Genomic DNA, 114,934 nt, shown 5'->3' on the forward strand with positions numbered 1-114,934 from the left:
TAAAATAGTCTGTGATCATGTCCAAGGTGAAAAAAATTCTCTAACACAGTCCAGGGAGATGGTACTCTGCATGAAATTAATATCTAGTTCATTTGCTAGTTCTATTTTTCATTATAAGTTAATATATAGGTATTCTGGCTTACCAGCAAGTCTCCTATGAATTCCTGCTACACCTCTGGGCCATCGCTCCAAGAAAAACTTGACAAAATGGAGTTCCTGAACAGGCCAAGCAGAGGACCACGGCCATCTAGATATGGTTTGTTTGAAGAAGGACTTTCCTGAATATTTTTTCTTTGCTTTTTAGGCAGAAATGGCTTTCAATTTAGTGATTGATTTAATCTACATCTTTCCTCCTTGACCTTCCAATGGAGTGTTAGGCATACATTAAATGTATTTTCTCTTTTATTTATTCATATTAACTTTTTCCTAACAAATGTCTGAATCTTATTTTAGTTCCTTTATCTAAAATAATATGATTTGGTACTAGATTTCCCCTTTTTTTCAGACAAATGTTATATTGTAATCACAAGACTTACAAACATGAATCTCCTAAACCCATGTTCATTCAATATCACATATGGGACCAGAGGTAGTAAGACTAGCATCCTAGTATCTGATAAAACTGTAAAAATTAGAGCCTTCTTCAGTATTTTCACTCTTGCTACAATCTATTCTCCATACCAGCAGCCAGAATGATCTTTTTAAAACAAATCAGATTGTGTCACCCTCCTGCTCCAAGCCACTCATGGCTTCCCATCTCATTTCCAATACATCCCAAGTTACCACCCCTATAAGGCCATACATGCCTATTTTATTTTCTAACATACTCTCTCACTCTGCTCCAGTCACACTGGCCTCCCTGAGGTTTCTCAGTCTTGCCACGTGTATTCTTTCCTCAAGGTCTTTGCACTACACAGAATGCTTTTCCTCCCAAATGCTCATGGTTCATGCTCTAATTTTAATGAATGTCACCTCTGAAAGGCCTTCTATGATCACCTTACATTGTCTTTCTCCCTTTTCCTTACCTTTTGGGCTTTGTAGCTCTTGTCACTACCTAACATAATCTTGCTTATGTACTCAGCGTAAGCTCAAAAATAACTTTGTGTTGTTTCCCCTCTGTCCCTAACATCTGCAATAGAGCCTGATATACAGTAGGTATTCAATAAATATTTGGAAATAAATGAATATTGAATCTGCCCCCCCCCTTGGGACACAGAAGCAGAGGGTTCACCAGGAAATGCCTGCCAGTGACCTGATGCAGATCAGGGTTGGCTCCACAGAATAAGACCCAGAGAAATTCACCCTAAAATGGAGACAGAGCTCTCTATTAAAAGGACTATACTTCATGGGTTGGTTGCCATTATTACCTTATAGTTAGAAAAACAAAGTTCTTGAAGAAGAAAAAAAGGAAAAACCTGAACATTGTATTTACTAAATGCCTGTGGTAGATTGAAATATTGTTTCAAACGTTTGCCCTCCTCCACTGCCATGTGACTAGCAGTGCCTCCCTGTAGATATTTTTAGGTTTGGTTATGATCTGATAATTTTTTTTTCTTCTTTCTTCACACAGATCTTGTCATATTGTGATTACAAAGCTTACAAACATGACTCTTGCTTTGGCCAATGAGATGTGAGTGGCAGCTCTGAGTGGAAGCTGCTTCGAGTTATTGCTGTTTCTCACTTGTGTGCTTACTCGTTCCCTCCATCAAGACAATGGCATGTCCCAAAGAGAGAGGATGGTCCTTCTGCCTACATCCCAGAATGAGAAGTCACATGGATCAGAAGCTCAGCCACACACAGGTGCTAATGTAAGAAGTAAACTGAGATTTAGGTTTCTCATGACTGTAGCCTGACCCAGCAAAAGCCCTCTACTGCAGTGCCTATTCAGTGACAGAGGATCTCCCCAAATAGAAGTGGTGTGGCACCCCTCCCCCCAAGCATTTAATGCCACTTCAAGTAATAGAAAACAGTTTAAATTCAACATACTCAAGAGAACAAATCTGAGACTATTAGGTAAAATATTTGAATAATATTTGAATAAGGGACTGAGTATGGCTTCTGTTTTTACAGTTGGGTTGGAATGAAAATGATTGAGTAAATGACACTGGAACTCTACTTATTATCTTTAGACTTCCAGCCAGAGGAACTCATAAAGCATGTCACACTGAATCATCATATGCAAATTAACGCCAGCAGCAATTTTCTTGTTATCAAAGGGTTCTTTAAGAAATAATTTCCTTGATAAATTTAAGTATTTTTTAAAAATGCATTTTATAGGAGAGCTGAGAAAATTTAAGCTAAAGACCTAAATTTGAAACTAAAAGGTAAGCATTTCATTTGGGGAGCTTGGCATTGGTTAAAGCAGTGGGGTGGTAGGAATCAGAGAAGAGAAGCACCGTGCTTGAGGCATACAATTTTATAGAAAGGATTTGAGCCAACTCTTTGGCTTGAAATGTCCTTTCCTATCACCCCATCTCTGCTTGTTAGAAGCCTCATGTTTCATCATCCATCTCAAATGCCTGTTTCTCACTCAAACTCCTTAATGCTAGCACCTGGAATTAATTTTGCTATGCCTCATATTTGCATACCCTATCATGCCTACAATAGAGGTGCACTAAATACACATTTCAGCCAAATGCCAAAGGGCTGAGAATTTAAATTTTCACTGAGGCCAAAGTGGCTGACAAATATCACTATCAAATAATAAACTTCTAGGATACACAAATAAACCTAAAATTTTATGCCAAATTTTAAATTATTATTTTAATATTCTTATTCAAAATGTAAGTACTAAAATTATGTTTAATATATTAATAACATATATAATATACACAAGTATAGAAACAATTTTCCAGCACTGTCAGCTGTTAGACTTTCCGACAGTCACTACAGAGAGTCAAATTTCAGCTGAGGTGAGCGGATGAACAAGATCCATGTCTTAAATGGAATGAAATGAGAATTAAATTTTGGTTTTAAATTATATGTGCTAGGTACACGAAACATTTCTACAAAGAACAGAGTTTTGATACGACACAATCTCTACTTATCCTTCCTTGTATCATTTAAATCTTTACATATATTTATCGACTAAAAAAATGTTCTTCCTAAGTTATTTAGCTAATACAGTCTCTCTTTGTATTTGTAGTAACTGTCAACCTATTTCCCTATTTATCTACTTGAAAGTTCTTAATAATTTTAATTATTTTGAGTTGATTTTTTAAATTTTGAATTGATTTTGAACATAAAATAAACCTTTAACAATCAGCAATTATGATAGCATTTTACTTACCCAATAATTAATATACATTTATACTTTGACAGAATTTCAACAAATAAGTCAGAGATTTTTGACTCAGGTTATATCTAGAGTACTTGCCTGTATCTAAAAATGAATATTTGTATAATAATAACAAGTTTAAATGACATCCTTTGTATAAGTAACACTGTTGACTAATTAAAGAATAACCTTTATACCCACATAAACATCAACCATGACAAAGTTGAATGATGATGGAAATAATACTGAAGCAGGCTCAAAGCCCAGGCTAAACGGCAGATTTTTGGCCAAATAACAAGACTCTTGGTCTAATGTCACTTAAGATAGAGTTAGTTTTTAGGCGGGCACATTCTATTTACTCGCTTTCAGTCAACACCAAAGTCTTTATCCACACAGACGGCAGTTAGGTCCTATTTTTCCCATTCTATCTTTTGCAGTTGATTTTTAAGATTAAAAGTAGACAACTGTATTGTTACTTCTATTACATTTTTGTCTGAATAGATACAGGCTTATACTTTGGCCTGGCCAGATACTAGGTTGGTGCAAAAGTAATTATAGTTTAAAAGGTTAAAAATTGCAAAAAACCGCAATTACTTTTGCAGCAACCTAATAGTTTTGAAACTGTCAAAGTATTGCTTGTCCCTCTCAGTGTCCATCAGCTAGATACCCAGTTGTATTTTATTAGTATCACATCCAAGATACTGGTGAACGGCTGACAAAAGCACGTCATGGAAAGAGCCCTTCTTCCTTGAGAGAATTCTTCCTTTTGTCAGCATTTACTTATGATCAAGAGTCAAAAAGGACTGCTTAAACCAATCATTTAGCTGCACTGTCATGCAGCCCACATTTCTTGAGGACGTTGTGAGAATTTGTCAAACATCTTGCTAAAATCCAAATACAGTGTATTCTTTTAATCAAACTCGTGTGGTTTCCTATCACTTATTCTAAGTGAATCTGTGCTACCTCTTAGATATCACCACTTCTCAGTGCTTATAAACCACTGACGTTTTTGTTTGTTTTTCTAATATTTTGCTCAGGATTGATAAATTCAATGGTTTAGAATTTGGAGAATCTCCCCCACTCACACACCCTTTTTGAGTCCTGTACCTGCCTGATTTTCCTACATCATCTCCCTTCTTCAGTCGGTCGTGCCCAAAGCATAGCCCAATCTCATTCAAGCACACATACATCTAGTTCCTGCTGAGGTCCTGTGACCTGTGGGACACTTGCCAGAGGCTGTGAGCATCTGATCACTTTCCCTGAGTGGTGGGACAGGAGCACCACTTCATAGAGCACAGAGAAAGGCTGAATGATCAAACTGAGATGGGGTTGTCCATACAGAGTCGAGTCTAAGGCACAGCAGACCCAAGCCAGACTGCCAAATCCAAAGGAGGGCACTCAGGAAGCAGAACAAGTACAAACAAGTTGAAACGTCAGGGAAGCTTGAGGAGCAGAGCTGAATGAGAGGGTGGGTCAGGAGTAACTCCTGAGTCAGCTCTTTCTGGATTATATTCTCGGAGTGATGGGGGAGGGCCTGTCTGCCAGAAGGGAATGGAAAGTGGAAACACAAAAATGAGTAAGTCCTGCTTAAATTCCTGACATTGTCAGCATAAAATGGAGAACTTTGTTGGCATTAAGAACCATGGATATTTATTTAGGTTAGAATTTAGGATAGTAATACCTAAATGCTTTCTATATGCCAGACACTGTTCTAAGAGTTTTACACATCAACCCTCCTAACAATACTACTGTGAAATACGATTATAATTCCTGTTTTACAGAAATTGAGGCTATTCGGTAATTTACAGACGTTCACACAACTAACAGAAGTGAGATTTGCACCAGGCAAGTATGACACACTTGTTACTCTTATTCATTACAGCTCCGTAGACTAAAAGAGAGAATACTTTAAACAAAATAATTACTATGCTTCCTTGGCCACGAGAAGATGTGAAACAGCAAATATAGAAATTAGAATAGGCTTTACATGCTTCTTTTTTTTTTTTTAACTTTTTTTTTTTAAATTTATTGGGGTGACAATTGTTAGTAAAATTACATAGATTTCAGGTGTACAATTCTGTATTACATCATCTATAAATCCCATTGTGTGTTCACCACCCAGAGTCAGTTCTCCTTCCATCACCATATATTTGCACATGCTTCTTCTTGGACCTTGTCACCATCTAAGTGACAAAGAGTTAGGCAGAGATCAGCAGGAGGACAGGAAAAGTAGGTTTTCTTGTTTTTCTAGAGCAAACCTTTACAATGTAACTTTATGATTTTTACTGTTCCATGTTACCAATCCCAGCACATCTTAAAAAAAAAAAGTAAATCTAGAGTTAATGTAAAATTCAAGGTAAAACATTTAACCTATTTGGGTTATCTGTATTCTTGCCCCGTTTATTCTAATAAATTTTAACTGTTAGGTGAATGTGTGTGTATTTGTTTTTATAATGAGTTCTCATTTCTTCCTCTGGCTACTTCTGGTTGTCTGTCTACTTCTTATCTTCGTAATAAGAGCACATTATAGACCTTTCTGCAAATGGACTCTAATAGGAGAACACGGTGCCAACCATTTATTTTTTTTAAAGAGACAATGTGTCTAAAAATTAGATAGATTAAATCAGTCTTTACTTTCATTTTAAAAGGAAAGTTTATTCATTCCTAATGTTCTGTACACATTTTCACTTGGAAATTTCATTCCAGACACAAATGAATGGATTATATCTTTAAAAACAAAAAAATCTTGATTAATTAAAACAGTATACATTTACCTTAGCAATAAATCTGGCTGGCTAATTCCAAAAAGTCAAGCATTGCGCCTACCTGTGCCAACTGGGATCAGGGTAGAAGTATTTCACAAGTATTTCACACTTCATACATTTTGCTTTAGCATACATTTAATTCCCACACAATGTTCAATTTCACATTTAAAAGGCAAATTACTCTTTAATTCCCTAATGAATATAATACAAATGTACTTCTGAAAAGTTTCAAAATAAAAAATTAAGCAATGTGGAGTTTTCAATAACTGCTTAGCCAAATAAATGTAGCCAATATAAATTTAAACAGTCACAAAGTATTATTTCCTTTGTTCTCTTCAAAACAATACAGGTACATGTAAGGTCACACATTACAGGCATCTAAACTGGTAAAATATTGCAGATTGGTGACATGCAAGTATTTTACATTTTTAAATGCAATAAAAAAATGCTTATTTGTTTCATTTCATTTGAATAGATGAAACAGAATTAATGTAAAGATTTAATTAAAATATAAATATTATTCCATGAATATAGTGGGGTTGTATTTTTTTCTTTTTTTGTAAAAAACCAAAGCGGCAGAGATAAAAATTTTAGGTCAGAACAATTTCTTTCTCAACTAAAGATTGTCACTGGCAATGCTTGGTACCAAAATAAAATTTCCTTAAAAAGCACACAGATTTCTATCCATCTATTTCACCGTATGACCAATTCCTATCTATCCACATTTAGATTATCCACGGAAAATTTTTAATCCTGGGCCAGCTTCTCTCAATTGCACAGTGTACTCCTGATTGGCTTCTCTGTTATCCAGTCGGTATGTGCTCAGAAACACACACACACACACACACACACACACACACACAAGCCTATGAAAAACATGCTGTGTTTACTATGCTGTTTCCTTCTTTGCATTTCCCCTTTTCCTTCACAATTTTGAGAAAATATGATACATTTTAACATATCATTTTAGAAAAGGCTGTTCCTCCAGAACTATTTTGAAGACAGTAAAAACCGCTAAAGAGGAAGAACTGTGGACTGTTCAGACCTCTTCCTCTGAACAAAGCCTTCTGAAGAGAGATGGAACTGCAATGGAGGCATTACTCACCTATGTTCAGAGGCAATGGAAACACTTTAGAATCAAAGGAGATGGAAGGGACCTTAGAGAGCATCTAATCCACTCACTTCATTTTCCAGATGAAATAAAGATGAGACAGATGGAAAATCTTGCCCAAAGTCACACACAGCTGACATCCAAGTCAGTACTGTTTCCCAAAAAAATATTACATGGTGGCAAATGGAGCATAATTCTTGTGGGGCTGGAGAACAAGTCAAACAACATTTATTAAGCACCTATTGTGTACAAGGCACCTTACCAGAAGCTACCAAAGATACAAAGATTGATGAGACAGGCCCTGCCTCCAAGTGCTTATGAAAGTCCTGTGGGGCCATGTTTCAATATCTTTCTTAGCAGAAAATAACACTGACCACGGCTAAGGTTGCTGGTGATAACAAGGCAGCTGCTGCCCGGGAGCGCTGATCTCACAAGTGACACTTCCTTCCCTTCACTATCAGAGCTAAAGTCTACTATACAGCTGCTGGAGCCCTAAAGAGTCTTCTCTTCTAGGCTTTCATTCATACCTTAAGTCACAGCCCCACCCCAAGTGGTGACAGAGCTGGCAGGATGGCAGAAGTGCCCCAGACTTGCCCTGCAATTCTTAATCACTGTTTGCTTCCCCCTTGTGTTTAGCCTTAGGCTCTCTGCAAGGGTCCTGACCACGTCCCCGGGCACTGTCAGAGTGACCCAGGAAAATGCCCTACCACACACATCACTGGTATGTAGCACCCACCGCCCTCATCAACCACTTCTCCCACTGGTGTGTACGAAGTAAAGTAATGCCAATCCCTACATCATGCTCATGCTTCAATTCCCTATACTCAAAAAGATGTGGAAGACGTAACTGTTGGTCAGAAGAAAATAAAACAGATTCAAGACACAGTGGAAAACATTCACAGTGGAAAACATTCGTGAATAGATAAAAAAAACAAAAAACGATCTCCCATTTTTGTATAGCCCTTTCCAGTGTAGTATTTTCATCCCATTATCTGATTCTAGTCTCATCACAACTCTGTGAGGTAGTTAGTGAAGATATCATTCCCATTATAATATAGCTGAAGAACATTAGGCTTGAGAGACTCAGTGGCGTGCCCCAAAGTCACCCAGCCAAAAACGGTGGAGCCAAGTGTCCAGGTTTCTTGACTCCAAATCCAGTGCTCTTCCCCCTATATAGTCTATAATTGGCAGGCAATTGGATGAATTGCCCATGATCATACACCTGCTAAGTGTTGGTGATGGTATTAGGAGTCAGTCTCCAAATCGGTTAGTATGGTGCTCTTTCACCATACCGACTAGCAGAGCCAGTGTACTCAGAATGACTACCATGGAAAATACCAGAGAAAAGTCTAGTCTCCTTCACTCTCCCCCAAGTCAAGAGGCATCACAAAACTGGGGTAACCTCTGGCACATGTACAGCATTCCTAGAACAGTACCCAGAGGCAGGTTCCAAATTTAAACCTTGGAACTCCTCCTCCACCCCTCTACTGAATTTTCAATCATTGCTGTTATGGGCAGATGGGAAAGAGGTAAGCTGAGCAGAGATTACTTCTGCCCTTAAGCAAATTAAAACCTTTAATTTCCATCTTCCTTCCCCACCTCACTCAGCCTCTCCACTAAATTCCTGAACCACAAAACAGAATCCTATCTGATCTAGTTGGGAAGAAAACTGCATCCATCCTGGGTTCTGGGTACTTTCCTCTCTCTCTCTCCAGTTTGTTACTAGGACGCCTGGTCGTGTGATTTTCATCCAGAGGGTCCAGCCTGATTCTTCCAATCATCCTCACACCTTTCCTCTGCATGTGTCTCAGTCCTTTAGCTCTGAGGATGGCATGGTGAAGGGTGGGAGATTTGAAATGAAGAGCAACAAGGAAAAACTGCTACTGGCAGAGCTAAAACACTTCACCTCAGTTCTCTGCTCGTTAAAAGTAGCTATTACTGCATCATTAGTATGAGAGGAAGGAAGGAAGCTTCAGGATTATGACTTAAAACCCAATTCCAGTGTTCTCCACTGAGTTCTCCACAACTCACATACCACAGAACCCAGTATTCACAACTTACTGCCCCCGCCCATTTTTGCTGATGCTATAAACACTTGCACTAAAGATGGTATCCATTGTGCAAAAAAGGCACTCTATCCCTAAAAACCAGAAACAAGTATCAAATTCTATCAATCCAGAGTTCTTATACTTCCTCTGTCTCCTTCACAGTGCCTAGGAGAAGGCTAATTACATCACATCCATGAAAAAAGGAAATTTCTTCAAACTCTTTTGTAAATCTAAAGGGCTATCTTACATTTCAAGCATGCTGATGCTTGATACCTGTTTCAAGTTTGAGTGTCTGAAACATTCTCATGGCAGTTATTCAGAGCACACTGGCTTCCCTAATGCTGGTGCCCTGCCAGGGGCCACATTTCTGTCTGGAAGAGAAGCTGCTGCTGTTTTGATCGGGTGTGCCAGGTTTCCCTTAGGGAAATTGTTTTCAGGAGTATAGGCGTTGGGAGGGTTTCTGAGTTCTGAAATGAAGATGGGCTTCTACTGTATGATGAAGTGCGTGCTCTAAGATGGGTGAGCTGCATGTGCCCCTCCAGGTTAGTGATTCTCTACCTAACCTAGGCCCACAGCAACTCTGAGGGGGTAAGGGAAGAAGGACTGGGAGACAGCATCTCCCGAAAGCAGTCAATTGTCCAGCTTTAGTCAAATATCTCCTTATAGTATTTGGTAATAGTTACGTACAAAATATTATATACAGTGTGCCTTACACACAAGGAAGGGGCCGAAATACGTTGATGAAGATGAAAGAGTTTTTACTTACACACTTTAGGCAGAGAGATTTGGTGCTAAAACAATGAAGTGATTTTTAGGCTTCTAATATTCTCTAAGGTTTATCGTCCACACACGTTGTGAAATTTGGTGGTTGGTGACCTAAACTGCAAACATATTAACCTGGGCCTGCAGCAACTCTAAAAAGGACAAGGGACATGGAGGTGGGGAGAGAGCATCCCCTTCAATCCGTTGTCCAGATGTAGCCAAACACCTAGTTAGATATTTAGATAGTTGGCATGAGAGTGCGTGCACACACACACACACACACACACACACACAATTATTTACATTAGGCCCTAGCAAAATGAAAGGAAAGGATTAAATCATGCTGATGAGGATGAAACAGCTTCATTACATACTTGCATAAGATGGGGAGATGTAGTGCTGGACTAATGATACGATCTCTAGACTTCCAAAATTTATCTCCTAAAAGGTTTTTTCCACATATGCTGTGATATGAACCTGTAAGTCCAGGAGAGTGATTTTACACTTAACATGGGCCTGTACATGTCTAAAAGGGGAAAGGATGTCGTCTGGGGAGAGATTATCTCCCTTCAATCAATTGTCCAGATGTTGCCAAATATTTCAATATTTGGCAAAATGCATATATATAAAAATACTTTATACACACATATGTCCCACTGTGATGGATGGTAAGGGATTAATTACGCTCAAGATCATGAAAGAACTTCTACTTACACATTTTGGGCAGATGGGGAGATGAAATCCTAGGCTAATTAAATGATTTATAGGCTCTTAAAAATGGAAGTTTATCTTCCAATACTTATCTTTAATATGTGAATACTCATGGAAATGTCACCTTTCAAGCTACTTTTAAAACACAGGTGATAAACTGATTAGAAATAAATATTTGATTTCATAGATTCTATTACATGTGACCCAAGTATTTTACAAGCTAAACAAGTGCTCAATTTTGACAGTATCCCATTATCTTGTTTTAATACTATCCATCACTGCAGCGCAAACAATCATTATCAAATTCTGATTTTTTCCCCTTGGTTTCTGTCAGGGGGTTGTCAGAAACCCCCCCCCCCAGCACGTTGGGGCTGCAGGGCACACTCTGTAGGATCCAAGATTTCTTCGGGGTAAAGGTAAAAAAGAGAGGGTATGAGAAAAGAAAGGAAAAAGCCGAGGGGCATGCTAGGGACTCGCACACTTAAATATATCTGCAACAAATCCCAAGTGATAGGAGAAAGATAAGGAAGAGAAATGGTCTTCCCATTGGCAACATGGTAATCAAAACATACGTATACAAGACAAGAAATATATACATTTTACCCAGTGGTGTGCTGATAAATGGTTATCAACTAGCAACCTACGGGGAAAAACAGCCCTGATACGCAACATTTGCTAATTTCCATGGTAAAAATATCCCGACCATGGCCAATTTCAAACCAACAACCACAGTACTGAATTTCTGGGTTTGTGAAGAACTACTGAATTGGGAAGAGAGATAAATAGCATACCATTACATGGTATATCATTCATACAGAAACAATAAATGCAATTAGTCTGAAGAGAATAGAAAATAGTAAAATGTATATCTGAGTATTACTTTTGTTTTTAATACAACATTAATTGTAAGCATCTCATTTACTTTTTAACAAAAAAATTGGCTGTGTTTAGCAACCAGTTTGCAAAATTCTTGAAAATTTAATAATCAGTAAGCCAGTATAAGTCAGCTCCAACATAGCACACCGAAGGAAGAGGGAAGGAAAAATCGGACTGCAAACCATCAAATAATACTTACTATTTTTTTGTTGTACAGATAGGGATATGTAGAAAACTAATCCAAGGATTTGTTAGGGTTCCCAAAATGTCAACATGTTTTGCTCATTACTCCCTCAAAAAAATCTAAAATATTCTCAAGAAAATGAGATGTTTCAAAGGATTTTAGAACGCCAGATGCGAATACTTATAATACCGATAAGTGTCCAATTTTATAAAGGATGTCTATCCTAAACAGTTTCCATGTGCTTTACAAGCTAACTAGAATAACATGTGAATTATGTTACCCTTAACTTGTTTTACTGCTATCAAGCAACTCAGGAATATTCAATACCTAACAAATCCTGGATTGGGCCCACCTTCTCGGAGAGTCAGCCATCTCTTTAGCTCCAGACATTACCAGGATGTCACCTTTAAAAGGCTCAGAATTACAGAGATAAGAGAAAAGAGAATGAGTTGGAAGGAAGGGAGGGGAGAAGAGAGTAAGGGAGTGAGACCTAAAGCTATCTGTCAGAGTGCCACCAAGTACAGCCTTGGGCACTTACAGTTCTCAAAGGCATGTGAGCTTGAGCCAAAGGCTACAGTCACTTGTTTCCTTATTTTAGCATTGCACTGTTGCACTGCTAAAGTAAACGTTTGAAGCATACTACCATGCAATCATCTCAGTACTTTTACACGCTTCATTCTTGAGATGACAAATATCTGGATATGTGATCATTTACATTTTTCCGCATGATTCCAAACATCATGATGGATCATGCCTTGTAGACGAAACTCTGTATAATTAACCTGAATGTTCACACTTCATCCCGCGATCCTGTTACAACTAAAGATAAAGCAATACGTGCTTCTAAAATTTGCCAAAATAATGCAATCATGTGTATCAGACAATCTTGATTAAGGTACAATTATTGTTGTTTTATTTAGGAGTGTCATGTTTTAAAAGCTTCCCTCTTACTAAAATTTAAAAATTTCCCATCATGTCTGGAAATCTTCAAAACAGCTTTGTAAAAAGTTATTATTTAGAGTCATGTTAAAGATTAAACCTATGATGAATAAACAGTAAAGGTAGCTGTGCTAATTAATTTTGCTGCCTGTGAATCTGGCTTGAAGCTATATTTGTGGGTTAATGAACACTTTACATTTATTTGCTAAGGCTGTGTTAAAGCCTCATAATGCTGTCTTGCTTTTATGATGACACCAATGATCTCTGATCAGTGGGGCATGTGCATTCAGTGATATTTCTGGAACTAAGAAACAATTTACACTAAGTTGGTCACATTTTCTCACCCAGTGAAAGATTGGCAATACTAACTTCAACACTTCTCATATATTTAGCCTAACTCAAAGCTATGCATGTAAACAGAGATAGGCCTCTATCGTAATCACAGCTACAAACATACTTGTATACTCAATTCCTCTCAGTGGTTAAAAAAAAAAGTTCATGTAGGAAAGCATGACAACCCAATATGAAAGTGGTTAAATCATTTTCGATTGTTGTCACCTAGTAAGACCTGCAAGAGGCCACTGGTGCAAGTGCCAGAGGTGCCCATGAGCAAATAAAACAATTGTATATATTAAAAAATCCAAGATAAATAATTAGTGCTAAAAAATAACAATTAAATTATTAGTGGTGTGGTTAACGGAAATGAACAACCTTTGATAAAATGGTCCCGAAGGGGAAGGAGAAAAGTTTTTGTTCGTTTCTAAATGGCTGCCGTGGTGAAACTTCGCCTCCTGTTCTAGAGATTTACCTTCGGTCTCCTTCAACTCGCTTTTTGCGAACTAGGTAAAACAGAAAGAAAGGTTTAAAAAAACACAGTAAAGGAATAGTCCTTAAATTTCAGATAAACATTAATCGCACAAAATAGCAAATCCATACACCTGAGGATACAGTTATCTTAAACTTCAATATTCAATCACCCATGGCAGTAAGTGGAAATGATAGAATAATCCAGTGTTTTGTGGGATTTAAATATATTTAAATATAGCTATGCCTGATAGTTGAAAACTTGAATGTTAGAACTTTCCCATTTCTGCAGAGTGGAAGGTTCAAAATAGATCCACGATATAGTGAACTTTTTAATACAGTGGTACCTCAGTTTTCGAACATAATCCGTTCTGGAAGACCATTCGAATTCTGAAATGTTGGAAAACTGAGATGCAGATTCCCTATAGAAAGTAATGCAAAATGGATTAATCCATTCCAGACCTTTAAAATCAACTCCTAAAACTGCAAATTTAGCATGAATTTTACTATCTAATGATACTGTAGATCCATAAAATTTACGGCGTTCGTAAACCGAAATGTTTGTCAATGGAGACATTTGAAAACCGAGGTACCACTGTAGTTTCTTGGTCACCTACCCACAGCACATCTTTTCAGCTTGTGCAACTCCATCACCAACTGGCTTTAATTAACACCCCAGGATGATATTCACTATCTATTCATTCTGATTATGGTTTGAAGACCAGGAGAATCTGCAATCAGAAGTTCAGAGTTTTTAAACCTGTTTTAAATAAAATCTCCTAAGTATCAACCTCCAGGAAGGTGTGATTCAGATGGCAAGCAGACTCAGAGATAAAAGTTCCCTTAAACTGGTTCCTAGTATCAAAGACATTGCCCGGCTGCCTGTTCCCAGTTTGTGCAAACCTCTTCTTCCGAACCCTTTGCCTCCCCACGTGTAGGCTCTTCTGGTGGGGTGGAGGAGGGCTACTCTAACCTTCCTGCATTTAGCAAAAACGGTGCCCTGGCTGTGGTGTTGCCCCAACTCTCCACTTTAAATAGCCCAGCCTAGTCTGCAGAAAATTCGACCAATGCTGTTGCCTACGGATGCTGCCCCTGGACTCAGGATTGCCTGTTTACTTCAAATCACTTGTTTTGCCTATTTTCTGTGGTCTCTGTGTTGTTCAGTTGTCAGCCCCGTGCGCTTTTCCAAGGTGCCTTCCGACTACTGCCTCTGTCCTTCCCCAAATCCCTGTTTACTGGGCTGCCTCCTTAGACTCACCTTCTGTACCCCGAAGGCAAGCACTGCCATATGTCTGGCCAGCCTCTGGATGCCACACACGGCAACTTGGCTGCACCTCAGGGTCTTGGCTAAGCATGTGTGGGCAGGAAACTGGACACTAACTGTTACCTGCCCGCTTCCAGTTCTAACTGTTAGCTTCTGCCTTGTCTACTATCTGAATCCTCCCCACGGCCAGCACTACACCTGCTGGAACAGTGTAGTTCTCCTGTCCAAAGTCAAGCATTGTGTCCCTCAACCTCAAACTGGGGACTGAGGCCTGCTATTGGCTGACTGCTTGCCAAGTGGACTGTCTACACCTGCATTCTTCTGTGCTGTGGGGAACTTCCTCATTGTAACAACAACAAAAAATGCGACAGATCCTCAGCAAAGAGTAGGAGCAGCAGGAAACATTAGAGGATAACTGAGAAAGCTACTTCTGAGTTTACTTTCAGAACTAGTTCCGTCAGTTCATTTCACATGTAAATCACCAAAGTGTCAGACATAACCATATTTAAACCCAAGTACAAAAACACAGGACTCAAACATAAGTGAACTAGGCATTTCCATGTCATTGTGTCCATCTTCTGGTGCAGATAACAAGAGAGGGCAATTACATGTAAGAAGTAAGGAAAGGAGAAGCAAATACATAAAGGAAATCGAGCAAACATCAAAAGCTGTCTGGAAGAAATAAAAAAATAGTTCTTGAGAGAATGCTATAATAAAACCTAAACACTGTGAAACTGATGAGGATTGCTATGACCATGTAACATGTGCCTTTGATGAAGGGCTGACACCCAAGACCAGTGGAATAGTGAGAGGTTATATCTGAAGTGGAGAAATGAATGGTCACCATGTTTTTCTCATTGCTAACAGCATGCATTATGGCTACATTACCCAGGTCATTATTCTTTGTGATGGCAGCTGCCACCCTTGTTCGTGGCCCTTGCTTCGTAAACTGATATCCAAACTTAAGGATCCTTGAATTCTCCTCGAGCATCTGAGCAATTTCCATCTCTACGGCTGTTCCCAACTGCTGTCTCTGGTTGCAGGTGCAGACACATACACAGAACGACCAAGAAGAAAGAGGAAACAGTTACTTGCATAGAAAAGATGCATGGCTACTTGTTGGACAAAAAAGCAAAGAGGCAAAAGTCTCCAATTGAATGGGACAAAGTCGCTTGAGATATTTTCTCTCATGCAGTCATTTGCTCCTTGTCTAGAGGCAAAAACCAACAGATAGTCATATCAGCAGGCATGCTAACCTGAAAAGACTAAACCAATTATTTATGAAGGAAAATATGATTCCAGATGTAAAATTAAAGCAAAATTAATATCTGGTGTTTCCAATTTACCCCAGTATCTATGGTTTAAATAAAGGATGTTTTTAATAGTGAAACTGTCTTATAGCAATCAATCCTATTACTGAATTTTCTATTCCAGGATCCATATCCAAAAATAATTAAAGGTCATCAAGTGATAGACCATTCTCTCTCAGCAGAGTCTCACTCGGAGGCCTCCAAGAGGTTTAACTGTGGTTCAAACCATAGCCGGGTGAATTCTAAAAAACTAAAGGGGTTAGTTACTGGGCTATAGAAAAATCCCCAAGGTTTTTAAGTTTGTGAAAAGAGGTTTTTTTGTTGGTCTTTTAAGTTGAGACATAGAATAATTGAAAAATTAAAAGTAGAGTTTTAAAAAACTGGCAGTACGTAAAAATAGGCACTTAAAATAAATTTAAGGAACATAGCATATTTTTTCATAATATATTCATTAAATTATTTAGAGTAAAAAGTACAGGCTCGTTTAGGAAAAGCAAACAAAAACGTGTATAAAATATAAAAGCTCTCTTCCCCTAATATTCCCATTCCTCACAGAGGAAAGCCGGTTTGGTATGTAGTATGAAGTCCTGTAAACATTTTCTGTGCATTCATGTCCAGTAATCACATGTATGTCTATGCTTTTTTATCACAGAAATGGATTCTACTAGCATTTTGTTCTCACTTTTTTTCATTTAACATTAAGAACACCTTTTCATGTAGGTTACTATATGTTTTCCTCATCCAATACTGCATAGCATTCCATTGTAGCACTGGATCATAATTCATTTAGCTGGGTCCTAGTGACTGTTACATTACTTTCAGTTTCTACTATTCCAAACAATACTGCAGTGCACTTCCCTTGCACACACAACATATCCTGGGGGCATTTCTGCAAGTGTGCTTGTAGGGCAAATTTTAGCTGGGTCCAAGAATAAGCATATTTTAAATTTTGATATATTACTGACTTATCTTCAAAGGTTATGACAAATTTTACTCCTGCTAACAATGTTGGAGAGTTACTGTTTTCCCTACTCTAGACAACATCAGATATTATCAATCTTTTCAGATATTATCAATCCAAAAGGTAAAACTTATATTTTACTTGTATATATTTAATTGATTTAATTTGCTTTTCTCAAATTACAAATAAGAACAATTAATTTTCTCATGCATTTGTAATTCCTTTTTTGGGGGAAACTACCAATATCTGTCATTTGCCTATTTTTCTCCCAGGTTACAGTGCCTGTGTTTTCTTTTCAAAATTGATTTGCAAATTTCCTACTTATTACGAAAATTTGCTGAAAATACTTTGCTCAGTTTGTCTTTCTTTTGATTACTTTAAAGACCTTTTTACCTTTTCATATGGTCAAATTTAACAATCTAGATTTTATGTCATGTTTAGGAAGTCTCTCTACTCCTTCTGATTTCTTCCATTTGTTTTATGATTTTATATACTATAATATTTAAATCTTGATTTTATCTGGAATGAATTTTAGCATAAGAATTAACATAGAGCCTCAACTTTATTTCGTTCCAAAATGCTAGCAAATTGTCTCACCATCTTATACTTCATTCTTCTCTCAGTGATTTGAAATACCAACCACTTCACTGCAAAATTCTCAGGTATACCTGATGTGTTTCTGGACTCTTACTCTGTCAGTCTATTTCTGTGCCAGTATCATGCAGTTGGATTGCTTTATAATATATTAAAATCTATATACCTTTTAAATTTGGAAAATTTAAGTATGGAATAGATGAAGGAGAAAAATTTATGGCGAAACTTTTGTGTCCTAGGCAAGTTCTAAGGCTTAACTCTTTGCTCCTCATCCTTCTTTTTATCCAACAACCTGTCAAACAAGTCTCTCACCAAGAAATTAACAAAATGTGACACTTCCAGTCAGAAAAGAACAATTCTAGAAATCCACAGGGTAGAGATTAGCGATCTAAGCTTTGTAGGTCTATGGGAGGGAAAGGCAGCAAAAAAGTCAGAGATACTGACTTCCTAGTTTTATGAGCAACTTTAGCTCATGACACACTTTAGAACAGTGGGACTCTGTTAAGGATTGAGACCTGAGCTAAGGTTGGGGCTGCCATAGTTATGGCTTATGCCCCTGGAGTGGGCCAAAGTGGTCCTATCCAAGGGCAGCAGGAGCTCATGGTGGATGTGGCTGACTGAGAGGGATGACATGCAAGTTCCTTTACTTCCCCTCACAAATTTCAAGCGTTTGGAGTCCTGCACTTGGGTGACTTAGAGGATGGGTGAGCTGATGGTGAATATGAAGGATGTAGGAGCTGAAGAAAATTATATTGGGAGGGAGCATAGAAAAGAAGAAGAGAAAGTAATATAACATAGAGCATCTTCCTTTCTCAACCTGAATCTTATTTTGATTTAGGTCTTTTGTGTTGTATAAATCCAGGGTACCAAAGCGACACCAAAATTTCTCATAATTTGGACAGTACGTTTCTCTTTTTAATTTTAAGTCACTAAATACAAAGAAAAAAATAAATGTTTAAGAATACATTTCTTCAGATCACCTTCTGTTTTGAAGTGACCTCTTTTCTCTACTCAAATTTATTTAGCAGTTGCCCATCTGTTTCATGAATATGCACCAGACTGTCCTTCTCATGGGGCAACTGATTAAATTATTACATATTTACCTGGAGCCTAGCCATGGCGGCTTGCCCCACCTGCCCCACCGGTGGGTTCTCAGCACGCCCTCACTCTGGTGCAGCTGTCTAGTGCAATGATGCTAACTTGGTCTCAGCAGCTGGTCCTGCCTGAAGAAACTGTCTTACAGATTGTTTTATTTCAAACCCTCCATTAGACAGATGAGGAAACTGAGATTTACTTCTAACAGTATATGAGTCAATGAACAAAACTGTGGATGGAAATCAAGTTTTGACTCTGAATTTCCTCATTCTTGGCATAAAGCAGTTATTCTAGAACTTAATCCTCTTTCTTGTCACAAGTAAAGAGAAGCCATTTCAGAGGCATACTGGGGGACTAAAGTTGAAAAATTACACAAATCCATTCCTAGGTGACTAAAGAGGAGTGATGAGGTTAATGATTTGGAAGGGATTTAAGAGAGCAAGTTCAGACTTCGTACTCCAGAGTCTACTTCACAGGCATTATAAAAAGCTGCTCTATTCTAAATTATCAGGATTTCAGCTCATTCACTAGGTATAAGTTTGTTAGATTCAGCAAATAAAAATACAGGACATTCAGTTAAATTTGAATTTCAATAAACAATAAATAATTTTTTAGTATAAGTATGTCCCAAATATTTCACGAGACACTTATACTAAAAATTAAATGTTGCTTATCTGAAATTCAAATTCAGCTGTATTTTATCTGGCAACCCTAACTAGATAGTATTTTACAAGGAACTAGGAAGAGTGTCTAGCACATTGTTTCAGATATGGGGTTTCACTATGGCCTAAACCAACACAAAAAGTTAAATACACTTTGGAAGAAGGTATCCACTTCTGTCTTAGATCTCCTGGAAATATTTACTAAGAGCCCTCAATGTCTTCCTGACACTAGTCTATCTGATAAATACCCCTGAGCTATCACTTCTTTTCTCTCACTTCATATTTCTCTCTAGCTTGTTTTCCTGCTCTCCCACTCCCTGATGACTCTTTTTTAATTTGCTAGCAGCTGAATACACATCAAGATACACAGCATCGAGCACCTCCTGTGTGTATTTGGTCATTCCCCTGTGCTCCCCTCCACACCTCTGCATTTGGAAAGCTGTTGCTTCCCTTCTGGGGAGTATGAGTGAAGGCCACCTGCCTCCTGGCGGCCTTCCCCTGCTCCTATGGCAACAAGCCTCAGCAGGAGTCCAGGGACAGAGGACCTGCGATGTACAGCCTGCTTGTCCTGGTTAGCAAAAATGGAGAGTAGGGCTGTTCATGGCACCTGTTGGGGGTCTTCAGGCTTAGGCAAAAATCCTGGGTGGGAGCCTGGGGCTTTATCAGATCTTGGAAGGGTCTAGACCAGTAAATTTCCCAGACATGTAGCGGGTAATCTCAACTGGCATGTCCCCCACTGTCCCTCCTACCTACCACCCGACGGGAATGCTCATCGAGCGAGTCTCCTTGCTCTATCCTCGATGGCCCTTTCTTTCTACTTTACAGAGTCTAGACCCCTCAGATTCACTAAATCTCATTGCAGACATTTCCCTGTAGCTGAAAGGGCAGGGCACGGCATCATGCTGAGAACTGAGACTTGCTGTCTGTGGACAGGAGCCAGCTGAAGCCAGCAGAGCAATTCTGGAGGCACTGCAGGCTGATGCTGGGAAAAAGAGGTCTTCAGGGGACAGGAAGTGGTGGCTCTAGGGAAAAGCAGCTTGCTTTGGCTGTTGATGAGAGCCTGAGAAATGCTGCAACAGAGCTGAGATTGTGATCAAACTGTGGGTGTGGCCTGCTAATCTAAGCCAGATCATCTTCTAGAACCCAGATTCTTTTAAATGAGCTCTGTGGCCAGCACCAGACTGCAGAAGCCTGGTCTGCGCTTTCTTTCAGCTCTGGCGGCCTCCATCTAGGGACAAGGAGTCTGTCTCTGGGCATGGTCACTCTGCTTTCTCCTTGTAGCCGTAGTCCCAGTGAGAGGCAAACAGCAAGGCTGGGAAAGCACTGGGTTGAGATCCTGCTAAGAGGCAACAGTGATGATGGCTGAACAAAGCAGCTGTCACACCTCTGTCCCTACCTCCTCTCTTTCTCCTCTGGTGCCTGACTAGCCCAGGGCTGGGGGATGGCTGGCTCTTTATGTGTCAGGTTGCCCCACTGTACACGGCTTAATTATTAACATGCTCTCTCCCACACACCCCACAGGCCAGAAGTTGGTATAATTTACAGGAAAGCCAGCACACCAAACTGAGTGACAGAGCTTTTTCTTTTAATTCACTCCATTGTGGCATTCCCTCCTTTCACACGTACCCTGTGAGTTAGTTTACCTGGTTGTCAATCTTGATCTCCGTCAAGGTGTCATTTTCTCTCAGTGCCTCTATCAGGGCCAGGATTCCAGTTCCAGTTATAAAATTGGATTCTATGTTTAGACTTTTCAGGGTCTTGTTTACTTTCAGCATATCTGCAAAAGCCTTAATTATACAAAAAATAAATAACCGTTAGGGTTTCCAAAGATTTACTTCCTGAACTCCCCACCACCAAATTAAATAGATATTTTTACAGTACTTAAAACCTTAGTTAAATCATACCTTCACCTCCAAGTAACAAAGATAATGTTTTAAAACTCAAAAAAATTGTTTAGTCCAGCAGCCTAGACTTATGAATCTCACATACTACAAAACTGAAAAAAAGAAAAAAGAAAAAAAAGATACTGATGTAGGATTACCAACTTTGTTTTGTTAAGTAAGGAAATTTAAAAAAACCCATTGTCATCTGTTATCATTGTCATTTTTTTTGAGAAAAGGCATTTTAACATTAGGAAACATGTAAAAAGGATATAACCTCAGAATTATTTTATTTTGTCCCTTTTATTATGAATGGATAAAAAAACTTTACAATTGACTAGCATTAGCAGACTACTGATTTAGTCATATCATCAGGTCATCTAGAAATCAGAATTCCTCAAAGACAACTTTTGGAACAAAGTCACCATTCAGAGTGGCAAACCCTCTGGAGACTCCTAGTTCAAGCCCACAGACTGCACACATGTACCTGTCTATTCACCTTGTTCCCAAAGTTTTCCACTTCATAAAAAAAGATAAAATTTGTAAGTGACTGGAACTCTCGCGGTACAAGAAAACAAAAAAGGGGGGCCATTATCTTGAAGAACTGCTAAAATACAGGAAATAGAAAGATTGGTGGAGAAATTAGCACAAAGTCCCAACTGGGGCATTTCATTAAAGAACTGCCTAAGGAACACATGTAAAAACTAGAGCAGATGGACAGCACACCACCCTTCCCTCAGCTTCCCAGAAAAAGAGTAACTGCCAGCACAACCATCAGGGAAAAATCTTCCTGAAAGAGCCTCTAGTGAGGGTGCTAGGACCTGAGAAAGAAGCAGTGCAGAAACCGAGGCACCTCCAGACCATCACCAGATAGGGTCAGTGAAAGGGGGAGAGGCAGCTACGCCCAGGATTGAAATTTATGGAAATCTACCCTACAGGACAACATGACATAGAGGGGACAAATATTATTCCAGGAACAGAAACAAATGTATTTATTCTAATTGTTATTCTCCCTTCCCCACCCCATACCCCTCCAAAACTACATAAAAGAGAATACATTATATCCATAAAATAAATACTGACTATTATGAAACAAAAGAGAAATAAGAACAAGAAAATGTTTTGAAAATTTAACATAATACATTGAAATAAAGTAAAGTAATAAACATCAGAATTATAAAATGAGCATGGCTAAAGACCAAGCTGGTGAGCTAAAAGATAAAGCTGAGGATATTTCGAAGAACGTAGAGTAAAAAGACAGAGATAGAAAACATAAGGGAAATGTTAAGAAATATGGAGGAAAGCTACAGAAGGTCAGCATTCATCAATCGAAGTTTCAAAAGGAGTATGACAACACAAAAACAACAGAAAGGAAGAAACTATAAAATAATAGGGAAAAACTTCCCACCATTAAAGAAAACTATAAGTTTTTACCTGAAAGAACACACTGGAGGCTGAGAGGAATGAATAAAAAGGCTCATAAATGGGTACAAATGAAATTTCAGAACTCTAATGGAAAAGAGAAAGTCCTAGAAGTTTCTAGCAAGAAAAAATGTTACTTATAAAGAAAGAAAAATCAGGTCTGCATTAGTGACTCGACTGTAAGGCCCATGAAAACAGAGATTTATATATTTATATAGCCAGATAATTGTAAATGCTGGTAACAAGTTTTAAATTTTGGAGTCAATCTATTTACATAATGTAAAATATAGTGACCTAAGATCATAAAGTTCAAGTGTGTAAAGATAATAGAATAACTACAATTTAGGGGTAGAAGGAGGGATGGAAGGTAAAATGAGTACAGAAATGCCCCTTTCTTTTCTAATGGAGGATCAAAAATTATCTAAGGTGATAAATTAAAAATAAAAATATATGTAGACCAGTGTTTTTCTACCTTGGCTACATATTGAAATGACCCGGAAGCTTTTAAAAAACATACCAATGCTTGGGCCTCACCCCAGATGAATTAAATCAGCATCTCAGGTGGTGGCCTGAACAGCTGCATTTTTGAAAAGCTCTGCAGGTGACTAATGTCCATCCAGGATTGACAGACACTTTAATTAAAGTCATAAAGGCGACAACTAGAAGAATGAAAAACAAACTAATAGTGATTGCTCTGGGGAACAGAACAAGGAACTTCTAAATTATTTACATTGTCTTACGGAGGAAAACACAGGAAGAAGGAAGAAGAGAAGGAATCCAACTTGAGACATGTACAGGGTTTCTCAGCTTTGGCACTACTGACATTTGAGGCAGGTAATTCTTTGTTGTGGGAGGTTGTCCTGTGTATTATAGGAGAGTTAGCAGCCTTTGAGACCCACCAAATGCCAACAGTACCCCTCCCAGTCATGACCACCAAAAATATCTGCAGGCACTGCCAAATGTCCCCTGGAGGGCAAAACTGCCCTGAGGTGGGAACCACCTGACTAGAAGAATAATCCTGGGTATTAGTCAAGCAGTTGCTTGACCTACAAAGAGAGCTCAAAGATTTAGACTGACATCATTGTACACCATGTAAATGAAAGCACATTTAGGGCCTGGTCTTTAATTAGAATTAAATGTACACATTTTAATTAGAGCACCAGAAGGGAATGCATCAGGCCTTTCCATATGGATGCTCCAAGCTTTGGGATTTACTTTCATTATTAGACTCCAACTGTCAGAGCAATTACGCCTTTATAAAAAAGTTGTAGGACTCCTGGCAAGCAGCCAGGATCTTGCCAATTTCTTTTAAACTTGAGAAAACACTTTTCTCATACTGAACAAAACAGGAGAAACTCAGCCAAGCATAACCCTGGGCTGTAGGCCCAAGTTCGTCAGTTCAGCAAATATTTGAGCATCTATTACATGTGCTGGCAATAATAACATTAGTAAAATAAAGATTAGATTTCTTAAATGTTACAGAAATCATTAGAGTAGAAATATATTTTTAAAGAGAAGGTTTTGTTTTCTGTACTTTACAGTATTGTATGAAAATGCAGTTTTCTGCACTGTCCAAACCTGTGCCATCCAAATGGTAGCCACGAGACACATGTGGCTATTGAGCCCTTTAAAAATGGCTGGTCTGAATTGAGATGTGTTGTAAATGTAAAACACACACCGGATTTCAAAGATGTAGCACGAAAAAAAGTTAGGTAAGATACCATAGTACATTTTCAACTTACATTTTGAAATAATATATTGGATATATTGGTTTAAGTAAAATACATTATTATAATTAATTTAATCTATTTCTTTTTGTTTTTTTAATATAACTACTAGAAAATTTTAAATTATACATGTGGCTCACATTTGTGGCTGTCATTTTTTTTTTTATTGCACAGTCCTGTACTAAACTCTTGATTTTTATGGCATCTTTGTTAATAGTAATAGCATTTTTTACATAGTTGGGCTTTTTCTCTATATTAGCATTCAGTGAGGGCAAGTTCCATCAATACTCACTTCTATAGATGTGGTTATATGGAAGTACTTGGTGCATGGTGAACTAAACTTGATTACAGGTCACTTAAATTCACTTGGAGTGGCCACATGCTGTGTAATTTTAGTGAAGTTACTCAACCTTTCTGAGCCTCAGTTGCCTCATCTGTAAAATGCGGATAATGCTAACTCACATAAACATAGCTTGTCTACATTCACAATGATCCCACAAGTGCCTTGTTGAATCAGTTTTTGAAACTTAAATAGGAAAATGTCTTGAAGCTCTTTGCTTTGATGCTGATTTTTCTTTCTTAACAGCAAGTCTAAAGATCTCTATTGCCTGTGAGGTAATCAGCCAGTTTTCGACTTATAGAAAGGTTCTTTCCTGACAAATGGCATAGATGACAGAGAAATCACCTGGGGGCAGCCAGGTGAGAGGTGGGCTATCCAGGAGTAGAGTCGAATAAGGCCAATGGAGGCTTTTCTCTTCACACCCTTACAGATAGCAATTATTCCTCACAATTATATGGTGTGTTTGTCACATGGTATGCATTCAGGACATAGCTGTTGCATTAACAACAGTATCAAAGGGATTATTATATTCGGAATTTATTTAGTTCACTTCGCAAGCTATTTACTTGACCTAGAATAGAAGTTAGATTATTTACTAGTAGACCCTGGACTATAAACTATTCCCATCCCTGCCATTTTACTCTAAATAATATATTAAATAGCAGTGACAAATAATTTCTTTATTTATCCCTTTAGTCACTTACATACAAAATGTATTGTGAATATTTTTGCTTTATTGGAAACAAATCTACTAAAAGGCAGAGGTTATACAAAATCAAATACAGCTAAGAATCTTTAAATTGCTAATTTCACCTTACCAATGATCTAGTTGTGCTCTTTTGCCATTTTAATTATTGGTTTCAAATTCAAAACTACTTTCAAACTACAAATTTAGATATGTAATAATTGCTGGTAAAACCATCAATTTTGTAGCTTAGTCCCTCTTTTACATGAGTGCTTACTTCAAGTTTACTGTTATCATCATGGAAATATTCTCTATGCTGAGGGGTTGGAGGGCACATTCATTCGTTCATTTAATAAGTATTTTTCAAACATCTACTCTGCACCAGTACTGTAATAGGTAGTCATGACTTTCATATTCTCTATTTTTTTTTAACTTTTATTTATTTTAAGTGTTTTTCCAGGACCCATCAGCTCCAAGTCAAGTAGTTGTTTCAATCTAGTTGTGAAGGGCACAGATCACAGTGGCCCATTAGAGATTGAACCGGCAACCCTGTTGTTAAGAGCACCGCGCTCTAACCAACTGAGCTAACCAGCTGCCACCATGTTGTCTATTTTTAAGGGTATTTTAGACGTTCCAAAAGATATGTTACTTTAAATCACATCATCAAGTCAAGAAAACTTTTGGGTTTTTTTAGCTTTATTCAAGGGCTGAGCATCAGATGCTCTAGAAACAACCACAGGTTGATGCTTAGGCTCCTGATAACTGACATTTTAGCAAATGTTTGACAGTGAGGCATTGTGTGTAAATATGGCATAGCTTGATGGTTAAACATCTAGTTGTGAAACCAGAAAGACCTAGTGGTGAATCCTGACGCTGCTGCTTACTGGTTGTGTTACCTTGAAAAATTAATTAACTTCTCTGAACCTCAGATTGCTCATTTGTTAAAGTGGGAACTAGTAATAGTACATACCTTATAGTATTATAGTGAGGATTAGGTGAGATGTGTGTAAAGCATAGAGATCAGTGCCAGAATTTACTAATTGCTCAAAAAATGTTAGTTATTAATAGGAGGACTAACACTGATGATGGTGATGACAGCAGTATTTACTTGGGTCAAGCGCTTCCATATTTAGCTGAATTATCTGAAGTGGATAGAAGGGCTTTTGGTTTTCTTTTTTTCTGCATATTCAGGTTGATAGTGTCAAACAAAAAATGTTCAAAGATTTGGTTGTTAAAATATTTTTGAAATATAGTAATCCATTTCAAAAACTAAAATGAAATATACTTTAATATTTTTATATGTGTCAAGTTCCTGTAGGATTTGGGGGTGTTGTAATATCCATTGATTGTGACAGAATGTTACTGTAGATGCAAAAGTTTCAGAAAAGTTGTACTAAGCCCAGAACAGAATCTAAATATTTATTTAGCTAAATGCCTAAACTAATCCTGTTTCTTTTTCTTAAAAGTGTAATGCTAACAAAACTCTAGTTAATTCAAAGTGCTTGACCACTGGGTTCTGTTTTACTGTCTCTGTATAACTAATTTTGTTTATTAACTGTGTAGAAAATAAATTTACCAGATCTAAAAATTATTAATGGATCAAACAAATTAGAAGGAGTTTCTAATGAATTAAATATTTTCCTGTTATATTTCTAAGAATTTTACTCACAATTGCGACTGGGTCATTGCTGCGGGTTGCAGCCAGGCTGAATTTCATCACATGAGTGTTAGTCTCCAGAGCCTTCGCAAATTCCTTCAGGGTTGGAATTGGAATGTTCTAAGATGGGAAAGATACAGATAGTTGATGAACCAGCTGGCAGCACTCCCACCCCAACCTAAGGACCCACAGCTTTCAAATACTTTATATGTTTACATGGCTAATGACATGATATCCCCTTTTAAAGACATTCATCATCCATCTTCCAGCAACCAAGCCATCCCTAGCAACCGCAACGCTTAGCGTCCAATAAGGGAATCTAATACAATAGGACATTTTGACATCACCTTTCTGTTTACTAACCAAGGAATTATGCACATACCTTATTCCCCTCTTCTTCCTTTTCATTCTCTATATTCTAACCAGACTGAGCTATTTGCTATCTTTTTTAATTAACCGTGATCTTTCGCTCCTCCATACCTTTAGACATACTTTTCTCTTTGCCTGGAAACTCCTTTGTCCTTTTCTCTGATTAATTCCTATTCACCTTTTAAGACTCAGCTGAAATATCACCTCCTTTGTGTATTGGCTCTCCTAGGCAGGATCAAAATTTTCCTTAACTGCAGTTCCATAACAGTGGGGGGCTTCCCACATCGTGCTGTAATTATTTCTTTAGTGTTTTTCTCCTAATATAAGTTCTTCAGAATAAAGACCATGTATCTTACTCCCTCTTCTACAGCACTTAGCATAGTACTGACCACTGAGGAGGTGGTCTAGAGGTTGATGTGGGGCGTGTGAGTCCTAGATGTTCTGCAGACTAGATCTGTGACCGTAGGCAACTTAACCTCTTTAAGTCCTACTAAAGATTAAATGAGATAATGAGTTCAAGTATTTCTCAAAAGATCTGGTACATAGTGAGTACTCAATATCGGTTATTATTATTAAATGCCAGAAGTTGGCTCAAAAAGAATGAACAAAACAGATATCAGACAATGTTCTCTCTCTCCCTCTTTCTCTCTCTCTCTCTCTCTCTCTCTCTCTCTCTCTCTCTCACACATACACACACACATATTTTTCCTCTCTCTACTGCCAAATAGAATAAAGTAGAAGTGACTTCAGAGAATAGGTTATAAAAGGCATTATGGCTTCCCACTTGCCCTCTTTCTCTTGGATCACTCACTGTGGGGGAAGCCAGCTGTCATGAGGTGAGGACACTCAGGCAGCCGTATGGAGAGGGCCATGTGGTAAGAAATTGGGGCTTCCTGCCAATAGCCACTTGAGTGCGCCATCTTGGAAGCATATCCTTGGGCCCTAGTCACTACAGCCTCATTGAGACACTGAGCCCCCGATTACCCAGCTAAGTCACACCCTGATACCCACATTCAGAAACTGTGTGAAATAATAAATGTTTATTGTTTTAAGCCTCTAAGTTTTGGAGTAATTTTTTATTCAGCAATAGATAACCAAACACTATGTTTAACATAACTATTGTGATTCTTTTCAAAGAATCCTAGAAATCACTCTTTTGTTAAACCCACTCTTTTGAATAGGACATATTGCCTCAAACTTAGTGACTCAAAGGACTGCAAACAGGTGTGAAAGCAGGTAATCAATCATGTCCATTGTTTTCTGAACTCATGATAAATCAAGTCACTGATAACAATCATAATGAAATACCTTAATGTTGTTGAGATTGACTTCTTGCAGGCTGGGGTCATTGGCTTTCATCTGCTGCAGACTTACTTCTACATTTGTGGGATTGGGTGGTTCCTCAAATATAGGCTTGACCTTTTCACCTTTGACCACATCTGAGACACAAGTTTTAATTTTTTAAAAAAATGTAAGAGATCTGTCAAAATCACTCCCCAAAATGACCTTTCTTTCATATGCTCTGATTGCAATAATACTTTAATATCAATGACAGCAAGCTTATTCTCAACTACGCAAGCATGAGTATGGTATGGCTCTGAGTTACAGTTTCAAAGATTAATGTTTCTCAACCACCATCAGAAGAAGTCTCAGTAGTTGACACTGCATGGAGTCAAAAGTGCAGAAGGCCCTACAGCAAAATCAACCCCCCCAAAAAACCATCCCTGGTCAGTTATTGCTGCTCCATATAGACCTCTTTCAGACTATAATAAACAAATCCCAGGATCTCAGATACAAAAAAGAAATGCTGAGATGCAAAAATGAATACATAAAGACATACATTCAAGGAGGTTCACTGATGTATTACTTGGGACAGTAAAATATGAGTAAAAAAAAGGTACATCAATAGGAAAATGGTTAAATAAATTATAGCATAATCACATAATAAGATGCTATTCATTAAAAGAATGAGGCAAATCTACAGGTACTGGTAAGAGAAGAGAACCACGATTTGAAAAAAAGTTAGTGAAAAATGAAATACTTAGGTATAAACCTGACAAAATCTGTACAAGATCGGTATAAGGAAAACTACAAAATTCTATTGAAAAACAAAAACAAAAACAACAAAAAAAGAAGCACTAAATGGAGAGATATTCCACGTTCATGGATAGGAAAAGTGATTATTGTTAAGATGTCAGTATATCCCAACTTGACCTACAGCTTCAGTAAAACCCCGGTCAAAATCCCAGCAAGTTATTTTGTCAATATTAACAAAGTCTAAAGTTTATACGGAGAAGCAAAATACCCAGAACAGCTAACATGATATTGCAAGAGAAGACTGAAGTTGGAGGACTGACACTACCTGACTTTAAGACTTACTATAAAGCTACAGTTATCAGGACAGTGTGGCATTCATGAAAAGAATATGCAAAGAATCAATGGAACAGAGTACAGCCCCCAAATGGACCCACATATATAGTCGACTGATTTTTGACAAAAGAGCAAAGACAATGCAATGGAGAAAAGATGGTCTTTTTAGCAAATGGGTGCTGAAACAACTGGACACCCAAATGCAAAAAAACCTGACATTTTAGAAGACAGTTTGGTGGTTTCTTACGAAACTAAACATACTCCTACCACATGATCCAGTAATCATGCTCCTTGATATTGATCCAAAGAAGTTGAAAACTTAAGTCTACACAAAAACCTGCACATGAATGTTTATAGCAGTTTTATTCATAACTGCTAAAACCTGGAAGTAACCATGATGTCCTCCAGTAGATGAATGGAAAAATAAACTGTGGTACACCAGATAATGGCATATTCTTCCGCAGTGAAAAGAAATGAGCTATTGAGCCATGAAACGACATGGAGGAACCTTGGATGAATATTACTAAGCAGCCAGTCTGAATAGGCTACATACTGCATGATTCCAACTATATGACATTCTAGAAAAGGCAAAAATATGGAAACAGTAAAAATGTCAGTGCTTGCCAGGAGTTAGAGGGGAGGAAAGATGAATAGGCAGAGCACAGAGGATTTTTAGGGCAGTAAAACTGTTCTGTATGATACTATAATAGTGAATACATGTCATTATACGTACATTTGTCCAAACCCATAGAATGTAAGACACCAAGAGTGAACCCTAATATAAACTATGGACTTTGGGTGATAATGATATGCCAACACAGGCTCATCAGTTGTAACATATGTACCATTCTGGCACAGGGTATTGATAATGGGGGAGGCTATGCATGTGGAAGAGCAGGGGGCATATGGGAAATCCCTGTGACATCCTTTCAATTTTACTATGAACCTAAAATTGCTATAAAAAAATAACATCTCAAAAAGAGTTAATGGCATGTATGTGTATGTATAAAAGCCCATAAGGTTATACACCAGACTTTTAATAGTAAACATGTTGCCAGAATGTTACCCTTTGACATTGAAGCTAAAATGGATGAACATTTTTCATCTCTATGCATAAGAAATCAGAAAGAAAATAAAAGAATATTGCTCGTTGTCTGGGTAAATTACCCAGTATAAATGATGATCTATAAATATGCTGCTGAGACTAGAAAGCATTTCCCAAGTTTCCATCAAAGAGAATAAAATATGATTAATCTTAGAAAAGCTGTGATCTTCGGTGAGTTTTCACAGCACCTGGATCATATTATACCAAAACGACCTGATTATTGTTCCATCCCTACCACAGATAGATAAGTTCCCTTGGGCAGGGACCATCTTTGTACCTAAGTCTAGAACACGCTAACACATCGTAGGTATTTAGCAGATGACTGACGTGTAAGTGGGAAGAGTCCAGTGACCAGTACACATCCCCAGGCAATGGTGACATAGAAGACAGTAGTCTGGAATTTTTCTGTGCCAGCAATTCCATGCCCGTGTGTCTTTCATGCTCTTTGGTGGAAGCAGGTATTCAAATTCTAATGACAAGCATCCATTATTGAGATAAAAAGACACTCAAACGGAGACAAGAACTTATCTAAGATACTGAAAGTCTGTTCACATTCTATTCTGACTATGAAACCTTTTTATCAGCAATTTTGCCTTTTGCCTAAGCAGAGGCACTAAGAGAGTGTGTTCTGGACAAAACCACTGATTGTTACTAGTTACACTGCCTGACACAGCTCCCATTATCAGCACCTCTATTCTGGTTTGATTGCTCAGAGCCCAGTGATCCTTGGTGAACTGACAAAGCCACCTTCAAAGCCTGCAGGAGAGAAGTATGGACTCACTAGGAGGCCCGGTCAACAGGCCTCTCTCCTCCCAGCAAACCTGGAGGCTCCCAAGTCTCACAGAACCACAGATTGCACGTCAGCTTACTTCTCACAGGCCCTTTGCCACCTTTAGTGCTGGCTGTTTCTTCATCAAACTTTGGATTATTGAGCAAATTGTGAACTCCAAGGACAGCTGAAAGCAAAGAAAATCAGTGAATAAACATTAAGTTTGGGAAAGCGCTTAGGATGTCCACATTGTTAATTTGTCCCTTGAAAAACAATTCTTCATATCATAAAGATAAGTCTCTAAGACCCCCTTGCCTTGCATGGTATGTGGCACATGTATTGAATTAAATAAGTTTATTAAAAAACTCTTCCTTCCAAGACCACCAGCAATTTTCACAGGTCCTTCTACATCTAGACATGTGGAATCATTTAGGATCTGAGGGACAGTGGTCTAGTAATGTCCCCAAATTACTGAAAATCTGCTGAGACCTGGTGAAGTAGATTTAACTCTTCAGTGTTCTCATCTGTAAAATGTGAGTGTAGGACTGAGTCGAAGGATATTTTAAGATCTAACATTGTACAGATGACAACATGTATTTTTCCAGAGGCAAAGAGCAGAAAGATCACGGGCCTCTTTCAAAGTAAGCCTCACCAAAAGGAGTTGTCCTTTCCCCACCTTGAGCATCCCAGGGTGGGAAATAAAAGACAAGATGTCAGCAATAAAAGGTCCCATAAGCAGGCTGAGATTTTGAGTCTCCTGTAGTACATGGAACTTGCACCAGGGGGCAGCAAAGTATGCGAAAAACAGCACTGAGGGAGAATGAACACCGGCAGGCTGAAGCTGCAAGTGCCCCCCAAGCTTTCCCTTTGCTAATGAAATTACAGGTGAGGAATTACAGGTGGCCACCTGGTGAAGGATTCTAGAATAGATAATCTGTCAACAGGCGGAAGAGACACACCTCTGAGCTCCCTGGCAGCTGTACTGTAATCTCCACATTAGAAGGAGGGAGGACGCCAGTTCACCACAAGCAAAAACAAGTATTTAGGGCAGGCAAGTCCAGGGTTTCAGAGGGGCAATCAGGAGCAGTCAGACAGAGTTTGAATCCTGACTCCGTCATGGACTACCTGTGTCACTTGAGAAGTTACTAACAACCTCTGAGCCTCAGCTTCCCTACCTGTAAAATAGGGACAATGATACTTTATCTACTATGAAGATTAAATGACTTCTGGTGTGTCAGGCAATGTTCTAAGTGTTTCACAGATGCTTGTGAAATAAGAATTTGCCATCGCGTTTCTGGAATTGTCTAGGGAGAAGATACCCTATTTGATAAACACAGGCCAATGTGACCATCCGACAAACATATCTTGCTTTGGTGCCACACTCACTCAGTAACTTCTAATTTTAATTTGGCTCCCATTGCCAAGTTTTAGTTTTAGTTTTATCTGTTTCCTATGAATCTGGCTAGTGGATCAGTCCCCACCACCTGGCCCCAACCTGACTGCTGCTATACGTACTGGCAAGATCAAATCTCCAGACCAGCAGAGCTGAGAACTAGACTCTGGGTGGTAACCACACCGAGATAGGCCACCGTGGGAGGTGCTGTCTTGGAGATCAACTGCTAAACATGATGAACCATCTGTCTTTCTGCTCTTGGTCTTCCACAGTAACACGGGCAGAGTGGGGATACTCTTTCTTATCTACACCTTAAGGGTTGGCAGCCCGTTCACTCATTGGAGCTGCTCTTAATTTTCCATAGAGAGCAACTCCAGAGCAGATGCTGCCAGCCGCCCCCAGCCAGCTTCCCGCTGAGTGCTGCGGGAGCACCTGATGAGGGAAGGAGGCTGAGTAAAGATGACAACAGTTTTCTATTGGGATAATCTCCCGGATTTTATGGTATCAATTTCAGAATCTAGTATCTTCCAAGTGATGGGTGATTTTCTCTTTCTCCTTTCTTGGGCATTTCCTGGGAATTCCAGCCCAGCCCTGCATGCTCCCTTTGGGCAACTCCCATGGAGACCAGGAGGCAGCCCTTGGGAGGAGCAGTAACCATGATAGGATCCCTCCACAGCAACCACAGTGCTAAGAAGACTGTTCACTGCAAAGTACCGTCTGAACTGGTGACGCAGGTGCCTCAACTCCTGCAGTGACTTCTGAGAGGGGTTCAAAAACGTGTACTTAATACTGACCATTGATATTACTACAAAGGAATTAAAATACAGCTGAAATAGTTTGCATGCTACTAGAATACGGCATAGCTGGTTCTCCTGGGAGGAAAGAGATTATAATAACATTTCTCTCCCAATGGAATAAAAATGTGATAATTCTTGCTAAAGCTGCAGATTGTTTTTTAAAGTACCTCTCTCCTGGAGTGACCTAATGACCCTAATAATCCAAATTTCTATCTCATTCGGAAATAGACGCATCCCATTAGTGCACAAATATGCTGGTATATGCATGGAACCTTTCGTGAAGGATGTAAAAGACATGGGAGGGGAACCAAGCAATCAGGGTGAAAGACTTCCTTTTCAGTACATATTCTTTTGTACTATTTGGGCTTTTTCTATCTGTGTGTATAACCAATTCAAATAATAATAAATAATTATTTTATTGTTGCTATTCTTAAGAAAACTAGAAAAAAGTGAGCAGATTGGGCTGAATATAGACTCACCTTACTGGGTGAGTGTAACAGAAAATTAGTCCTGCTCCACAGTTAGGCTAACAGACCTCTTAGTGGGAGTGACTGTGGGGAAGAACAAGACGTTCATGGAAAATTTGTGAGGATAAAATGTAGTAAAATGGCAAATGCGAAAGCTCCTTAGGAAGCATAGGGCTGTTATTTTATTGTTTAAGTTCTCCACACTCCTTCATCTTTATTCGTGTTAATTCCTCAAACTCCTGAGTTTTGTAGGATGGGTATTATTGTGGCATTTTACAACTGAAATACAGCAGAATGCTTGCTCAGAGAGGTTAAGTCACTGCCTCAACTCTTACAGCTAGCTACGAAATGGCTGAGGTCAACCTGGCATTACGATAATTATCAGTAGCTATGGAGAGGCACAAAGGTTACTGCCGTGGAGGTCACAGAGTCAGACAGGCAAGTGTCCCAGAGCTGAGGACTAACCTGCAAGATCGTAGAGTTCAGTGTCAGAGGCGCTGGCCAAGGCTTCTTCCAGTTCTGGGTCAAGGGTCACTTTTTCTTCTTTACGGATTTCTATGGGCTTTTCCTTGGGGATAAAGACTCTCCCTTTAAATTAAAAGAAAAACAAAAACCATTGCACGCTGCTGCCTTATTGTAGGGTAAATGGACTGACCAGAGAATGCCACTCTGGCCATTAAGCGCTGTCATTAAGCCATTGTACATCCAACGAGGATTCCTTAACTGCTGGGAAGATGCCAATATCAATAACCCACAAGCAAAGGGACGGAAGGTCAGAGGAGGAATCCTGCTTTCTGCGACCCGGAGATCTAAGGAGCCTACAGACAGTCTTTCAACACAGAGGACAACGGTGGCCCCTCTCTGCCCTCCCTCCCATCCATCAGCAGCACTGCCCTTAGACCTGGGCCAGAGGGCCCTGCCATGAACACACACTTTGGAGGGCGCAGCTCTGGTCTCCTCTGGCCGCTCCCCGCCCCCCCCCCCCCCCTTACACTGCTTCTGCCCCACTGAGGGAAGAGTCGTGGGACCAAAGGCACTTTCACATCTAGGATAGAAGCCGCCTGTTGGCCCACATCCCAGGTACCTGGGACCCTGGACTTCTCTGCCTAAAGATCCCTGAGCCTGCTTCCCGCGTCTGCATGAGACCCTTCCCCCTGCCATCCTCCTGAAGGCACTGCTGGGGTGTGCACCCCCAGGTCAAGGGGAGGCTGTTTGTGGATGAGTATGGGCAAAACTTGGCTATGTAGGCTGGGGTATCTATCATGTGGGCTTGAGGCCCCAGCAATGCAGGACAGACACACGTCCTGTGTGGAACTCTTGCAAGTCTAAGAGCATTGGCCTAGGCATATTTGTAAAATAATAGAACATATTTTAACAGTGTGTTAGCTTCGAAATATTTTTTTAAATTAGCACATTGGCTTCTACTTGTGTTCTTGCCTTGGACCCTGCAAAGATTTGGGCCAGGTTCATCCAAACGGCCCCTGGAATTCCTAAAGGACAAACTGGTGATGACCCAGCGTTTTCCTCCCACTAATTGAGATTACAGATGACGAGGATGCTACATCTGAAGTCACTGGACTAGGTAGTGAGCTGGGGACACAACCACTTCTCTAGTGCTTACCAAAGTCAGCCTGACTTTCTGTCATACTTAGGGCTGTGGAGGCCTGCGCAGCAGGGCTCTCTGTGCTCCCCACACATGAGTGCTCTGTTACCACCTCCTACTTTATCCTGTCAGTCGGATGCCATGTATTCTGGCCCCTGCTCACTTCTGAATATGCCGTTATCTGCACCTTTACCCCCACCCCCCTCCAACCCAAACCTCTGGCTAATGATCACATTGCTGGGAGGAGAGCATGTTTCCTGCTCCTAACTTCCAGCCAGGCCAGCACACCCACATCCCACACGGGCAATGGCTCAGCAACGTGAACCCCAGAAACCCCAGGGCCACAACAGGGACACTCCAGACCTACTCACACTCTTGCCAATTCTTTCCAGCTTTGACTTTTGGTCTCTCTCTTTTTGAGAGCTGCTCTTACTTCTTGGCAAGATCTCTGAAACTGGCCTCCTCCATTTTGATCTTTGGAGTTCCCTAAAGACTCATCCCTCCATTGCTTTCTCTTCTTTGTCACCTTGGGTAGAATAGGCAGCTGACTCCAGCTTTAGCCAATAGGGACCCAAGATTTTTTTTAGGTCTCCTTGGCTAGCCTGGCTTTCCCCACTCCTACGGGAAAGGAAAGGGTCAAATCCAAAGTCAGTACTGCTCCCTTATGAAAACTCTCCAGGAGAAGTCTCTGGTTACTGGGGCTGCATACTTCCTGATAATCTACCAGGTCTTCAAATGGTGGATAAGGAAACCAGGGGCCAGGCAGAGCTGGATACCCCAAAGAGGCACCACTGCTTGTGGTCAGGCTGGGGTATCCTGGCCACAAGGTCGCTACCTTTGCCCATCATATAAGTTGCCACATTTCCCAGAAAGAAGGAAAATACAGTGGGAAACAAAAATGGGAGAATGGCCAGAAGATAGAAAGAAAAAAAAAAAAAAGACCAACGAATCAATAACATCTCAGACACTGGGGCTCATCCCAGACGTAATTTTCATAGTATCTGCAGCCTGAAGCATTTTCTTTCTGGCTCAGATGATCTTGGCTCTAGAGTCAAAACAGGATTTCTGAATCCCTAATTCCTGGTACTACTTAGGATTACTGTAAACACGAGGTGCTCAGGTGGCCCACAGTTATCAGTATTCAGGACAATTGCTGCTGCACGTCCATCTGAGAGGGTCCAACCAAACAAGAAGTCCTAAATGAATAAAGCTACAGTGGAGAGTTAATGTGGCCCAGGAACTGAGGGCCCAGGGCACGGGGCGTTCAGAGCTGGGGTTATGGGGCACCTCTCCTGAGGCCTTCACAATAGCTTCTCACTGCTTCTGGATCATCTGTTGGTCTTTCCTGGGGCCCTGCAGACTCCTCACCCCATCCCTCTGCTCTGTTTGGAAAACTTGCTCTCTGCTCATTTTGCTCAATCGTGTTGCCTCTCAACTTTCTCCTAAGCCTCAATGTGCAGCTGTATACCCCTTTTGTATCCCCATTTATTACTCAGACTGCTCCTGCACTCCTAATCCCCCAGGAACCATCTAGAAATTAATGTGGATTGAGACTCCTAATCCCCTAGGAACCATCTAGAGATTAACGTGGATTGAGAGGTACTTTACCATAGCCGCTCTTCAGATCTCTACTCTGAGAACAGAAGACAGCAGCTCTCCTCTTATTGTTCTGTTGCTACCCTAATACTGGATGTTAATTGGGATTTTAGTAAAGATTTGACATTATAATTTATTTTTTCTTTCAAATTAACCAATTATTTTGCCATAGAAAGAGTTTCCTATTTCTACAGTAATCCTTGGTTATTTGTCCACTTTGTCACTGTTCACCTTTACTTTCTTAGTAAAATGACATTATCAATGGTTCAGGGGCGAGCCCGGATGCTCTGCAAGAATAGGGAGGGGCGCTCTGACTCATGCCAGTCAGGAGCCATGCTCCCCCTGGTCCCCACAGCCCTGGTGCAGAAGCTCAGGATGGCATTCGTTTGAACCCATATTTATCGAGTGCCTCCCCCTGTGTTGGTTTCTGGGCCAGGATACGAGAGAGACATCGGTCCATTGTGGAGATCTCAATCAATGTGGAAAATACACAAAGCGCAAAGTAAATAAACAAAAGGACGAACACTGTCACAGAGCTATGAAAGCAATGAATGAGTGTCAGGACAGAAAGAAGGCGTCCATTTTAGACAGAGAGGTCAGGGAAAGCTGGAGGCCCTGACATTTAAGCTGAGATTTAGAATGTAAAAAATGGGGACGTGGGTCAGAAGGAAGAGTCCACGAGAAGAGGACCCTGAGAGGGGAAAAGAACTCAGCAGGTTTGGGGAACTGAGAGAAGATACTGGGGCTGAGGCTTAGTGAGGGAAGGAGAGAGGCAGTCAGGGAGGTGGGTGGGGCGAGCGAGCGCCCCTAGGCCTGTGAGGACCGCAGCAAGGATGGGGGCTGTAAGCAGGGACGTGACATGATCTGATTTGTGTTTCAAAAAGACTGCGGTTGCCATGAGTTGATCGACGATTCCGTTAGTAGCCATGGGCCCAAGTCACCATCTATAGCTGAGGAACCTGGACAGGCGATGTAGTATCCACTTTTCCTCCAAAGGGGTTCAGGGTTGGGAGCTTAGGAGGAGGGTTTCTCTCCGTAGTTCTGAGCTCGCTCCTGGCATGGACTGAGACCAGAACTTGCTCCTCAGAGGCTTCCCAAGTCTGTCACAGTGTCTCTCACTAGACAAGCTGCTCGAGGGCAGGGCGGGTCTTACTCACTGTGGGCCCAGTACCTGGCCCAGGGCTCTGCACAGAGGAAGTGCTTGGTAAACCCTGGATAAATGAACGACTGCACTGGCCTCTAATGGTAGCATCTAAGGGAACAGAGCCAATGCCCAGACACGGAGTAGACATCTGCAGCGGGCAAAGCACTTGGCTGAGAAACACACCAAGGCCTATGGGACCCTCTGTCAGGCACAACACTACTGCACACTTCCAAAAGTTTTTCTCTGAGAGTGAAGATGGTTTTTACAAAACTAATTTGAGTACCATCACACTCTAAGTATTCCTTTAATTAGCCCCCATATTCTACCATGATTCTTTTTTTACAATTAATAGGTTGTATTTTTTGGAGCAGTTTTAGGTTCACAGAGGAAAGTAAAGAGAGTTTCCACAGACCCCTTGGCCTCATGCTCACAACCTGCCCTTCTCACAACATCCCACAACAGAGTGGGCACGTTTATTACAATCGATGAATCTATACTGGCATCATTATCACCCAAAGTCTATTGTTTACATTAGGGCCCCCCCTTGGTGGTAGACATTCTATGGATCTGGACAAATGTCTACACTGACATGTATCCATCAGCCATGATTGTTTTTAATATCGAATCTGGTTCATGGGCTCACTTCCCACTTTCAGGTCTGTTCCCTAGCTTGGCCCTCCAATGAAAACACATAGGAAGACCTTTGTCCCAGACATGTCCTTACCTTTCTTTTCTCCAGTGAAGGGCACAAAGTCTTCCCTGTCTTCCTGTTCCAAAGCCTCCTTTTCCAGGTACATGAGGAGGTGCTCGCGGTCAAATGGGCCAGTGGCTGCTTTCTGTGTCTGGTCTTTCTGTCGGAATCCAGCTGGCAGCAATGCGCTCTGAGAAAACAGAGGCGTGAGCAGGAAGGAAGGTGTCCACTGACTGAAACTTTGTTACCTGCCCTCTCCTGCTGTGTAGGAGGGAAGCATGGAGAAGAAGACCAGTGCAGAGAAGTGGGGATGTGGGTGTGAGCGAAGGGCAGGAGTCCCTGGCAAATCTGAGGCCCTACTTGCTCTAATATTCCATGCTGAGAGGAGGGCCCCCAAAGAGTGCAGGCAGAACAGAGATGGCTGGAGCTGCTTGGGTCTTTTTTTTTTTTTTTTTAAAGATTTTATTGGGGAAGGGGAACAGGACTTTACTGGGGAACAGTGTGCACTTCCAGGACTTTTCTCCAAGTCAAGTTGTTGTTCTTTCAGTCTTAGTTGTAGAGGGCGCAGCTCAGCTCCAGATCCAGTTGCCGTTGCTAGTTGCAGGGGGCACAGCCCACCATCCCTTGCGGGAGTCAAACCGGCAACCTTGTGGTTGAGAGGACATGCTCCAACCAACTGAGCCATCCGGGAGCTCAGCGGCAGCTCAGCTCAAGGTGCTGTGTTCAATTTTAGTTGCAGGGGGCACTGCCCACCATCCCTTGCGGGACTCGAGGAATCGAACTGGCAACCTTGTGGTTGAGAGCCCACTGGCCCATGTGGGAATCGAACCGCAGCCTTCAGAGTTAGGAGCACGGAGCTCTAACCATCTGAGCCACAGGGCTGGCCCTGCTTGGGTCTTCTGCAGCTGTCTTCTAGAATGCGATGGCAAAAGGCCAGCCACCCTTCACGGCCTCACAGACCCCACTTAAGTATGGTCAGGTCTACATAAGGTGCTCCCAGGCAGGCATACGGAGATTCTAAGAAGGAGCCAAAATGGCTACACTCTCATATTTCTAACCCCTCTCCTGGAGAAACATCCAAGTAGGTAAGTAAATATTATGGTAGATGTTGATATATGCTTGATTACGCTTAGAGATTCCTTCCTTAAGTTTAAAAAATAAAAACGGGGTGGCCGGTTGGTTTAGTTGGGTAGAGCACAGTGCTCGGAATACCAAGGTTGCCAGTTCAGTCCCCACATGGGCCAGTGAGCTGCGCCCTCCACAACTAGATTGAAAACAACGACTTGACTTGGAGCTGATGAGGCCTGGAAAAACACACTGTTCCCCAATATTCCCCAATACAAATTTAAAAATAAAATAAAATAAAATAAAGTAGGAAATGTAGGGCATGTTTGAGGAACTGAGTGACGATCCTTTTACCAGGATCAGGTGTAGGGAAAAAAATAATAAAATAAATAAATAAATAAATAAATAAAAACAGGATACTTGTATTGTTTAAAGTAAATACAATAGTCAAAGTATCTGGCACATCAGAATATCATATAAATAACTTTTAGTGACATAATTATTTACAGTAAAATCATTATTTTCTGATTCTAAGTTTAAGATAATACCAGCAGGGCTGAAGAAAATGCTTGCTAAATAAGCACTATAACAAGTTACTTAGCTTTTCACGAGTTCATAAAAATATTAGAAGCTCCATTTAAACTTCCATGATATTATGGTTACAGTTATTGTAATCTTCCTATTATGAGATCACCAAAGATTTCAAGTTATTTACACCTTTTAAAGAAACAAGATACAGAAAAAGATTTGCCTTTGGGGTATTAGACCTGGTTTAAATACCATCTCTGACATCCCTAATATGGGATCTTAGGTAAATTCTCTTAGTCTGTCCCCTCATTTATGAAATGGGGACAATACAATTTACCTCAGGAGCTTCTGTGCTCAGCAGAGTGTGTGACTCATAAAAGAAACTGGGTAAGAGTTGTTCCCTTTCCCTCTTTCTTTCCTTTTTCCCAAGGTTACACTAATCATTCCTTAACCAATGGAAACTATTTTTCTCCATTTATATTCAATTAGTTTTTGAGAAACATATTTGCCAAGTTACATTATAGATGTGGCTACTGAGGTTCTGAAGAAATGTGTAAAAGTGACCGAGCACCAATCAGAGGAGAACGCAGAATTTGCATTTGGAGCTAAGGGATTTCTACACAATTGTTTGAGGATCACACCAGCCTTTTATCCCATACTATCATTAACCACGCTGCTTCAGCTCCAGGTTACTAACCTCAGGATCTAGGTCATCAAGAACATTTTCCAAGTGTTTCAGTTCCTCTTCTGAGAGTTTGCCAAGAAGCTCATCTTCATCGATGTTCTTATATTTCTCCAACTCTTTTTGAAAAGGGAGTGCCATGGTTTCTTATACGCCTTTCTCATGGGCCATGAACATCTGAATGGGCCAGCCTCCTGGGACTTCAGAATACTACTAAGAAAGAAACACTGTTATCACCTTTCTGTAAACAGGACTTATTAACAATAAACAGAGCTTTGCTATCTCCCAATGGAGTCTCTCGACTGAAGAATAATTCAACAAAAAGCCTGACCACTTACAAAGTGTTTTCATGTATATTATTTCACTTATTTAGATCTTTACAACAACCTGGAAAGGAAGCCTGGACAGATATTAATAACCCATTTTACAGAAGAAGATTCTGGGGTGAAAGTGGCTAAGTGCCTGGCTCGAGGCCCCAGAGCTGGGATGTGCCAGGCCTTCGATTCCCAGGGTGGTGAGTGCCTTCTACCATACTACTCTGCCTCCTCCAGCTTTCCACAGAAACAGTGAAGAACAATGCACTAATTGTAAGGCAGTTGTGAGAAGTGCACTTGTGTCTTTTCAGAGAGAGAGTGATGTGAAGAATACAAAATGGGGTTCATTCAGGAAAGAGAGTTTGGAACGTCCATGTGAGAAAGCATTGTCCAGTAACTCCCCTGCCATTAAATTACACAAGATTGTAAAATCCTGGCTGCATGATCGCTCTCTCCACTTTCCTTCTCTCTTTTCTGCTTTCTTCCTCTCCTATTCCCCTCCTGCTTCCATTCCCCTTTTGTTTCCTGAGCCATCCTCCCGAATTCTTTATACCCCTCGTCCATCCTCCTTTCAACCCCCTTTATATACCACCTCACTCAAAATGAAATTTTTACTCAATCCCTTCTTTCTTGCAGTGGATTTTATGATCTTCCCTGGAAGATAACACTGCATTCAGGAAATAACAATGTACTTAACCGATTGTGTTTCTCCTTAGGAGTTATTAATATCAATCAGATTTTTCAAGGCAATTAATATTTGCTGTATACCCACTAATGTCCAGGAAGAGTTCTAGAAAACAGGAATACAAAGATAAACAAGATATGACCCTTCCACAAGGAGATCACAGTTCAGTGAGACATACAACTAGGATAATACCACTCGATAAGTGTTACAACAGAAATAATGTATAAAGGACATATGAAGAAACATATGAAGAAATAATCATTGGATAAAGGGATAGGGTTTGAGGGGACACTGTGAAAAAGAGGTTCACTTTGAGATTTGAAGGAAGAGGTCATAGGTGGACAGGGGTGGGAAGGGTCATTCTAAGGGAATAACATAAACAAATCCACAAAGAAAGTACATGATAAGTTGGTGAATGCTTGGTGTGGCTAGAGAAGAGGGCTGCAGGAAGGGGAGAGGAAAGACCTAAAGACAAGGAAGGGACATCTGTGAAGGGCCTTCCCGATACGCCTTGCCAAAGAACCTGGACTTTATTCAGTTAGGTGACAAGGAGACACTACAAATTTTTAAGTAGAGGAAGGGTCTGTGAAGCCCCGTTTTTAAAAAGGTAATTCAAACAGTAGGAATGAAGAATGGGTTGGTATGGAAAGAAGGTTCTCCTCTCCTTATTAATTCAATTGCTCAGGATATTCAAGTTTGTGGTTTTCTACCTAAGTATCTTTTCCATATGCAATACGACTCTCTTTCCCTTCTATCAGCCCACCTTCTTTTATGCTTCAATTGTCAAATTCCAGTAAAAACAAAACAAAACAAAACCCAGCCCAGTAATGTCAGAGAAACCAATTGGGCCATTTACACTTTATTTTGGTCCCAGCTACCACCGATTTATTGTGAGACTCTGACAAAGATCTCAGTCTGCCAGGCTTGTAGCCATCAAACGAACTGGGTGAACTGCCCTCTCTAATGGATTCTAAGATGCAGTTTCCCACATTTCATGTTCTGAAATTGAGACGTGTCTTACAATCGATGGTCCTACGATTACTGTTGATGAAGCAACAGTTAAGGTGCACTTGTCGTTGCCAACATACGCAGAAATATCAAACGCGCCAGCTTCAAAACTAGCAAAATAGGTGTCGGGGATTTGGAAAAGTCCCAGGGACTTTTAAAAGCAGTGGAACATTCTTTAAAAACCTGGTAGGGAGCGAGTGGGAGAAGTGGTGACAGTGCGTATAGCAATACTCCCAAAGGAAAGCTCAGATCAGGCCAGTTACATACAATTACAGAATGGGTTTAAGAGCCAACATCAATGACTTTTACTTCTTTTTCAATTTTTTTTTTAAAATTGATGGCATAGAGGAGATACTGTGTGGAAAAAAACAGACATTGTTTACTATGAGTCGAAAAGTGATTAAAAAAATTGGAATCTGAACATGAAGAAGTTTTAAGAACATTAACCAATTAATTCCACGTGCATTTTCCCTTTTAATGTTTGGACAGGGGTGATGTATTATTTTAAAAATCTGTGTATATTCATAGCAGATTTCATTTGTAATAGCCAAAAACTGTAAACAACTTGAATGATCATTAGTAGGTGGGTGGATAAACAAACTGTGGTATATCCATATGACGGAATCCACTCAGAAATAAAAAGGAATGAACTGCTGATACACAGAATGATATGGATGAACTTCGAAATAATTATACTGAATGAAAGAAGCCAAACCAAAAAGAATGTATATGGTGTAATTCCATTGATCTAAAATTCTAGAAAATGTAAACTGATCTATCTGCAAATCAGTAGTTGCTTATGGATCAAACAGCAATAGGGAGAAACAGAGGAAGGGATCACCAAGGGGCATGAGGAAACTTGGGGGTTTTGCATATGTTCACTGCCTTGACTGCAGTGATGGTTTCACAGGTGCATATATATGTCAATACTTATCAAACTGTACTCCTTAAATATGTGCAATTTATTGCATGTCAATTAAAAGACTTCAAAAAAATCTAAGTGGACAGCTCTTTCAATAAAGTAAAAGGTATGTATTTAAGAAGGCATGTGCCCTATTTTCACTTTTTTCTTAATGGTACATAAAATATTGGTGTGTTTTACAGTTGATGGTATCTTAGAGTTGGTAAGATTCTCTTTGCATTTCTATTCCAGGATTCTATCACTACACCCCAACTCCTCATCTTCCCCTCAAACAGACTTGCTCTCCTGACTTTCTAGGTCATACCATTGTTCTACCAGTTTCTTCTAAAACTCAGATTCCCCCCCTTCTGTCTGTGTCCAGCGGGTTAGCACTTGTAGACTCTCACTGCACAGTACTTTTCACACCATCCCTTCCTGTCACTCGCATTGTAGACCTTTGTTCTTCTGGGCCTGCACTACTCTAATTGCATCTTGACAGGTTTCTGCTCTTCCCGCTAAGCCGCCAGGGCACCACCATCAGCTCGTCTTTCCTCGCACGGCTAACAAGCCCCTTCCCTGGTGAAGGACTCACAATGGCCTCCTCTTGTTTATAGAATAAAATTCAGACAGTCTAGCATCCAAAGCTCCTGTAATTTGTCTTTGGTCCGCACTTCTTGTTTTCCGTCTTCATTACTTTCCTAGGGAGACCTCCCCTCAAATCCAGCCAAAATGGTTTATATGATGTGACAGGCAGAATAATGGTCTCCTAAAGATGCCAATATGCTAATCCTCAGAACCTGGGAATTGTTGCTTTTCATGGTAAAGGAACCGGGTGTGATTAAATCAAATATTTTAAAATAGGGAGGTTATTCTGGATTATGTAGGTGGGCCCAATCAATCACAAGGGCTACTAAAATAGGAAAGAGGTAAGCAGAAGAGTCAGAGAACAAGATGTGATCACAGAAGGAGCGGGTCAGAGTGATGCAATTGCTGGCTCTGAAGATGGAGGAAGGGGCCGAGAGCCAAGAAATGTGTGCAGGCTCTAGAAGCAGGAAAAGGCAAGTAAGTGGATTCTCCTCTAGGGACTTTAGAAAAGAATGCATTGATTTTAGCCTAATGAACCCTGTCTCAGACTTCTAACCTCCAGAACTGTAAGATAATAAATTTGTGTTGTTTGAAGCCACCAAATTTGTGACAGCAATAATAGGAAACTAATACATTCTGTTATCCACACACTTCCGTTTTCCAAGATAATTGCTCTGGCTAGCTTGTTTGCCCCTCCACTTCCACTCCCCACCCTGCTCTGTGCCCCAGGAAGATGATGTATTTACACTGCATCAGCGGGTTCCCTTGCTTTCTGGTTTTTGTTTGGCCAACAGGATGCACTAGCAGGAAACTGGAAGGCAGGGGGAGAGGCAAGGGAGGTTGTTCCAGAAGGCCCCAACTCCTTCCAGGTGGCCTCGTCTGTACAGCTGTCCTCCCCTTGCTGACTTCAGGCCTTGGGGTGGTGAAGGGTCCCTGTGTGACTAGGGCCAGATTTCTGCCTCGTTCGATTCCCTAAACCCTCCCTACATCTTTGTAAATAGCCTCTTTATTAAAATTCCCTCCAACTACTCAGTTCGAATGTGTCCTCTGTTTCTTGTTGGGACCTTTGCTGTTATAGTAAGATTACTTGGAATGCTCTTCTTCATTCTCACAGCTTATCCATGTGCTCTGCTTTTGAGACCTGGCTGAGAGTCTAGCTCGACAAAACCACAGACTCTCAGAGCTGACTGAGGCCTTAAAGATCATCCCATCCAGCAACATCGGTGGTTTCTCTCCTGCTTCTCTGCTCACTCCTTCTTGGTCTCTTCTAGTGATTTCTCATCCTCCACCTCAGACACTGCAGGCTGCACGGTCGTGTCTTAGAAGCTCTTTTCTCACACGGCTACAGTCTCCCTGGGGGAACTCGTCGTCTCCAAAGTTTTAATTATTACCCACATTCCAAAGATCCCCAAAGCTGTATCTTTGTTCTCGACTTTGCTCCTGAGGGCTAGATCCGTATATTTCCATTTGTGAACCGACATCTCTACGTGGCTGCCTCCGGCACCTCAAATGTCAGAAGTACTCTGATCATCTTTCCTTCCAAACAGCTTCTCTTCCTCTAGAATGTCTAACTCAGCCATACATGACACCTTCACTTCTTTGTGTCTCCCCTCTACCCATCAGTCACCAAATCCTGTCCTTACCTAAACATGGTAAGAACACACCTATTTGACGCCACAGCACTGACTCACCCCCCTTACCCCTCTCAATCCATTCGACATACAAATGGCCAAAGCGCTCTTTTTAAACAGCTCTGCTCTAGTTACTTACAGATCTCCAGTGCCTCCTCATTGCCTTGAGGATGAAGTTAAAACTCACAGTCTGGCCTCTGTCATTCTCATCAGCCACAGCTCGCACTTCCCTCTCCATCTCCTCCTGGCTGCTGCCTCCTGGACCACTTCCAATTCCTGGATCAGGCCTTATGTTGTTCCCTCTGCTCAGAGCACGCTTACCCCCTCCTCTTCTGGCTCGCTGCTCTCCTACTCATCTTCCAGTCTCAATGTAAGCTTTAATTCCCCCGAGAGGCCTTGACTGGACCCCCAGACAAGGTCTGAGCCACTGCCCTTCCCCATGTCACACCCCTTGGGCAGAGCTCTCCTGGACTTGATTACATCAGCTTGTTTTATCTTGGTCTCCTGTCTGATCTCTGTGAGGGTGGGGGCTGCATCAGTTTTAGTCACTGTTACAATCCTGGCTCTCAGCATAGATCTTGACACAGAGTAGGCATCCAACCAATATTGTGCAACAAATGTCAGATGAAGGAAATGAACTCAGAGAGGTGAAGTGACCCACAGGTCCAGTGCTCATTCCATTATATTCACTGCCTCTCCTCTCTGTTATGGAATTTTCTGAGGCCATCTAAACCCACAGAAGTTGCTCTGCTTCCAAATTTGAGTTGCCTATGAAATTTACTCTTCATCCCTTGCTCTATCATTATCTTTCCATGTCTGTTACATATATGGCTCTCTCTCCAACTACACCACAAACTCTCAGAGGACAGGGACGATGTCAAAATTCTTTAGATTCCTTCCCAAGCTCAGGTTTGTATATTTATTCAACAAATATCTACTGAAAGCCCACCTTTTCCAGACACTGCTGGGACAATAGCAGTAAACAAAACAGATGATATCCTGTGCCCCAGCTGTGCTTATGGTTTAGCAGTGAGTTTATTGTTATTGTTAAGTATTGACAATAACATGTTAATACTATGTAATAATAGTGCCAGTTAAAACAACTTGCAGTGTTTTAAACAATCTGTGCCAGTGTACAGGGTGGGCAGTTTCCCAAAGCTGAAGGAGAAAAAAAATGGTGCATCCTCCTGAAGCACAAGTTTGACTAAAAGATTTGTGGGAAAGCTAGCTATTATTTTTAAACAACAAATATAGATATACTATATAAAGAATGCAACGTTAACATAGCTTTTAGAATCAAGTCGCAGATTTCTGGCTCATGGCTGGCCTGCTTTAGCCCCACCCAGGCCCCACAAGGGTTCACATCTGTCCTCTCCTCCTGTTAGCAATGCCACAGTGGAAAGTTTTCAAAGCACTGCCGCAGCCTCACCTCCGGCAGAGTATCTGTCCCATGGCAAGCACTCAACATGTAACAAGATACAAAAGCGCACAGTAGAACGAAGCCAGGCTAACAAGCAGCTTCAGGAGTCCAAGTAGGCACACACACCAACTGGGTTAGGAAAGTGGAAAACAGGAGTTAGAATGTGAGCTGAAGGAAGGATGACATGGGCTCTCCAATAACTCTTCCTATTACCCAAAGATAGGAGCCCTGAGACGGAACCAAGGATGTGGCTTTCTTTGCTTTTCTTTCCACTACCTTCTTCGTGTAACTGTGGGATGAAAGAGGAAAAGGAGATACAACACAAAGTACCCAGCCTTTGGCCCTGCTTACACACACACCAAAGCCCAAACAAGCCGCCCTATTTATTAAGTCCAATCCAAACCTGAGACTAATTTTTACAAGAGTAAACAAAAACTGCGTGTAAGAACCCAGTGAAAAGTTTTTTTAAATGGACAAAACAGAGCCACAAATTGCTTAGGATACATACCTGTCTAGGAAAGACACAAAGGACTGCTCACGGAAAGGACAGACACCACAATGGGGGGTGGGGAGGTAGGAGCACTTCACTGGAGAGGGAGGAGACTCGGGCTTCAACTTGACTAGTGATGATTTAATCCCAAGTGGGGTAGTCAGTAAGTGAGAAATTATTCTTTATCATATCTTCAATTTCATTATAATTTAAAATAATTAGTGAACCAACTTGCACAAGAGCTAAATCTACATTATCTAAAATGAATACATTAAAGCAAAATCAGCATATCAATATATCCTCCAATAAAACTTGAATTGATCTTATATATTTAATACACAAAGCTGTGTACAAAACATAGAGCCTGTATTTGGGAATCTAGTTATTTGAAGTTAGCATGGTCAAGTCTGTTTCTTTTTTTAAACTATCAAATGGCTCCTGCCATATTCTGGAAAACTCTTACAGGAGATGAAGGACAGAGAATGGGGTTGGATACGGGGGAATCTCGGGCAAAAAAAATGTGACAAGGCAACTGGAAGGTGCAAGCTGAAAGGGGAATGAGGAACATATTTTACCAGAATGATGCGTTTGTAGCTGAGACTCTTTGTTCCTAACTTGCCAATTTGTAACGCAAAAGTTGCCATACCTCAAATTGTGCCTGAAAACAGTCTTCTTTTAAAACAATGTGCCCGGGGGAGGGGGGGACTAGGGGGCCGGTTAGCTCAGTTGGTTAGAGCGCAGTGCTCTTAACAACAAGGTTGCCAGTTCGATCCCCGCATGGGCCAGTGAGCTGCGTCCTCCTCAACTAGATTGAAACGACTACTATGTGACTTGGAGCTGATGGGTCCCAGAGCAACACACTTAAATAAATAAAAGTTTAAAAAACAAAACACAACAACAACAAAAAAAAACAACACACAACGTGCCCACTAGTGACCACCCGCCTCCAGATTCAGAAGAGCACAGGATACTACTAATAGCATGAGCCCTGGAGTCAACCAGCTGTGGGTCTGATGCTTATAGATCCGTGTGCAAATGACCACCTGTCCAAGCCTCTGTTCCTTCTTCTGTAAAACAGGCAAAGGACACTACTTCTCTCAGAAGGTGGAGGTGATACTTAACATGATAACGTGCAGAGTAGGGGCAGTGCCTAGCACAGGCGAGCCTTCCGTCAAAGCCATTTCTCGTTTGTTCTTGCTCTGGGGATAATCTTCTATTTGAGGTATTTGTTCCCTCTGTTATCCTTGTCAGGATATGTTGAATATGGAGAGGCAGCATCCTATAAGAGCTGTGGGTCAGTGTTGCCGGGTGTAGCCAGCTGCCATGTGTAGGCTCGCCAAAGTAGGAGATAGGTTTCCACCTGGGCAGGAAGTAGCCAAGTGGCCAAAGTACGAGATAGGTTTCCACTTGGGCAGGAAGTAGCCAAGAAGCTTCCTGGCTGGGGCAGAATCTCTAGCATGGAAGTCTGACAGTCTGACCAAACTGCCACTGGGTTTCTAATTCTCTTGGCAGATTCTACTTCCTGCTGCTGCCTTGTCCCTCTGTCTGGCCCTATTCTGCTTTCCGAGGAGTCCCTGTTTCTTGACTTCTGTCTTACCTCCTTGCCTTCCACTTGTGTATCTGTGTCCTTTTAGTTTTTAACTGCCTATTGGTGCTAGCCATGTCCCCTCACCTTGGACTTTTCACTTCCTGACTGGTGCTATGGGTTCCCTTTTTGTCTTTTGATTCAGGTACCCTCCTGGCTCTGCCTCCTTATGTGGGCTTTGACCAGTCTATCTTGTCTCTTTCTTTGGCATCTGTATCCTAGCTGGGTTTTGACCAATGCTTTGTTATGACGTATGGGAACTATGTGCACCTTGATTCAGGACTGCTTACCAAGGTGACATGCAAACTATTTAGCAACTAGAATGGCATGGGCGCTACCCAATCAGAACGGTTGTCAGCTAGACACAGCAGGGATGGCTGTCGCTGCACACATTCGCTGAACAGTCGCCCAGCTCACTAGACTCTAGACCCCTCCAACCACTCTGATGAGAAGCCTGCTGGTTCTTTCTTAGGGTTGCTGCTTCAGATTTGCTTCTTAGTCCTCACGTCCAGCCTTGGCATAGCTGGCCTTGTGCCTGTTCTCATGAGCTCCTGTAGTCACAGTCCTATAGCTGACCTTTCTCACTACCTCACCTAGCTGTCACTAGGGGAATCCAGGAATACTGGTGACACACGTGACAGACGAGGTAGCCTTGATGCCAAAACAGGAGGACAAAACATAAAAGTATAAATACAGAGGGTGCCCCCCAAAAAATGTATATACATTTTAAGAAAGGAAAAAAACTGTATTAAAATTGTAATACTAAATATATGCCAATAATAAAAGATGAATACAAGTCATGTGTATACATTTTTTTGGCACTCCCAGTATACACATCCCAGGAATAGTAAAAATATCCTTGCAGCAAAAGGTTTTGTATAAAATTATGTATTGTATCTTAAGAATTATTTCTGTCTTCTTGGTCTGGAAATAGGAAGTATCTTCTGCATACGCCTCCTATGAACCTTTTTGAACCACTTACAGTCTACAAGGAAAACATCTGGTTGTATGTGATTTACAAATAAAGGGAATGAGAAGAAACCCTACCACTTCTGTTCTGTCAAAAAGCTGGATCTGTTCTTTCCCCAACACATCCCTAACTCCAAATAAAAAGAACTTACCTGGAACTGCCTTCTATATTGACACAGTTCTCGAATGTAGCGAGGAAAGGGGCAATGCTTTCAAGATGGTTCTTGGGTAGGGCTTGAATTTCTAAGGTTTGGAAATGATTAGTACTTTGAGGTTGGAGTTAGGGGATGGGATGTCTTAAGAAAATGATGGATAGCAGCCAAGATGAGCCAAAAAAGGGAACTTTCCCTGACCCCAGTTACACCTCCAATAGGATTATATGTTGGGAACTTGAAGCCACAGATTCCCTATGAGGTCCTCACAGATTCATGCAGTGAGCTGCCTGTCACGAACCACACACTCCTCGACAATGCTTTCTCTTTACGTATTTACTTTATTGACCTCCCCCAATTTTTTTAAAACAGCTCAAATCTACAAAAACCGGTTAAGGAATAGTATAATAAGCACGTGCATAGCACTCTCTTTGATTCACCAACTGTCGTCACTTGCTGTATTCCTGAGCTTGCTCCCCTACCCTTATACTTTTTCTCCTGAACCAGCTGAAAGTTGCAGATGTTATGACGCATTGCCTCTAATACTTACAAGAATAAGACAGTGTCACACATAACCACAGCACCACTACTGCACCGAAGAAAATTAAAAGTAATTCCATAATATTATCTGATATGCAGTCCATGTTCAAATTTCCCCAATTGCCTTCAAATTACCTTTAATGGCTACGAAGTTCACACATCCTGGTTGTTACACCACTTGAGTTGTTACACCTGGTTGTTACACACAACTGATTGTTATATCACTTAGTATTTTAATCTATGATATGCCCCCCCCCTTCAGTCTTTCTGGCAAGTTATGACCATCTTATGGCATCCCAACAAGAGACTCACTCTAGGGGCTGGTAAGCTTGATCACTAGGCTAAAGTGATGACCTCCTCATTTCTCCATGGTAAGGACACATTTTCCCTAGATAATCTGTGGTGAGATACTCTGAAATAATGTGAAAATCCTGTTCTCTGACAACCTTTCACTCAAAGGTTTTGTACCCATGGATGAGTCTTTGCCTGAATCAGTTATATTAGATTCAGGTTTTGTGCTGGTTTTCTCATTCCTCCTATTGTGTAGTATTTATTATTCAAACAATGACTCATCAGTGCCCCTCCTCTCTTTCTTCAGTGTATATACTCTCTGGTTACTTCTTGCTGGGGCTTCTTCCCCACCTCAGTGTTGACCACATCTGACCACTCCACACAGCGATGGGGAGACATTTGCTTCTCTCTTACCTGCTGATCTCATCACTTCACCTTCAGCAAATTAAAAACAAAAAGCACAACATGTTGTTGCCTACCAATTTACAACAATCTACAAAAATTAAAACAGTGGTAATGCATACTTATTGGGTTAGACTGCAGAGGCTAGATAGAGGAAATCAGTTTTATTTTTTAAAAAATTAGATGGCCTAAGCCCTGCAAAATCTTTCCTCCTCACTAGGATAAAGCCACTTGTTCTGTCACAATCCGGCTTTTTATAATGGTGTTAAACAGAAACACCCTCATCTCTTCAGTTCCCTGATATGAGAATCTTCCAAGAATACAGGTTTAGAAATCATTTACCCAAACGTGCCATTTTACATGGAGAAAGAGACTCAGAGAGGTGAAGAAGAGACTTGCCCAGATTCCCTCAGCTCCTTAATGGTAGAACTAGAATAGGAACCTGGTTTTAAAAACACCTCCTCCTATGTTCTTTTCATTCCCTTCCCAAGTACCTCGTGATTCGGAGGTTTAATGGGCAAGATGAAGCCTTAGTATTCATTGCTAATTTGCATTTTGTCCGCATCACCTTCCCTCCTTTGAATACTTTAAGTAAAAATTCCCATTAGGAGTCTTTTATTAAATATTATTATTACGGCATTTTAAAATCAATCTTCATTTCTTCAGGTCAAGAGGGAAATGTTAGGAAGATTCAAAGGAACACATGCTACCACTACTTTAACCAGGAAAAATACAAGGGTCTCAAGGACCTGCATCACGCCGCTCTCTTAATGCTGCTTTCTTCCGGGCTGAAACGCGCAGCGGGTGACAGCTCCAAGGATCTTAGAAACAGACGCCAGCAGGAGTCCACCCCACCCCACCCTTCCCCGTCGCCCGCTTTAACGGTGCAGTGGGAAGCATTAGGCTCCAGGAGCTGGTCAAACGTTCACAGCAGAGGAGAAAGTGGGGAACAAAGCCCAGCGTGGAAAAACCCAGCCCCGCAGCCGGGGGAGGGCAGGAGACCGCGCCCTCACTGCAGCGGCCCGCGGGCTGCAGTGGCTGCGGAGCCGCAGTGCAGGGCGTGGGACCCACACCCCGCGGGCGCCTCCCGCCCGCGCCGCCCTCGCAGCGCTGTCCTCTGCGCAGCCCCGCGCACCCCGCCGGGCCGGGGAGGCAAGCGGCGGCTGGGCTCTCGAAGCCCGGCCGGCCCAGCGACCAACGCCGCGGAGCATCCTCCAGTGGCACCGAGAGCGTACCCACCCCCGCACTGCGGGCAGGGGCTGCGGACAGCGCCTGGCCCCGGCAGGTCCCCACCCACTCCTGGCGCGCTCACCCGTCGGTGCGCCCATCCCGGAGCCGGCGGTGCTGGCAGTCAGTCCGTCAGCCCCTGCCGTCAGTCCGTCAGCCCCAAGGTAGCGGGGCCACGAGCAGGGGTGGTGCCGTGGCCGGGTTAGCGCCGCGATCAACAGGCGGCTCCCGGCCGGCGGGCGCGGCGCTCGGGCGCGCGGCGGCAGCGGAGCAGGCTGGGAAGCGTAGTTCCGACGGCGCGCTGCGGCCGCGCCGAGGTAGTCCCCGTGCCTAGTCCCCGCCGCCTGCTTCCACCACGCCCGCCCTCCCCTGCAGGTGTCCTCTCCCGGAATCTGCGTCCCGACCCGGTAACCGTTCTGCAGTCGAGGAGGACCACAGCCTTGGGGAAAAGCTGTGCAGTCTCTTTTGAGGAAGCGCAGGGCTACGGATAGACTGGGTGGCAAGGGCTCTTTAAGCTTGTGAGGAGCTGTTGGGCGAGTGAGCACCTTGCGTGGAAGTCTTGTCAAGACCCAGTTCATATACAGTCCAGGCTCAGATACAGGCCAGGCCTGCCCTCTGTTTCACGTGGGCCAATGACAGAAGCGTGGGAAGGACTAGCTAGGGTACATGCCTTGGGTAGGGAGGTAATGAAGGTGGGGTTTAGTGAGCTGGTCTGAAGTTTTGGGGTGAGGGTGTTTGAGATCCCACACACGTAGTGGCTTCACTGGATGTGAGGCTGGGCAACTTACCCTTTCAGGGCCTTAGCATCCTCATCTGTAAAATAGGCTTAAAACATGAAGATGTGTTGTGAGGACCAAACGTATGTTACTAGGAGCACACGTGAAAGCGCCTGTGTCTGGCCCTTAGCACATACTCAATAAAGGTTCCTTCGTTGGGAGCTACAAGGGGGTTCCAGTGCACATTTCCTGCCTAGAAAGCCCTACAGATAATGCTAAGCTTGGGATAGCTGGGCCTCATTAAGGTGGGTAGATAAATGTTAAAACCGACCGGGTTTGTTATTGTCAGCCGTTTAGCGGGTTCACATCATCCCTGAACATGCACTGAGATGTCTTCTCTGCCAGGTTCTTGGGAGCTACAAAGATAGAGAAAATACTGTCTTGTCTCTGAATCATAGAAATGGGGTGGGGTGACATACGACAGAGACCGAAATTACTAAAATACGTGGCATGATGGAGTTACCTACCAGAAGCTTTTTCTAATTAGATCTTTCCTATTTGAACCCTCGCTGTATACTTGCAGTGTAACTCTTACGGTAGCACTTACCTGGACAGTTTAAGGTATGTTGAGTTTTGTAAGTAGCTACTACGCAGTATTTCACATTATGGTGAAATTTGCATTGCAGAATTGTGGTGGATGGAAAATGAACTGAAGGGATGGATGCAACATCGATTGTTTGTGTAATCTGACTGAAATAGGCAAAGAAAGGGTGAATGGAGGTGAAACAGCATCATAATGTGACATGATCTGTGCAGCAATCATGTGGCCAAAAAAAGGTGCTGCAGAGGAAATTCCATGGTTGAAAAGAATAACACCACTTTGCATTTGTGGAAATACTTTCCTATTCATGTTCTCACTTGATTTTTGCAACAACATGTTAGTTGAAGAGTGTGGATTTTCTTGTCAGTGTTCTCAGAGGCACAGGGAGGTGATATGACTTATTCAAGGTCACCCAGCTGATCATTAAGCCTGTCTACTCTCCGTCCACTTTGGGCACTCTTGGCCTTTCCCAAAGAGGCACCCTTAGCACTGTCTTTCCTTGTACATTTCAAAATATGGCCATGCATTCCCCAGCACACGGGCTGAATCAGGAAGTGAATTCGCTAAGGCTCTTGGAACTAGCATGGTGAATGACGGCACACAGGAGCCACTGACTGAGAGACCAGTGTAGTTTCCATTGTCAGCTATGGTAATGAACCCTGGGCCTGCTCACCAGAATGACAAGTCTGAGCTGGAAAGAGTTAATGAGATGGAGGCATGACCAAACCAGCATAAATCACAGTCCCAAGTTTTCCTATACATTTGTTATTCCAAATGTCCTGTGTAACAGACATGGTATCTTTGACTTTTTTATATTGTGCAGTTAAATTGTCACAAGTTATAGCCTTCTGTTAAATATTTGGACTGCTTACAGATCAAGCTAGAGAAAGCTGATGGTAGACATAAGCTGAAAATAATAAAGCAATTTTATTCAGATAAGAAGAATTGCAAAGTTTGGATATAGCAAAGCTACTCGGTGGTGTAAACGTCTTCGTATGATGAAATGAATGGAACATTATTCAGATGAAGACTGAAAGGAAATAGGCATAGAAAGGGATTTAAGTTAAAGTCATAGGTGGTAGCCAAAGCCAAGATACAAGAGCAATATGACATTCTCAGGGCCATGTATAAGCTCCTTTTAGTTTGTTGAATCCAAACTAAAGAAAGTGAGTTGTGAAAAGGAACTTCTAATCAATCTCTGTTACAGATGAAATGTGAAAGTAAGTTCTTTGGATGGACTGAAGTACTACTTCCCAGAATTGATAAAAACAAACAAGCGCAACCCACAGGCAAAGGATGGGATTACAATCACATAATTGATAAAGGTATGGATTTTAACATCAGGCAAACCTGGATTTGAACCCAGATATTTACTGCCTGCTTGACTGTAACCAACTTTCTTTAACCTCTGTGAGCCTCATTTTCTTCATCTCTAGACTGGGTATAACAGTGCCACACAGGGTTATTATGCAGATTAAATTAGATAATTTGTGTCAAGTACGCTACAAAGGGTGTAGTACCTAGGAAGCCCTATAGCATTGTTGACCATGTTGATGAACTGTGAATTTAGTCGTATTTATAGTGTCATTGGCAGCAAGCATCTAAAAGTGAATCACTATATAACAGTGATCATGTTAAATGACATCACTGCAATCAGTAAAACCCAGAATGTTGGGGAACTCTACAAGACAGACAGCCCATTTTTCTCAATAAATAAATCGCAGGAAAAATAAAAGAGGGAGAGCTTATAGAAACACAGAAACATAAGAGACAAAAAACAAAATACAGTGTATAGATAGATCTTGATTTGAAAAAAGCAATTGTCTAAAAAGTCACATTTATGAGATAATTAGGGAGAAATGTGAACATAGGATATTTGATTATATTAAAGTATTATTTTAAATTTTTGGATGTGTAATAGTATGTTACGTTTTTTAGAAGAGTTCTTATCTTTTAGAGTGATACTACTGAAAAAATACTGAATCTTTTCGGGAGAAATACTATCTGGGGTTTGCTTTTAAAATAATGTCGTGTGAGAGTGGTGGTGAGTGACAGGGTGGGGGTAGAGATGAAACAAGATTGGTTGAAGCTGAGGGATGGAGGTTTATTAAGCCATTCTCTCTACATTTTTAAGTGTAGATTCACTGAGATGTATTTCATATACTACAAATTCCCCCTTTTAAAGTGTATAATTCAATTTTTTTAGTATATTCACAAAGTTACATAACTATAACCCAATCTATCTTTAGAACATTTTCAAACTCCTCAAAAGAAAACCCGTACACATTAGCAGTCGCTCTCCCTTCCTACCACACTCCCGTACCCTGGCTACTACTAATCTATTTTCTGTCTTCTCTTGATTTGCTTATTCTGGACCTTCCACATAAATGGAATCAGAAAACATGGGGCCATTTGTGAATGCCTTCTTTCACTTAGCATAATGTTTTCAAGGTTTATCCATGGTGTAGCATGTATCAGTACTTTATTTCATTTTATAACAAAATAACATCCCTCTGTATGGATTTACCACATTTTCTTTATTTGTTAGTTGATGGACATTTAGGTTGTTTCCACATTTTGGCTATTATGAATAATGCTGCTATGCACGTTTGTGTACGAATTTTTTATAGAGATACATGTTTTCATTTCTCTTGGATCTATATCTATACACATACATCTGGGAGTGGACTTGCTGGGTAATATGGTAACTTTATGTTTAGCATTTTGTGGAATTTCCAAACTGTTTGCCAAAGTAGCTACACCATTTTACATTTTTACCAATAATGTGTGAGGGTTCCAATTTCTCCATATCTTTGCCAGCACTTGTTAATGTCTATCTTTTTAAAAAGTTATAGCCATCCCAGTGAGTATGAAATGGTATTTCACTGTGAATTTGATGTGCATTTTTCTAATGACTGTTGAGCATTTTTTCATGTGCTTATTGGCTATTTTTATATCTTCTTTGGAGGAATGTCTATTCAAATCCTTTGCCTCAGTTTTAATTGGGTTATTTGTCTTTTTTGATTTACAAAAGTTTTTTTTTTTAGTATGTTCTGGTTATAAATCCCTTATCAGACATGGGATTTGCATATATTTTTCTCCCATTCCATGGATTGTTCTTTTTTTCACTTTGTTGATGGCATTCTTTTGTAAGCATCTTTTGTCAGTTTGTGGAAGTTTCTGTCTATGTTGTTTGTGAAAATTCCTGTCATAAACTTTGTTTGGTGCTTTTATCATGAAAGGATGTTGAATTTCATCAAAGACTTTTTCTGTGTTTGTTAAGACAATCACGTGGGTTTTTTTCTTTTATTCTGGTAGTATGGTGTATTATTACATTGATTTTCGGGTATTAAATTAGCTATTCATTTCTGGGATGAATCCCACTTTGTCATGGTGTATAATCCTTTCTAGATGTTGTTGAATTTGGTTTGCTGATATTTTGTTGAGAATTTTTGTGTCCATATTCATAAGAAATATTGGTCTATAGTTTTCTTCTGATGTCTTTAACTAGTTTTGGTATTAGAATAATACTGGCCTTATAGAACTGAGTTAGGAAATGTTCCCTTTTCTATTTTTTGGATGTGTTTGTGAAGGATTGGTATTAATTCTTTACAAGTTTGGTAGATTTTACCAATAAAGGCATCTGGGCCTTGGCTTTTCTTTATTGGAAATTTTAAAATTACTAATTTAATCTCTTTGCTTGTTCTACTTCTATTTAGATTATATATTTCTCCTTGAGTCAGTTTCATTAGTTTGTGTCTTTCTAAGAATTTATCCATTTCTTCTAAGTTATCTAGTTTGTTGTTATACAGTTGTTAATAATATTCATTTATTATCCTTTTTGTTTCTGTAAGGTCACCAGTGATGTTTTCTCTTTCATTCCTAATTTGGTAGAGTCTTCTCTCTTTTTTTCTTGGTCAGTCTAGCTAAAGGTTTGTCAATTTTGTTGATCTTTTCAAAGAACCAACTCTTAACTTAGTTGATTTTCTCTACTGTTTTTCTAGTCTCCATTTCATTTATTTTGGCTCTAATCTTTATTACCTTATCATGGCCCAGATGGTTTCATTGGTGAATTTTACCACACATTTAAAGAAGAAATGATACCAATTCTCTGTAATTTCTTCCGAAAATAGAAATAGAGGGAACACTTTCTAACTCACTCTATGAGGCCAGCATTACCCTGATACCAAAACCAAAGAGACTACAGGAAAGGAAATTACGGGACAAGATCTCTCATAAAAATAGATGCAAAGGTCCTCAAAATATTAATAGATTGAATCCAACACTGTATAAAAAGAATTATAATTACAACCAAGTGTGATTTATTTCAGTTATGCAAGTCTGATTCAATTTTCAAAAAAATCAATTAATGTAATCCATCACATCAACAGGCTAAAGAAAAAATTAATATGATCATATCAATATATACAGAAAAAGCATTTGACAAAAATCCAACATTCATTCATGATAAAAAGCTCCCAGCAAACTAGAAATAGAAGCAACTTCCTATATGATAAAAAACATCTGAAAGAACTCTATAACTGAAATCATACTTTACGGTGATAAACTAGAGTTTTCCTCGTAAGGTCGGAAACAAGGCAAGACATCTCCCCTTGCCATTCCTGTTCAACATAGTACTAGAAGTCTTAGTTGATGCAATAAGACAAGAAGGGGGGGATGGGGATGGGGAAGGAAGAAATAAAAATGTCTGTGTTCATAGATGACATAATTATCTATGTAGAAAATCCCAAATAATCATTTTAAAAAACCTCCTGGAGTGAGGTTGCTATAAGTGATTATAGCAAGATTGTAGGACACAAAGTCCATATACAAAAGACAATTGCTTTCCTATAATTGGAATTTGAAATAAAAAAATGCAATACCATTGACATTAGCCCAAAAAACAAACAAAGAAAAAATAGGTATGTGTATAATATCTATATGAAGGAAACAACAAACTCTAAGAAGATCTGGATAAATAGAGAGCTAGTTCATGTTCACAAATAGGAAAACTCAGTATTGTTAGGACGTCAATTCTTCCCAACTTAACCTGTAGATTCAATGCAATCCAAATCAAAATTCCAGTAAGTTATTTTGCAGATATCAACAAGCTGATTCCAACATTTGTATGGAAAAGTTAAAGACCTGGAATAGCCAATACTGAAGAAGAACAAAGTCAGAGGACTTACACTACCCAACTTCAAGACTTACTATAAAGCTACAGTAATCAAGACAATGTGATATTGGTGAAATAATACATCTGTGGAACAGAATAGATAGTCCAGAAATAGACTCACACAAATATAGTTAATTTACCTTTCACAAGGAAGCAAAGGCAATTTAATGGAGAAAGGATAGTCTTTTCAACAAATGGTGCTGAAACAACTGGACATCCACATTCAAAAGAATGAATCTAAACACAGAATATTCATCATTCACAAAAATTAACTCAAGATGGATAAAAGACCTAAAGGCAAAAAATGAAACTATAAAACTCCTAGAAGATAACAGAAGAGAAAATCTAGGTGACTTTAGTTTAGTGATGACTTTTTAGATACAACACCAAAAGCAGATCCACGAAAGGAAAAATTGATGTTGGAATTTACTAAAGTTGAAAACTTTTGTTCTGAGACAGACACTGTTAAAAGAATGAAAAGGCAAGCCACAGACTGGGAAAAAATATTTGTTTGCAAAGATGTGGAGAAGTTGGAACCCTTATACATTGCTCTTTTACTGATTCAATTTCTTTAATGATTATACAACTATTCAGACTTTCTGTGTCTTCATGTGTTGGTTTAGGAAAATTGTTTATGGTTCTAGCTTTCAAGTTGCTCTTGTTTAGATGCATAAGGCTGTCTCTTTTTTTTTTTTTGCCAGCTGAATTATCAATTTCATTTAAAAAAATTAATCTAAATTGTAAATACTTGTAGTAGCAGGACTTCATGGTAGTTTAGACTTCCAGCTTGCCAAAACCAGAACTCCAGACATGTACTTCTTCAATTTTACTAGATATTGTCACATAGCTCTTCAAAGTACTTGCACCAATTTTTACTGCCATCAACACTGAGAATTCCTGTTGTTCAGCAATCTCACCAGTACTTAGAATTGTCCAGTGCTTTAATTTTTGCTGATTTCATGCCTATGAAATTGTAATTTTAAATTGCGTTTCTCTGCTTGTTGGTAAGGTTGAGCATCTTTCCTTAGATTTATTGGCCATGAGTCTTATCCTCTGTGAATTGCCTGTTTGTATCTTTTGACCATTTTTCTTTTTTTAATTGGGGAATATTGGGGAACCATGTGTTTTTCCAGGTCCCATCAGCTCCATATCAAGTCGTTTTCAATCTAGTTGTGGAGGGCACAGCTCACTGGCCCATGTGGGAATCGAACCGGTAACCTTGGTGTTATGAGCACTGTGCTCTAACCACTGAGCAACTGGCCTCCCTTAACCATTTTTCTGGGGGTGTTTGTCTTTTAATAACTTGTAGGCATTTTAATATATTCTGGATAGTAATGCTTTGTCATTTATATGTATTTCCCCATTTTACATCTTGTCTATTCAAATTTTTATGGTGCTTTTTGAGGCATAGAAGTTTTTAATGTTGACATATAGAATTTACCAGTCTTTTTTCTTTGTGGTTTTTATTTTTGATATCTTCTTTAAGCATTCCTTTGCTACCTCGAGGTTATAAAGCTATAGTTCTAAAAGTGTGAAGTTTGCTATCCCCAATTATATCTCTAATTCATCTGTAATTGATTTTGGTATATGATATAAGGTTTAAATCTAACTTCATTTTTTTTACATGGATAACTAATGTGCCAGCAGCATTTATTGTCATAGATTAATTTCTCTGATATGTATGGGTCTGTTTTTCAGCTTTCTTTGTTGTCTCTTTTTTATATTTGTCTATCCCAGCATCACTGCTACAATGGTTTCATTCATTGCTTTATTATAAGTCTTGAAGGCAAGTCACCCTTTGTCATTCTTCTTTAGGTATGTCTTGGCTCTTCTTAGCTCTTTACTTTCCATATGAATTTTAAGATAAGCCTGTTGCTGAAATATTCTTTGAAATATCCTATAAGGTTTTCTGTGAGAATTTCAATGAGTTCATGTATTATAATTGTCTGGGAAGGAAATGATATTTTCATTATTTTGCATCTTCCCATCCATAAATGTAGTATATCTCTGCTTTTATTTATGTCTGCTGTTATTTATATGTTCTTTAATAGGATTTTATAATTTTCCATATAAAACATGTTTCTCTTTGGTTAAGTTTATTTCTAGATATTTTTTTGGCATCTAGAATGTCATCTTTCCCACAATTATATTTTCTGATTGATTGATGGCGTTGATATTTGCATGTTGATCTTGTGTCTTATAACTGTGAAGTTTGAACAGTTCCAATAGTTTGAACAGTTCCGGTGTAGACATTATCTGTGTTGACTTTAAACATTTTAGTATTGTGTATTACTGGTAAACAACAGTTTATTTCTTTTTAATCTTCATTTCCCTTTTCCCCTCTTTTTCTTATTGCATTGGCTAGGACCTCCCAAACAAAATTAAATAGAAGCAGTAATAGAAAGCTTCCTTCTCTTGTTCTTGACCTCAAAGGAAATGCTTCTAATGTTTCACTATTAATTGTATGGTTTGCTCTGTTTTGTAGGTAGATACACATAAAACTAATTTTGAAGGTCTAGTTGAAGAAGGAAAATAAATCTACAAAAAATTCAGTCTGAGCCACAAATTGTAGATATTAACTTTTATTCTTTGGATTAGACAGAAATCAATATAAAATTCATAGGAAAACTAGATATTTGGAAACAGCCTAGATATCCAGAGAAAACAATTCACAAAGGACCCTTACTATAAAATATCAAATAAGTGTTAATTCAAGCTGATTTAAGTTCTGAGATGTAGAGGAAAATCTAATGAAGATCACAAAAAGGAGTCATGGAGAAACTTCTGAGAATTGTGTAGGATTTATTTCAGAGCATTTTACAGCAGTTTGGGATATGTTTTATGACCCAGGATTTTCTATGGCTAGAGAAATTGAAAATAACTAGGGACAGTTTAGAAATTAGTCCTAATAAGAGACAAATGGGATGTCTTCAGAATCGCTATACATTTTTTGTTGTTGTTGTGCTATTAAATGTTTCCATACATTTTTTTTTAGTGGTAACTTCTTCCTGCACTTTTACAGAGGCCTTGGTCATTTTATAAAGGAATTAAGTGATCATCACCTAGCCTTTTTACTACTTAGCTCATTTTCTGCCCCTTACTTTAGGTACCTACTATTCTGTCTTTTGGTAATCTCTGATTTCTCAAAGTCATCTTCCTGCTCCCTTATTTAAGCCCGTCTTTCTCCCCTTTAATTCATCATTTCCCAAACTGTAGAAATTGTGAGGAAAAAAAGGGGTTCTATGGTCAAATGAGTTTGGAAATATAATGTCAAGCAAAATCCAACAGCTTACTTTACTGCAGGACTTGTAGAGCCTTCAATATTTTAATATGTATTGTGAATCTCCAAAAGGGAAATAAAGCTCGAAGTGATTCCCTGTATAGATGTGCTTATGAACAAAAACCAACTCTATCTTTGTGTTCTGGATTATCTCGTGACCCTTAACCAACCTTACTGCCCTATGCAAGCATACCAAATCCTTCAAGATGATGATTTTCTGTTGCATAAACAATACCTATAACTATTTTTGTTAGTAATGACTGGAATAGCATGACAACCAAGATAAATATCAAACTGGTAATAGTATTGATTATAAACAATCATCTATCACAAGACTGCCAGGAGGTATGGCCCTTGATGCATACTGCATTCTTTGTCCTTTTGTCTTATCAATTACCTGAGTTATACTATTAAAAAAGTACTGTGGGGCAGCCGGATGGCTCAGTTGATTGGAGCGCGAGCTCTCAACAAGGTTGCTGGTTCAATTCCACATGGGATGGTGGGTTGCCCTCCCTGCAACTAAGATTGAAAATGGTGACTGGACTTAGAGCTGAGCTGCGTCCTCCACAACTAGATTAAAGGACAACAACTTGACTTGGAGCTGATGGGTCCTGGAGAAATACAGTTCCCCAATATTCCCCAATAAAATTTTTTTAAAAAGTGCTGTAATAGAGGTCTGGTAGTGGAGAATAATTTTTGCAGAACTGCTGGGTCATTTGTCTGCTCTGACCCTACATTCCCGTAAGTAAATTACCCTATAATAAATTCTGTTATATTCTATGGAGTTGCCCGCATTGTTCAATCTGAAGATACCTTCTCATTATGGTTGGCCATTACACGTTTGCTTCACCATTGGACATTCCCCCATTAAATGATCATGGAATCCTTTCAAAGAACACCTAATAACACCTCGTATAATCCAGTTTATTAATCTTCAAATAAAAACTTCCAAGTTTTTCAATAAAGAGCTCCTTAGTGGAAGACACGTTATATGCTTTCTCACTACTAGATTGTAAATTCTTTGAGGACAATTTCTTCTGTTTACTTGAAGTATTACATGATCTCACCTATATATTGAAAATCTGGGGTTCTGCCTCTCTCTTATGTCCAGCGATGGGCACACTGGCTACCACCCAAGAGTTCATGCATGACAGATTCTTGCTAAATAATATAACTTAACTTTCAGGAACTTTTTACTACACTTCAATGACTGTTGATGCTTTATTCAAGGCTTTGAGGGAGATTCTGCTGAGTTAAAAAGATGAGCAAGATCTATTGTTACACCTCTCAGGAGCAAGTATAGAGGCGATAAGACAAGTACATGGCACAAAACACAAGTTAAATGCTAAACAAGAGGTTCAAACCACCTTGGGTTTCAATGGAGAAACTATAAAAATTGGGCAGTTGGGGAAAGGGGGCAGGTGGGAAGAATCAGGAACAATATCATGGATGATGTATCATTTAGAATAAGCCTTAAATTTTTAAAAAATGTAGACCGAGAGTACTGGAAGAGGCATTACAGGTGGAGGCTATAGCATATAGGGAGAGGGGCAAGTTCAGTGGCTCTGTTTGGCGGGAGCATATGGAGTATACAGGATGAGTAGTAGATGGGATATGGCCAGAGCATGAATAATAAAAATGGAAAGAGCACCTTGAATGCCAGTGTGTGTTATGTTAATGCTGTTGTCCACAGGAAGCCACTGAAGAATTTTTGAGTGGGAGGGTGATGTGGGGACCTCTTGCTCCTCTCCCATCCTTTGTTATGTCTCCTGAGCTCTAGTTCCTTTGCCTCTGTCCAGCACAGCACCATATCGAAACTTCAGCCAATGAATCAAACTTCCAGTCTCTCAGCCTGCCTACAGGGTACCTCATCTTGGAGAGCTGTCCAGAGTACAACAGAAATCTGGGCACTAGCGTCTAGTAAATGCGCTATGGGAAGCCAGCATGTTGAGGAGAGGGTGTTCAGATGAAGAATACAGATAAAGAGGTCATTGGGAGATTTAATGATAATACTTTGGGGAGTTACGATTTCAGGGTATTAAAGAAGAAACCAAACTGATAAGAAAAAACGATGGGTGCAGATAGTAAATTGTAAGCAGTGAGCCAGGAGAATAGACCATTGCTAGTCAGACTTTCAAGGCCCCCCAAAACTAAAAGTGGTACTGGTGTGCAATGAAGAATGAAACCCAAACAACTGGAGGTTACTCTGACGTGACCCACCAGGCCTTAGAAGCACTATCCTCTTACTGTAATATTGAAATGAATGGACCCCCAGGCTGTTGAGATGCGCCTGAAGAAGCTGTGTGTTTAACGGTGTTAATGTTTTGTGCGATGCAGACTTAGAGGTCATCCGGGTAATCCAGTGGGGGAGAGGGAAGTACCTTTGGCACCGGAGAGCTAAAAGGTCTGAGAAAGCTGGTGCCTGATGGGGAAATCAATAAAGGGGGCAGAGCAAAGCTTTGGTGTTTTGCTGTGGTCAGGGCAGGGCTCTAACCAGGCTCTGTCGGCCTGGAGCGGGGTTCCACCCGGAGCCGAGGAAACTTAAGGATGGGCCGCTGTTAGCCCCCAAGGCCGCGGGCTTGGGCGCGTCCCCCGGCTTCCTAGCACCGCAGGGCCTCCGCGGTCCCGGCGGGCAGGGTGGAGCGCGCAGTCAGGCCTGTGGCTGCAGGAGCTGGTTTCGCTTTTCCCTTGGAAAGTGCGCCCGGGAGAGGCAGGACGCGGAGGAGGGGGCACCCGCCATGCTAGGACCGCAGCCTTCATCCGCTGCCTCCAACCCACCACCCCCGCGGCACCGCCACCCGCAGCCCTAGTGAGGAGGAAGCGGAGGCGGTGGCGGAGGCACCGCCCCCTTGGCCCGCTTCCCGACCCGGAGGCCTCCGCAGGACCCATGGCGGATTCCTCGCCCGCGCTGGCCCTGCGGGAAGGCGGCTCCCGCGCGCCCCGGCCCTTGGCCCCTTCGCCGCCGCCGCACTCACGCTCCGGCCCCGAGCCGGAGGAGGCCGAGCTGTCGCTGAGCTTGGCCCGCACCAAGACCCGCTCTTACGGCAGCACCGCCAGCGTGCGGGCGCCACTAGGCGCGGGCATCATCGAGCGCCATGTGGAGCACCGCGTCCGCGCGGGCGACACGCTGCAGGGCATCGCGCTCAAGTACGGAGTCACGGTGAGCAGGGCTGGCTCCTCGGCCTGCGCTGGCGGCAGTGGGTGGGTGTGGGGGTGGGGAAAGGACGGGGAGAACGGCTAGGGGCGGGGCGCGCGAGCAGTGAGGGTCGAGGAGGCAGCCCTCGGTCCCGCGGAGGCTCGGCCCCAAGCCCAAGTGCTCGCTCCGCGCGCGCCAGCAATGGTTGCCAAAGCTGGTCCTGTAGCCAGAGGGGCGGGCCGCCTACGCTCCCTCCCCAGGCAGGTGCATCGAGTTCCGGGTGCCCTACCCAGACGCGGACCAGATCTGTCGCGTGAGGAAGGCCAAAGAGGACCTGGGCTTGGCATCACGGGCAGCCACGTTCACCTGATTTTTCACCGTCGTTCTTACCATGACGTATATATTTAATCAAAGCCAACCTGACATGTGGACTTGAGCAGAGTATTTTATTTTCTGTGCAAACAAGCAAGCACTGCGATGAGTCAGGAATGGTAGTTCCCGCAGGATGCTCTGGTTCTATCGATTATGCTGCTTTATTTAGAAGTGAAATTACACCCCTAGGCAATTGTGAATGTGACACCTGTCGTTAAGCAGCAGCCAAGAGCTGTGGTCTAGGTGAGCTGGAGAGCTGTGTTTATTATAAATTTATAAGTGTGTGTGTCTTGGGCATATTGTATTACACCTCTGGGAAGAACATGGAAACCTGAGGGAACATATTGTTTCATTAAAATTACTTATAATTAACTCTGAGCTGTGTGATGGCCTTTTTGCATTTGAGTTCTGTATCAGTTTTCAGTGTTCTTTCCTGAAGCACCTTAGACAGCAATGAGAAGAAAGGTGATCTTATCTAAATCGTTCTCTTAAAGTGAAACTCTTTCTGGTCCTTCACCGAATGACAGAGACTGAGTAATCTATTTTGCACATTCCAGCTAGTATATGTTTACCTAGCAGGTCCTTCTATCATTTAAACATTTTGAGAGCAGGGATCTTGCTGTGCAGGGGTGTTCTGATATTATGCCATGGATAGTCCTATTCTATTCTCTTGGGAGCTTCTATAATATACATCAACTTATAACCACAATTCTTATGTGCATTAATGGGGCCTGTTTTGGGTCAAAGCCAGAGGAAAACATCGTTGGCAAGTATTAGTTGCTACCTTGTGCTGAATGCCTGCTGTGTGCCAGGCATTGCATTTATCCAGTTCCATCTTGTTCTTACTCAGTTTGACTTTCTTAATAAGCCTCGAGATAGGTATAATTAATCTCCTTTTTGCGGATGAGAAGATAAATGAGAGGGAAGGATATTTTTCAAGTATGCTTATTCATAGAGACAAACTTGAATCAGCACAGTGACAAAGCATTTGCTTTTCTCTAGATATTACTTCTGATTTCCACCCTTATTTTTATCCTAGCTTTATCAAAGTCTCTCTTAACAACTTGGCACTGAAGAAGGAAGGCCTTTTCTGTCTATTTTTTATGCATCTTACTTAGTAGGCCAGAGTGACTACACCTAAGAGACCATGATATCCAAAGAAGTGATATTTCCCCATTTCCCTGCCCACCGCAATCTCTCTGCAACCAACTGCCCTCCGTGATTTCACTTGACTTGCGTAGATCTAAACATCTGCTCACTGCAGTTCTACACCTTAGATCAAATGCTTTCTAACCCGGTTTTGCTAATATAGATCCTGTTACTCATAACCTTATCACCCCTTACCATTAAAATGTAAATCAGATTTTTATAAAGACTCGATTATAAGATGTTAAGCTTGATTATGATGAATTGGGAACTATAATTTATAGCCACAGATGGTCTATTACAGACAGGGTGACTCAACACCAGCACTGTTGACATTATGGACCAGATAATTCTTTGTTGGTGGGGGGAGCTGTCCTGTACATTGTAAGATGTTTCGCAGCATCTCTGACCCCTGCCTACTAGATGCCAGTAGCACCCGTACCCCATCCAGATGTTGCCAAATGTTCCCTGAGAAAAAACTCACTCTTGAGAACCACTCGTTTATTACACACACACACAAACACACACACACACACACACACAATTTACTTTTGGCCCTGAACTATAATTGATAAAATTTTTAGAGACTCTTCCACTGGTTATATAGAACCAATGAAAGTAATAATATTGTTACAGTGAAGTGATATTCTTGCTTTAATTAATATCTGCAGATATTAACTGGATTTACTCATTGTAAATTGAGATTTTTAGGGGGAAGCTAAAAAGGCAGATGGTTTTTTCTTTCGTTGACTGAACAGAAAGAAGTTGAGTGAGTTAAATTTCTAATATTGACTGCCAAGATCATCAACATATTTAAATTATTGTTTAAAGGAGTAGGTAATGAGATATTAGAGATTTAGAGACACATAGCAGGACACTTGGGAATTGAGTCAGTCCACGCATGCATTTAACTTGAATATCCCATGTCTAGTAAGAGCATCTTTACCAGAATAAGAGGCATTTGAGGAAGTGGGTCTGAGAAATTGATACTCTTTGGGCTGAGTTGAGAAACTGTTAAATACATATAGTGCAGACCTCAGACATGAACTTGCTTGGGCTGGAATTTCCCTGGCTGAGCTTATCTCCACTGAGAAGTTAAGGCCCCTCACCTAACTTAGTATTCTAGATTTAGCTATGGCTTTTGCAATGATCCTTCTCTTCTTAGTTGGACACAAGCCTCTGGAGGCAAGTGTCCAGCTTAAGGCAGCCACTGTGAACTCTTTGTTTGGAAACCCTGGACAAACATCTAGAGAACAGTATAGAAACTAAAAGTGGGTAGGAGACAATGAGCGGACCTGTTATTTGCATAAACTTTTTCTTCTTCTCTTTGCTTACCCCTCTCAACTTGCCTGCACTCTCCCCTCTTCAGAGGCCATATTGCATCCAGTACCCTCAGTCATTTCCTGTCCCGTTTTATTCTGCAGGGTCTTCTCTTTCTTTTCCAGTGAACTGCTAAGCCCAGTCAGTCACTTCATAATACTTCCCTGAACAGAAAAGGTAAAATGATTGTCATGTTAGTGGGAACAAGTGTTGGGAGTTAGAAATGTAAGTGTAAGTAAATCCTTCATGTTTATAACTCTAACTCCTACTGCTGATAGAAATTGTTGACTCTTGCTGGTCAAAGGGAAGAGAACCATAAATAAATAATGCCATCTGTTGTAGTGAGAAGTATGGTAGAGTAGCTTTTAGTAGTTTGGGGTCTTAATAAATTCTCATGTGTTCTTTTTTAAAAACAGCTTTATTGAGGAATAGTTTGCATAGCACAACACTGGCCTATCTTAAGTGTACAATTCAGTAGATTCAGTCCTAAAAGTAGAACTTTTAGTAGATTTACAGACTTGTGCAACCATCACCAGAATCCAATTTTAGAACAGTTCCATAACCCCAAAAAGATCCCTGTGCCCATTCCCTTACTCACTGTTCATTTCTCCAGTCCCAGGCAACCATGAATATACTTTCTAACCCATGCATTTGCCTTTTCTGGACACTTCATATAAATTGAATCTCATATATTCTTTGGAGATAGCATGAGGAAGAAATAAATCCTTTTCCCCATTAGCATATGGCAGTGGAGGAGTCTGATTGCCACTCAAACCTAGAACTTAACAGGAGACAGTGGGGTGGTGAATCCAACTCTTACTAGAAAATGATCTTGAGAGAATCCTCTAATGATTAAGTCTGTTTTCTTTTCTGTAAAATGATAATCAAATGAGAGTTGTGTGTATATGAAAATATTCTGCAAGCCACACAGTGCTGTATAAATGTTATTTATTACGTATCCTGAAATATTTTTGGAAGGCTGTGTCTTTTTTAAGGAATGGAGAATGTTAACCTAAAAGTGAAAGGCCTTTCAAAATGAGAGGCAACAAGCATTTACATTGATCAATAAGAATAACTATTTGGGAATCATTAATTCAAGCAGAAGCCCAGATAATGTTCCGATTAGGAGACAAAGGCAGTGGGTATTTATGACAAAAGAAAGGGGAACAATTACATCAATAGAAGGAAGACATTTCCATTGGCGCAGATAATATAACATAGTGATGTTAATGCTAAACAATGCTTTTAATTTTTTAGTCCAGTAATCAGTCCCTGGACTATAACTGCTTTCTTGTTATCCTTGCAAACAATTTTTTGGGAAACAAGTTTGCTTAGACTCAGTTCAAAGATTATTTTGCCCTGTTTTTATCTTTCCAAGGTTTGAGACGTAAGACATGCAAAACAGTTCCTCTGGAATGGCAGCTTTAGCTCCATTTTAAAGTGGCTCATTTACATTATTCTTTACAAGAGGAAGAAAAAGAAATTTTGAATGTTACATTCACAGTTAGGCAGGTGGCCGGGTAAGCAGACCAGTCACCTTTGGGGACGAGTTCTTGGCCAGGCCCAGCAGCTGCTGTCAAGATGTCTTTTGGGGGTAACTTTTTGTGATTTCCCCCATAGTGAATTCATCTTTACAAAACGAATTTATAGGGGAGTCATTTTAAATAAGTTGTTTTTAAGTTGTTGATGGTACTTGTTCTATTTAATTTCACCATGGCCTTGTGGCCACCCTGTTAGCTCTTACTTCACTATTCTGTAATCTGTTTCTGTTTCTTAGTGACCAGACAGTGAATTTTATTGAGTCATGCTATTCAATCCTGATTAGAAAAAATTTTTGAAATGAAAGCAATTTGATTGCTATACCTCCCTCCCTACTCATCCGCCCCCAGGAAACTGAGGGCAGTTCTGTGGCACCTTGAAAAGGTCCCACTTTCTATTCTCAGCATTAATTGAGTATTAGGAAATGTTGAACAGAGGGCAGGTGGAAGAGCTGTATGGTTTTCCAGCTCTTCCTTGGATTAAATTATGACTTTTCCCAGAACATTAGACCCATCTAAATTCAGATAAAAGGATAAAACATTCCTAAAACATCCTTTTACTATTTGGGGTTATTTACAGTCTCCTGTCTGTGCTATTGCAGTTTCCTGCATAACTGGGCTGCCTGTTTCCAGTGAGGCCTCTTTTTGGCCAATCCATTTTCCACAAAGCTGCTGGAAGTAATCTTTAACTGTAATCAGATCATGTCACTGCTTTTCTTCTCCCTCCAATGGCTTCCCATCACTTTAGAAATAAAATCGAAGTTCTTTACCTTGGCACCCCAGGCCCTGCATGGCCTGGAACGTGCTCTTTACTCTCCACACCATTGTTTTTCCTGCTCTGGGGCATTTGCAGCTGCTCTTTCTGGCTGGAATGCCTTTCGCCCCCTGGCTTTTTTGTATGGCTGGTTTCATTCCTTAATTTTACTGTGGGTAACTGAGTTTGGAGCCTATGTAGTTGTTTCAAGCCATTGCCTGTGAAGGAGCACAAGTGAAGATCAAATTAATTACCTTTGAAAACAAACTTAAAGTTCACACCGTAGGGCAGTGACAACATATAATGTTATTCATCTGGGCTTGTTTATATGAAATTTCCCTAATGTATTCTTACATCGTGAGAGAAATATTTTTATTAGGAGAAATTCCTACCTCTTTCCTTCTCACTTGCTGAGTACATGTTAGGATCTGCTCTTCCCTGTTGCTTTCTCACTTTTAACCAAATTTAATGATAACAGTTGTTAGCATTTTTGAGTGCTTCCTGTTTTCCATGCATTATTCTAAATGCTTTACATGAATCAAATCATTTAATCCTCATAATAATCATATTATGTGGAAGGTACTCTTATTATCCTTACCTTGTTAAAAAGAAAAGAGGCAGAGAGAATGATTGCAAAGTGGCAAAGCCAGGATGGGAACCGAGAAAGTGTGGGCCCAGAGCACATGTTTCTAACGCCTGCCGTGCATTAGACGCATTGACTGTTTTCACCTTCAGGCTCAACTCTGCCCATCCTTAGATTGGTTCCCACCTTGATGCTAACTATGTCTGGATATGCCTGGTGTCCTCCATGCTGGCATCTCATGTTTCATCTTAGAGTCTAGATGGACGGGTTGACATAACCCTTAAATGCTTGCTAATAATATTGAGATGGAGCCAGCGCAGTCCCCGATGTCAGGAAAAACATAGACTAACTAAAGGGGCAGCTCTACTAGTGAATCAGCGGTACAACAGCATTCACAATGAGCCAAGGGTGCCCTGTCCTTCAGCCCCCATGGTCTCATGCCTCCTGTCATTGGCTTCTTTCCTGGCTGTGATGGCCTGCCTTGCTCTGAATGTTAAATGTATCAGTCGGGTCCTGGCAGGATACTGATAGTGAGCTTAGAGGGTGTGGCCAAAGAGAGTTTAATGATGGGACATTTACAGAAGTATGAGTAGGGTTAAGGGAACCAACATGGGATGGTGAAGCCCCCGAGACTGGTAACACGAGGGAGACATTACCTCCAGGCCTGAAGGGCCAGGGGAAGGAACAGTGTTCCAGACACGGGCTGCCTGGCAGGATGTTTGCCAGAGAGGGACGCAGCCCCCGGAGCCATGGTGCAGGCGTTCTGACAGTGCCTTCCTTTGTGACACCAACTGGAATTCTAAGAACAAGGTGACTTGGGTAGAGCAGTTCTCAAGAGCTCAGCCTCCTGGGGTTCATAACAGACTCAGGAACAGTGGGGGATGGATTTGCAGGTCAGGGTGAGTTTAGAAAATAACCAACACAACAGATAACTTGCTACCCCTTTCTGGTTACCTCTCTGGGTTCATCTTTTATTCCTGTTCCTCTGACCTGTATCCATCTGTCCATCCATCCATCCATCCTAAACACTTAGTGTGTATATGATCTTAGTTATACCCTGGGAAGCTATAGAAGTAACAGTTCTTGTCCTGAAGGAATTCAGTTTACTGTTGATATTCCTAACCCTGCAGCAGCAGTCATACCCTGGTGTTCCTGGCTGTTTCTGTCTTCCATCATTATTCCCAGAAAACAGTGACTGTTAGCAATTGTAGATCGCTGCCAATAAGCATTCGAAAGGGCCCTGTATCAGTGAGGGCTCTTTCACTTCCAAGTGACAGAAAACCTAACTCAAATTGGCCTAAGCAAAAAACAAAACAAAACAACAATAAAAACCAAATCAACAATGTCATTTGTTGGCTCATGGAACTGAAAGAGCTTGGGGTATTCCAGCTTCAGGCTTCGATTCAGGGGTCTGATTGCCGTCCTCCAAGGTGGCCTTGTTGTCAGGTTACATGAAATAGAAGGATGGCTGCTAGCAGCTCCAGTCCCATCTCCTTCCAGCAGATAAAATAGAGGACCTTCTCCCAGACGCAGCATCTCTGAATTGTTCTGAGATGGGGCTGTGACCTATTATGGAAGCCAGGGCACTGCGATGCCCAAGGACTGGAATGAGTCACACGCTCACCCTCAAGCCTGGGGAGAGCTACTATTGGAAGCCCATGTACTAAGAAAGATAGAGAGATGGATGCTAGATAGTAAACACAAGGGACACTCAAGGCAATTCAAATATACCTGAACCTGCTGTGAATACAGCATTCAAGTTATTTAACTGTCTCAACTCTAAGATTAAACTCGACCATAAATACTTAGGATTTTCAGATTTTTATTTTGTCTCTAAAATGCACCTGCCTAATCATGTTCTCTCTTCTCACTCTTGCCTTCTCCTTTAAAACTAGAGCACAAAAGACTACCCCACCCTACAGAAAAGGTACATTAATGTAATGTCTTTCAAAGAAAAAAAGAAAGCTTTAAAAAAACAAAAACAAAAACAAAACAAAACAAAAACAAAAAAATAATAAGAAGAAAGCTTTAAATGTACTATGTATTTGTGTGGATTTTGCTTATACCCTGTTTCCCCGAAAATAAGACCTAGCCGGACCATCAGCTCTAATGCGTCTTTTGGAGCAAAAGTTAATATAAGACCCAGTCTTATTATATTATATTATATTATATTATATTATATTATATTATATTATACCCGATCTTATAGTAAAATAAGACTGAATCTTATATAAATTTTTGCTCCAAAAGACACATTAGAGCTGATTGTCTGGCTAGGTCTGATTCTTGGGGAAACACGGAGTAAGAAAACAGAAGAACAGGGTCTATTTATTTAACTATTATTTTTTTCAGGCTCTTTGAAATAGAAATCTAATTTTTTTATTCAATAAACTTCGCATTGAAGGATCGCCATAATTTGGTCCCATTAGTCATGCACTTTAATCCCGGTGTTATATAGACTTTAGAGTCAGACAGAAATTCTGGCTCATACATTTAAAGAACCATATGTACTTGGTTCAATCAGTCATCTCTTGTGTGCCTTAATTTCTTCATTGGAAATGGAGAGAAGTTAAGTACCATGTACTGCCAGGTGCTTTGCTAAATAGTCTATCCATCCATCCATCCATCCATCCATCCATCCATCCATCCATCTATCCATCCATCTATCTATCATCTATCTATCTCCTCTATGCAGGTGTGTATAAACTCTCATTTAATCCTTCCAACAACCCCGTGAAGGGTAGATGATACCTGTTTTACACATGAGGAAACTGGCTCAGTGGGAGAAGTTACAAGCTCATGTTCGTAATTGTTCGTATTGGTGGAGCTGGGATTTGAAATCAGGACTGTCAGATTCCCAAGCCTGTGTGCTTAGCTATTGTACCAAACTGTCTCAGTTCCATACCTCACAAGAAAGAGTTGTGAAAATTAGATGGTGCAGTGAATGTAAAGAGCCTAGCATGGTGTGAGTCCCAGGCTAGTTGAGTGGAGAAGTCTGCAGATACACTGTAACACGGTGTGATGAATGTAAGAGTAAGCATTTGTCCAACATGCTCAGTACCAGCATAATATGAGCCCTGTGTGCACCTACCAGCATTGTGGACTTAGGCCACTTCACTCTCTTGACTCTCTGTTTCATTTGTTAAAAGGAGATGCCAATATCTAGATTGAAGAACTATTATGAAAGTTACATGAGATTAAATAACGTATGTAAATTCCATTCCCTGTTTCACCTCCACCTCCCCTTCCTATCTGGTTTGAGGGAGTCATCCACAGGCCATGAAAGAGTTTGAGGTTATCGGAACCTGTATTAAATTCTGACTTCTTCATCTGTCAGTTGTATGATGATTCCATGGCACATAATCTCTGTGAACTTTGTAAAGTGTATTTTCAAATAGATACTCCATTGGGTTAAAAAAAAAAAAAGATACTGTATATAAAGTGCTCCCCACCTCCTTTCCTTATCTGTCTCACTTCTTCCCATTCTTCAGGGTCCATTCAAAATTGAAACAAAAAAGAAACAAAATCAGAACCCCATCTTCTCTGTGCAGCCTTTCTTAAGGACTGCAGCCCCATTCTTCCAAATTCTCATGGTACTTATCTCTGTACCACCTCCTTTATCCATTATGTTTATCAAACACAGTTCTAGAGACACAGGAAGCACCCCAGAAGTAAAATAACAGCACTTGTAAGTATTTTTAAAAACTAGATAATAGAAATGTTGAAAGAAGTGAAATTTATTAAATGCTGCTAAAAATTCTGTGTTTTGTGACTTCCTGCTCAGTGAGAGCTGCCTTGTAGGGTAAATAATATAGTGAGGGGAAATTAGTCTTTCCTTTTTTAAAACTGGGAAACAGAATTTCCTGACATCTCTTGAAATAACTGGGGGTATCTGGGGAGGTGGCAAAACCCGATTTAAAAATCTTTCATCCAGAGAACTCATTGCACGTATTTTGCTGGTGAGTATTTTTAGCTCTGTGTTGTGTAACAAGCCCTACTTCTGGATTTATTTATATGTAACTCTGTTTCCTTTTTTATATTTTAGATGGAGCAGATTAAAAGGGCAAATAAACTGTTTACCAATGATTGTATATTTCTGAAGAAAACTTTGAACATCCCAGTTATATCAGAGAAGCCGTTGCTGTTTAATGGACTTAACTCAATTGATTCTCCGGAAAATGAAACTGTTGAGAGCAGTTTTTCTCAGGAAGAAGAGCCAGTGACGCCTGGAGAAGACCCCTCGCCTGCCAGTCCTCAGGAATCCGACGTTCAGCCTGTGCTGCCTGAGGAGGTGTCAGCCAGAGATTTCCTGCAGAGACTAGACTTGCAGATTAAGTTATCAACACAGGCAGTCAAGAAACTAAAAGAAGAGAGCAGGTAAAAATATGCTGGTACTGGGTCAAATTTTCTTTTTTGCTTTAAAAACTATATTTCAGTTCCAGAAAGGCATTTGTTTTTTTTTTAAGATTTTATTGGGGAAGGGGAACAGGACTTTATTGGGGAACAGTGTGTACTTCCAGGACTTTTTTCCAAGTCAGGTCGTTGTCTTTTCAGTCTTAGTTGTGGAGGGCACATCTCAGTTCCAGGTCCAGTTGTCATTGCTAGTTGCAGGGGGTGCCGCCCACCATCCCTTGCCAGAGTTGAACTGGCAACCTTGTGGTTGAGAGGACACGCTCCAACCAACTGAGCCATCCAGAGCTCAGCGGCAGCTCAGCTCAAGGTGCAGTGCTACCCACCATCCCTTGCGGGAGTCGAGGAGTTGAACTGGCACCCTTGTGGTTGAGAGCCCACTGGCCCATGTGGGAATCGAACCAGCAGTCTTCGGAGTTAGGAGCTTGGAGCTCCAACTGCCTGAGCCACCGGGCCGGCCCCCGCCCCAGAAAGACAATTTTAATATAGGAAGTTGAAACAGAGCCATTGCATTCTGCATAAGGCTTTATCTGTGGAAATGCTTTTGTTTCTGTTATTTGTTATAAAAAGTTTGCTTCTTTGCTTTAATAGCATAACTGTCCAGCTAGCAATTCTGGGTAACAGCAAAGTAGAGACATCTAGCTGACACCTTCAAAGGAAGTAATGCCCTAGATAATACTTGTGAAATGGTGATCCTTCTAAAATTTGTCAAAGACATTGTCCATTATGTGTTCCCAAGTGTTTCCTATGTAAGATCTCATGCGAGCTTCCTTCTTTGTTCTTTAATTTGGTACTAGGGCAAACCTTTCTCTCTCTTATAGGATTGGTTTCCTCTTTCCTTTATGATTCCCAGATTGGCACAACCTACTGTGTTTTCTTTTTTCCCTGGCTACCAAAAGCCTGCAACTAAAACTGATGCTCGGTTCAACTACTATAATATGTCTTACGGTTAACATAGTTGTATTTTTCTCTTTTCTTTAGTCCTGATTTTTAATTTCCATTTTATTCATTTTATATGTACCCCTTTTTTTGTAGGCACCTCACACCCTGTTGAAATGTTAGAAATATAAATAAGTATAAATATGAATATAATTTATAATTTAATATAATTTATTTAAATGTAAGATAAATAAATATACATAGCAAGCACCATTTTTTATTTCAGTAACGGAGACACAAAATTGAGTCAATAAGGTACACTCCAATGAATAGTTGTATTTCATGCAATTTTCAAGGCATGTATGATATTATAAATTGATATACTCCTGCATTTCTTTAGTAAGTGGATATTAAGTTGTTTGATAAGTATATGTGTTAGTTTTCTGAATACAGTTTTTAAACACTGGTTTATTCTATATTTCTTTTTTTTTTCAGAGATGAAGAAAGTCCCTATGTAACTTCACTCTATCATAGTTAGATGATCAGGGGGCATAATCTCCCTTGGATTGAGAGATGGTTGGATCGTGAAGAAACCAACAACTGAAGATTCAAAAGCATTCCTTTTGGATTCTCATAGTGTGCATCTTTAAATCACAATTAAGAAGTTCCACCTACTGCAATTGCTCTGAAGTGAATAGTTCCTTCTGGCTTTCTATAATTTTAAGTCTGCATTATGGCATGATAACAAAATTGTATCCTAAAGCTCATCACTTTTGTAGGTGGTGGTAGTTTTTTGACTTGGCTTTTGTAAATACTGGTTGACATAAAGCATCAAAGACTATTTACATAGTCAAGCTAAAAGCAATGTTTATCTCTTGAGAAATCCTAATTATGTGAAAAACATGGTTGCTGTTTAAGTGATGCTGATTTTGCTATGTGTTTATAACTTAAGTGCTATATATATATATTTCGAGATGTACTACATAGTCTCTATTAATATAAAGAACCAAATTTTGTCTGCTATTTTGTAAAAAATAAACTGCAAAAGTCTGAGTGAAAAAATAAACTGTTTTTATATTTGAGTCCAGTTTTTTTCAACAAATGAGGAAAAGTTGATTTTTAAATTATATTTTTGAAACAGTAACAGTTTCTCCTCTACTTTAATGGTTTTTAATTATTTTAATTGCAATTTTGAAAAACATGTCAATAACCTAAAAGCAAACCAATTGCAGTTACTAGTAATATTTACATTTTCATAATATTTGACTAGATGCATTTCAAATAGAATGAAAACACAGAACACGATCAAAAGAAGAAATATGCCATGACCTGATACACTGGTGAATTATAGTCTCTATTTCACTGGTAAGCACTTTACAGAGTGTTTTTGTAGTCATTATGTTCATTTGAGTTGAGGGTTAGATTTTTATTCACTTTAATTTCATTTGTCTTACTTTTATTATATGTATAGGTTTTAGCAGGAAACTTTAAGCCCTGTATTGTTTACAATTAAGTGGGATTTTTAAAATTTCACTTTCTATTCAAATGCTGGGTTAAATCTTTAAGCTTCCACAAAAATTCTTCGTAGTTATTCCTCCTCAAAGGAGTCTACTTCCTGTGAGAGCAAAAAGGACTTTTGTTTCCCCTCTTCTTTCCCTCTTCTCTCTTTCCTCTTTTTCTTCTCCTCATCTTGCTCCTCCAGGTCTCCCTTCAGCAGGAGACACGTGCCCGTGCCCTTAGGTGTTAACGCAGCAGAGCTTGCAGAACCAGAACTGCACGTGTCTAACCCTTGAGGCATGAATGGGAAATAGTAGCTGTCTGCCCTTATCTTGAACTTCTTGTTTATTCATAACATATAATCCCTTGTTTTGTTTTTTTTTCTCATGGTTTTTTTTTCATGGTAATAACATCTCAGTGTTTATTTCTCTTTTTCTTTCTCATGTTGTTATCTTTGATAGAGGGTGATCTCTTCATACTTTGCTGTTTTCTTCTATCCACTTCTACTTGACTTATGGGAAGTTTGTTGGAAGAGGAGAAAACTAAAAGAAAAGAAATGAAGGAAAGGAAACAGTTGTATATGTAAGAAAAGACTCAGGCCTCTGTGGAGTCCTAGGAACTTTAAAAAATACAAAGTTATGCTGTTTAACATAATCTGCGATTTGAGTGTCAGCCAAAAGACATGAATCCAAAAATTCTATCCAAAAGACATAACATAAGCTGAAAATTGATATAAAGACATTTTATATCAGAACATTTTACCTCAAAAACATTTTCCTGAGTCTTTTATTTTTGCCTAAAGTCCCTCTTAGCAATTACTGGCAAAAACATCTCTCCTCTTTTTCAAGTTATTAAAAACTTTGAATTTGTCATGGCTACAATTAAACTGTCCTGGACTAGAGTTCTTTACTCCGTGTCTTGCACACAGACTCACTGTGAAGGAATGGACTGAGAGTTAAGAAACCTGGGTTCTAGTTTCAGCTTTACCACTTCTTAGCCATGCGAGTTTGAGCATATCTTGTTTCCTTGATTTGTGTGTGTGTGTGTTTGTGTGTATGTGTGTGTACTAGTTTCCTCATTTATAAAACAGGACTGACGTTCTCCCTTTTGTCTTCATTATCAATAGGAGCTAATGAATGTCAGTATGTTCAGAAAGCTACAATGAACTCACTAAATAGATTTCTTATTTTTAAAAACACTGCATAGATTTTAGATGAATTATAGCAAATGGAGAAAATGCTTCAGTGACAGCCAATTTTTTCTCTCTGATGTAGAAGCAGCCTGTTTGGACTACAGGACATGGGTGAAGTAGAGTTAGTCATGTTATCAAAGATGACTCATTAGAACAAGTATGATTCACCATGCTTTGGCAAGTGTTGTTTGGGGAAAGTGTTTTTAGTTCCCTCTCATCGCTCACCAATGAGTACTGGCTTCTCTAGAACATATTAAGTAACTAGTTTAGTTGAGTGTCAGGCGTTGGTTTTTGTTTATTTTTGCAACTCTATAGAGGGTGGGCGGAGCAGTAGTGGTCTCCTACATGTGAAAAACACCCTTTTACATTTTCCCTGTAAGTTCCCCAGTCCTCACCAAAAAGTGAATACCAAGTAGGGGCATTTAAAAGACAGGTATCAGAAGGCTATTTAAAGTAGTGACAGCTAATACACAAAGTATTATTTTTATGATTTTCAACTGAAATATGTGGAAAACAATTTATATTGAATAGCACATTTTTAGAGCATTCTTTGGTTTGGGAACATCGCCCATTAACATTTCAGGAAGACCTTGGGACCATGTATTGTTTCCAGGGCTGTGTGGGTGGTGGTGGATGAGAAAGACAGGTTGCAGGGACCTGTAGTTCATTAACTTTCCCTCAGGGAAGCTCGTCTCCCAGCTTTGGTTCACAGGGAAGAGAATGATTTTTATCTCTGTTTCAACTCTACTGCCTGGCCCTCTTGCTTTCTGTTGAGAAATCTTGGCTTGGATCAAGTCCAGTTTAGATAACGCAGATCTGGCATACATTTTTACCTTGCTTGATGTAGTGTTTATGACCTCATTTTTATTCTTGGAGAGTACATATGTATCTCTCTTAATAAACAAACTCAATGTCTGAAAACTAAGGGAAAATGTTTAGAGTGGGGGAAAATTGGTAATAAATCCAGCAAATCCTATGCCTATTTTTCAGGTTCCTGTTTGTACCATTGGGCCTGATAAAGAGCCAGCAAGAGCAGCCAAAAAAGCAGATAGCTTCCTTTAAGCTATAGAGGCTTTGAGAAAACGTGACTTTATTTCAACCAAAAGGGAACTGGTAGTGGAAATGACATCTTGTAAGAGACATATGCTATGAGATGCTTTGGTACCCAGCATGCCTTGAAAATACAACCCCCTTATTCTTCAGGGGGTGCTTATATGTGTGACACAGCAGGAAAAAGTTTCATTTTTAAGTTGCGTCCATTACAGGATTTTCCAAAGCAACATATCTCTGATTATAAAATTGAAATCTACAGGGAAATAAGGATTCTACATACAAAATCTCAGCTTACATACAACTTTACTTTTCAGATAGTTTTTATGGCAAGAAAGCTGTTTTTAACCACTTCTAAAAGGTTAACTACTGTAAATCCAGCACTTTCTAATAATCCTTGGGTCAAAATAACTTTCATCACACAATTAGAAGAGTTTTAAGCTATATTATGTTTTCTGAAACAGTGGAAAGAATCTTGGATCTTTTGCCATTTTTACAGGCTGCTGTAAATCCGCTTGATGGCATCGGCTTCTTCTTTATCAAGGATGCCTTTCTCCACGTAAGCATCAGCTTGTTGGTTGATGAAGTCCCTCATCTTTGAAAGGTCATAATCTAGAAAATATCATGAGAGTATCATGAGCAAAGACCAGTAAAGAGCAATCCCATTGCAATGATTGCCGTGAACTAAGAAGCGTTTACCATTAACTAAGAACCACCACAACCATCCCGTCTTTCACACTGGAAGACATTTTAGGCCTTGGCATTTGTGCAGGACTTTGCAATTTAAAATCACAGGTATGTGTATTATGTTAGCTCATCCGCTCTCCATCATCACACCTGTGAGGTGTTCCTTCAGTTGGGGTGTACCACCCTCATCTGACTATGGGGGGAACAGGCTCAGAGACCAGGGCTTTGCAAACTTTACTGTATATACCAATCACCTAGGACTCTTGGGCAGCTGCAGATTTGCATTCAGTAGATTCGAGGTGGGGTCCCAGAATCTGCATTTTAAACAGCTCACGGGAGATGCTGCTGCTGCTGTTCTAGGAATCACACTTGGGGTAAGAAGATCCTAAAACTTAAGTAGCTGGTTCAAGGTCACACAGGTAGTAACGTTATGATCCAGGTTTTTTGACTTTCTGAACTTGTTACACTGGTTAGTCAACACACCTTTAAATTTTTTCCCAATTAAGAATTACCTTGATTTTCACAGTTAGAATTATATACACGGAGCAAAAAGCCAAACCATAACCTCATTATGGTTTCTCTGTCCTACTTGAACAAACAAAAAAATTATGTAAACCATTAAACCACCCACCCAAAACAAAGAGATCCCCAAAGTAAGGAGACTGCTTGTGGCATCTTTCTGAAGACTTAAAAAGAAACCACATCTTTCCTTGATTCTTTAAGCATTATATACTTAGTGTTTTAAAAAATGAAAACTACAGAAACACAAAATAAAATTTAAATCACCTGAATTCTATTAATCATGGATAACCACAGCTGGTATTTTGTTCTGTTTCTTTTTAGCTTTTCAAATATATCTATCTCAACCCAGAATTGAAATCACAGTGCACGTAAAACCTTATAACTGGCTCCTTCCACTTAACTTTAAACAATGGGCAGTAATTTCTTCAGAAACACTATTTTAAAGGCTACATACAATACCATACATCTTATGGAGGTACCAAAATGTATGACAACACCCTTCATGTTGGGTACTGGGTCTTCCACACTATCAAGTGCTTAAGGAGACCTCTCTAAATTGGGAGTTCCTCATTTTGAGGCTGAGTTCCTTGAGGACAGTGCCATTTGTCTTGGATGTTGGCAGCCCTTGAACCAGAGGCCTGCTTTCCATCAGTTTGTAAAGGGAAGAGAAAGGAGAGAGGGGGATACAAAAGCTCAGAGCATTCCACGGCCCCTTTAGCTAGCCTGAATACCTCCTTAATCTGGGTCCCTTGGGCATCTTTAAGCCCCTGCATGAAAGGAAAACTAAGCATGACGGACCTCTCTGCAAGCACCAGGCATTTATCATATCAAGGTGAGCCGAGGCTTAGAGAGAGCTGTTTCTTCTCCACCAGGGAGAGCATTTGCTCTCCACTCGGGCACAGCCATGAGGATTAAAGAGAGGAGTCTTGGCATCGAGCACTTTACAACCATCATCTGACCTGCTCTTCACAAAACCCATGAGGTAAGCAACAGTATCCCCCTTTCAGAGATGAAGAAACGGGACAGAGGAGGTAAATCATATGCTCGGCTCGTGGCAGTCAGATTCGGACCCCGGATCTGTCTGTCGTCACTGCTGTGACCACTCTGTGGCCTTGAAGTAGTGAACGTGAAGGGTCTAATGCATGCAGAACAAATGTTCAGTTAGTGCTTGGGTTTTGTTTGTTTGTTTGTTTTTTGATTTTCCTTTTCTCTCAGACACAAAATAGAGAACCGGCTAAACATACATTTTGTGTGCACTTCAGGAGCCGATTCCTGACTGACTCATAGGGCACAAAGAGGCATTTCTTGATTACCATTTGTTCAAATTAATACTTGCTCTTCAGACTGGTTGCAGGGTCAACATTTCAGTGGGACAAAAGGCAGACTCCCATAGACAGATGTGAAGAGGTCCAGGTGATTTGAATGGGCAAACAGGAAACTACTGTGCTTTCTTTTGAAATGGAAAAACTGTGTCTTTATGACAGAGCTACCACTGTGTGTCAGGAAAACAAGCCTGGTGCCGAGGAAAGGCTGTTAGTTAGCTGGCTGTGAGAGTACACAAGTCAGTAACCACCTTGCTCATCTTAAAAGGGGTTTTAAGGTTGGCAGGTTCAAAAGAGGTAAGGGCTGCGATTCACTTTTTTAAAAGTGCAGACTTTTATTTTAAGGCTGCACAAGATTTTATCATTATCCTCTCTATCACACCACATGGACTGTTCTTGCCTCGATTTGGGAAGGAGATTCAAGTCCCCCAGTCCCCGCCAAACAAAGGGCATCAGCAGAGGTGAAGGAAGGTCAGAACTGATAGTAAGACTTCCTGCTCATACAGCTACCGCCACTGCATGGCCCTAGATCCACACAGGCTTTGAGAGATGACCCCACTCTAGCAGAGCACATGTGAAGGGTGGAGGAAGAGCTCTCTGTTCCTGCCTGCAGGAGGGTCTAGTGCATATCACCCTTACTTCCCGGAGGCAGAAGGGAGCAGCAAACTCAACACCGTTGTTCTGAGGTTTGCTCACAGAGCCTTGGAAGCAAATGTCAGAGGTCCACACTTCACTAGGCTGGTCGTTTCTGTAAGTGGAAGACTGAATTGCAGGATGTTGTCAGTTATGACCAGGAATCTGATTTATAGGTTCATTGGAGAAAGAAATAACATAAATAGTCCATATTGTTGGACCATACCATTTACATTGGTTTTGGAATATATTTCAAATATCGCACCTACTGTCTTACACTGATTCTAAGATAAACTTTTTTTATTTTAAAATCTTCACAGTCATTGATGGCATGTTGTAATATTTCTTCCTTGGTGGTACATGAAACAATGGTACATCTTCCAATCAATGACACATTTGATGAAATATGGTTCACGTGAATTTTAATGGAAACGACAGCCTGGAAATTCACATCATATTGAGCCAAATAAAATGAATATGTGTGAAGATCTGATCATTGTTTCCATCTTGCTTAACTTATAAGACCACAGGCTAATGGTATGCTGAAAATACCTCTTCCTCCCACTGTGCTCTATCTCAGTGGTTCTCAAACTTGGCTGCATGGTGGAAAAATGAGGGGTTTAAAAATACTGATGCCCGGGTCCTGCCCTTCAAGTTTCTGATTTGGTGGTGCCATGGGGCATTAGGATATGTAGCAGTTCGGCATATGATTTGCATGCACTTTGAGGTTTGAGAAGCACTGCTTGTCTGGTCTTAGAAGCCTCACCTTGCAACTGCTCTGGCCAGACCCCCGGGAATCATAGCAGACTCCTCTTGATTCACGTAGCTCTCAAGTTTCTTCCCTCTTTCCTTATTTCCTCTGCCTTGCCTTGGCTTAAGCATCATCATTTCTGCTCTAGATCTTTGTTTCCTGTCTCTCCAGCCTTCTGAGGTCTAATTTTTTCAAGCTGTAATCACACTGCTTGCCAGATAGATTTTTCAGTTCTTAACTGAGTTCTCAGGGCTTAAGTAAGCCCTACTGTAGGCTCCTCTGGCTAAAGCAAGCCTCCTTTGCAGCGTGCACAAGCCTCTTCTTGACCTGGCTATTATCGCCCACCTTCCCAGTCCTGTCTGCGGATGCTCCCCACAGACAACCAGTGTTCCTGGGAAACCGAATGGCTCCAGTTCCCAGAATGCATGTTTTGTCCTTTCGTCTTGGCACGCAGCGTTCCCCCTGCCTACCATCTCTCTTCACTTGCCGGAGGATTTCACGCGGCCTTTCCAAACCCAGCGATCTCTGTCTCTGTAAGGATATGCACCCCTTCCTCTTGCCTCCTTTGCATGACCACTCCTGCCTATGACAGTATCAAGCAGGGCCAACAGTGCTTTACTGATGCCGTGAGCAATTTTGGGTGGGGTGGGGCTACCTTATACTGTGCTTCACATTTCTGGCACTCAGAACAGAATCTAGTACTGTGTTTTGAGTGAGTGAGTGACCTGCTTTCATGACTGCAGCGTACACCTAAGAAGTGCTCAGAAAACGCCTTTGTTTAAAATACCCCAAGAAAAGGGTGGGGGGAGAAGACAAAACAAGATTGACAAATGTTGATAATTATTGAAGGTGGGGTGATAGATGCATGGGGATTCATTATACTATTCTCTCTACTCTTGTTTGACTTTTTTTTCCCGTCATAAAATGTCAAAGAAAAGGAAAAAAAAATGCCTTTGTTTAAAAGGCTGGTTTGAAAAATAAGACAAACGGAAGTTCTGTTCCCTTTTGCATCTGGGAAGAGCTGCAGTATTTCTGGACTCAGACTGGAGATTTTGGCCCAGTTTGATTGTGGGAATCTTTATTTAACAAGAGCCCCTGCCAAATGGGTGAAGTTTGCAATTTATAACTACACTAAAGCCTTACCTTCTTTATTTCCTTTTTTGTTATGTTTCTTCAACCATTCAATATTTTTTCTGATGGCTTCCAAATAGGCTTCTGTTTTCCCTGGAAAAGGCAGAGAACCCACATCAAACACTCATAAAATTCCATTGCATTTCTTTCTAAAGACCACTCTTACGTTTAAAACGATAAACAAATATTGGAGTTATCAATAACTTGTGAGTTGGTGTCCCTAGGAGGCTGTGTGCATATTTGTGTGGGGGTAGCAGGGTTAAGGAGAGTGGGTGGGGATAAGATTCCAGGAGAAGGGACCAAGCTGGTCAGTGTCAAGGAGCCAATATCGCCCCACACAAATAACACATTTGATATCCTGGCAGAGAAGGGTTGATTCAACTCACTGGATAGGTGGATCCTTACAATTCTTAGATTGGTTCAGTTGTGAGTAGAGATGGCTCTTTCAAACTGAGGAGCACTGTCGGGTCAAGACCTGAGTCACAATCTATCATCAAATAAGTGATGTTAAGTAAGCCCAAATTCGTGGCTTTGTGCCAGTTGCTATGCAAGTCTTCTGCCCAATTCTGGTAGGGAGTGTGTAAAAACCCAGATGAAGAGGCAACCTGGGCCTCATTTCAAGGTTTGGATAGCGAACCTAGAACTTATTCTAGTAAAACTCCCTTGGATGTAAAACATTCTCTGATGAACCTGCAGTGTGGTGGGAGAATACCAAGCATCACTGAAGTATCTGCTGTTTGATGGCCTCTGCATCCCTTGACTGAAAGTGGGTATTATCATCAACTTAGAGAGGAGGAAACTAAGGCTCAGAGAGGCTAAGTGCCGTGCCTGGGGCCACACAGGAAATAACAGAGCTGGAATTTGGACTCTGATCTTGCCAAGTTTTTGCTACCTATACTATCTGAAAGATAACACCTGTCTTCAGACATGGATACTGGTGTATCCTCATTCTGTTTCAAAGAAATCAACCATCCCCTGAATTGACTGAGGCCCCTAATGCTCAGAGTATCTGTATCAAGAAACCAGGTGGTCTGGAGAGGACTGGATTGCCTAAGAAAAGAGGCTTTCAAAGTCCAGGGCCTCTCCAAAAATAATGGCTGCCAAGGCTCAGTGTAGGAACTATTCATTCTGAGCCCTATTACCTCTAGTCTACTGCCTAGACCTCTTGGTTGAACTGTCAGTACTGTGTGCTTTTCATGAGCCAGGGGCTGTGCCTTGTGCTACAAAATGCATCATCTCTTCTACTCTTCACAACAACCTTTTGAGGTAGTCCTATTTCATACCCATTTTACAGATGAAGAAACTGAGGCACAGAGAGATTAATATGCTGAAGATCACATGGCTAGTAAGTAGTAGATCCAAGTTTGAACCTGGGTACCTTGTTCATGAACAATAACACTGCCTTAAGATTTGACGCTGATCAAAAAAAAAAAAAAAAAGATTTGATGACGCTCCAATTTCTATTGCATTTAACTAAGTGACTTCCTGATCTTATAAGCCCACTCCTACCTCACTATTGAGGCTCCATGTTATTTGGTCCCCCAAAGAAGCACAGAGAAACTCTTGTGCAAAAAGTAGACAAGAGAAGAGCCCTGCAATTTTCAGTCCCTTTTCACTTCAATGGCATGTGTAGAAAAAGCCTTGATTTCAGTACTTTGTTTTTAAGAACATTTGAGCATGTGAAAAACAATGTCCCCCTGGCTGATGTTATACAATTACAGCCCAATGAATATAGAGATTTTCATTGTCTGTTGCCGGTTTACTGAGAAGGTCAACTGGATTTGGTGACATAAAAACAGTGTTCTCTATTTCAAATTAATTCGGTTAGAAAAGGCATTTTGAACAAGCAAAGAAATCTTAGTGCAGACTATTTCTAAAGAATGCAACTTCACTATTTTTAAAGAGTTTACATCAAATAAGTGGATCTCATAGGGCTTGCTTTAATGAATAGATAATTTGTCATTAGTACATTAAGTAATTAGGGCTTCTGAAACTTTTGAGAATGTATGAAAATAGTCTTGTTCTTTAAATAATTTTAAGCATTCTTCTCACAGTCTTATCTATGACATTGTATCATAATGTGGCGAGCTTATTTGAGAAAAGGAAAAGCAGAGCTTAGTCTCTGTTTAACTACTGCACTAAAAATTCTGCATTAGGAGAATGAAAAACAAATATGAGGTTTTTGTCTCAGTATAGCAGACATTGTTGGTTCCCTACCCTCATGCTTCCCTTATTCCAAATATGCTAATGAAGGGACCCTAAACCTATGGTGGACAAAATTGGTAGATAAATACCCCAGCTTCCTTACTCCTCGCATTGCCCAGAAATCCTCAGTGGGACTGAGCCCCCGCTGTCCATAGCTAAAGCCCACTCATTGACAAACCTTATATTGGCTCCTTTCCCTTCCCTGTCTCATGTACCTATCCCTCCATTAGTGCTTCCTGGTTTCACCTTCCAATTCCACTACTTGACCTCAAATCCTTCTCACAGGGTCTGCTTTGAAGGGAACCCAACCTAAGACAATTTGAAATAGGGGAATCAGCAACTTTGGTAGGTTGCTTTTCGCTCAGAAACCAATTATGTATAAAAATGGTGTTGGATTTTAAAAAGTATGAAATGCATGAAAAGTAATTTCATTCACTAGATTGACATATTAACGCACAACAGAGAACAAGTTTACTATAATAGTTTACTGCAGCTTAAAGAAAACTAGCCTGCAATCCATCAAAACACTACTACCTTGTGGATCATAACATACATAATTAGAAAGTTTCTCTGATTTAAAATGGAATCCCCCAATCATCCTCATCCCCCTTTCTGCTTTATTTTTATCCATAGCACTTATCACTTTCTACTACATCATATCATTTAAGTTTGTTTGTTTTCCTCCCTTAGGAATATTTCTTGTGTGCTGATGTACTCTCATGCCTAGAATAAAGCCTGACCCATAGTAGGCTCTCAATAAATATTAGCCAAATGAGTGAATGGATGAAGGCTTTTTATATATTAGCCACCTTGTAATGAGAAGATTGTTTGGTGAGCATGGAATTGAAACTACAGAAAACACAATTTTTAAAGTACAAATGTTATAGATTTCTTTCTTTTCCTTTTTATATTTTTTTTTTACAGAAAAATAAACTTTATTTGAAAGACTTGAAATTTAGTGAATTCTGAATGGTTATAGCAGAAACACCTTTAAATACCTATGAGTATGCTAGACATATTACATCCATGTGTCATTCAAGCTCCACAAAGCTCTATGAAATAAGCATTATTATTCCCATTTTACTCATGAAGAAACTACGGCTCAGAAAGATTAAGTGACGTGCCCATGGTGACACAGCTGAGTAAGGGTCAGAGCTTGGTCTTGAACCAGAATGAATCTGGAGCCTTGAATGAGTGGAGCTGGATAAGATCCATCTTTTAGACCGGAGTGACTTTAGTGCCTGCTATTGTTGCCTCTAAACTGGCACTAAGGCAGTGAGTGGTTCTCAGACTAGGCTGCACACTCAAATCACTTTAGGGAGCTTTTGAAATTCCTGATGCCTAGGTCACCCCCATACCAATGAAATCAGGATATCTTCAGGATATCTGTGGGGCGGGAAGGGGGTTAAGGACCAAGCATCAGTTTTTCTGTTGTTTTTTGTTGTTGTTGTTGTTGTTTTACAAATAATCCTGAGATGATTCCAATATGGGGTCACGTTTGGGAACCACCGCCCCTGGTATTAGGACCTGTACACATTTACAGGAGCACCAGTGACAACAGGAATAAAATCAGGTGTTCCTCTGCTCTTGGAGAGAAGCAGCTGGTTCCTGTTTACATTTTCTCTTCTCGGGAGCTGTAAAGTACATCCTTTATTTACACAATATGCACTGAAAGCCCAGGAGAGTCCATTTTGGAAAGCTGGACTATTTTTTTTTTCAAATTTATCTCTGCTTCCTTTGGAAAAAAATAGCTCATAGTTGAGGTAATATGGCAGCAGCCTTAAAACATATGTTGAAGCAGATGGGAAGAGAGCCAGAGTCAGGAGGCAGCCCTGCTTTTCTGGCTGTTCTGGTTTTCAGCACTACAGAAGAAATATCCTTTTTTATACATGAATTTGTCCTGACCCTGACAGGCTATCTTGATCTGCACCACCTTAAAAAAACAAAAACAAAGCTGAAGAAGTCAAGAGTTAACCTATTGAATACTGGATATACTAAAGATGTTAGCTCTTCTAAAAGAGTGTTTATAAAAATTAAGTTTGATATAATGCTTACAATTCTATATAGTAAAGATTATATGGTTAGTTTTGAGCTGCATAAAGCCAAGCAACTGACATTTGTGTCATGGATGCCAACATGGGCCCTACAGACATTCAATTCAAGAATGTTGACATAACGATGACATTTTCTGTGCCGAAAATGCAGTATGGAACACTGGGCTGAGCACGGCATGGGTGACAGCGCACATGAGTTCAGGGCCCGGCTCTGCCCTTCTTTGGCTATAAGATCTTGGGTGAGTCACTTCACCTTCTGAGCCTTGGTTTACTGATTTGTAAATGAAGGAGTAAATCCTAAAAAGAAGATCTGTAGTTTCTACATGTGGAAAGAAGTTCTCTTTTGCTGTCCCTGAAAAACCTGTGTGGATGGCAGGTCTCCGGTGCTTGAGCTTAGCAACTAGAACACTTACTGACTCACAGGGGAGAAGACGGAGCTCCCTATTTTTGGACATTTCTAGAAGAATGCTTTGGGGCTTGAACAAAGGCAGGAATTTTCTCCTCTTATGTTGCTTTAAAAATAGGAGGATCCATATATATGAGTTAGTCAATTTATTATCAATTTATAATTAAATAGTCTACCTTCTCTTCTGCCTTCCATAAAGAAGATATGGGAATGATAGGATATTTAGGTGAAAGGTATCTTAGAGATCACTTTTTTAACCCAATTCGGTTATCCAGCCATAAACTTGACAAATGACAGCATTGGAAGGAGTTTATGGTATTATAATGCTTACCTCATGCTTTGGATGATTGAAAGAAAAAGGTTTGCAGTGACTCATAAGAGAGAAGTGAATGAGTAAACATCAAACTGGCAAAGACAGCCACAATTAGATCATGGAATGAAGTTTTAAAGTACTTTTCTTTGGTCTCCAGAGAGCAATTTACTTGAAAAGTTAAGCAACTTTATAGATATCATTGAAATTAGAATAAATTTGATTTCATTGGTACATCCCTAAATTTAGGAATAATTATTAAATCATTCAAATACCAACTAGAAATAAATATTCTTACAGATTATTGTTAATGTGAGTCCTTGTAGAAAGCACAAGTTTAAATAGTTTAAACAATATTCAAAGGTGAATGTGTCATTTTTTTTTGTCATTGGTAATTAAATTGGATTTTTTTTTACACTGTCTGCCTGAGATGACATTTCTGTAAGTTGATATAAATGTAGGATATTATTATTATACATTATTATTATTATTATTAATCCTATTCTCCAAGGACCCACATATGCTTGGCATGATTAATAAATATTTGCTGTGGTTGGATGGGGCCATCACCTCACATTGCAAGACCAAAACAGACTATAGATGTTTCCTATCAATGTGTCTTGTTTATAATTAATTCCCTAAGTGGTTTTAGCTGGGCCATTACCTTGTCCCTTGCTCTGCTCTTCAATGTGCCCCAACTTTCCCTCTGAAGGGAGCCTGTTGTACATATTCCTGATTCATCGATACAGAAGATATGCGTGCATGTATGTGGCTTGTGTTACACTTGCCTATGCATGGGTTAAGAACTATTATTCTCAGGTAATTTCGAAGCTTGCTTGAGTCCTCAGAGTTAGGCATTGGTTCTTGTATTCCTCCTGTGGCACAGTGCCAGGCATGCTGTCTGAATAAATCTTTATTTGTTGTTAAATAAATGTCTCAGAAACCCCAGTCAATCCCACCTTCACCCACATGAATGCTTTTATTTTCCTTCCTAGAGACAACAGGTGTTTCCTCAGTGGGTTTCATAATACAGAAGCAAAATAGCCTTTGAAAAAAGTGCAAATAAAGCAACTGTGAATACAAAAGTATATTCTGGGGATTAACTACATTTCTTTTTTCAAGAAATAGTCACCTTTGACTTAAGCTCAGTTTGATATTTTCTAAACTGTATCAAATTTCCCTGTCCTAGAGTAATGGGGTCAGGGGTAGCATGAATAAATTAAATCTCTAAATAAATTAAATCTCTAAATAAAAATAATTTTAGCCCCAAATCCCTACCTCTTCCTAATGTTTTAGGAGAACCATTACAAAGAGTAACACTAAATGGATGGAGTTTTACTCTCTTCCCTACCCATTATTATCTGATGAAAATCTTAATGAGAAAAGAAATCTAACCTCATCATTAGTCTCTAAATACATCCTAAATTGTCAATACCATGAATCATGAATCAAGCTACCATGAATTAACTCCTTCATATTCCTTTTTACATAATATTTTCCTAAAACAAGCAAAGAAACCTACCTGTCAGCACCCATTCGTAGGGACATTTGCACAGTGATATAAGGTGTTGTCTTAAGCACAGGGCATGCTGCCTCAGCAAGTCAAAGGACCTAGATATGGTTTGTTGTGTTCTACAGAAATAGATTTATTATACATGGGCTGCTTGCAGAGGACATACTGGGTTTCTGTTGGGGTGAGCTGTAATGCTTTGTGCTGCCCAATTCCTAGCCCAGTCTCAGGCCACAGGACCACCCTTTTCTTCATTAGCTATCTTTCAAGAGTTTACCACTCATCCTCTACCTCACATCCATTAAGATAGCTCTGATTGAAAAACAGAAAATAAAAAGCATTGGTAAAGATGTAGAGACATTGGAACACGTGCACACTATTGATGGGAATGTAAAAGGATGCAGAGCTATGGAAACAGTATGGGTTTACTCAAAAAATTAAAAATAGAATTACTATATGATCCAACAATTTCACTTCTGGGAATATTCCCCTCAAAACTGAATGTAGGGTCTCAGGGAGATATTTGTAATACAATGTTCACAGCAGCATTAATCATAATAGCCAAAAGGTAGAAGCAACCCAACTGTCCATAGTCAAATGGATGGATAAACAAAATGTGGTATACACATACAATAGAATATCATTCAGCCTTAAAAAGGAAGGAAATTCTGCCATATGCTGTAGCATAGATGAACCTTTAGAGGACATTATGCTAAGTGAAATAAGTCAATCACACACACACACAAAAACAAGTACTGTGTGATTCCACTTATAGGAGGTACCTAAAGTAGTCAAATTCAGAGACAGAAAGTAGAATGGTGGTTGCCAGGGGCTGGGAAGAAAGGAGAATGGGGAGTTATTATTTAATGAGTGTAATGTTTCAATTTTGCCTGAAAAGAATTCTGGAAATGGATGGTATGCTGGCAGCACAAAAATATGAATGCTACTGAACGTACATTATAAAATGGTTAGGATGGTAAATTTTTATGTTATGTGTATTTTACCACAATTTCTCAAAAAAATTAAAAGACTAAATAAAAGTTTATACTGATCCAAAGAGGGTCTAGGGTTGAGTGAAAGTATCAAGGCAGCGTGACTGGTCTACAGGGTCAGCAAACATGACATGTATATCACCAATTCCCCCTCAGATACCCATGACAAACATTATTAATTATTCCAATATTCTTTCCTCCTGAGCCCAGATGCAAAATCATAACCTCTCTTAACATAGGCCACTATCAAACAATTAGAGTTCATATGTTAGTTATCTCAACATAGGAGAAAATTGTGAATGTCTTTGAAATTCACGCTAGAGAAAAGAAGGATACAATAGTATAAAACTTCATAAGACAGGAAAAATCAACATAAACTTGATATGTTAAGAAAAAATTTCTTTTTCAGCCCTGCCTCAAAAATGTCCCAGGAACTGAAATGGAAGCAGTACCTTTGGCTAACATCACCACTCATTTGAACCCATGTAACCCAGGATCAGATCTCTATATTTTCTACAAAAAGGAACCAGAACTCTTTGAAGGGGAATTGATTTCAAGTCTTGAGGCAGAGGGGGTCTAGAATATCCTGTTGTTGTCAGAGAGCAAAGATGCTTTTTAAATCCACTGAATGTACTGCTAAGAAGACAAAAGAGAAACAGGGGGACTCCTACTGCCCAAGCTATACCCATATAGCATAAAATCATCATCATCATCAACTAGAACAAGATACATAAATGGAAAAAGGTAATATAAAGTGTTAAATGCAGTAGTAATATAAAAGGGAACTAGTTTGAAATTTTATTGCTGTTATTTAGTTACAAGGTATTGAGTACATAGCTAGTCTGTTTCTTGTCTACTTAATACACACACACTGTTGAGCATGGGTCTATCAAGTATGGAGTGAACCTGTTTCTATCTGTATGAGCAGGGAAGAGTGGGACCTTGCAAATGGGCCAAGCAGTTCCTTCAAAATTAAGAGCTATACCATGAGCAGGATCAGCTCTGCGGCCTTGTATAAGACTATAGCAAAGAATAAGCAAAGTCCATCAGCTCATTGCCATCAATGATTATACATAAACAATGAAAAGAGAGTCCAATGGTGTGTTTTCAGGTGATAGATCAGCTGAATGTCATGCCCACTCCCCAAGGGAGAGCAATGACCCACTCCCTCAGCTTATAGGGGAAAAAAACCTCTAGATGACCCTACTAATGAGCTACTGATAAGACACAGATAAGGTTCCACTTATACCAAAGAGGTCAATGTATCATAAAGACAGAAAAATAAAGTAGGTTTAAGCCATCTGTTCACGACTTCTGGTAAAAACAATGAGTTTCAGAAAAAGTGTATCTGTCTGAGAGACAAGAATATAAATTTTCCATGATGTAACTAGCACGCGTTGTAATAAAAGAGGCTTGAATCACTGGACTATGCAACCAAATCCTACATCCTGACCTGAAATTAAAGTTAACAACTAAGAACTTGCAAACTCACAGAGTCTTCTTTCTTTCAGGGTATGGTAAAGTTTCTAAAATCCTAGGAGAATGTAAATTTTGTATCACGTAGGCATACTAAAGCAGAGTAAACTTCGGACCCCAGGAATGTGTAAGAATAAAGATAAAAACATATGTTTTGTAACTATTGGACTAGTTTAATATGTGGTTTTTATGTTTTTTAAGGTAGTTAGGTTATTTTAGGAAATTTGATACATTTGATTTGTGATTTTTAATCAAGTCCTTAAAAGTATTTGTCAGGTTGCAATCACTGTAAAGGATTAAGGAAATTTGCTTTGTTAAATCCATAAATTTTGATGACTTTGCTGAGTATGTAGTATGTGACTATTAGAGGAATATCAATTACATTTACAGAAATATTGCTTAATATATTCCTAAGAGTATAAATTGGACAGTGAACAATGCACAAATGTTTGTGAATATTCCTCCCCAAGCACAAAAGTCCATTGGACACTAAAGAAAATCAGAAAGATAAAACCAATTTGCCATCCCAGGAGACTCAAGAACATTAAAAAAAGATTGCTATTCATATAAAGATACCATATGCTGAATCTTTTCTATCCAGATGGTGTTAATTTCTCAGATTTGGTGGGACCTGACTTTTAGATCACTCTTCCAGGTGCAGTGAAAGTTTTTGATTCCCTGATTTCATTGCCAACCTACAGCTATCAATTCCATACCTTTTGGTTCATCTGTTTTTCCTATTGGGTTATCATCTTTTGTGGAATCTTTCAAGGTTCCATATTCCTTTTCCATCTTAGCCGCTTCTTCCTTGGTACTATCTGTTTCTTCATGACTTTTCTCTGATGGTGCTGTAATCAGATTGTGCACTGTTGTTATAACCCTATTTCCTATTTATTAATTAATTCCTAACATAGAAACAAACTTTATTGAAAAGGTACAGTTTGAGGTCAGGTAATTTTTTGAGGTGAAAGGGATTTTAATGATTATCTAGTCCAACTTGCTCCTCCCCATTTTACAGCAGAAGAACCTGAGGCCCAGAGAGGGGAGAAATGTGCCTAAGGTCACCCGCTGAGTTAGCAGACCAGCTGACCTCCCCACCCCCACCCCAGCTTTCTGGGTTCTGGTTTAGTGTTCTTTCCCTTCTGTCACACTGTATCATTAGAGAGTGAGTTATTGTCCTTACTTTAATCAATGTAGGCAATCAAGTAGGCTATGTCAGATCCCAACGTAGATTTGAGTCTTGATTCCAAAGGAAAATAACTGTAGTTGCCCAATTTCTCCTTGGTGTTGTATTTTGAAGAACACACTATTACTCAGAGTAGCACCTAAGAATCTGGGGGCTGTGGAAGAGCTTTTCTCCATCTGCCTCTTTCTTCATACTCCCTTGCCCTCGTCACCCCAAGGCAAAGTAGAGAATTGGACCCTTGCTGTCAAGAAAGGATAACCCTTGCTCACTTGTCCCCTAAAAATAGCACTATTTCCTTCTAATACTCCTATATTGAATTAAAAAATCATAAACCTTAAAGTAGGTAACCCCTTGAAAACAATTGTAATGCATTCCTGTTGTCAATAAACTGAGGAGCCTCAAGCAGCCTAATAATAAGCTGGGTTTTTTTCAATAAAAGGATTACTAATACAGAAAAAATAGGAAAGAAAGAAAAATCAGTTATTGTGTCATTATGTAAAACATCCACAACCAGTGCTGTGGTCTATATTTCTTTTTTTCTTTTTGATGTATAATTTTTTTCTTAGTTGTGGCACAATTTTGTTGCTTGCTTTTGTCATTCACGTCATGATGGGAGGATGTTTCCATGTTATTAAAAACTACTTCAAAACATCATTTTAAAAGACTGTATATTATGCCATCACATATATGTCATAACTTCTGTGATAGGGACACAAACTTAAGGTATAAGAACTTGCAATCTTTTCTTTATTTGCTCTTCCCTCCCCCCTGAAAGGAAGCTCCTTTGCATAGATTGGTTTGGTGGGGTTTGCCTAGGTGAGCAGGGTGATGGGTACAGATGCAGAAGTGAAGAAACTGAAAGGGTAAATCATACTAGGGGCAGACTATCCCAGAGAAGAGAGAAGACCTGGGAGGAGAGAGAAAGTGGAAGGGGCAGCAGAGAACGGACAGATGACCAGGGACAATAGTCTGGAAAAGTTATCTGGGAAAAAAAACAACAACTAAAAACTAAAGGAGAATTTTAGGAAGAATTGCTCAGTTTTGTGATGTAGCCCTCTCCGTTTCCCACCAGCCATCTCCTGAGAATCTTCAGTAAAGACATACATTTCTTTTCAATGCATCTTGAGATCAGATTTCTATGTTGGGACTGGCCACAAAACAGCCAAGGGTATGGCTATTTAATCCCATCGTTGGATTTCAGATGTTAAAACGTGAAATCTTACTAACAATGGTCACCCGAATAATCTTTAATTAAAAAAACAACAACTTTGTGAAATCCATAATTCTTTATCAACATTTATTGAGGTTTATTACTTACCACTCAACAGGGTGGTTGTGCTAAAGGCTAGGAAAAATAGCTAAATTAATCATACCTGGGAAAAGCTTGTTTTTATTGTCAGTAACATTTTTTTCTAGCTTGTTCTTGGTCTGAAGAGCAATCGTTTCATCCAAGTTTTCTGGAGGGAGGAGGGGAAGAAATACAATTTTATTTCCTGAAAGATGCTATCAAACTTCTACTAAAAACTGTTTAAACCTCACCAGGAATATCACAAGAGCAATTCCACAATGTTAACACTGCTAGTAAGATGCTTTGACATGGACTTTATTTCTAGGAATCACAGACTCTCGGGACTGAAAGGCATTTTGTTTGAGATCCTCAAGTTCGGTCCCCTGCTCAGTTAATTGCAGAAGTCCCTTCTGTATCTTTGTGGCACTGCCAGAACACATCCAGGGCAGAAACCTATAATGGACACCTATGGTTTTGCCTACTTGATTTTCTTTTGGAGAACACAGACCTCTCCCACTCAGCACATTTGACTCAAATGGGTCTGAACAACCCAGGCCTGGCTCCTCAGGATCTTCCATCCCCTGGGCTACAGTGATTGGTTCAAGGAGAAACATATGCTCAAGTCAGGCCAATGAGATTCATTGCTAGAACCATTGGGAGAAAAAGGCTCTTTCCCACCAGGATTGTTGTGCTGTGAGGACGTGAGGCTGAGGCTGTGCTAGCCATCTTGTTTCTATAAGGGAGCAGATTGTCTGGAAAGTCAGAGCTGTGAGATGGGGAGGAATAGACTCCTCACACGATAGGTAAACTTCACAAACCTGAAGCCACACCAACCCCAAACACAGACTTTTCAGTTACATGAGGCAATTAAATTTCCTTATTGCTTAAGCCAAAGAGTTGGATTTCCATCATTTAGGGTCCTCACTAATTCATGAGGCAGCCAGTCCTATTGTTAGGTAGTCTTAAGGGTGAGAATTTCCCTGTTCCTATCAAGATGAAATCTGTATCCTTGCCTTTGTCCTAACTTTGCTCTTTGGAGTAACATCATATAGGTGCTACCAGACAGAAATCTAGACTATGACCACCTCAAGGTAGACAATGCATTAGAATCCACACTCTTTGTATTCAGTTATTCAACCAACCACATATCCATCTCTCTAATACAGCAGGCCTTTTTTTGCTATTTGCAAACAAGCACTTCTTTGCAATTAGTCTATAAAGATTCCATTGTAACTTTGTATTATTTCTCCCCAAGTAAACTCCTACTTCCACCCTCCCCTCAGGCCTCTTTTGAGAAGAAAATCAGTATTCTATTGTGTGATGCATTTTGTTTTCTTTCTGATAGTATTTTGGTATATTTCCTTCCAACTTTCTAATAGTGTATCTGTTTTTTAACACCAAAATTGATGTCACATTCTAAATGGCTTTAAGCATTCAACAGTATATCGTGAACATTTCATCCTGTCATTAATCCTTATAAACAATATTTACATTGTATATGTAATAAACATATACAATTATTAAAAATACAAAAATTTAAAACTAAAATTAAATAGCCCAACATAAGAATAAATTAATAAATTATTTTAGATATTCTCCTCTTGTGGAGTATCTAGGTTATTTTCATTGTTTTTTTCCCTATAAACCAGTGTTGTCCAATAGAACTTTCTGTAATGATGGAAATATTCATTTCTGTACTGTTCAATATGGTAGCCACCAGGCACATGTGGCAACTGAACACTTTAAATGTGCCTAGTATAAATGAGAAATTAAATTTTGAATTTTGTTTACTCTTAATTACTTTCAATATTAACAGCAATGTGTCGTTAGTGGCCACCATATTGGGCAACACAGCTATAAACAGCAGTGGAAATACCTACCTTGTGCATAAGCCTTGTGCCATCTCTAATTTATTTCCATAGGATAAATGACTTAAGTGTGGAAGTTCTGAGTCACAGGCTCTTGGTATGAAATAGTGACAGATTTGAACCAATGTTTTTGATCTACTGTTAAATGAGTAAAGTAGGCCACAAAGCACTGTGTGTAATATGAACTCATTTTTGGTTAAATAAAAGGAAAAAATGACATACGTATACAAGTGTGTGCGCACACACAGAGAAAAACATCTGAAAAGATATAAATCAAAATGTTACCTGGATGCTGGCATGAGCGATCTTTTTACTTTCTTTTTTTGCATTGACTGATTTTAAAAAACGAATATGCTCTTTTATATCAGAAAAAAACAGCAAAACTATTTTCATGTAGGAAAAAAATGGAGTTCATACAAAATAATTCTAGATTACTCTGTCCTAGTAGGTTTTCTTTTCTGTTTAATTCTCCCTCCCTCATCAGAGATCAGAGTAAGGGGCCATGAAGTCATCTTGCCCAAAGAACATGAGGGATACATGGTATTTGTTGATTAGCTAAATCAAGCAGGAAAACAAAAGGCTTTAAAACAACAACTTACAGGCAGAATCAAAGAGTGTCCAAGCTTATTTATAAAGTTCCAAGAATCAAGGGTTGGCAAACTTTTTCTGTAAAGGGCCAGACAGTAAACATTTTTGGCTTTTCAGGCCATATGGTCTCTGTCGCAATTACTCAACTCTGCCATTGCAGCACAAAAACAGCCAGAGACACTAAAACAAATGAGCACAGCTGTGTTCCAACAAAACTTCATTTATGGACACTGAAATTTGAATTTTAGATAGTTTTCTTGTGTCACAAAACACTATTCTTCTTTTGATTTTTTTCCAACCATTTCAAAATATAAAAGACATTCTTAGCTTGTGTGTTATACAAAAACAGGTGATGGGCCAGATTTGGTCCTTGGGCAGTAGTTTACCAGCCATTGACAACAAAGCCCTTTTCTTTATAGATGCAGAAACTGAGGCACAGCAAGGAGAGTGCCTTCCTCCACAAGACAGAGCTGGTCTGAGGCAGAACTTCTGATGCCAGTCCAGTGCTCTTTCCTCCTTACCGCACACAGACCTCACTGGTTAAAATCAAGACTCTTTTAGTCCTAACCATTCAAACACAATTGAAAAACAGTAAGTCAAATTTTAATAAAGTTATCTATGTGGTGATTATTAGAGTGTTAGGAAGATAAAATATAACAAATGTGCAATGTTTGTACTCTAATTGGATCTATAAAGATAAAGAGTTGAACACTTCTGGTTAATTTTATTTGCATATATTATCAAGCTGGGCAATTCTGGTTACCCAGATGATTCAGGTTATTTTGGCATAAACTATCATATTAGTGAAGTGATTATTGCCCAATCCCTAATCACTTTGGACAATGGAAACTAACCACAATAAAAACAAAACAGATAGGACTCTCACCAAGGTAGGAAACACCTTCTTCTGGAGATATTGTGCCATACTTTACCATCATCTTCACAAAGTCAATCAACGTTTTCATGATAGTAATCAGTGTTTCTTTCTCTTTTGCCTCTTTTTCTATATAAAAGAACAAAATAATTTTTAAAGAAAACTAGTGGAGTATAGCTTCATCTTTCAATGTCAGTTTATGAAATATGGCATCTTACTGAAATATTTCTCCCTATATTTATAGCTAAAACCATATATATTTAATTTACAAAAAGCCTAAGACTTTATTGGGAATACAGGACAATGTACAGGAATACTGAACTTTTTCAGAAATGGACAATTATAACTCCTCCGAAAAGATTTACTTTAATCTAAAATATTTTATTAATAGAGTAGATGATAGAGACAGTTTATGACCTGAGATAATATGAACTCAAAAGGAAGGTTAGAAGATTGGTGACCCAACAACTTTTCTCTCCACTCGGGTTGTACATTTTTGAGGGCCAGAACGACTTGTGTTCATTAATCAAGATTAATATTTTAGATAAGAACACACATGTACCTTCATTTTTTAAATGTAAGGTTGATCTTTAACAGTAGTATATATTATTTTCTATACTTTATTTCATTTTAAAGTATAGATGTATATAATAACACTATTCCAACAGTATCGTAAATAATGGTGAAATTAACATTCTCTTCCTCCTCCCAATTCCTCCTCCCCATCAGTAACCAGTAACCAGCTTCTTGGGAACTCTTCATATTTAACATAGTGTTCTGCATCTGTTTGGAACAAGATGGCCAACGATTCTGTAGTAGTTTAGTACACACGTATTAATTCTAAAATCAGAAAAAAATCTATTTCCATTTTTGAAGAAAAGAAAAACTAAGATGCTAGAGGAGAACCCAAATTCCCTATTCTTTTAGGTGTTATGAAGGATTTTCCTCTACATACTTATAGTCTTTCCTCCCATCTTTTCATCTTCCCTATACATGAGGTTAGTAGGCAATAGCCATTGGTCTATATTTCTCTACCAATGGGATTTGGAATCTTTCTTCTCTCTCCTCTCCTGGAACAGTGGAAGGCACCTGAGAAAAGCATTTGATCTGCAGACTCAAACTATCCCTGGGATTGGCTCTTTCAAGAGCTAGACTGAGGAGCAGGGAAGGAGCAAGCCCACTCTCAACTCTCATACTAAGCTCAGTTCTACAACCCAGTCTTCACCAGTCTCAGAGATATTTTGATTTTATACCTGCTTTATTATTTCTCAATTGGTTCAGACCTTGGGTGAGAAAGACAGGAACTATCAAAGACTTCAGCGTAAATATTTAAATTAAAAGTCCATAAAAATAAAGGCAATATGGAATGGGGTCAGAGAAACTGAAAGATTAAAAAACAAAATAAGACACATCCCATACAGTGAAATCTTTAAAAGACCATGAAAATCACAAGATTAGGAGAGAGGAAAGGTAGGAGAAGAGGTTGGGGAGAGAGCCTACAAAAGGACTGGTAAATAACAACTTCAGCCATTCCATTATTTACTCAAGGTCACATCCATATAAATATTTGGTGTCATGCTGATGCTCTTCACTGAGAAGAAGTGAGTCACCGGGATGACAAAGGTTCTGAGCTGGGCATCTGCCAACTAGTGGGGCAAGATGGCTCAGAATGGACCCTCAAGATTACAAGCCCTGCAGACACCAGCAGAGGGGCTGGTGCCATCTGGTCAATGTCTGGAATTGAAGGACAAAGGATATTCTCCAGAAATGAAAACTCACTCTAAGGTAATTTCTTGGGGAAATATGTTACAATTACAGAAATGTTTATTACAAGCATTCTGAGGCTGAAGCCTTAAACAGGGCGAGAGAAGCCATTAAGGCAGTGTAGTGGTATCTGTCTAGACAATAACAACAGAAAATTTGCCCAATATTATTCTCCTCACAGGTTAACCAAAAGTAAACATGAACTGAAATCATCAGTTAACTTACTTTGGTGCACATATAAGAGAAAAGAGCAAGACAGTTAAAGGCTTTAAAACTAAAGACTTTAAAAAACACACAAATCATTTTCCAAGTGTGTTTGGGGTTCCTGACCTCCTTTAGTCCAGTGTTTATGTCACTCTGACGCATTTGAAGACTGACACTGAAAATGTCTAAAAAGCAAAATTCTGAGTCATTTATAAAATGATAAATTATGTTCCACACACTGTTCCCATTAGGAAAGGAAAATGAATAAATCCTTTTTAAAAAATAAAAGATTCGCAGTGGAGTTGAGGCTGAACTGGATCAGGTGGGGACACTGCTTGATTCATCTCCCCACCTGCACAAGATTCACTCCAGGACCACGAATGTAGCACATGTTCATTAACTGTTGAACAAATAAATGAACCCTCTGTCAACAAGAAGATTAAACTGTCCAGAAACCCCACCTTTCCTGACTATCCTTTCCTAAATATTTCCACGACTGGTGTACTTCTTCTGAAAAAATTGATGTGAACTATTTTCCCCAAGGTCACAATACATATCATTGAGGGTTGCATTTGGAAACTGAAAACAGGAAGAAAGTAAAACCACCCACACATTTCCTGGAATTACTGTTTCTGTTCCACATGGTCAGAAAACACAGTTTTTACCTGAGTCGATGCTTTTCAGTAATGCATAAAAGTTTGGGAAATATTGGAGTTCCTCAAAGTTGTCTTCACCATAGGTTTTAGTTCTCCTTTCTAAGCCATTTGTCAAGGTTAAGGTATTAGATACTGTTTCATCATTGTCTCCATTAGTGAAACCATCTTGAATTGCTGCCATTGGAGTCTCCCGTAGGAATAAAAAAAAAAATCAATAAAAAATAAAGTTTGTTAGAACTAATGACATGCCAGCTTGATTTTTTCCTCTGTAGTGTCCTCGAATGTGAAGTGCAAAAAACCCTCCTCCTTTGCAAGCTGCTGCAGGTCACACCCTATTCTAGGTATGCAGGTGGGCATTGAGTCACGTGGAAAAGTCATTGGGACTTAGAGACAGGAGCTGTACCTAAAGACCCTGGACCCTGCTCAGGGGAGAATAGACAGGGAATTTCTACGTTCCTGCTCTGGCCAAGTTCCCCTCCATCAATCCTCATGAGTGTCTCCTCGTAAAACTGCCTTTCACCGAGGAGGGGAGTTTTGAGTTCGCAGAATCTACCAAAAGAGATGGTGCTTGTCAGAATACCTACCACCACTAGAGCAGTCACACCGGGAGATTTCTGGGTGACGTTTTAAGGGATGTCTAGAAGGGTATACAGACTTTTTTCCAGACCTGATCCATGCCCAGTGTTCCTCATCTTAATGAACCATTCTCCGTTTAGTGAACTAGACAGAATTTATGAGCCTTTTTCTCTCTCTTCCTTTTCCTTTCCTTCTATTCAACCCATCAGTAGTCTTTTTGGCCCTACTTTCAAAATTTATCCCAAATTTGTACATTTCTCTCTTTTTTCACTACACACTCTGGTCCAAGCTTCTTCATCTCTTACCTTCTAACTAGTGGACCACCCATCTCCAATCTGTTCCCTGTACTGCGTTTTCCACATTTATAGTCAGAGTTAAAAACCTGACCATGTAACTCTTTTGCTTATATTCCTTCAGTGTTTTTCCATCCTTATGATAAAGATCAGAATCCATATACGTCTCATAAAGTCCTACCTAGTCTGGCCTGGATACACCTCCCAAGTATCAGCTCTCATTTCTCTTTCTCTTTTCTCTCCTCTCCTCTCCTCTCCTCTCCTCTCCTCTCCTCTCCTCTCCTCTCCTCTCCTCTCCTCTCCTCTCCTTTCCTCTTTTCTCTCTCTCTAGCTCTCTCTCTCTCTCAGATCACTTAATGCAGTTGTAATGAAAATACATGACTATTTAAAGACCATCTACATCTTCCTTTAGACCTTATGCATCATGAGAGCAGGAATTATGTCTTTTTAAATGAGCATTATATCCCCAGTGCTTGGTACATAGTTGGTACCTCAGTCAATATTTACTAAAAGAATATTTCACTTGCATTTTATATGCATTGATGCATTTAGGTAACAGAGTGAACAGGTAGAAGACATGGAAATAAGCAGTACATACATATTTGGAGTCAAGGATCAATCACAAAAAATAGCTATGTTGGTTTCAGTTTAGATTGGTAAGCTTGAGTGAAAGTCACGAGTTCTTTGATGAATTTAGAAAGCTTTTTTTGGAATGGATGGTTCTTCCAAAGGTGTTTAAAAAGATGGCAGCTGCTGGAGATTGAAAGCAGGGAGAGCCAAGGAGAGCTTTTAGGATATCTAGTAAAGAAAATCCAGACCCAATTTCCATTTTCTAGCCTCCTCTAAAACAGGATTATATAAGCCTGTATTCTCTTTTTCCTTCTATTTGGGATAGGATTTTGAACGGGATGAGAAGACACAGGGTTGGGAGCTCTGGTGGAGAAAATCAAATTGGAGGTGAGGAGTTTGATATATTCCTGTGGTCAGCTCCATCTAGAGTTTTAAAGAGAATTCAAGGAGGAGAGAAAGATTTCAGCAGCTTTGCTGAGGTTAAAGAAAAGATGAAGAGGCAACGAGTCCAGCAAGATGAAAGAATGAATGACTGGTCTAAGTAAAGGATGACAGATAAGCTCTGAACCAATGAAAAGAGGGAGGAGCAGGTGAGTCAGTGCGAGGTAGAACAGAGAGTCAGCATCAGGCAACCAGCTCCTGGGAATATAAAAGCTGGTGAGGCAGAGGATCAAAGCAACTGAGTTTTTTGTGGGGGATGGATTGTAGGGGCAGATGACATCCATGGTGAATAGAAGTTGGATACCAAAAGGGCTGCGAAATATTTGGTTTCAGTACACTGAGATTATATAAATAGTTGTCACGTGCACTAACCATTTCACATAATATTATATGTTATTATACAGTAGAGTATAAGATGTAACATTTTCTGTGTAATATAACATGTATCCAAATTATTTTCAAAGTAGAGTTCATTTATATCATTTAACTTAGTGGTATTTCATGAATATATATTTTAAGTGGGCTAAAAATGTCACATACCCTGAATCTTCTTTGGCACCAAGTGAGGTACTAATTATACACAGATTGTATTAATTATATTAATTATATACAATATGTATACACACATCCATGCACATGTATACATATATATATACATAACGTACGCATATACATTCACATATACCTACCATTTTCTCTGGTATTTTTCCAGCCTGAATCTCAGTCCTGCTTGTGGGATTATTGAGTTTCTCTTCATAATTGTTGGCTTCCTTAGAGATCAATTTTTGTAAAACCTCTGCTACCTCATCTTCCAGTGTGTGTGCCTGGCTTTCTGTGATCTGTTATAAAGAGTCAAAAACACATATAAATGTTATTCCCATTTTTATGATAAAAACATCTAGACTAAACTCTGTAGCTGAATACATATTTTTAGAAGACAAGAGAACCTTCTGGTCCCTCTTCTGGACAACCTTGTTTATGCCTCCGTACCTGCAGGCCGATCATAGTGACTGACCAGCTCTCCTGGAAAGAAATGCCTTGGACTCACCGTGCAAGTGGTCAGTCCTGTCTGTTGCAACTCACAGAACACTTACTTTGAGACACATCTTGAGGGTTGTTTCTCAACCCTCATTGCTGGGCATGCATGGCCAAGTAACCCATACTAACCACCCTATTAAAGCCTGCCAGGATTGTGCCGGGCTGGGGGCCTAGCCAAGGCAGGGTCAATGAGGACTGCTTAGTTTCCCTAATGTTGCATGACTTTGCTCATGTTATTTCTTTCTCACCTCACACATCTTTTACTTCTGCTGGTTAAATCCTAACCATCCTTCTAAGCTCACTTCAAACACCTCCTCCTCTGAAGCTTTCCCTTATAGTTCAACTGGATATAATCCATCCTCTGGCACACTGAACTGATCTTATGGTTCTTACACAGATTGCATGCATGCACTGTCTAGTTCCTCTGACAGACTATCAATTTCCAGAGGGAAAGGATGGTGTCTTACTTATCCTCAAAACCTATGGTGCCTAGTATAAAGTAGTTACATTATAAACATCTCACTACTTGAATCAAGTGGCGTGGCTTCTTAGCATATTCCAGACTGTACTAAGAATTTGGTTTGTTCCCATACATGTGACTTACTAGGCCAAGATTCAGGAGTTTAGAAACGATCTTGTCAAATACTCCTCTGTCGTTCTCCTCGTAAATTCTGGTAGCAATTTTCTGGACAATGTCTTCAGCGGTTAAAGGCGTTCCATCCAGCTGATGAAGGCCATCGGGATCATCTAGACAGAGTAATCACAGTTTCATGTGGACCTATCTTGTGGATCATTTTAGGTTTATAATCTGTGCCTTGTTCTTGTACACTCAGATATGTTTGGAATAGATTTATGGTGGTGCTTGGACTATACAAACTCTTGGTTTGAAATAAAATTTGACTTCAAGTTAAGAACCTAGGATGATCATGGAAATTCTGAAAGCTTCTTATGTGATTATAAGAGGCAGGAATATCTGAAGTCAACAAAAAAGGCCTCTCCATTTTTTATTATCATTAATAATACAAACAATATTATAATTTTTATTTTTATAGTCCACCACACTTATGTAGTATTCCATATTATTCAAAGCACCCTTCTATATGTTATATAATTTGATATTCCACTTCCATGCAAGGAGTAGATTAGTAGTATTCACACATGTACTCGCTTTGCAGACAAACTCTTGGGCTGAGGGTGGAGGAATCTGCCTCACACCCAGAATCAGAAAGTGTGTGCTGAAGATTTTATGACTTACCTGGAATAAATGTTTACTTCTAAGTGAACATGTGTTAGAGTGCCTTTACATAAGGCAGCTTAATGTGACAAGCCTCTTTTTCCAGAGAATAGGGAACTTATTTTATGTGCCTGGAACTTAAACTTTTAAAATGTGACAACAAATTTGCACATTTGTGAATCTATGTGAATCTCTGCAGAGAAGATTGCAAATATGTACCCTTGGCATCCCCTGGGAACACATTTGGCAGCACCACTTCAGACTAAAGCAAGGGCCCATCCTGAGGGAAAAGGAGGATGCAGATGGGCTGGTGGCAAGGAAGCATTGCATCTCCTCCATGGAGAACTCCCAGGAGTCAATTGGTCTTTTCCAATCTATACCACATGGAACAGTATATTTGTATGTGCTAGTTTACAAGGCACTGAACTCCCCGTCATATCTAGGCAGGTTGGAAAGATCAGAATTTTAGCCCGTGATACCTCTTGTTATCTATCTATGTTTATATATCTTCTACTGTAAAGGAAGATAATAAGGTTTAAAAGCACTTTTAAATTACAAAGTATTATATGAAAGTTAATGTAGTGTCATAACAGACAGTGCATTTGTACCTGAAATAAAGGAACTGCAATTATCTTCTAAGGAAAATAGACATTGAATCCCTGGCCAAATTCTGCCCCTCTAATTCTGATCATATCCACTCAAAGAAAGAAGAACCTAGTATTTCTATTTTGAGTTTACAGTTTTCTTTCATGGCTTCAGGGGATTCAAACAAGGAATTTCTTCCACGGTCTGTCTCAGACTCTACGGAGATGAAAGTATATGCAGCCTCAGGCAGATTATCTTCTTGTTTGGAAAGAAGCTAAGGAAAATGAGTGGGGTGGTTATGCACAAAGGGCTGGAAGGTTTCTGACAGTATATTGTTGCAGAGCTGCTGGCCAACCCATGAATTGTGAGCCCGCTGAACCAGAGTGACTAATGAACACAAAAGCCCTAAGAAAAATCCCATAAAATCAGTTCCTCTCCTGGCTGAAAATTGAGTCCATCATCTGTTTTTTTTTCAGGAGCAGAAACTCACTATCATTTAGGTCTGATTTTTCCATTTGTGGGTTGCAAGTCATACTCTAGGGAATAGATGGAGCAGAAACGGGCCAGCTCTATGCAGGGGTGGAAGAATTTATTTCCCTTCTCACTTATCCCTTAGGCTCTGAAAAGGGAAGAGTATTGGTAGCTTCCGCAGGCAACCAATACTCGTCCTTTTTCAGATCCCAAGGGATATGTGGGAAAGGAAGTAAATGAGATGACTGCTTTTCAGCTCATGTACTTCCCAACAGGGAGAACATTAGCAACACTCTGAAGGAGTAGCCTTTTTCCTCCGCTGCATGGCTCTTCTGTCTTGACGTAGGCCCCCCCAGCAGAGCTTTGCTAGATGGGGTTAATAATCAAGCACGTGGGCATTGCTCCTTACCTCCCACTGATTTCCCCTGGCTCCTCTAACATGGACAGAATCACTCAGAATGATTTATCTAATGCTCAGGAAGGTATTTCACCCTGCTGTACAGATAATTACGGGGAAGCCAAACATGAATTCAACATTTATAACCTTTTTAAAGCAGCTACAACATTCTAAGTGAAGGTAAAAGGGACATGTTCTGCCTGGTTACGTTTTGTCCGGTTATGTTTTGAATCTCCAGCATCTAACATGGCACTTGATATTCATTTGTTGAATACATTTTAATTAAAATCTTAATATGGGCCAGAACGGGAAAGAGAGTGATGAATAGTGTAGGCACGGTCCCTAATTGCACAGAGCTTATTGTCTAGTTCGTAGTCTGACATACAGTAATTGTTCAATGAATATTTGTTTGGTGAATGCACACAGGGGCCTGAAAGCACTACTTCATAAAAGAAACTTGAAAGAATCCTGAATCACACATGCTGCAGAAAATACTGAAGGAGAATCAATGGGCTCTACAGCTCAAGCCTATTTGGAGGTTTACTAAAGGTGAGAAAACACCCAATGGAAGTTAGGTTCCCTCGCCCTCCCGTCTGGGATGTGTCTGCATGCCTCTGAGCTCTAGTCACCTTGATGGTACCAAACACTCTGGTTCCAGGGTTTCCAGGGTATGAGAGGAGAACAGAAATTCACTCATAAATCATTTCTCTCTAAGAATCTTCTCTATAATCACAAGTAGACTTAAAATGACTCCTAGGGGAAACCTAGAGCCATCAGGACTAGCACTTGGTAGTTCAGAACCCATTTGGGATGGTAATAAAATGTTGAATAATTTAAAATCAGTTGCTCAAGTTAGTGGTCAAATCACAAATAGACATGTGCCTCTGCCTGTATGTACAACTAGTTTGACCAAAAAATTCAGTCAAACAGATATTAGACTGTTTTTATTTTATTTTATTAAATCAAAAGGTCAGTTCAGTCAACGTGGTTGAATCCGTTTTGTGTGCAGCTATGCCCAGTGTCTATTTCTAATCCAAATAATTTAGGTTAAAAAGTCAAATTCAAGAATAAAAAAACAAATGCCCTGAGTAGGAGATGTAATATGAAAGGTGTCAAAATATAAAGCATCTCCCCTACCCTATTACATGCACAACACACTTCTGAAATCTCCTCAGGCTATGATATCCTATAAAAGTCAAATTTAATTGGTAGTTGTTTTCTGGCAGAGAGAATCAGCATCATTCTCTTGTGGCCATGGGCAGAATAAGGACATATAAGAAAATTTGTAGTCACTTCTAAGCACTGGTCCTCAGAATGGAAAACATGCTCTCTTCCTCAATGCCTAGGTACAATAGTTCATTTATTCACTCGTGTATTTTTCATTTGTTCATTCATTCATTTATCAACTCTTGCAGTGAATTCATGAGCATCCAGACACGGGCTAGAATGTCTCTTTTCTCATGAGGTATTCAGTTTAGTTTAGGAGAAAGAGATAAATCATAAGTCATCACACTTAGGAATGTAAAATTACAAACTGCATTAAGTGCCATGAAGGAAGAGAACAAGGTTTCCATTAGCTCATGTATGCTGGATAAACCTAGAAAAGCAGATAGGAACCAGTCCATGCAGGACTGTGGAAGCCATGTTAAGGATTTTGGTTTTCAGCCGAAGAGAAATGGGAATCCATTAATGGGTTTTATGCAAAAGAGTGACATGCTCATATTTGCGTGTTGGTAAGATCACTCTGGCTGCTACATGAAGAATGAGTTGGAGAGGGGCAGAGTGGATGCTGGAAGATCCATTCGAAGATTTTGCTGCGTTTAAGTGAGGCATGATTGGAGCTTGGAAAAAGGTGGGGGTGATTAGAGATAGAGAAATAAATTGAGAGATACAGGAGAGAAAATTGATGTGACTGGAGGAATAGAATTTGAGAGGTAAGGAAAGAGAGAAATACTTTAATTCCTAGATTTCTGTCTTGAAAAATTGGGTGAGAGGTAGTGCCTTTCCTAGAGAAGGAACACACTACCAGGCTAAATTGTAAGGTGTACAGAGATTAATCTTGGATGTGTTAAGTTTGAGGTGCTTCTGAGACTTCCAAGACAAGATGATAGGTAAGTAGAATGTATATATTGGGGGTGCCAAAAAAATTGTATACAAGTGGACACTTTGGTCAACGTTGCTCAAGCAATAGTTCGCCGTAATCAGAAGTGTCTGGACTCTGATGGTAACCACTTTGAGCACCTCTTGTAATTGCAGAAGTCAAATATGACTTGTATTTGTCTTTTGTTACCAGTATATATTGAATATTACGATTTTAATAGTTTTCCTTTCTTAAAATGTGTATACATTTTTTGGCACTATATATATATATATATATATATATATATATATATATATATATATATATATATATATATATATATATATATATATATATATCTCACTAAATATATATTTATATATGCATATAAAATCTGTCTATAGCCCTGAAAATTCTGTATTAGTGATATGAGACATCAGGATATCAAATGGTAACTGAAACTATGAAAAGGTTACAATGACTTAGGGAGAAAGGCTATAGCTGGAAAGAGAACACTGGAAAGGGAATAATAGATAGTTCACCTTTGAGAAGAGGGTATTTTCTTGATTTAATTATTTGAGAATTATGATTTTTGTTTGTCAAAATAAGATCTTGTAAAATAAATTGGAAAGTTAAAATGAATTCAGTAACATAAAATATAGACAGTAGATCAAAAATATTTTTTCCAAAGCATCAGTAAAGGAAACTTTAAAGAGAAAATAAAATCTGGACTTCTGGGGAGCTGGGGCTTTGCATATTATCAGTACATTTGGACTTTATCTTAATTTTGGACCTGACTAGTAAAGGATTATGAGTGTACAAGAGATATTTTTTTAAATATAGGACTTTCTTCTAACCCATAATGGGAAACTCCAAATTAGAGAAAATAGGTAGCAAAAGTTCTTTTTCCTCATTTACCTTGAAATTTATGATCCAGTCCACTCTTAGTGGAATCATAATCATCAATCAGTCTTCGATTCTTGGTTGAATCAACATCTTCCACATTCAATTTATTATCATATGGGGAGCTTCTTATGGATTGCCTTTCTTTCTCAATTTTTTCCTTTTCTGTTATTGCCTTTAGCAGTTTCAAGTTATCAACAAAGGAATGATTGCTTTCACCTGGCTTGTTTTCTGGAAGAAAGGCCCCCAAACCCCACAACATCTATTTTAGTTAAGATTCTCATAACGTACATTATTTAAATTAACATCAGTATAGTTTCTTTTTACCTGGAGGGTATGGTTTTTTAATCTTGTCTGCTTCTGCTTCAGCAATCTGTGAAACAAATAGGAGATAGACCTGGTTTTAAATAGTTGCTCCACCACTTACCAAATATGACAGCTAAATGATTTAATCTCCACGGGATTTAGTTTTCTTGTTTGTAAAATGTAGATAATAATTTCTATCTCAAAGCATGTCATAAGGATTAAATGAGATAAAATAAAGGGCAGATGGTCTATAAATATTAATTCCCATCTCCTATCGTATTGATGAAAGGTAAATCTCTGATAAATTAAGTAATCTTAAAATAGAATGGATGTAATGTGGAGCTTACTGAGTTATTATACAGTCAGCCCTATGTATTATACAGAACTTTCTATATAACTGTCAAGACATAGATACTACCAAAATCATATTTCCCATCCTAATTTCTGTCAATTTATTATTAATCTCCTGAAGTTTGTGAATTCAAAATGGCTAAAATGTCATAGCATAATTACATTAAGTTATAATAACTAAAATAAAATAGCATTTATAATTTTATTTTTGACCCACCTGTTCATTCAGAGGTCTTTCTGCACTTAATTCTCTATTATGTAGGGATTTGTCTAGAATAAAAACAAATATAAATTTAATTGTACATTGGAAAGATACAATATATCTCTTATTAAATAAAATCTTCATAACAGAAAAACAAATATTAGGAGAACTATTGTTGGATGAGTGTGGAACAAATATATATATATATACAAATATATATATATATATATATATATATACAAAGATTATACAATAATAATGATTATAATGTTCTCTTGCTTATTATCTTGCTGTATTTCCTGAGTTAATAGAATTACACTTTTTTTTTTCTGACCACAAATCTAATACATATCTCTAACACTTGGTCTACCAGCTGTTTTCACCTAGACAGAGTATAATTTGGATTAGTATTATTAGCACATTAAAAGCTCTTTTGTCACATATTGCACATTTTATGAATAGAGTATTTTAGAAAGATTTTAAGACAATAAGAAAAAAACCCACACAACCAAACCTCTTTGTTAGGCGGAAAAGCCACCCCCTCCTAATTTCAAAATAAGATCTTTCAAAACAACCCAGGTTATCGCTCTATCATGTTACAAGTGAGGGGGGCGGGAATCTGTCTCTAAATTCGAACTGATTTCTCTGTCAATACGCATGGATATGATCTGATTAGAAAATCAGGCAAGGTGATCTACAGCTCATGGATTATGCCAAGCTTTACCTTTTCGCGGCGAAATAAAAGGAGGGCTGGAAGGAAAGTGTCCACGTACCTTGGCTGCCTCCCGGTTTGGGGAAAGCTTGAATTGGACTGCTGTGAAGCACCAACACCAGAATCCAAGTGCCGGTCCAAAGGAACCCCATTCTTCCACTCTTGGCTTCAGAAACAGCCTGGCGCTGGCTCCCGGAGCTGTAGCTTTTGTTATGAATGAAAGAGAGGAGCAAAAACAGGAAGAGCTAGGAGAGTGGGTGCGGGGAGGAAGAGTGGTAGGGACCCAGCTGCCGGTGGAGCTAGACGCGGCTCTAGAGTAATGGGATTAGAAAGGCTCAAAGCTCTCGGGAGTCAGGTCTTCAGGTGGAGGAGAGCGCTGTCCGCCCCGCGGGTGCTGAAGTTCCTGTGACGCGGAGCCGGCCGCGGGTAGGCTAGGGCGTAGCCTTACTCACGCTCCCTCCTTAAGAGGAAATGAGGAAGGAAGCGCATGCTCCCTGCGAACCAGAGGCGGGAAGGGATGGCGTCAGTGACTCCAACTCCACTCCAATCCCCCGGGAATGGAAGGAGGAGGGGCAACATATCGGCTAGCGTATTTTCTGTGCCGCAGTCCTAGCCTGCTTCTGTGCTCAGGGTCACCTGGATTCCTGTAAGCTTGGACATCATTGTCCTAATTTCCCAAGTAAACGTTATCTCAAGGACCAAATGCCTTCTCTGCCCGTGTACCTGTAAAGGGAAGCTAGGTAACCTGCGTGAAGTGTTCTACTTTGGAATTATTCTGGGATCTGTTCCAGAGTCCCTTCTTTCCATCCCACCCTCTGTACCTAAAAGGTGGATGTAATCCTTAG

The 114,934-nt window shown here is 39.8% G+C and overlaps 3 protein-coding genes across 7 annotated transcripts; 1 reads left to right on the forward strand and 2 right to left on the reverse strand.

Moving 5' to 3' along the window:
• Window positions 1-11,542: 11,542 nt before the first annotated feature.
• TMOD2 (tropomodulin 2) lies at window positions 11,543-54,078 on the reverse strand. 4 transcript variants are annotated; one of them, XM_019730636.2, is made up of 10 exons: window positions 53,939-54,078; window positions 41,669-41,863; window positions 39,412-39,568; window positions 34,810-34,932; window positions 31,788-31,874; window positions 28,752-28,882; window positions 27,087-27,194; window positions 21,007-21,150; window positions 15,630-15,774; window positions 11,543-13,512 (listed from the first exon to the last, which is right to left on the reverse strand). In XM_019730636.2, exons 2-10 carry the CDS (start codon window positions 41,792-41,794, stop codon window positions 13,478-13,480), a joined length of 1,056 nt encoding a protein of 351 aa, XP_019586195.1. In that variant the 5' UTR covers window positions 41,795-41,863; window positions 53,939-54,078; the 3' UTR covers window positions 11,543-13,477. The 4 variants fall into 4 exon arrangements, with proteins under 4 accessions (XP_019586195.1, XP_019586196.1, XP_074183843.1 ...); XM_019730637.2 differs by having other exon boundaries at window positions 41,669-41,866; XM_074327742.1 differs by lacking the exon at window positions 53,939-54,078 and adding an exon at window positions 46,917-46,934 and having other exon boundaries at window positions 13,367-13,512.
• A 12,118-nt stretch (window positions 54,079-66,196) lies between these two features.
• On the forward strand, window positions 66,197-78,842 carry LYSMD2 (LysM domain containing 2). The gene is made up of 3 exons (XM_019730640.2): window positions 66,197-66,786; window positions 76,521-76,852; window positions 78,260-78,842. The coding sequence occupies exons 1-3, from the start codon at window positions 66,514-66,516 to the stop codon at window positions 78,300-78,302; spliced, it is 648 nt and encodes a 215-aa protein (XP_019586199.1). The 5' UTR covers window positions 66,197-66,513; the 3' UTR covers window positions 78,303-78,842.
• Window positions 78,843-81,526: 2,684 nt separating this feature from the next.
• On the reverse strand, window positions 81,527-114,552 carry SCG3 (secretogranin III). 2 transcript variants are annotated; one of them, XM_019730634.2, is made up of 12 exons: window positions 114,151-114,552; window positions 113,393-113,445; window positions 112,846-112,891; window positions 112,534-112,749; window positions 107,453-107,595; window positions 106,500-106,649; window positions 103,940-104,117; window positions 101,319-101,435; window positions 98,062-98,145; window positions 96,219-96,350; window positions 86,562-86,642; window positions 81,527-82,115 (listed from the first exon to the last, which is right to left on the reverse strand). In XM_019730634.2, the coding sequence occupies exons 1-12, from the start codon at window positions 114,239-114,241 to the stop codon at window positions 81,997-81,999; spliced, it is 1,410 nt and encodes a 469-aa protein (XP_019586193.1). In that variant the 5' UTR covers window positions 114,242-114,552; the 3' UTR covers window positions 81,527-81,996. The 2 variants fall into 2 exon arrangements, with proteins under 2 accessions (XP_019586193.1, XP_074183844.1); XM_074327743.1 differs by lacking the exon at window positions 96,219-96,350.
• Window positions 114,553-114,934: the final 382 nt, after the last annotated feature.

This window comes from Rhinolophus sinicus, linkage group LG03 (assembly GCF_036562045.2).
Source record: "Rhinolophus sinicus isolate RSC01 linkage group LG03, ASM3656204v1, whole genome shotgun sequence".
Classification (NCBI taxonomy): Eukaryota; Metazoa; Chordata; class Mammalia; order Chiroptera; family Rhinolophidae; genus Rhinolophus; species Rhinolophus sinicus.

Bases quoted from the DNA above. Each gene is read 5' to 3' on its own strand.
- TMOD2 (XM_019730636.2), bottom strand. From the start codon at position 41,794: ATGGCACTCCCTTTTCAAAAAGAGTTGGAGAAATATAAGAACATCGAT. The intron at 28,883-31,787 runs GTAAGCTGACGT...CTTGTGTCTCAG, and splicing joins TGGCAAAGGGCCTGTGAGAA to ATGTGGTCAAAGGTGAAAAG. The intron at 15,775-21,006 runs GTAAACTAACTC...ACCTGCAACCAG, and splicing joins AGATCAAGATTGACAACCAG to AGACAGCAGTTGGGAACAGC.
- LYSMD2 (XM_019730640.2), top strand. From the start codon at position 66,514: ATGGCGGATTCCTCGCCCGCGCTGGCCCTGCGGGAAGGCGGCTCCCGC. The intron at 66,787-76,520 runs GTGAGCAGGGCT...TTTATATTTTAG, and splicing joins CGCTCAAGTACGGAGTCACG to ATGGAGCAGATTAAAAGGGC. The intron at 76,853-78,259 runs GTAAAAATATGC...TTTTTTTTTCAG, and splicing joins AAACTAAAAGAAGAGAGCAG to AGATGAAGAAAGTCCCTATG.
- SCG3 (XM_019730634.2), bottom strand. From the start codon at position 114,241: ATGGGGTTCCTTTGGACCGGCACTTGGATTCTGGTGTTGGTGCTTCAC. The intron at 98,146-101,318 runs GTGAGAGTCCTA...TCCTCCCTCCAG, and splicing joins AGAAGGTGTTTCCTACCTTG to AAAACTTGGATGAAACGATT. The intron at 96,351-98,061 runs GTATGATTAATT...ATCTGATTACAG, and splicing joins TAAAAACAAGCTTTTCCCAG to CACCATCAGAGAAAAGTCAT.